Genomic DNA, 144,179 nt, shown 5'->3' on the forward strand with positions numbered 1-144,179 from the left:
GCTTTTTTACATTTAGACTAACTGTAGTCATTATTTGAAAATCTTTTGGAATCCCACACTTAATAAGAGGAAATTTTATGCAAACAATGAAAGAGAATTTCAAAGCAGTACATGAGGATGATGCTGGTTTGCCTTCGGGGGGCTAGTAAAGCAAGAGAGGACTTTATTTCTGGTGTTCAGACTTTTCAATCTCACAATCTACTGAGACCTTAACGGCTCTATAAAAGAGGGGCACAAAGGGTGGAGAATAATTGCTGCCAATGGACTTCAGTGATGGACCACGCAGGAGGAAATCACCTTGCATTCAGAACTTCTCTGTCTTTTCCCACTTCTCCAGCCTTGTAGTTACACTAAACAAAACAGAAGAGTGGTTAGGAAGGATTACAGAAATTCTTGCAACCAGATCCCATCTCTGCACCTTGCTAGCTTTTGTGATGTCATCTTTCTGAGCTACGGTTTCCTCATCTGTAAAATAGGGATAATAGTAGTACCTAGCTTATACGATTATTTGGTAGATTCAATGTGTAAATACATATGCGGCGAAGCACTTACAACAGTTCCTGGCACAAAGAAAGGGCTATTAGCCGTTATTATTACTAGGGCTATTACTTTTAAAATAATGATGGAAGTGTCCAAACATGCCCTCTGCTGGAGCTGCTTCCTGGGAGTGAGTAGTGTGTGCTGTTAGCATAATCGTCTGTTGAGTGGAAATCTGGGCATTTGAATTCATCTTGATGGAGCTTTGTGAGAGGCAGCAGCCCAGGGTCTAAAAGTCCATGGGAATTGTGAGTCTGGGATAAGTTTTTTAAACTTGGAAGGCTTCTATTATCTTTGTCTGAAAAATGAAGATAATAGGTTCATTTCAGAGATCTTTGTGAGGATTAAATAATCTCACGAGGATGAAAGGAGATCAGGCATAAGAGGCATTCAGCATTAGCATCTGGCACAGAGTAAGTGCCAGGTAATGGAGGACAGGGTTTCTGAACCTCAACACTATTGACATTTTGGGTCAGATGATTGTTTGTTGCAGGGGGCTAGCCTGTGCATCGCGAGACGTTTAACAACATCCCTGGCCTCTTCCCACTAGATGCTGTGAGAGCTGAACTGGAAAAACAAGCAAGGGCAAAAATACTGCTGCAGAGAATTAACATCTCGAAACTCTGGGGCCCCCACCTCCGGCAGCTGCATGCTGGACAGACCACCTTGCACAAACATCCGCCCTCCCGCAGTGATGACCTTGCAGCATTCTTGTGCTAAAACTCCCTTGTCCAAACGCCCCCCTCCGGCAGTTACCACCTTGTAGAACTAAGGCAGTGTTTTCACCAATGGAAAGTTGTCAAACTCCCAGGAACCCACCTGTGAAAAACCCTCCTCACTCTACACCCAACTCTCTTTAAAACTCCTATTCGAATCCAGGCAGGCGGGAGTCGCATTCTTGAGTCAACCCTCCCTGCAGCTGCTCCGCTAATAAACCTTCCTTCCCCCACCGCCGGTGAGGTGTCTCTGTCTCTGCTTCTCCTCTCCGACCTCCGCCCAGGTCTGGGACTTTCAGATGCCAATAGCATCCTTCTCCCAACCCTGCCCAGAGTTATCACAACCGAGAACGTCTCCAGACATTGCCAAATGTCCCTGGGGTGGTGGTCAGGTGGCGATTGCCGCCAGCTGAGACCTACTGACATGGTAGGAGTGAGGCTGAGGGAAAGGAAGTGCACTGAGAAACAGGAATATGATGTTGACAAGACCAGTCTGCTGTAAATGAGAAGGGGAAAGGGTAAGAGGAAATCAAAGGGACGAATTATCGTGTCCAGGTTGACCCAGGTTTGGGGGAGTTCTTTAGATGTCTGTAGTTGCAGAGTTTGGAGGCATGACGGATGTCTTGGAGCGCCCACTCACTCTCCTACCAATTGATAGGGGAATTATGAGTCCCCCCTCTTGGTCGGAGATAACATCCCCTGCTAGGGGAGAGCTTGAAGAATAAGACCTGTGTCTTTTGTTTCCAAAAACAAAGCAAATTCCATAAGTGGGAGCTCTAGCCTTAGCCTCAAGTCCTCCTTGGAAATAGGTAAGGACACCTGCTAATTTTCAGTCTGATTTTAGTTGATCTTCCTTGCTCTGATGAATGTTGCTATAGTTCAGGAAGTGATTTATGCCTTGATGGGTCATGCTGGTTATTCCAATTTAAATAAAGATGGAAAGAGTTAAGGGTTAAACTGGCAGAATGTGGAGCAAAATGGCTTTATTCACATAGTAAAAAAAAAAAAATCATTAAAAATATAGCATTTGCTGGACACTATTCAGGAGGTTTGGGATACAGCAGGGTTTTGTAAAAAACAGGCCAAAATCTCTCCTCTGGGGGAAAGCAGACAGTCATCTTTTTAGACTGAAGATAACAAATACTGGCAAAGCCACATCCCCATCCCACCTGGGTTACACAGCGGGGACGGATGAGCTAGCCCCTGGGGCTTTTCCACCCAAACTCTCTCTGCTCCAGTCACTATATGCTACAAAAAAAGATTTTTTTAACAGAGCAAAACACAAGCTCAGTTAACAGGCAAATTCTTGGGATAAGGTTCCAGACATCTTGGCTCATTAGCCTCTAAGGAATAACACATCTTCTTGTGGAGGATGTTTCATTATTTTGGATCAAAAACTTGTCTACTTCTCTCTAGGCTAGATGGTGAATATAAGTTAGAACTGGACTAAAAAAGAAAAAGGTAATGACAAAACAGGTCTTAGTGCCATCACTTGACTTCCTGTTTGTGAGAGAAATTCCTGTGGATTCATCAGTGGTGTGCCAAGCAATTATGGGCTGCATTTCAGAAAGAAAGTTGCTGGAAGATAATGATTTGGATCCCAGATTTAGGGAGGAAATGAGAGACTAAATAGCTGTTTGATTTTATGTTGATTTCTGGTTTCTGTGCTTTTTACTCCGGCATCTATTTTTATGACAATATTTACCTACTACAGTCCCTGATCTACTGTGGATAGAAATTGTCCTCTTTAAACTCATATAAAACAATGAATTAGAGAATTAGAAGAAACTAGTGAAGTTTTTCACTCCCCATTCCTCTGACAGATCAAACAGTTCCAGCCATCAAAAGAGCTATTAGCTGGCTTGGGAAGCCTTATAAATAATAGTAAATACTTATAGTTACATTTCTCTAAGTCAGTTTAAAAACATTGTTTGATCCTGCAGTCTTAGCATCCAGTAATTAAGCACATGCAGCCATTCAACACAGTCATTGAACTTGGCCCACGAATGTTCAATACTTGGGCAAACTTTAATGAAGGGAAAACAAGTTTAGACAGTCTGTAAAGGAGGGAACTGTGCATCTCTTCTTTTGAGCTTTTTTACTTTCGATGACTCATCTATTTTTCCTTCTCCAAAATCTTTAAGGAGTCAGGCTTTACTCAGTTCTTTGCAGCAAGGCCGACTGGTCCGGGCAGTGTGTACACAAGATGACAGGTCATTATGAGCAGAGAGGGTCTATAGGGTTATGCCCCCTGTGGGGAGGGGGCAAGACAGACTTCCAAGCCAAACAAAAATTTGCTGCAGTAAATTACCCTTTATCATAATGACAGTCAATTGCCATAGCAACCCGGCTGCCACCTGTCTTTCACACACCAGCTCTGTACGTTCTGAAATGAAATAAAAGCACACTGCAAAGTCAATTGTGGGCCCACAAGTCTGAAGTAGGAATGAAACTTTGTATTATTATTGTGAATTTAGCTTTCGGCATGCCTGGTTCTGTTTGTTTGTGAAGAGTGCAAGAACACTAAAACTTGTTATATTTTCAACGAATAAAACAGTGCTGACCCAGGAGAACATAACGGTTAGGGGTATAATTCTGGAGTTGGAGGAGATTGGATCTGAGCTTCTTTCCTTACTAGCGGTTGAGTGCCCCTGAGCTAATGGTGTAACCAACCTGTTTAGGCATCATAGGGTTAAACTGTGAGGCTGCTGAAAGGATTCAACTGGATACAAGGTTTGTAAAGCACTTAGCTCCAGGTGAGCTAAATGATACCTGAGTTTGCCTGCTGGAACAAGGCGAAAGGTTCTTGTTGACCTAGCTAATTAGATTGCTAGTGGACCACTTTTCAGGGAATCCAGGTCTCCAAATGACCTTCTCTACGATCTTTCTCCACTGAGCCTTGCATGTATATAGGCAGATGCACAAAGGTACACAGACACAGCATTTAAATGTATAATTTTGATCTTCTATAGCTATGTCTTTTAGATAGGTCTACTTAATACCAAGGAGTTCAGCAGGTCATTTCCTTTTTAAATGACACCCCATTTAGACAAATCTCAGTGACAGCTGAAATTAGTTATTCTTTTGAATCTTCTTGATTATGTTTCTGGCGTCTTTAGCACTTCTCTGAGCCCCTGAATCTTGGCACTGTGCTGAGGCCAATTAGAGATGTGAACCACTCCGTGCCTACAGTGGAAACGTTTTCTTTTTTGTCATCTAGGTGGTGAAGACATCCCACATTTTCTTTTTCTTTGACTCATAGTTGGTAGCCAGACTCAGTTCTAGAAGATGTTTACATTTGCATACTCTTTTCCCTGCTACAGATCACATGCAGTTAAGATAAATTAGGATTTGTCCAATCCTAAACTAGATTGCAGTGAGCGACCTACAGATCACAAAGATTTTCCCCTTAACTAATCTTTGTCTGAATGTTGCCATGGACGTCAGTCACCTGAACCAAAATCTGAGCTCAGCCTTGGCATTGCCTTTTCCGTACATTTAGATCCTGAGATCTGTCCTCTCTCAGCCTTCGCCAATCCCATTTTCTATCTGAACTCATTGTTTTTCTCTAGTTCAGTCTTCACTGTCCCCCTCCTCTAACAGTCAGCATGATTTTATGAAATGCTAATGTAATCAGGCTACTGCCCTTAAAAAAGGCCTTTTCCTGGGTTCTGCATAACCTCTAGTATCAAGATTCTTGGCCATCTGCTTCTGCTCACCTCTTTCCGTCGTCATGGCTTTTCTCCAGGGATGCCAACTGCACCGCTCCGTTCCGGGCGTCCTTGCTTTTGCCTGGGATTTCTTCTATATGAAATGCCCTTCATTCGTATTCATTCTTCAAAGTCCTGCACAGCTGTTATCTCCTCTGTGAGCCCTTTTCCACTTCCCTTTCCCTAAAAATCACAACTCTTTATTTTGTTTCGGTTCTATATATTGATCATATTTCTATTATTTAAAAACTATTTCATTCTTCCCTACTAGACTCCCTCAGGCTCCAAGATAAGGTCTGCATCTCATTAATTTTTGATACCCTCCTGATCTAGTGGTATATGGTAAGTCCCTAAAATTTTGTTGCTGTGAATAGACAGTTTACATTTCTGTGGATGGCGTGTCTGCTTTGTGTTTAAGTGTGCTAACGGAATAACTTTATTGGAATCATATTTTTACAACATCCCTGAATTCTTATATAGGATTCACAAAATTGTAGACTCGTAGCATTCTACTCTGGAAAATAAGTCACATTATAGTGCTCTGCTTCTCATAATTGCAGTCATTTTTATACCTCATATTATGCAAAAAAAATGCTCACATGGTGTTAAACAACAAAAACAATCACAATATAAAATTACATATTGAGAATATCCAAATCTGATAAAAAAAATCAACAACATAAACAAAAATATATGAAGCTTGGAAGAAAAGGCATACATTATCATTGGTGTTTATTTGTGGGTAGAAGGATCAGGGGTAAATTTTTTTTTTTTGGCATATTCCAAATTCTTTACATGAGCATGCAGTTCATAATTAGAACAAATTTTTTTTTGTAATAATTGACAAGGATGTCAGATTATCTTTCTTTAGAAGGATTACCTAAATTCACTCAGTTTGGTTCCTTCTCAAAGAAGTCAGGGAAATGCCTTCCTTGATTGTTTACTCATCAACTTGGTCCTAAAGAATGCCCTTTTGCTATAGGATTTGAAGTTAACTCAGGACCCTAGGCTGCAAATCACTATTCCACTAGATGTCACCAAACTACTGACAAAAGTAGCATAAATGCTTTGTGCATATTCACATAGCTTTTAAAAACATTTCAAGCCCCCATCGTTCAGTATTCTTTGGTATCACATAAAGCATTCAAAATTTGAAGAATTAGGAAGAAAATGCTACTTACATAAGGTTCTGGCCCCTTATATAACGAGCTAGGTCTCATATGGATTCTTTGGCTTTATTTAATCTATATTTTATTAGCTTCTTAACATAAATGTGAGGAGAAAATTGATATAATACCTTGTTTAAAAAGATAAGAACAATTATTTTCAGGGGATTCCAAACTCTCTTTTTCTATAATACACGAAGCAAAAGAAAATCAGAATCTCATAACTCCTTTCTGAAAAAGATGTTTTTTTAACCCAATACAGCTTCTATTACAGAATGGCTAGCTTTTTGGTTAGTGAATGGAAACATCTCACAGTATTGGGATGTTTCTCAGGCATTTAAGTTTTCTTGTAAAGCTGTTTATGGTTCACTGAAAAAGAAAAAACAACTTTTCCATGAGGAATGGAATAAGGCATGTCTTCTCTAATCCAGCAAAGAGCAGCTAAGAGAAAGAACCATATTTCATTAAATGCATGAGCCTGTTTGCTCTGTAGGTCCAAAACTGGTCTTTTTTCCGATTGGCTTTAGTAAACGATGGTTGGAGAAAGCTTGTTTCCAATCATTTTGGCTTAGAAATGGAAATGGTTGGCCAATCAAAAGACATTTAAATTAGACAGTGGGCTCTTAGAAATCTAAGTACCGTCTCCCACATTATTGCTCTCTGTTGTGTTGTTTGGTTTTTAAAGATGTGTCACATCATTTTTCTTATGCTTCACCATGGGACAACAAGGCATAACACAATAGTTTGTAAACACAAATCTGACTCAATTTCTCAGGTTCTTTCTTTAAACTATTTTTTCTTTTGTTACCCTTTTATATAGCACACGTTAATTCCTGTAGTTCACAGTCTCAAGGACTTTTGACTATTGCCTAATTTTAAGTTTTCTCTGTCCCTTTTAATGGTTATTGCACCATAGTCTTCATGTAAAAGTTCAAAAATAGCAAAAAAGCATTACCGATGGTAATCATGGATATACTTATGGGAAAATAGTTACTCAGTTTAAAAAGAGATGGAAACCCCACCAAACCAACAACCTTCTCTCATCATCCACATATCTCAGATAATTTCTAAAAAACATTTTTACAGAAAATAGAAAGGTATATGACATGGATCATCATATTTCAAATGTTGTCAACTCAAAGTAAACACATCTGCATCTCACTGGGGATCTTAGCTTTCATTAACTGGAGAATATTAGGGTTTGCCAAAAAAATTTTCTTGCATTGTTTTGTGTGAAATAAAGCATGCATTATAAACACTATGGATATAAACATTGAAGCTGGACTTGAGTCTCTAGTTTTTGCAAGTGCCTATCAGTAATAATCCGAAACTTTTATGGTCTGTGGCCTAACCACTGGCTCACTGATTGTGTATGCACAGTTTTATTATAGGAAGAAGTCAGATCCGCGTTAGATCTTTTTGCAGTATTATATGCACTTGTAATTTAGTTCTGCTGATCTAGGTATCGCCTTTAAATTTCTTTGCTGGAACCTGTCACATGAAATACTCATCTGACTTGCTCTAACATGGTGACAATCCTTCTCTAAGAGTGGAAAGGCTGTATTTGGAGTCCCTCTCCAGAAACATCATGATTTGCTTCTCTGTAATACTTGAAAATGAACAGTCTCTATCAGCTACACACAGACCTGATAAGATAACCCCCCCTTTGACATGTTTTAAAATGTTATTATTCAATGCCTGACTTTTCTGTGCCCACCCAAAACTCCTCTATTTTTGCCCGTAACCATAGTGCATTTACTATAATTATGTTATTTATGTATTCACTATCTCTCTGCTACAATTTATCACTGAAACTGTAGGCAGAGAAAGGATTTTTCCTGGTGGGCTCTCATCCATGAAATTACTTTACCCTGACTCCTCAGAATCTAAGAGCAACTTCACATTTTTTTTTTTTAAAGAAAGTTTCATTTTAGGGTGGGTTAATTTCTTTAAAAATATTTGTGATACCATTTGCTGCAGTTCTTTTCCTTCATGTGGTTCAGTGAATGCTCCAGGGCGAACTTGCTGAGAGGGGTAATTTTTAGAAATGTAAAGCATTGATATCCGCACAATTTGGGGGGAAAAGAAGTCCAGCACTAAATTTTATATCGTTGTTTGCCTTGGGAGTCAGCCACAGAAATTTGCTCAGCTCGTTGCTGAAGGATATTGAAACACATTTCTTGCTGTCATGGAGTCATCTGTGGTGTGGGTGGAGACTTCAGGCTGACAAATACTGCATAAATGGCTGTTAGAGCCAGTAGGCACTCCTGATGATTAACCATAAACAATGCTTTTGACTCTTGTTGCTGACAGGAATGACAATGCTTTGGCCAGACCGGCCTCCTTCTGGACACCAAAGGATGTTCCAGCCTTGGTTTCACCATCTGGTTTCAGTACAAGCCAGGAACAATGAAGAGGAGAGAGTGTTTTAAAGAGGCAGCAAGTAGACTGGTTTTTTATGACTGTGTAATTCTTTGTGTATTCTTTGATAAATGAAAAAAAAAAATTTCACTTAGGCCTGGAGATCCAAGCAGCAACTTGCAAAATTCTAATTTTTAGAATAAGTAAAGGTGTTTTGAACATCCTTAATAGGACAAGGGGCTCTGACCTGTGTGAGTCACGAACACATTTTATGTGGAAAAAACAGCTGAATGCATGAGCTTGTACTATGGAGCTGAAGTTTAGTATTCATGAAGGAAGACCAAGCATATGTTTATAGGAATCATTTCCTTATAAGCAAATCTACATTTATTCAGCTGGTGTAAGAATACTTAGCCCTGCCACTAGTATAAAAGCTGCCACAACAATAATACTATTTCTATGATCCTCTGTTATTTTCAAAAGACTTTCAACTAGATTATTACATTTGATCCTCGCAAAAATCCATTCTGGTAGGATGGGCAGTTATTATTTTCATGCCTTCAAGTTTCATACAAGGAAACAAATTCAGAGAGGCTAAATAGTTTACCCAAGGCCACACAGCAAATTGGGGAGGGAGTTGGAAAGGGTGTAGAGAAATTCCAACTTGGGTGATCTGACACCAGAACCAGTGTGGTTTCACTACCTCACACTGTCTAATATTCTCTTGGCAGTATTCCCATGCCTAAGGAAAGTTAGGGTAATTCCATGCCTATAACTTGAAGAATAATATATAGTCTTATTCCTCACATAATTTGCCACCACGCTAAAATAATTGCTTAGAACATTGCTTATACCTGAGACTCTCCCCTCATGGCCTATTTGTTGTCTTTGTTTTACCTACTGGATGATGAGAGCTTGTACTTGTGTAGGCAATGTGGTACAGCCTATTATTGACTTGAATAGGAATGCATGGAGAAAGCCTGGGGCACGGGGTTCAAAGGGGACTTACTTATAGGGCAGTTTTGCCTGGATCGTGCTTGGTGCAGGTCCACACATTTCTCTTGTCTCAGACTTGCCTCTTCTTCTATTCGTGCCTCATGTCTTCGATGTCCCTTTAATGCAGACCAAGTGGTACTTTCATAAAGAGGAAGAGGGTAATGATAAAAGTAGAATATATGAACAAAACTATTTTTTTCATTGCGTCATTTACCCAATATCCAGACATACATTTCATTCCGGTTTAAAGGATTCTCTGATTGTTACTATAAAAATATAGCAGAAGCATAATTAAAACACTGGAATCACAGCCAGCAGTAAGCTGCCCTAATTTGTCAAATCTCAAATAGACCTCTTTATGGTATCCTTTTAAAACTTAGCTACCCAGAGAATCAGGTTTTTCAGAGCCAGTTGGAATGTTGTCAAATATAGATTCCCTGCATATATCATAATATGTCATACACATATATTTACTTACATTTGTATGTTTTTGGATCACAAAGCTGAGCAAATATGTGGTACGTATTAAAGTGTTCTTCGAACACAACTTGGATCAAAATGTTATTTTCCCGAACTCAAATCTCTGCTGTTTAAAATGGGAATTTTTACTTGTTGAAGTTGTTACATTTGAAGAACATCTCATTTCTTCCCTGAAGGTCACAGGCAATACTAACTGGATTCCTGAGTTTGGGAGGAATTTAGCCTCAGGACATCATCTCTTCAAGCAACCACCTTGTAAAGTCAGAAAAGAGTGAAGCGGTTTACATAGCAGAGTCATTCTTAAGAAATTCTTCTAAATTCGTTAGAAATCCCTGGTGGGAATTGATCCACACGTTTCTCTTGGACAGTGAGGGTGGGTGGTCCTTCTGCCTTAAAGCTGGACCATATAGTCAGATCCAGGAAACCTGTCCAGGGATGCACGTCAAAGCCTGGAGACCCTCACATCTGCATTCCTCAAGCCAGAGTCAGGGAGCTCTGCCACCCCTTCTTGTGACTGATACTCTGTGAAGCCTAATTTCTTGGTCAACAGCTGGACTCCTAGGGTCCCCCTCTCATTACAGAATCTTAACTCTAGCCACATTCAGCTTTCCATGGTTTCTTGAGTAGGCCATGGTCATTTCTGCTTTTGATCCCTTAATGATGCTCTTCCTTTGTCTTGTAGTATTCGCTGCCCTCTCTTCTCCATTTATTCAAATCTTTTCCATCCTTGAGAGAACATACTTTGATATCAGCCAGACCTTGGTTGGAGTCCCAGCTACACTGCTTACCAATTATGCCCTTAGGAAAAACACTTACCCAATATCAATTAGTAAATAGGGATAATAATACTCACACCATAAGGTTGCTTTGAAGATTAAATAACTCTTGAAAAGTGTTTAGTATAATAATGGACACATAGTAATAGTGGTTAAATGTTTTTACTTCACAGCCAAGATTAAACGGACAATTCCTTCAAGCTTTCCTTGGAAATTCAGGGCCATTCAGGAGATTCCTCCTTTCTTAGTATCCCTATAGTACTCATGAATGATCCAATAGATAATTTTTAATAATATAATTTTAATTAATTGAAAGCAATTAATTAAAAAATAAATCACATTAATTAATAAATATAAACTTTCAATGTTTCTGACTGTTATATGTGTGTTAGGCTCCTCTTCCTGAGATAGATTAAAAATTAATTGAGGTTATGAGTTATGATTTATATTTTTAGTGTATACTGCATAACAAATGTTCTGGTGTATAATCATATTCTCAGCAAATTCTTGTTGGTTAATTAAAAACTAAGATAGGAATATACAAACTGACAGTCCCATTCAGGCATTAAAAGATGTGGGTTCAGGATGAAGGAGGGGTGAGACTAGAGGGACAAGTATAAGGAAATTAATTGACCACTGGTATTATGTAACAGACATTCTAAGCCATCTAGTGTAATCCCACTGACAACTCTATCCTTATGTTATATTAGAAGAGAAAATGACCTATGATAGCATCTCAGTTTTCCCATTTGAGGCTCAGGGTGGTTGGGTAATTGGAAATTATTCTGGGAAGAGCTGGATATAGATGTACCGAGAACTATACAAGCCATAACTATGAACAGCATTTGAATTTGAGAGTGGCTCTTTACAGTCATTATTTGTCTGTTAGCTTTGAATGCTTATTTCTTGGGTTTGGCTTCTATATCTCAGGTGCTAAATTTGCCCATATACCCTGGAGTTTTCCCTACTGATCTTGAAAGACTCCCTGAGGGCCACATCCATCAAACCTTCACCTGGGTAGGCTGGCTTTGGGCTCCCACTAGAGGACAGCTTAGCTTTGTCTTTTTGGGCTTTTATGCTGGCACCTTCTGTGGAGACCACTGCTGGTCTCTGTCTGGGGGCATCTCTGTCTGGATAAACAAAATGGGACCAAGGGATAGCATAGTTTCCGTTCTCTGTTAAGACCAACAGAACAACTCAATTCCTATGATGCCATGGACAGGTACAAGGGTAAAGTTTGACTGCATGTGGACAGGTACCAGGATGAATTTTTTATCCTTCTTTCAGCTGTTCCTACTCCCAATCAATAATAAAAAACTAGTATAGAAAGTCTAGCTACTTTAGCCACAATGCATCCTGAACTAATAAAAAATATTATGGATAAATTACAAGGATTCTGAGTTTATTTTGATTGGCCATGTTTTCTAAAAATGCATCATAGAGTCACAGGGTTTTAGATATAATACCAGAGCTCTAAGCAAAGACCTCAGAGACCAGTGCCTATCAAAATGTAAATACACACACTGCCTGTATGTGGATGGAGAAAGAGGAGTGCAAAGTGGTAAGCGAAAATTCATATTTCTGTGTCCTTATTGAGACTCACTGAAAAAGAATATCTCCAAGTAGAGCACAGGAATCTGCATTTAAAAATAAATTTCTCAGGCGAGAACTTCAGTTCATTCAATTCCATTTATCAACAGTGGTCTCTAGAATTAATGAGAAGCAGAATCTTTGCTGAAACTCTGAAAATATGGTACTGTTTTAAAAAGTAGATGTGTTTATACATGTCAGAAGGAAATAAATAAATATTCACTAAACAGACATTGTTCGAGAATGTGTTGTATATCTGTCCCTGCGGTAGGCATCCAGAGAACGGAGATCAAAAGAAAGCTAGAACTCCTCTTGGGAACTTTACAAAACAATGTCATTCCAGGTACAAACCAGTACACACAAAATTACAATATAATGTAATATTTCTATTGGGAATTGAGCACATAAAGGGAAATTCGGCAACATGCATCAAGAGCCTCAAAGGCATACATGGACAAAGTAATTATACTTTTTGAACTTAAACTAAGGGAAAACATAACTAGTTTCCTAAGAGGAAACTACCATTTGTTTATTATGTATTTTACATGATATTTCTCATTAGAGTTTCATGAAAGCCCTAGAGTGGGGTGAAATTATCTTCTTTTACAAATGAAGGAACTAAAGCTTTGTGATATTAGATGATTGTCTGATATCACACCATTAGAAAGTAAATGTGCTAGGATAAGAACCCCAATCTGCTGGGCAGCAAAATTTATGCTCTTAAGTACTCAGCTCTACCCCCTAAAGAGTACAACTTATTAATGTAAGTACAACTTATTAATGGCTTATTAATGTAAAAATGGGAAATATCCTAAATGTCCAGCATCAGGGGACTGGTTAAACAAATTATGCTATGCCATATAATGTGAAATTATATTCAGATCATAAGAATTGTAGTAAAGATAAATATCATGTCCCAGCTAGGAATTTAAGCTGAGACAAGAGATATTTTCGAATGAGCCATCATATTTCACGTGAGTATATTTTCATGCAGTCACATTAAGATAGAACTACAAAGTTTAAAGACGTTGATTACTTGGCCAGGGTTACACCAAAACCTGTCTGTGATGTAGAACTTCTTGACCACTTAGAATCTAGTTGCCCCCATTGAAGGTACTGAAATCCCAGGTGGCACAGAGAGGTAACCATAGTTAAGAGCTGAGTTCCTGTCTTTCTAACCAAACTTTAGATTCCCAGTATTCACCGCTGACCTCAGAATTAGAATGATCCTGACTCAGAACCCTTATGTGACCTATTGAAAGATGATGGAGGGAATCTCCCAAGTCCAGGACACGAGTGGTCACCTCGACCATCAAAATGAAAGCTGTTTCTGCAGACCCAAGCTGACTTGGTGATGGCGGCCAGGTCAGTAGCACCTTGCCTTGCTGTCTCACTGCCCAGATGATAACATAATGATAGAGAAAACACCCCATTAAGCTCGCTAGTGGGCCAGGAAGAAGACATTAACACTTCAAGACACAAAAGACTGTGCTTCAAGGGTTCCATGCACTAGAGTAACTTTCCAGAAACCTACAAGCTCCAGATGGGTCCTTGGTCCAGATAAGTCCTGAAACCTAGCCCAGCCTCTCAGAACACCAGATAGGTCCATCTTCCTACCCCATATTAGTGACAGACCCTTCCAGTATGAAAAATTTAGAATGGCCATAGCCCAAACACCCCTAAAGAGAGGGATGGAAAGATCAAAGGTGACAGTAGAGTTATACAGAGAAGATAGGATTTAACAAATGAACATGAATGCTGAATCATTAAATTGATATCTCTTTTAGTCTCCAGTATTTTAGAACAGCTAGAAGTACAAACCTAAAATTGTGGAATTGTAACCCATGTCAAACTCTGAAATATGTTCTACAACTAATTGTGGTGTTGTGCTTTGAAATTTTGCCTGTATGTTATTTTTTATAAAAAAAAAAAAAGAAGGGAAAAAAGTCGATTGTGAAATATTTAAGCCCTCTAGCCTCCTATATTCTAGAGCAGCTAGAAGAAAAAATCTGAGAGGATTGTATGGTAGCCCATAACAAACTCTGAGATCTGTCCTGAAACTACTCATTGAAGAATTCTTTGAAAACTATTGCTTTTTTATTTCTTTCCTTTGTATATATATATATTATACTAAACAGTAAAAAAAGTTAAAAAGTTAGAAAAAAAAAGACTGCTTGTGAAACATAAAATTACATGGACAGCTGAAGTAAGAGTATATTCGCAATTAACCGGAGCGTAACTGACAAGACTCCTCTGGTACCTGATTTGCATGTGTACCCATGCCCATCACCAATTTCATGCAATTGACAAATCATCAAACTAGTGTCAGAACTGAATTTTTTTTTTTTTTGAGTAAGGCTAAGATACATGTTAAGTTTAGTTCATCTTTACTGAGGATGGAAGTTATTCTATTAATTTCATTGAATAACTCATATTTTTAATTCTGCGGATTAAAAAAGAAAGTAAATACTGGGTAATGCTAAATTAGTCAGACTATTAAATTAACTAGGTCATTTCAATTCTGTAACCATTGTAGATGTTTGGAATTTTATTATCCTAGCCAAATTCATTGCCCTATTCACTTTCTGTTTTTAAGGAATAAAGAAGCGATATTAAGAATTTATGCCTCAGGTGTTATCAATACCTTCTGATTCTGTTAGATAATACCTCAGCCGTTTGTTTTCCCTTGCTTTGGAGACTCTGTGTGTGTATAGACTCTGTGTGTGTATATGTTAATACATACATCTCCTTGTTTTCAAGAGATAACCATAAATAAGGGCATGCAGAGTTTTCCCTCTAGTTGTAGACTGAAACAGTGAACTTTCTATGACTTAAGATGAGGCATTTCATTATCCAAGTCATATTATCATCTGGAAGGAGTTGGCTGTGTTTAAACGGTGCTTAACTGTATTTAATCTGAAATACAACATATTTACATTTTCTCCTCTAGTTTATTATAAAGTTTACACTTTAAAATTCTAAAATAGAAAACGTTTCCAGAACTAGGATTTGTACATGTTCCTTTGACTTAGCTGCAAGGATCAATCAGATCATGTTAAGGGGCACAATAAAGCTCGTTTTGAGGACTATTATTAAATATACATAAGAATAGACACTTTTTTTGTGTGTTCAGAAATAAAGAGAAAGAAAGTGTTCCGTGTTTTTGAAGATTGAAATCCTTCAAAGCTTTTCTCGTTTGCAAGAAAACAAAAGGCTATTGTAAATGGAAGCGCTGAAATAGCGACAGCAGCAAAGTAATTAATTGCTCATTCATGGAAGAAAAAGTATAAGTGAGAGGCAAAAGTTAACGCCTCAAAATAAAGTGCACAGCTAACAGAATAGCTTTCAGCTCTTCTGTTTGTAAGAAACGATGGTCCCCTTTGTGCTTCTGGGTTGTTTTCTTTTGAGGACTGGTGGCAATGGCTGCTGGCACGATACCTATCTTGGAAAAAGACACAAGTTTTCTGACAATATGATTTTTTCTCAGAGGAAGAGCTTGTTGCTTATGGTACGGTATTGTGACAGCCAAGGCAAATGATATTTAATAACTGATGTTTCACACTTTCAATACATTGTATTTATGATTGTCTTGATGATTGGTAATCTAATTAAAAAATATATATACATATATACATGTATATATCTAGGTTTCAGAGAGCTGTGAACAAGTGCTGGAAATTGAGGACTATGTAGGATTTTTCTCTGAAACCATCAAATTTAAGTGATCAATCCTATTTAGAAAGGTTTTTCAATGTATTTCCTGCCCCAGGGAATCTTGCTCCAACCAAGAGCTGTGGCTGGTACCTACTCTGTCTACATTTGCAACAGCTTGAGCTATGCCATCTCACAGGGTTTAGGGAAATTGCTGCCAGCATAAAGCAAATAATTCCCTCCCTCCAGTCCTCAAGAATTGCAGGAAACTGTAATTTCTCATTATCAAACCTTCTGCTCTGTACCACCCTGCTGTACCTTCGAACCACGAGTCTTATTCACAATCACCTTTCCATCTTAAGCACAGGTGTATATGTATTTTGATGTGACAAAATCACACCTATTCGTCAGCAGTATAACATCTTCCTAAGGTGACAGGGAGAAATCTGAAGCAGATTGAAGTGTGGTTAAAAAGTTCTCATCATTTTAATACTAAAACCTTGACTGACTTCACCTACATTGGTTCACACATCTAAGTTCATTGGAAAATCAAGTAGCCGTTTGGGTTTCACCCAAAATATTGCTCACTTTACCTGAAAATGCCAAAGGCACAGTTTCCTGAATTTCATCTCTAAAAGTTAATTTAACTGGAGGGATCCTTCTTGAATTGCATTGATTTAACCTCTTGCTCTAACAATAGCAACAAAATATAGTTTAGAGTTTAAGATGAATTTTTAAAAGTTATTCTATTCAACATGTTCTAGTTGCCAGAATGTGATATACCAGAAATGGAATGGCTTTTAAATAAGGGAATTTAATAAGTTGCAAGTTTACAGTTCTAAGGCTGTGAAAAATGTCCAAATTAAAGCAAGGTTATAGAAATGTCAAATCTAAGGCATCCAGAGAAAGATACCTTGGTTAAAGAAAGCCAGTGAGGTTCAGGGTTTCTCTCTCAACTGGAGAGGCACATGGTGAAAATGGCGACATCTGCCAGCTTTCTTCCCAGGCTTCTTGTTTCACGAAGCTCCCCTAGGGGTGTTTTCCTTCATCTCTGAAGTTCTCTGGCTGTGTGGGCTCTCGTGGTTCTTGTGGCTCTCTTATGAATCTCATGGCTCTAAAATATTTCCTTTTTTTTTTTTCCTTTTTGCATGGGCAGGCACGGGGAATTGAACCCAGGTCTCCGGCATGGCAGGCAAGAACTCTACCTGCTGAGCCACCATGGCCCACCCTAAAATGTTTCTTCAATTAAGGACTCCATTAAAATAATCAAGACCCACCTGGAATGGGTGGAGTGATATCTCCTTCTGATCAAAGGTTAATACCCACAATCGAATGTGCCACATCTCCCTGGAGATAATCTAATCAAGTTCCAACCTACAGCGCTGAATAGGGATTAAAAGAAACAGTTGCCTCCACAAAATGGATCAGGATTAAAACATAGCTTTTCTAGCAGACATAATCCTTTGAAATCAGCACACAAGGGCAAATGAAGTTCTCAATGTATGAATATCTTATCCTACAATCTATTTAATTTGTGGATTCATATTTAAAATCAGAAGCTGTCTGTCCATTGCAATACCTCGTTTAATTACTTGAGTTTCTTGGCCAACACTTGAAAATGTCTTTGAAATGTAGAAGGCAATTATTCTTTTTAATAATATCCCTAAGGTTAAATGTATTCAGGGTGCCACAGAATGTCAGAGCAGGTCATGCTTTCCACCCCCAAGTAGCAGTTGGGACACTCCCTTCCCCAGGTGTGAGCAATAGGACTTGGAGTGCTATGGATATAAAGCACTCCTGGTGACTTCTGTGGCTGGAGAAGCCTTTTCAGCAATGCAGGGACCTGAATGAGGGTGGCCTGAGGGAGTGGAATGGGAAACAAGGAAGTGAGCCGCGTATGTTCATAGGAACTGAAAGGTATGATGGATCGCAGAGGAGAGATAAGGGTTGCCAAACGTCCTGATCTCATCCTGCCCAACACCCCATCCATCACTGGTTGTGAGGCATTGCAGCAGCTGTATTTTTCTTCCTCCAGAGGCAGAACTGCATGTAAAAGTAATAGAGAGAGAAAAGGAGTTCCTATCTTAGTCTATAGGCGGTGCTATGTACAGAATATAAGTAAGTTGGGGACCTGTCTTTGGTCCTTATCTTCTTTACTGAATCTTTGAATTCTTGCAGTCAATTATCAACAATATTTAAGAGAGAAGTTCTTGCCGAAAACAAAGATCACACGATCATTTGTTCATTCAACAGTTATTAGAGGCTTAGTGTGTATAAGGAACTAGGGATGTTCAATTCCTTTGGATATTAGTTGGGTGCGAAACAATGCAACAGAGCTTTAAATTTGCCACGAGTATTGTAATGGTTATTGCAATGTGTGTGGTGTAGCTTCTTACCTCCAGGAGCTTCCAGTAGTGGGGAAGATGGTATTCTCTGCCTTGTTTTATGAGGACTCTTGCAACTGTGAGGGCGTGGGCAGTGTGGCAGACCTTTACAGGGGAAGAGATTACCTCTATACAGGGAGATTGGGGGAGACATCAGGGAGGTGCGTACTTGAACCGCGTTTTGAAGGATGGGTAAGACATGGATGTAGGGTAGGATATTCCAGTTATGGTGTAGTGAGCACCGAGGTTGTTTTCAGTGGGGATGGAGAATAGAGAATAAAAGTGAGATATGTGAATACAGAATCAACAGTCACTGGCAAATTGGATTGGATGAAAGGAGTAAGGAAGTACTAATATGATTTTTAAGCTGGAGTAATTGTGAAGATACTGATACCATTACAGATGGAGAAAGCACAGGAGAAAGATTATATGTCAAGCTTAGGTCACATTGAGGCTGAGCAACCATTTCAGACTATTCAATTGGATAGGTGCAGCCTTTACTGTTGGAGAATTTTGTGGACTTAAAGTGGAATACAATGTGGAAACTGCTGTTGGGTGCAAAGGGACAAGACAGTAAAAGGAGATGAAAATGCGAAGGTTACTGTCTTATTTAAAAACTGTCAGTTTTAGACTTAGAGCCTAAAAGATAAAATTCACATTTCTTTCTTTCTTTTTTTTTTTAGTTTTTAAAAGTTGAGATGTAATTCACGAACCATAAAATTCACCATTTTCAAATGGTGGATTTTGTACATTCGCAGACAATGATCGCCACCATCTAATTTCAGAACATTTTCATCAAGCCCCCCGCCCCCAACCCCGTACTCATTAAGCAGTCACTCCCATTTCCCCCTTCCCCTAACCTCTGGCAACCACTGATGTAATTTCTGCCGCTATGGATTTTCCTATTTTGAGTATTTCATATAAAAAGAATCGTTCAATAATTGGCCTCTTATTTCTGCCTTCCTTGGCTTAGCATAATATTTTAAAGGTTCATCCATTTTGTAGCACAAATCAGTACTTCTTTCCTTTTAATGGCTAATAATATTTAAGTGGATATATCATACTTGGTTTATCCATTCATCACTTGATGGACAGTTGGATTGTTTCTACTTTTTGGCTATTCTGAATAATGTTGCTTTGTATAATTGTGCACAGGATTTTGTGTGAACACATATTTTCATTTCTATTGGGTATTTGACCAAGGAGCGGAAATGCTGAGTCATGTGATAACTCTAGGTTTAACTTTTTGAGGAACTGCCAAATTGTTTTCCACAACGGCTGTACTAGTTTACATTTCTACCAGCAACCTATGAGGGCTCCAATTTATCCACATCTTCACTAATGCTTGTTAATAGCTGTCTTTCTGATTATAGTTACCCTAGTGAGTGTGGAGTGATATCTCAGTACGGTTTTGATTTATGTTCTCCTAATGACTAATGATGTTGAGCATCTTTTCATGGGTTTATTGGCCATTTTTATAACTTCTTTGGAGAAGTGTCTATTCAAATCCTTTGCCCACTTTTTAATTGGGTTACCTGTCTTTCTATTGTTCAGTTGCAGTAGTTCCTTATGTATTCTGGATACAACACCCTAATATTTTCTCCTATTCTGTGGGTTGTCCTTTCACTTTCTGGATAGTATCCTCTGAAGTTCACAATTCTTGGCCATATATGATCCTGTAGATCCACTCCCAATCAGTCTCCTGATCTTATCTTTCTTGGTCTCTCAGTATCAACTACCCATTTTAATTAGACGTGTTTATCTTCTTTTGTTCTTTTGGCAAAACAATTAAATATTCTCACCATGCAGACGCCATTCTCTCCTCTGCAATATGCCTTCTGTTTCTTCCATGATTATCTAAATCCTACACACTCTAAAAGGCCCATCCCAAATTCTGCCTTCTTTTTTGGGAAACTTTTACTGACACTCTTAGCCAAGAATGGTCCTTTCTTTCTTCGAACTTCTGTAGTCCATGCTTTCTATTATTGCTGCAAATATTTGGCACTTAGTATAGAATGCACAGCCTCTTGTTTTTAATATATTTACATCCTACATTTTCATTCAGTTGAAGGTGGTTTCTTTGTTTTACATATTTAAGTTTAAATTTTTCTAGGACAGAAGTAAGTTTTTACCTTATTTAAATTTATTTTGGGAAAAGCTATCTCATTTACCTTTTAAACAATGTCATATGATTGGCACTAAATCAATTCTCTCTCACAAATTCATATTTACTCCTGATATTACATGTTTAGCAACTATCTATTCTTCTTCAGTAAAAATAAATGTTTGCATTTTATAAGTTCTGAATGTGATTCTCATAGAATATTGGTAGGAAAACATATTCCATGAATTTTAATATGCAGAATGGATGCACTGCAATATACTATTATTATTATTATTACATGTAAAGCAATTAAGGAAACATATGAAAACATAGGTATTTCCAGTATTAAGATGAAGTTGTTTTTTTGAAAGGAACTTTATAGAAACTGACCGCTAATGTGGAGATTGAAAAAACTCTCTGAATTCTGAATACATGATAGCTCCCTGCAGGAATACTGAAAAAGGAATGATGATTATAAACAGGTTAAAGTTTCAGAGGAACAGGTTACCTAGGATTGCTGTCATGACTGATGTTGTCTAAAATAGAGAGGTTTTGACGCTAATAACTAACAAGCTATGGACAAATGCAGTTAAGAGAATAGAGAGTAAAATCGGAAGCAATGAAGAATCAGGTAAGAGAAAGATCAGAGGAAAGAGTCTTGCTTTCATATCATACATTAAAAAAATTTTAATCAGAAGGATAAGCTTCCAGGTTACATTTGGACACCAAGAAATGCTGAAATAATATTGTCTTTCTTTCCCCTCTGAAAAAATGGATATGTTTACAGTGGGGATTTAAGGTGTAAGAAAGAAATGGGAATGGGTGTCTAACTTCTCAATTCCCCAACAAATCAAGCCAGGGATTATATGCATAGTTCAGAGGTCATGTTGAAGCCAAAGGAGCTGAAGTCTTCTGCCTCCGTGTCGATATGGGCTGGTGCCCTGAGAGCAGCAGAACTTGACAGAAAAGCTAGTTCCAGCCTGAGGACCGGAAGTCACTCAAGGATCTAGCATAAGAATAGTTGCAGAAAAGGAAGGTATATAAACTAGTCCAGGGTTATTTTCCTTGTCTTCGGGAAAATTGAGGCTAGAAAAGAAAAGAAAATAAGGAGGTAAAGAAGAAATAAAAGAAGGGTAGAGCAAAATAAAGCCAGAAAGATTTTTTTCCCTTGGTCCTTTGCACTTAAAATGGATTCTTCTTTTAAAAAATACTAGAAAGTCCAGTTCTGTTCCCACAAATACTGCATTTGTCAAGGTTGTATTTGAGGAGTTTGTTAAGATAATGTAAACAATTAACCCCAATTTTTCCGGTATGTATTGCTTCACTTTTGTACCTGTAATCCCTTTGGTTATCTGGTGCTGCATAAGCTATAAATTTTCTATCTGTCCTCCCCTATCTCTCAACCTAAAAATAATACCCCGAATTTTAGCTGCATACGTTAGCATTTAGCAGAAACGCTTAGCAGCTTGGCGTGACTGTTGTGACTAAGAACTGGCCAATCAGATGCGAGTGGAGGATTTCTTGGGTGATGTGTGGGAGATGAGGGGCCATTTTTCATATTTGTCCTCCCAGAACACGGGTCCCCCGAATAGAACATGGGAAGAATGGCTGGACCACCAGCAGCCGCTTTAATCCATGAGGACAAGGAACACAGTTGCAGGATGGCAGTACAGGGATTCTCTGAAAACGATGTCGAGCAGCCATGAGCCCTGAACGGCTTATCTCCAAATTCATTCTATATGAAAGCAAAATAAACTTTAATCTTGTTTAAACCACTGTTCTTTTAAATCAAGCATCAGCAAACTCTGACTCAAAGTCCAGCTGCCTGTTTTTACAAATAAGAACTTCCTGGGAGCACAACCATGCCTGTTCATTTACTTACTGTCTCTGACTGCTTTCTCACTACAGTGCAGGTATGCAATGATCCTAAGCTTAAAATATTTATCTTGCCTCTTAAGAAACAGTTTGTGGATCCTTGTTTTGGACTTACTGGGTATATAAAGCCAAAGCTGTTGCTAATCGATGTTTCCTCTATTCCCAAGACCCATCCCAAACAAGTCTTTGGCCTCCGCTGCCACATCCATAATGAAAATATGAACAAGTAAGTTAATTGTTGGTTTTTCCAATTCTAAAGGCCAAGCTCTTGGAATAAATAATAGGGAAAAAGATTTATCAAGCTATATGCTGTGCCTTTCCCCCTCCCCAGTTCTCCCCTATCAAAGGGAGAATATGAAAATCTTTTTCATTCTGGAGAAGAGTGGTGGGTCAGAGAGAAGTTAGATATTATTGGTCTCTGAGAAGGCATCCTGCACCATGTCTCCATCTCAGGCAGAGTTCCAAGGCAGAGGATTCATCTCCCCAGACAGATTTGGCAACCTGAGTGCAGATGAGATACATGCTGTATTTTCTGGAAAGGGCTTCAGAAAATGACAATGTCCAGAGTCCCTCCACACCCTGATTTGCTACAGCAGCAAGAGAATGCCTGCAGCGACAAGTCATATCTGAGCTGAAAGAGTCTGAGATAGTCCACCAGAATGTTCACTTCCCAGTCCTAGAATGACATGCTGGAATTGTCACATTTTCCTGGTCCCTGAGAGAGGTGGAGAAGTCAGGTGAAGGGGAGTAGGTAAATCTGAAGGATCTCACTATTGAGACACAATCTGCTACAGTGGAAGGCAGATTGGCTCACGTAGTTCAGCAGTGGGTGGAATTGGAGATATCTTGGTGATCGCCAACTTGGAAGGAGATGTCAGCTGAGAACTAGATGGAATTTTAGGAGTAGATCAGAGGCTGTCATGGTGGACAGATGCTGGCTGATAAGTAGATATTGTCCCCAGGGATATGAATGATATATAATCACCTTGGAACTTAAATGTTACTCTGTGAGAAGGATAGGGAGGGAAGGTTTATCCATAATTGACTAAGAGTATATTTTCTGCCCCAGGCAGAGGGTTAGTGTGCAGGTAAATATTTGACAACCTTCTCTTTGGGGAAAAAAAGGCCCAGATTTTTAGCATTTTCTGATTTTCATGGTGTAACTCTTCCCACCATGGCCAATTTCAAACTACATGCCGGATGTCACTGACTACAGAGCTGGGAAGAGATATGCACAGTCAGCTCTTGTGAGCTGCTACAAGATGGCTAATCACACTGCTGGGGGAAGATATTTGGATACAAAATGAGGTGTTACAGAAAAAAATGGATTAAACGCTTTTTGCACATTTGAATGTAGGGCTTTAAAATTTGTATCTGCTGTAATTGTTTGGATTAAACCTCAATTTCGATCATTGCATTCTTGTAATTCATTTCACCTGATGCTCTTGAAATTCGTTTGGATTTATTTGGATGAATTTTACCAGGTTATTTGCAAGGGGAGAGCAAGGGCAAGTATTCATCTTTGCTTGTTTCCCCCTCCTACCACTTGATTGTACAATATGATTATTACTTCCCTAACCATTCTTACATTTTCAAAGGAAACCAGGGTTTCTATATATTTCCAGGGCTAAGACTGGGTAATCTTAAAGGGTAGAAAGGAGTAGAGAGGAGAAAAGAGTGTTCAATTAAAAAAAAAAAAAAGCAGTAGACCAATACTTTTAAAAGGATTGTGGGCTGCCATAGGTTGCCAGTATGTGTTATTCTAGCCTTTCAATTTCTCAGGAAAGAGGTGCCAGCTATGTCCCGGGAGTTCCTTAATAGTCATATGACTTCTTATATATTTATCAGTGTGTTTCAAAAGATTCTAAAAGCTAAAATGGGTTGCAATAACCCTTCATTTCTTTATGATGCTGAAGGTATTTAGCTAACAATAGGGTTCCTCAAAGAGCGAGTCTCCTATTTCTTGGTGATGTTTTTCCATTGACACATTGGAAATGGAAAAGCGAGGAAAAGAAGATGCTAAGTTAAGTAATGGAAGTGAGTAGTGAATTTTATGACATACTCCCTAAGAGAGCAGCATTATTTCACTGCCATATTTCACAGTACTAACAGGAATAAAAGCCTGATAGATGATAATAAAAGGATAATAAAAGACGATTGTGTATTTATCAGGAAATTAGTTGTGATTTTTCATCTATCTTCTTGGTTATAATATTAAAAAATGTATCCAGAATTCCTGACAAGAGTACTACAAAAGCTGAATGAGTTAAATTTTTCTAAGCAATTTTCAACACAAAAGAAGAGATGCCTTTTTAAACTAATGACTATTTCATGGATACAGAGAGATATTCAGCATCTGTAATTCTCTTTGGCCCAAGAGTGAAGAGATAAGTAGTAATCATGCCTTCAAGGTAGAATTCATAATCAAATCCTTAATTAAACTCAATATGGAAAGTCCTTAATAAATATCAAAATCTGACTATCATATTTTCTGGCAAATATTTAATGCCATGTTCAGTATCTGCTATCTGAGCATTGCTGTGGAAAGAATTAAGCTTTTCTTTTAATTTACTGGGTACATAGGACTATCAATGTCATATTTAAATGGAGAAGTGTACTATATTTTAATAACACACTTTCATATTATCCTATTTTTGCTTCGCACATATTTAACACTTTCCTGAGGAATTACAATTCATTTGCTCTTTTAAAATTTATATTCATTATGTATTAAGTGAATATGTGTTGCTGATTTTCTTTTCAAGGAATTTTTAATCAACCCTCTTCCTATTTGATCAGACCAAAAATATCTTTGTCTTGACTCCTTGCTTTCTTTTGTAACCTTCATCTGTCAGCAAATTCTATCAACTCTATTCTCAATATGTACCCAGAATTCTACCAGGTCTTACTGCCCTATTGCTACCTCCTGGTACAACCCCACCCCCTGCTCCCGTCTCTTTCTTCAATAGCTTCCTATCTGGCCTTCTTGCTTCTATTTCTGCTTTGCTGCAGTCTATTCTCAACATCTCAGTCAGAGGAGGCTGTTAAAACGTAAGTCAGATATTGTCATTTCTCCTCTCAAAACCTTCTATTAGCTTCCCAGCTCACTTAGAGAAAAGCGAAAGTCCTTGTAATGGCCCACAAGGCTCTTCATTCTCTGGATCCCTCTCTCCCTTCCTTCTGTTAGTCCCTCCACTCATTCTCTCTGTCTAGCCACAGTGCCGTCTGGTGCTTCTGGAGCTTTCCAGGCACACTCCCAGTTCAGACTGCTCCCTCTGCCTTGAATTCTCCTCCCCTGCATTCTTCATGGACGGATCCGTCCTGCCTACGGGCCTTTATTCGGTCATGTCCTTCGCGATGTCTTCCCTGGACACCACATCCAAACTTTTAATCTTCCACTTGACATTGCATGTCTTCCTTCTTTGCTTGATATTCTCATCAGCACTTGCCACCACTTAATATACCATTTATTTATATATTTATCTTGTGTATGGCGTCTTCTCTATCAGGACATAAGTTCCACGAGGGAAGAGATTTTGTCTGTGTTGTGTGCTACCGTACCATCAGTAAATCTTTGTTGAACGAATGAATGAAATATTTCATTCATGTGGATTAACCTCTATAGAATGTGTGAAGCATTGAAATTGTATAAGATTGCCTACAGCATTTATATTGCACTGAGAAAAGGTTAAAGATAAATGGACTAGGAAAAAAGGCCATTTCCCTTGGACCAACTACAGGAAGGCTTCTCGGAAGAGGTGGGGTTTCAGATTTTGCCTGAAACATGGAAGGAACCCATTATAATCATCTTCTTGGGTTTAAGAAGTCTTGAATTTTGGCAAAGTGTTTAGAAATTAGTATAGCATAGTGGTGAAGAGAGGGGGTTCTGGAGTGGGAAAAGCTGAATTTAAATCAGGGGTCTAGGATGCCATGTCTATGAGAATTTAGGCGAGTTATTAAACTCCCTTGTCTCAATTTCCTCATCAGCAAAATGGGGTCAATAATTGCACGTGTTTCATAGAGCTGTTGGGAACGTTGAATGAGGTAATACATGTAAACCACTTAAAGCAATGCGTGAATGCAAAAGTTTCAAGAAATTGATTTTAATATTTTTGTCAATATCATTTTGACTGTAAGCATCATGAAGGCAGGGGCCAGTGGGAAAACCAGGGGAGATGGTGCCCTGGAAACTGAGGTCAGAAAGGACACTGAATTAGAGATGATCATTGGTGTCTCGGGTAGAAACGTGAGAACGGGCAGAGTCAGGGCCAGTTTGAGGAATGTTTCACGGCGGAGAATTCTGAAGCTCGATCAGAATCATGACTGGGTTTTCTGACAATCAACACAGACTGTAGAGGAAAGGACGGAGGGCAGGGTGGATTCCCAAAACTTCTGTCTTGATTATTCTTGCCTTGTGCTAATCCAGGAGAATAATGACATAAAAGGGGTGCGGTTAGGGTAAGGGGAGCTGGCAGGGAAGGAGAAACCATATTTTATCTGCGGCTCTTTGGATAATGCTATTCAGTAGGAGAAATGTACAAAACATTTCCATTGAAAAATAGAGAAACTTAGAAACTAAGAAGTAATGCGAAATAAGGTAGAAGATCCAGTCAAATATCCAGATGAAATGCTGAAATTCTGTCAGTCATTTGATGTTTCTGAATATCTTGGTAGCTAGTATTGTGTAGGTAAAATATCCAGCTGCATGTCTAAATTTTTCATTTTTCATCCAGATGTTTCCATTCCTCATTGTACGTGGATATATTTAATAATATTTATCATTTAATTAGGCATTTATGAAAGCAATTATGAAGTTTGATTGGATATTCATAGTTTTGAAACTATGAAGAATGGCATAAAATGTTTGTACTGCTATAATAAAATTCTATTTTTATTTTGGGAGATGTACTTGATTTTTCAATAGAAGAAAGAACTTTAAAAATTCTGTGTAATAACAAATTTGACACATCTGTTCTTTCTATTCAGAATCCTAAAATTGTGGGGCTGGAATGGACCTTAAGTCACAGGCTGGTGCCAATAGAGTGCGCCTCGATCAGACAAGAGATTGAGCAGGGGAAAATCTAATATTCACGTGGAGCTGAGAGCTGCTTTCCTGTAATTTTTAGCAATTATTCATCTGTTAGGCCTGCCTTAATTTCCTAGAGCACTGCAACAAAGTATCACAAGCTAGGTGGCTTAAAACAACAGAAGTTTATTGTCTCACAGTTCTGGAGATTCAAAGTTATAAGCAGGGTGATGGCAGGGCCATGCTCCCTCTCCTTCCTTGACCCTCCCCAGTTTCTGGTGCTAGCAGGCAATCCCTGGGTGTCCCTTGGCTTACAATGGAAGCATTTCAATCTCTGCCTCCATTGCCCCATGGCTTCCTGTCCTCATTTGCGCATGTCCAAATGTCCTCTTCTTATAAGGACACAGTCATATGGGATTAGGGCAACACCCTAATTCAGTTTGGCCTCTTTTTAACTAATCACAACTTCAAAGACCCTATTTTCAAATAAGACCGCATTCTGAGGTACAGGGGGTTAAGGACTTCAATACATCTTTTGAGGGGAGCATAATATAACCTATCACACGCTCTTTGTAGAAGCTGTCCATAATCTGTCTTTGTCCATTTCCAGGGTAATCCTATAAATAATGACACTTCTCATGTCCCTCTGAAATTCTCCCTTCTTTGGACAATATATTTTCTCCTTTTTCCATCATTCGTCACATGACCTGGTGTTCAAATTCTTCTCTACCCTCGTTGCAATCCTCTGTATATACACTTCTTAATTTAACTTCCTTTGAAAATTCGGTTAACACTTGTAACTATCCAATACAATATTCTGGCTGGAATCTGGAGCAGGGCAGGGGACAATGGGACTATTGCTTTTTTTACATTGAATACTAGAGATGAACTCATGCCCCCAGTCTCTTCATTAATGTTTTTGAAGTTACATTTCACAATTGATTTTTATTATTTGATGTGAACCAAAATAGTTGGATATTTTTCACGTGAGCCCCTCTATATATCTTCCGTGTCCTGTTTGGGGCCTTTGATTAAGAACACCACCGAGAACATAGCATTAGTTTTCTCCCTATTAAGTTTTCTTTGTTTGTTTTTGTTCTTGTCTTTTGTATGCTGTATGGTGGGGTCACATTTCATTCTTTTTCCATGTGAGTGTCCTGTTATTGCATTTGTTGAATTTTGTTTTTATGGTGGGGAAGTAGGGGAAAATGCGTGGGCCAGGAATTGAACCTGGGTCTCCCGCATGGCAGACGAGAATTCTACCACTGAGCTACCCTTGCAACCCCCTCCCACAGTAAGTTTTATCTTATAAGCGTCAGTGCATCATTCAACCTACTCAGAACTTTGAGTCAATAGCTAATATGTTCCCTATCCCTTCAATCTTTGGATCAGCTGAAAATTCAAACTAAAAACTTCTTTTATATTTATATTTATAAAATATTTATAAAAATATTTGAGTACAATTTGGGTAAATAGAACTAGACCTGTAGTATATCCTTGGAATCTTCTCTCCTGGCTGATATGAGTGAGAATGGGATCCTGGAACCATTCTTTTGATTGCAACTCTGGAGGAAGTAAGGGTTTATTTAGAGTCTGAAGAAAACCTTTGGTTTTGCTGTGGAGTTCACAATTTAAGCACCTTAAGGGTTTCATTTATTGCTAAGAATTAACATCTAATTAATTTGTTAAAATGTTTCAACAACAGCAAACAAAGTAGGTAAAGGAAAAAAAGAAAAAAAAAAGGTTGGTTGTTGCCACGTGCAAGAAGTGAGGTTGAATTGTGCCCTGATTAATTGATTAAGGATGGTTCCTGCGGTGAATAATTATGTTCAATAACTGTCAATATAATTTGCAATCAATTATCACTTATAAACCAGCATATAGCAAACTCAATTTTACATGCATCCTAATGTGGCAATTGCCGCATTGGGAAGCACAACTTTCCGTTTATCTCATGATGTCCTTCTTTGAGCAAATTGTAATTGAAAGCTCACTTTATATAGAACAAGATATCTTCCTTCCACTTTCAGAAATTCCCTTAAAGCTTGTTTTATCTTGTTTCTAGAGAGTCTATTGTGATTAGTGGCTGTGGTCAGAATCCAGGCTCTGATAGACTGAATTTCTCACGATTCCCCACTCTCTGTAGGAATATTATATATCCATTACCTTTGCCATGGCTGCACGTAGGTGAAAAACACTCTCCTGCCGTTTGAGGGTGGGGTTTGGTTATGTGACTTGGCCAATGGAATGTTACTAGACTCGCTGGAAGCGGAGAACTGAAATGTGCTTACGTAGATGGGCTTGTCCTTTTGTACATCACCACTTGAAGAACTTCCTCACACAGCCACTGCCGTTTAGGCTAGATCTGAGAATGAACACCATGGAGCAGACATGATCCAGCTTCAACTGCAGCAAGGAGTTAACTCCAGTCATACTGACCACCTAAAGCAAAGTTGCTGACAAGCCTAATGTAGATCGGTTCAAAGTTAGCTGACCTGCACACCGTGACCATGTGAATAAATGTTTATTCTTGCATGCCAATGAGTTTTGGGGGCCGTTATTTTTTATGCAGAAGATAATAACAGTCTTTTCCTATAAAGCACTATTTCTTAATTCAAGTGAGAAATTTGTTGTCTACCCTATTAAATTTAATAGCAATTCAGAATGTAGCTGCCCAGAAACTCCACTCATGTGTAATGCAGCCAAGAACAAAGAAAAGAGAAAAAGAGGTCTCTGAGTGGTCAAAATTAAATATCATGATGTCAATGGACTAAAATTCACATATATTTTCATAGGCGAATTTTTCAGACCCTTGCTCCAGTCTGGTTATTCTGAACTTTACATTCAGTAGAAAAGCTTTGCTAATCTGATTTCTTTTTGTTGCTAGCTTGAAGGATTTTTAAATATATTTTGGATATTAATCCTTTATTAGATATCTTGTTTCCACATATTTTCTCCCATTGTGTTGGTTGTGGTTTTACTTTCATTATAAAGCCCTTTGATCCACAAAAATTTTAAAATATTGATGCGGTCCCATTTATCAATTTTTCTGTTGTTTCTTGAGCATTGGGTGTAAGATCTAATAAATCATTGCCTAACCCTAGGTCCTGAAGATACCTTTCCTGTTTTCTAGGATTTTATAGTCTGGTTCCTTATATTTAGGTATTTGATCTATTTGAGTTGATTTTTGCATATGGTGTGAGGTAGGGGTCTACTTCTAATATTTTGTATATGGACATCCAATTTTCCCAGCACCATTTGTGGAAGAGACTATTCCTTCCCAATTGAATGGATTTGCACCTTGTTGGCCGTAAATATGAGGGTTTATTTCTGAACTCTCAATTCAAACTGTTGGTCTACATGTCTGTCCTTGACTATGTAACAACTTATAATATTGGGTAGTGTGAGTCCTCCAATTTCATTCTTCTTTTTCAAGATGGCTTTGGCTATTTGGAGCACCTTCCCCTTTCTTATCAATTTGAAGATTGCATTTTCCATGTCTGCAAAGAAGGCTTTTGGAATTTTTTATTGAGATTTTGTTGAATCTGTAAATTGCTTTGGGTAAAATTGATGTCTTATCAATTAGTCCTCCATTCCTTGAACACAGAATGCCCTGTGTTCATTTACTCAGATCTTTTTTTAAAATTTCTTTTAGCAATGTTTATTAGTTGTTTTAGTTTGTTAATGCTGCCAGAAATGCAATATACCAGAAATGGATTGGCTTTTATAAAGGGAATTTATTAAGCTACAAGTTTATACTTCTAAGGCCATGAAAATGTCCAAACTAAGGCATCCAGAGAAAGCTACCTTAACTCAAGAAAGGGCCAATGACATTTGGGGTTTCTGTGTCAGCTGGGAAGGCACATGGCAACATCTGCTAGCTTTCTCTCCAGGCTTCTCCTTTCAAATGGCTTCCCTGGAGGCATTTTTTTTCCTGCATCTCCAAAGGTCTCTGTCTGTGTCAGCTTTGAAGCTTTTTTCCAAAATGGTTCCCTCTTTAGGGACTACAGCATGTGACTCACCTTGAATGGGTAGAGACACATCTCCATGGAAACCACCTAATCAAAAGGTCCCACCTACAGTTGGGTGAGCCACATCTCCATAGAAGCAACTTAATAAAAAAGATCCCACCCAGCAATATTGAACCAGAATGAAAGAACATGGCTCTTTCTGGGATAAATTTCAAACTAGCACAATAGTTTTCTGTGTACAAGTCCTTTACATCTTAGGTTAGATTTATTCTTAGATGTTTGATTCTTTTATATGCTATTGTAAATGATTTTTTTCTTGATTTCCTAGTCAGATTGCTCATCACTAGTATAAACACTGCTGATTTTTACATGTCGATCTTGTACCCCATCCCTTTAATGAATTTATTTATTATCTCTAGGGTTTTGTTGTGAATTTTTCAGGATTTTCTGTATATAGGATCATAACATCTGAAATAGTGGAAGTTTTACTTCTTTCTTTCCAATTTGGATGTCTTCTATTTCTTTTTCTTGCCTATTTGCTCTGGCTAGAACCTCCAGTACAATGTTGAATAACAGTGGTGACAGTGAGCATCCTTGTCTTGCTCCTGACCTTTGAGGGAAAGCTTTCAGTCTTTAATTAAATATGATGTCAGCTGTGGGTTTTTCATAGGTGCCCTTTATCATGTTGAGGAAGTTTCCTTCTATTCCTAGTTTTATAAGTGTTTTTATCAAGAAATGATACTAGATTTTGTCAAATGCCTTTTGTGCATCAATGGAACTGATCATGTGTTTTTTTTTCCCCTTCATTCTGTTAATGTGGTGTATTACATTAATTGACTTTCTTATGTGGAACCACCCTTGCATACCTGAGATAAATATTAATGATCATGGTGTATAATTCTTTTAATGTGCTCTTAAGTTTGGTTTGCCACTATTTTGTTGAGTATTTTTGCATCTATATTCACAATAGGGTTTGTCTCTAATTTTCTATTTTGGTGGTATCTTTATCTGGCTTTTTTATGAGGGTGATTTTGGCCTCATAGAAGGAGTTAGGTCATGCTTCCCTCTATTCAATTTTTTGGAAGAGCTTGAAGAGGATTGATATTAATCCTTCTTGGAATATGTTCTAGTTTGCTAGCTGCCAGAATGCAATATACCAGAAATGGAATGGCTTTTAAAAGGGAAATTTAATAAGTAGCTAGTTTTCAATTCTAAGGCTGAGAAAATGTCCCCATTTGACAAGTTTATAGAAATGTCCAATCTAAGGCATCCAGGGAAAGATACCTTGGTTCAAGAAGGCTGATGAAGTTCAGGGTTTCTCTCTCAAGTGGAAGGGCACATGGTGAACACAGTCAGAGTTTCTCTCTCATCTGGAAAGGGAAATGATGAACATGGTCAGCGTTCTTCTCTCTCATCTGGAAGGGCACATGGTGAACACAGCATCATCTGCTAGCTTCTTCTCCTGGCTTCTTGTTTCATGAAGCTCCCCAGGAGGCATTTTTCTTCTTCATCTCCAAAGGTTGCTGGCTGATGGGCTCTGCTTCTCATGGCTGCATTGTTCTCTGCTCTCTCAAAATCTCCCCCATTCTCCAAAATGTTTCCTCTTTTATAGGACTTCAGAAACTAATCAAGACCCACCCAAATGGGTGGAGACATGTCTCCCCTAATCCAGCTTAACAATCACTCTTGATTAAATCACGTCTCCAGGGAGATGATCTAATTGCAGTTTCAAATATACGATACTGAATAGAGATAAGAAGAAATGGCTGTCTTTACAAAATGGGATTAGGATTAAAACATGGCTTTTCTAGGGTATATACACAATTTCAAACCAGCAAAGAATGTTTGATAAAATTCCTCTGTAAAGACATCTGGTGTAGGACTCTTCTTTGTTTCTGAGTACTGAGTCACTCTGTACCAGGTATTCATTTGCTGAGATCTTCTAGTTTTTTCTTGTGTCAGTGTAAGTAGTTTGTGTGTTTCTAGGAATTTGTACATTTCATGTAGATTATCTAATTATCAAAAATAAATCTAATTATCTAAAAAATGGCATACCATTTTTCACAGTATACTTTTATAGTCTTTTTTATTTCTGTAGGGATGGTAGTAATGTCTCCTTTTCATTTCTGATTTTAGTTATCCCTGTCCTCTCCCTTTTTTTCTTTATCAGTATAACTAAAGGTTTGTTAATTTTACTGATCTTTTCAAGGAACCAAGTTTCGGTTTTGTTAATTCTCTCTATTGTTTTCTTTAATTCTCTATTTCATTTATCTCTGCCCTAATATTTGTTATTTCCTTCCTTCTCACTTTGTATTTAGTTTGCTCTTCTTTTTTATTTTATTATTTATTTATTTATTTTTGCATGGTAAGAACTGGGAAACAAACCCAGGTCTCCAGCATGGCAGGTGAGAACTCTGCCTACTGAGCCACTGTGGCCCACCCTGCTCTTCTTTTTTAGATCCTCCAGTTTTGAGGGTAGGTCTCTGATTTGGGATTTTCTTCTTTTTAAATATAATCATGTAGAGCTATAAACTTGCTGGTTAGCACTCCCTTTGCTATGAGTTTGGATATGGTGTGTTTTTATTTTCATTCATCTGAAGATATTTCCTAATTTCCTTTGTGATTTCTTCTTTGAACTGTGGTGGTTGTTTAAGAGTGCTTTGCTTAATTTCCACATATTTGTAAACTTTCCTTTTCTTCTGTTATTGATTTCTACCTTCATCCCATTGTGGTCAGAAAGATACATTGCATGATTTCAATACTTTTGAATTCATGGAAACTTGTTTTGTGACCTAAGATATGGTCTATCTTGGAGAATCATCTATGTGCACTGGAAAAAAATGTGTATTCTACTGCTGTTGGGTGAAAGGTTCTATAGCTATCTGTTGGGTCTAGCTGGTTTAGAATCTTGTTTAAGTCTTCTATTTCCTTATTGATCTCCTGTCTAGATGTTCTATCCATTATTGAAAGTGGTGTGTTGAAGTTTTCCTATTATTAATGTCAAACTATTTATCCCCTCTAATCTTCTATTTGCTTCCTGTATTTTGAGCTTTGCTGTTAGGTGCACAAATATTTATAATTGTTAAATCTTATTGAAATGACCCCTTTATCCAGTATATAATGACCTACTTTATCCAGTATAAAATGACTTACATTATCTAGGTCATAACTTGTTTTGACTTCAAGTCTGTTTTATCTGATATTAGCAATCTAATATCAGATATACAATCTGATAGATATACAATCTATCTTGTATAGCAATCCAAGCTCTCTTTTGGTTGCTAACTTGCATGGTATGTTTATTCTATTCTTTCATTTTCAACCTACTTTTTTCTTTGAGTACAAGGTTAATCTCTTGTAAATAGCATATCATTGTGTCATGATTTTAATCCATTCTACTAATATCTGCTCTTTGACTGGATTGTTTAATCCATTTACATTTAAAATAACTTGATAATGAAGGACTTTCTTCTGTCATTTTTCTCTATAGTCTTTGGAAGTCTCATACCTTTCTTGACCTTCAATTCTTCTATTAATGCTTACTTTCTTATTTGATATTTTGTTTTGTACATATTGAGTTCCTTCTCATTTCTATATGGATACATTTTTCATATATTTTCCATGTGGTTACTGTGAAGTTAAAATTTAACATCCTAAGTCTATAGCAATCATATTTGATTTGTTACCAACTTGATTTCAATAGCATGTACCATACACTGCCCCTATACTTTTCTGCCCCACCTTCTTTTGTATTTATTACAAATTATGTCTTTGCACATTTTACATCAATGCATCTATATTTTTATGCATTTGCATTTTAGCATCTGTAATAAGTAAGAAGTGGAGTTACATTCCAAAATATAAAATATAATAATACTGGGATTTATAATTACCCATATGGTTACTTTTACCAGAGTTCTTTATTTATATATACCACTTTGTCCCACTGTCTAGCATCCTTTTCTTTCAGTCTTCAGAACTCCTTTTGGCTTTGCTTGTCAGGAAGATCTAGTGGTAATGAACTCCCTCAGCTTTTGTTTATCTGGGAATGTCCTAATAACTTCCCTACATTTGAAAGAAAGTCTTGCCATATATAAAATTATTGTTCATCAATTTTTTTCATCACTTTAAGTGTTTCATTTCACTGCCTTCTTGCCCCATGGTTTCTGATGAGAAATTGTCACTTAATCTAATTGCCACTCTTCTAACGGATTGCTTTTTCTTTTGCCACTTTCAGAACTCTCTCCTTGTCTTTTTATTTTTGTTTTTTATTTATTAATTTTAAAAATTCTCCTTGTTTTTTGCATTTAACAGTTTGACTACCCTGTTTCTGAGTGATATCCTTTCATGTATATCCTGTTTGGTATTCATTTGGCTTCTTAGATATACAGATCTGCATCCTTTTCCAAGTTTGGGAAGTTCACTGTCAGTTTTTTTTTGAGTATTCCTTCTCCTTTCTCTCTTCCTTCTCCTTTGAGACTCCCCTAATGTGTATAATGATATGCTTGATGGTAACCTACAGGTGTCTCAACTATTTCCAGTTTTTCTAATCCTTTTTCCCTTTACTCATTACCCTGATTTATTTCAATGGTCTTGCCTCAAGTTCACTCAATCTTTCTTTTGCCAACTCCAATCTGCTTTTGAAACCCTCTTAGGAATATTCATTTCAGTTATTGTAGTCTTTAACTCCAGTAGTTCTCTTTGGTTCCTTTTAAAAATTTCTATCTCTTTTTTGAGAGTCTCATATTACTCAACTATTGTTTTTCTGATGTTCTTCATTTTTTTCTCTGTATTTTCCTTTATCTCCTTGAGCATACTGAAGATCATTTTTAAAAAATCTTTTTCTGGTATGTCCAAATTCTGGTCTCCTTTGTTGATGATTTGTGGATATTATCTTCTTTCTTTATATGGGCCATCATTTCCTGTTTCCTTGTTTGTCTTGTGATCTTTTGTTGCACAATGCACATTTTAATACCTTTAAATGTTAACTTTGGGATTTATTGCCTGACCTGTCTGTTTCTTGAGTTTGTATCCAGAGATTTTCTTCAGTATCTGGAGCTAACAAAATCAATCAGAGCAATGCAAAAATAGCTTTCTCAGCATTTTCAAATAGACTTTTGTGTTGGCTGATTTTCTCCTTCAAAGTTCAACCTTCCTATCAGAAAGGTCAGCCCAAGGTGAGTGCAAAGTGCAAGGTCCTCCTTGTGTTTTCTGGGCCTGTGTCTTATCTTGGGCTTGTATTTGTTAGAGGCCTTAGCAGTTTCCCTTTTTACAGGAATGTGAATGTCCCCTCTACTCCCTAGGAAACAGACCTTCTCCCTCTTCTGGGTGCTCTGCCACAGAACTTAAAGTAGGTAAGCCCATGTCCCAGGCCACCTGACTCAATTGTTTCTTACTCCACTTTTGCTGACCTAAGCTCCTTTTGATTGGAGGGCAAATTCTGGGAAGAGGGACCAGGCGAAGAGTCTTTTCTAAATGGCAGGTCAGAGACCCACAAAAGAGGTGTTGGTCAGGGGCACATCTCCCAGGATGGGAGTAAAGTGAGGGAGGGGCCAGCAAGTGTGTCGGGAACTTCCCCTAAGGCTCGTTGAAGCTGTATTTTCTTGATTTGGCACTTGTCCAGTAAATGTAGCTCTTTATCTGTTTTCCGTAGTTTTGAGGAAGGGAACTGTCTTGTCTTTCAGACTCTTCTACTGCTTTTGCCCCAGGCAGGTTGGAATAATGCCTGCCATCAGTACTGGGGCCCACAACAATCTGCAATAGCTACTGAAAAGCAGCGGTAGATGCACATTACTGGTAGATGCACATTACTGGACCTTGGGGAAGTGGGTCTTTGTATCCCACCCCTGCACCATCAAGCTGTGCCTAATACAGGGTTGAGGTCTTCACTGCTGCCTGCCACCAGGCTGGGGGATGGGTGGTAGTAGCAGCTGCATGGACAGTATAAAGCGATTTATCAGCCTCTTCCTCTTGCTCTTTCCTAGATGCCGTACGGTGTTCTGCCAGACTCTAGAGTTTCAAAATAGTTGATTCAGACAGTTCCTCTCTGTTTAATAGTTGTTCTTGCGGCTCAACTGCTTTCTGGAGCTTCCAACTCTGCCATCTTCCCACTATTCTCTCTTTCACAGTAGTTCTTAAAATCATAGAAATGTCAGTTTGTGTCCAGGACCGACCGCTTTATGGCGAGAAGAGGTTATGGCCTGCATGGAAGGAGTTGGGGCCAAGTTAGTCTTCCCCCAAGCATTCCACACTTGCCTGTGATTTCCTTTATTGGAGCAGTTACTACTGACTTTTATAGTGAAGTACCAGGCACAGCATGCACACAGCCCACCACCACGTCTGATCATATGTTAGAAAGGATGGGAGACACAGATATATATTATTTCCAAATCAAAGTGTTTATAATGTAACTGGAGAGACAAGGCAGATATGAGACAAGTAGAGCAATAGAAACAAGGCAGTAGGTAATGAAAAGCTAAACTATGTGTTATGGTGTACGAGAGTTGTAGGAGGTTTTAAGAGGAGTGGTCAGGCAGGACGGAAGTAATAGAAAGTTTTCAGGCCTTAAGGTAAAGGTATGGCTTTAGGGAATGGATGGAAGTAGAAAGGTCATCCAGGTATGGGGAAGAACTTGAAACAGACCTGGAGGCTGGATGAACATAACCCTGCCATGTCGTTGGGTGGTGACGTACTTTTGGACAGTCAAGAGTGATGCTAGAACAGTAGAATTAGAATGAGGCAGGAGGAAATGGAAGTCTTCTGAGTTGGTATGCTATTTGATGATGAGGAAGGTAGAGGGATCACAAGAGGGCAATAGTTCAGTGTATAAGTGATCTCTCTTAATTGCTTTTTTATTGTATGATTTTTCATTAATTTTAAAACATACTGTGCTGGTTTGAAAGGATGTATATACACTAGAAAAGCCATGTTTTAATCAAAATCCCATTTCAAAAAGGTAGAATAATCCCTATTCAATACTGTATGTTTGAAACTCCCTGGAGATGTGATCTAATCAAGAGTGGTTGTTAAACTGGATTAGGTGATGGCATGTCTCCACACATTTGGGTGGGTCTTGATAAGTTTCTGGAGTCCTATAAAAGAGGAAACATTTTGGAAAATGAAGGAGATTCAGAGAGCGCAGAGGAGAAGGGCACAGCCATGAGAAGCAGAGTCTGCCAGCCCGCGACCTTTGGAGACGAAAAAGGGAAATGTCTTCGGGGGAGCTTCATGAAACAGGAAGCCAGGAGAAGAAATTAGCAGATGACACCGTGCTCACCATGTGCCCTTCCAGATGAGAGAGAAAGTTTGACTGTGTTTGCCATGTGCTCTTTTCCTTGAGAAAGAAACCCTGAACTTCATCAGCCTTCTTGAACCAAGGTATCTTTCCCTGAATGCCTTAGATTGGGCATTTCTATAGACTTGCTTTAATTGGGACATTTTCTCGGCCTTAGAACTGCAAACTATCAACTCATTAAAGTCCCCTTTTTAAAAGCCATTCCGTTTCTGGTATATTGCATTCTGGCAGCTAGCAAACCAGAACACATACGTACCCTGAGGAAATGAGAAAAGGTATAGGTACGCTTCCCAGCGTGTATGTGTGCGAGGGGAGGAGGTATTATGATGGGCAAGCTTCAGGGCAAATATCCTAAGGATGATGAGACACCGGGTGACCCAATGCCAATTCACAATTTCATTTTAGGCATCTTGGGTTGTGTATTTGGTTCCGATGTTTAAGGATCCTGAAGCAGCCCTGCTTTCTCACGAAAGCCAAACTCCCTAGGAAATCAGGGGAGGAAGAGCACTAAAATTCTTATCTCTGGGATACAGAATCAGGCAGTGATGGCAAAAACGGTAGCTATTAGGAACAGCTTGTATCTTTGACGTCTGCTACAAAATTCTCCAACTCTCTTGTCACTATGGACAGCAGAAACACACTTCTATGGAGAACTTTCTGTGGGATTTAATCAAATTTGACCCTCAATCCTGCAAGGTGGGTATTGCTAGTTACATTTAACAGATGAAGAGGTGAGGTGCAACGAAGGTGCCTCTGGCCTTCATGGTGGAGCCAGGATACCCGTGGTGCTCTTCTGACCACATATATCCTTGCTCTGCTCTCCTCTCTTTCTTTCATCACCAGGAAAGGGGAATGAGCTTCTCAGAGGAACCGCTTTTCTGGAGAGAATGAAACTCTGTCTAAAGGGAAATGACATTTTGTTCAAGAACTCAAATAATGAAAGATGAAAGCAGCAATACCTGTATACTACATCTCCATTTATACACTCCTCTTTGTCTCTATATAAGAAGTGCTATTGAAATGGAACTCCTTTGTACTCAAAATATAGAGAATCAAAGCACGAGGTATTATCAATTCTTAATCAAGAATTTTCAGACAGACAATATGACCATGTTTTTCAAAATGTGTTCAGGGGAGACTCAAAGGCAGGGGAGAACCTATGTGGTATTTGGCCTCTTACCTCCTCCCATTTCAGATGCTTCTGTGGTTGCTATTTTTTAACAGCGTTTTTTTTTTTCCACATATACATAGGTTTCCTCTGAGCAAAAGATTACACAGTTTAGAAAAGTAGAGCCAGTTTGCAAGTCCAGTTTTCTCCTTTACCTCAAAATGACATCAGCAGAACAATCCAATTGGATTAAACCTAGTTTTATGTTTACTGCTACAAATGATACAAAGCAGAAAACACTATTCAAAAATGCAAGACAATGTGATTAAGGTGTAAAATAATGACTGAATATACTCACATAACCATTCAAGTGAGAGGAACAGCAGCCTTGCCAGCTGCATGAAATAATAGGCACTGCTACAATTCCTTTGGATAAATGGATGATGAACTTACTCTCCAGAAAGCAAATGGCACAAAGAAATCAGTGTTATGCACAGCAAGGACTCTGAGTTCAGCCAAAAACATTATCATTCAGATCTTTATGGGAGAGCTTTAGGAATGAAACTGAAAGAAAAGAGTATGAACTTTAAAAGGCATTTGATACATATTGTCAGATTGGCTCTCCAGAATAGTTTTATCACTTTATACACCACCAAAGCTGATCAGAATACTTTGGGAATGATAGTTCCTGCACTTCACTAATCGTTATCATTTTGAAGATCTTTGTCAGCCTCATGCCTGCTGAAAATTTGAGTTGGAGGAGGTATAGCCTTCTGCACTAACTGCTTTCCTGAGTTGGTAGCCATGAGTAAGGTAGTGTCGTCATTTGCCAGCTGACAGAATGCAATATACCAGAAATGGAATGACTTTTTAAAAAGGGAAATTTAATAAGTTACAAGTTTACAGTTCTAAGGCCATGAAAATGTCCCAATTAAAGCAAGTCTATAGAAATGTCCAATCTAAGGCATCCAGGGAAAGATATGCTGATTCAAGAAGGCCAATGAAGTTCAGGGTTTCTCTCTCCAGTGGAAAGGCACGTGACAAGCATGTCATCTGCTAGCTTTCCCTCCTGGCCTCTTGCTTCCTGAAGCTCCCCCCAGGGGCATTCTCCTTCATCTCCAAAGGTTGGATGATGGACTCTGCCTTGTGGCTCTCATCATTCTGTTGTCCTTCTCTGCTCTCTCAGAATCTCCCAAGGTCACTGGCTGGTGGACTCGGTGGTTCTCTCGGTCTCGTAGCTCTGCTCGGCTCTGCTGTGGCTTTCTCATCGTTCCCAAAAGGCGTTTTCTCCAAAAATGTCTCCTCTTTTATAGGTTCCCAGCAAACTAATCAAGACCCATGTAGATTGGGTGGAGACAAGCCTCCGTCTAATCAAGTTTAATACCCACAATTGAATGAGTCACATCTCTGTGGAGATAACCTCATCAAGTTTCCAACCTATAGTACCGAATAGGGATTAGAAGAAACCTTTGCCCCCAGAAGAATGATTAGGATTAAAACATGGCTTTTCTATACATAAATCCTTTCAAACAGTACAGGTTGGAAGGGGTAATACAGAGCAGGGCTTAGGAAATTGTCCCAATTTGTGCCATCTTGTGAAAGTCTACAGTCATTGGAGTCCACTGGAGCCAGGGTTTTCTGTAGAGAATGATTTATTTGACTAAACACTATGGTTAGCAATCTATGGCAGCTGAACAATCTGAGATCATTTGAACTTTTGAATTTTAACCAATTGTATTACAATGTTTAAAAAGCTGTAAAAAAGGCTTTCTCATTATTGAAGATGGAGGCTTTTGTAATTCTGTCCCAAAGTGTTCCATTTAAAACATCTTATAGGTAAATAGAAGTAAATGGCATGTGTTTAAATTGGATTTGTTCTCAAACCTGTTTCAACTTGAGCAATTGCTGCAGTAAAATTTCCTTTAAAATCTTTGTTTAACTGCCATTTGTAAAAAAAAAAAGCCTTAATCTGAAGCTATTTCTAAAATTGAAGATTGAACATAATTGATATTAAGTACCATTAAGTTCATTATCGGTCTTGTAAAGATATTTCTATATTCTCTGGGATGGATATCATCTCAGGGAAAAGAAAGTTCCTCTCTTATGTGTTTCCTCTATTCAATTCTATTCATCAGATTATGCCATATAAAACACTAGCCTCTGATTGCTGCAAAAATGAGTCACAACCCTGTCCTTAAGAAGCTCTGTCTACATGCACACAAGGACAGCACAAGCTGATGGTTGCTATAATAGAGGCACATGCAATGTAAGTGCTTTGGAAACACAAATGCAACACTGAATAAGTTCAGCAAAACTATCGAGAGATGATGTCTCAGTTGGGCCTTAACTGGTATATAAGAACATGTCAGGTAGACAAAGGAGCAAGGGAACTTCAGGCAGTGGTAAGACTGTGTCCAAAGGGATGGAGGACAGACAGTTCCTGAGAGAATGTTGGGAAATCTAGTGTGCTTAGAGATTCCACCAGGTGGATGGGTAGAAGCTCAACAGGAACCTAGAAATCCCAACCAGGTAAGCTGTGGGTGGGCCATATACATATACTACATTTTTATTTGTCAGCTGCGGGTATTGTGCTAGAATGCACTTTTACTCAAAGTCCTAGAATTGTGTGGTAATCTCTAACTTCATTGCCTCTGTAACAGATTTCCTTTCTTCTAAGATGAGTACAAAAGAAAAGAAAGATTTTTGTAAAGGAATCCAATACATTTTTTCCAACCACATTTATTTGTACTTTATTTGCTTAAAAGAAACAGACATTCAGTGTATGGCTCGGTAGAGATGAGTGTGATTTTACTGAAATATATATTTCTACAGAACCACAATCATTCCTATCAGATCTTTCCTATTCCACAACAAAAAGTCCTTAAAATGAATGACAAACCAATGGTATAGCATTATCTCTACTAGGGATTCTTAGATATTGTTTGCCAGTGTTTGAATAGTGCATTTTTGCATGGGAACAAGCAAATTGTGGGCTCTTCACAAAAAGCATCTCAGAGAATCCTTTTGATGATGAATTTTATCTTTGTATATGAGGTTAGGCAGGGTGATTTGTAATGCATCTTTCTCTCTGTCTCTCCCTGTTCCCCCTCTCTCTGATTCTCTCTTTACCTCTCTACTTACAGGTAGCCATTAAGTCTGGAAACATAGTAATATTCTTTTATTAAGTATTTTAATGTAACATCAATTAAGTCTTTATTATGTATTAATCTATGTTTCCAGGCTTAGTGGCTAGCCTGTAGTTCTTAAATTGGTTAAAGTTAGTGAAATATATTTTGATATAAAACAAATGAGGTGCTTAAAAATAATAGATTCTATTTAGTAAGGTTTATTTGATAGAACTCCTTGTCACATTGGAGAGCTATTTTGGGTATATACTGGTATTTTTATATCTCTGTCAGAAAGCAGCTGTATATGATGCTCTATGTGTTTTGGTTGCTAAGGGGACCATTGAGTTAAAATGAACAGTTAGTTCATGGTAGACGTGGCCAAAAATGGGTATAGAATGAGATTAGTAGAAGCTAGATGGAGGTCAAAGTAGACTGATGTCTACATATAATGACTCCGTAAGAGCTTGACAATGTCCTGATCACATTCTTTTGGTAGAGACTATTTCAACTATCCTCTTGGAATAGGTATGACATATCTCTTTCAGCTGTTCCGTACTTTTCCAGCCAGTGAACTAGAATACATGTGGAACCTCTTCCAGGGTCCTAGGTATTGCTAACTGCCCTACCGAGGAGCTGCCAAATGTGCATCCTTCTGAATGCTCTCCTGGTCAGGACATCATTACCTCATATGGCACCTTTGTCAATAGTAAAATGGTGCCCCTTCCTCTAGATGAACATAATTCTGGGCACATGGCTTGGAATGGGGCATGAACTAGAGTTTTGATACCTTGTGCTGAAAACAGCCTGCATAAGGTGGTGGACCTGCCTCCATGTCTAGGGCCAGAGGTCTCCAAGGCACTAATACTTAAGGGAGAATCCCATTGCCCACTTGGTTGAACATCTGTTACTAAATATGTAAGTATTTAGAATACTTACAAATAATGTAAACCTAGTGTATATACTAGTATTAATACTTAATATGGAGGTGGCATTTTAATATTGTTAGATTTTTCTAACTTCCTTTGCTAAAGTTAGGATAAAACTTTGAAATAGTTCATACCATTTGTTTCTGATCTTGATTATTCTAAACCAGAATAGAGTATGAGCTTATTAAATATCTTAGACAGTAAAGCAGATGGTCCTAAGAGTCTATAGAAATTCAGTCAGCACCCCAAAGTCCAGAGGATACAATTATTATGCTGCTCAGCTGAGATAAGAGAGAGGAAAAGTGTTTAAAAGTCATATAACAATAACCAATTCCAGGTTTGTTTGTTTGTTTTTGGTCTGGGCATACTTTATTGATGGTACATTTCAAGGTAGGGCCCTCATTCCCTCCTCTTCTTCAGGGGGTCTGGGATGGAAGCTGTGGAGGATGGGCAATTCTCAGTGTTGGGGGATCCAGTTGGGGCCAGGACTCCCCTGTAGCTGGTGGCCCCTCTCTTCCTCTCATGCTGTCACTGGGACTGGTGGTCTCATAGGTCTTCTTCCTTGGAGGCCAAGTAGACCATAATATCCACACCCTTTTGCTATAGCCAAGTTCATTGTCATACAAGGAAATTAATTTGACAAAGTGATCATTGAGGCCAATGCCAGTCCAAGCATCAAAAGTGGAAGAGTGTGTGTCACTGTTAAAGCTGCAAGAGACAACCTGGTCATCAGTGTATCCCAAGGTGCCCTTTAGGGGGTCCTCTAGAGCCTGCATCACCACCTTCTTACTGTCATTGTACTTGGCCCCTTTCGCCAGTTGGCAGGTCAGATCCGTGACAGACACATTGAGAGTGGGAATGCAGAAGGCCATGCCAGTGAGCTTCCCATTCAGCATTGTCATGACCTTGCCCACAACCTTGGCAGTGCCAGTAGATGCAGGGATGAGGTTCTGGGCAGCTCCATGGCTGTCACACTACATTTTCCCAGAGGAGCCATCTATATTCTTCTGGGTGACAGTGATGGCATGGACAGTGGTCAAGAGTCCTTCCATGATGCCAAAGTTGTCATGGATGACGTTGGCCAGGGAGACTATTGGTGGTACAGGAAGCATTGATGATGATCTTTAAGGGAGTTGTCATATGGTTCACACCCATCACAAACATGTGGCCATCGGCCGAAGGGGCAAAGATGATGACTCTTTTGGTGCCACCTTTCAAGTGAGCCCCAGCTTTCTCCATGTCATGAAGATACTAGTGAACTCCACAACATATTTGGCACCAGCATCATCCCAATTGATGTTGGTGGAATCTCGCTCCCCGAAAATAGTAATGGGATTCCCATTGATGACAAGCGTCCTGTTCTCAACTCTGACAGTGCCTTTGAACTAGCCATGGGTGAAATCATAGTGGAACATGTAGACCATGTAGTTAAGGCCAATGAAGGGGTCGTTGATGGCAATAACCTGCATTTTGCTGGAGCTTACAGCAGCCCTGGTGACTAGATACCCAATACAGCCAAATCTGTTTATTCTGACCTTCACTATTGTGTCTCAGAAATACACTGGCACTACGATAAGATGTGGCTGTCTTTTGAGTGGGGAGGAGTGGGGGCCAGTTTCATATGTTTTCCTTTTTCCCCTTTGTGGTAGGCTGAATAATGAGCCACAAAGATGTTCACATTCTAATCCATGGAACTTGTGAATATATTACTTTACATGGCAAAAGGAATTTTACAAATGTAAGGACCTTGAGATAAGGAGCTTATCTTGGATTATATGGGGGCCCAACCTAATCACAAGGGTCTTAAGAACATTCTCTAACTGAGGTGAGAGTCAGAGGGAGAGGTAGTTGTGGAAAAATGATCTGGGGACTATGCAATGTTGCTGGCTTTGGAGATAGAAGAAGGGGGGCCACAAGCCAAGAAAGGTGGTGGCCTCTTAAAGTTGGAAAAGACAAGGAAATATATTTTCTTCTAGAGCTCCAGAAGGAATGCAGCCTTTCTGACACCTTTATTGTAGTTCTATAAGACCCATTTCAGAATTCCGACCTACAGAACTATAAGACAATAAATATAGTTGTTTTAAGATACTAACTCGTGGCAATTTATTACAACAGTAATAGAAAACCAGTACACACTTTATGTGAGTGGAACTAAAGCACATATTGCAGGTTTACATTTGTTTTGGGATAGTTCTTTCAAGGACTTTCTATGGCACTAATTAAAAAATTAATATACTTTGAGTAAAGGCAATGAGGTAAGATTGGTCCAGGCACATTTGAAAAATTGCAAGGAAAGCATAGCAAGAGAGAAGGGTCTTACCCCCTAGGGGATATTTGGTAATGTCTGGAGACAATGTTGGTTGTCACAACTGAAGTATTGCTAGTGGCATCTAGTGGGTGGTGGATAGGGCTGCTGCTAATCTCCTTACAGGAGAACCTCCCACAACAAAGAATTATCCTACCTAAAATGTCAGTATTGGTGTGCACAGGTGGTTCAGTGGTAAAATGCTCACCTTCCATGCGGGAGACCCAGGTTCGATTCTCGGACCTGCCCCCCCACCCCCACCCAGCTCCCCGGAGAATGTCAGTATTGGTGAAGGTAAGAAATTCTTGTAGAGTTATTGGATAATATGGTTTGAGCTGGAGAGACTGATAAGGCGAATACCTTAACAGTTAAGCCAACAAGTTTGGAGTTCATGCAATAGACAAAATATTATTTAAGGAGGAAGAAAAGGGACTTAATGGTGATTAGAAAGAGTAATCACATGTGGATGGATTAGATGCAAGGAAAAATTAAAGGCAGTAGACCAGATCGGCAGTGATAATGAAGCATGGTGAGACAAACTGTAAGGCACAGTTGCACGTGACAGGTACTGTTCTAAGAGTTCACCTTTGTATTATAATCGTTAGTCTCATTTTACAGATGAGGAAATGAGGATCAGATAAATTAAACATCCAAGGTCAGTAAGGGGACAAAGTTGGGTTTTGAACCCAGGAAGCCTAGATTACCTCTTTTTACAGGTTAGGCTATAATTCTTCTTTAAATGCCTGGATACATTTCCTTTTATTTACCAACTTGGTTGGAAAATTAGTTTATGGTTAAGTAGAATAAGGGGATTATATAGACTTTACTACCTCCTTTGTACATTAGACTGAGTTTGAGGAAGACAGAAAGCTGAGCAGACAGCAATTGGCTTCTTGAGTTCTACAAAATTGCTGGAGGGAAGACTAAAATTAAGGGTGGGTGAATTAAAAATATAGGTTGAAGGTGGTGAATAATCAGGGCGAGATCTCAATTTCTCACCCACCAGCTCTCAAATTCTGACTCTTCAAAAGCTTCAGCAAGTCTGTAGATGCCATTCTACTGACATGCATCAAACTTGAAAAACACAATCTAGGCCAGGATTGTCACTCCACCTCCCACTCCCCAGTAACTTTCACTCATCCTGAACACTTCCCACTCAGTACTCCTTCCTTGTGAAAAGGAAGAAAGATGGCCATGCTCTGTTGGCATGGCCTTATGCAGGCTTGTTTAGGGAATGGAGGGGCCTGAGCCATTGAGGAAAGAGGATGGAGAGAGAAGGGGATCTTTGTTTCATTAAGAGTCGATCACACTCGACTCTTGCTGGCCTTTCGTAATCCGTATTGTGATCTGCATTAGCTCTGAAGATCTGGAAAAGGCTGAAAAGCTTCTGGCCCACTTAATGTTTGCCCCTAAGGGTGTTAAAACCAGGAACCCAGCTGTTTCAGTCTTGATTCTGTCACTAAAAATTCTATGATCTCGGAAGACGTTATCATATTCATCATTATTGTACTGTCCGATGTTCCATGCAATATCTTCTTTTGATTTTTATAACAGACTGCTGGAATAGGCAAAGCAGATACTATTACCATTTTTCCAATAAGAAAAACTGAAGTTCAGAAGGGATAAGTCACCTACTTGATGCTAGCAGGTAACGAAGCTGGGACAAGAACATGATTTGAGTCACTTGTCCATTTGTTCTGATGCCACTGCTTCTCAAACTCTAGAGCACATAAGAATCACCTGTTGAGTTTAGCAAACCACAGTTTCCTGGACCTCATTGCCAGGTGTAGTCTCTCTATCACCACAGAGTATCTCCATGTTAATTTAGTGGGCCTGGAGTGGGGTCTCCTCCCAGGTGATACTGATGCTAGTGGTCTCTGGACTATTGTTTTTTTAAGTTTAAAAATTGTATAATATAACATATATACAAAGCAAAGAAAGAAAAATCAAAATTTTCAAAGCATACTTCAACAAGTTGTTATAGAACAGATCCCAGAGTTTGTCATGGGCTATCATTCCATCATCTCATATTTTTCCCTTCTAGCTGCTCCGAAACACTGAAGGTTAACAGGGATATAGATACAGTGATTCAGCAGCCATACTCATTTGTTAAATCCCATTTTCTCTGTTATACCTCCTCCTTCTCCTTTAATCCTTCTTTCAATCTATAGGGGTCGTTGGCAATGTCTGTTCTGACTTTTTCATGCTGAGAAGGGGTGTCCACACTAAAGGATAGGGGGATGCAATTAATTGATAATCCTGAGAGGCTGGTCCCTCTGAGTTTCAGAATTTATCTGACCTAGGAATCCTCTGAAAATTTTATGTTCCAGGAAGGCAAACCTAGTGCCTAAAACCTTTACAGAGTCTCAATTCAAGTCCTAGGTGTTCTTAAGAGTCAACAGGAGTGATGTTGATAGGGGTTTAGCAAACCATGGCAATTAGCACTATCAAAATGAAGCTTGCATAAGAGCAGCCTGCAGAATAGCCTCTTGACTGCATTTGATCTCCTTTGGCCACTAGGGTTTTACTTTGTTACACTTCTTTCCTCCCCTTTTGCCAGGAGGCATTGTTGATCTCATAGTGCCAGGGCCAGACCCATCCTGGGGAGTCACACCCCATGCTGTATGGGAGACTTTCACCCCTGAATGGCTTGTCCCACATAGAGGGGAGGGCAATGATTTTCCTTGAGAGTTGGGCTTAGAGAGAGAGGCCACAGAGCAACAGAGAGGCTTCCTTAGGCCACGTTATGGGTAGTCTTAGCTTCTCCCCTACGGAAATAAGTGTCATAAGGGCAAGCCTCAAAATCCAGGGCTTGATCTCTCTTCTTGGGAGTCCCCAGTGGTTGGGAGGGTTCTTGGGGTCTCCCATATGGGAGCATTTAATAGTTCCATATATATATGTATTGAATTTATATATATTTAATATTTAAAATTAGTTAAATATATATATATACATATATATATATGTATTTATGTATTTACCCCTTCAGAGCCTCAAAAGACTCTACCAATACCTTATTTTTAGTTTTTTTTTTTATTTTTTATGTGGGCAGACACTGGAAAACAAACCTGGGTCTCCAGCTTGGCAAGCAAGAACTCTGCCACTGAGCCACCACTGCCCGCCCCTACCAATACTTTTTAATTCTCAGCCCACAATAGTCTGAGATGAATCCTGGTATTATATTAACCTATAGAGAATTACAAGACCTCGTTCCTGTTCTGGACTCTAGGAGTTTGGGTTGTTTAAATGAGCTATCCAGAGATTAATTTAAATTATGTGTTACAGAAAATGTAGATTCTAGACAAAATAAACTTCTCTGCCTTTGAGTTCATACAGTAGCTGAAGGTCTAGAGTATACATGCTAACTTCTTTGACACCTGCGTTCTAATTCATCTTATACCCAGCTAGATTGGCTTTGTTTTAAACTATAATTGAGGCCTGATCTCTGTTTGGTTACTTTAACTACTACTAAAATGCTAACTTTCAGGTCTGCCACACTCCATTTCTGGGACCTAGGTGTCACAGAACCACTTAAAGTTCCAGGGAAATATCAGCTGATACACACATAGTCTCAGAATCCAGAAACACATTCACAACTTCAGACCTAAGGTGGCTGCTATAAGGGCCCACAATCTAGGCTCCCCTCTTCTTATAACTATTTTCTGAGAGATACCTTAGCATATTTGTTTTTTTTCTTTCTGCCTTATTTTGCACAACACATTGTCCCCAAGGTTTATTCAATTAATTTTGTGCTCCTTGATGTCCCTTCTTTTTGTAGCCACATCAGATTCTATCATATAAATGTATCGCCATTTCCCATTGTGCTTCTCAGTCATTGTACACTTTGGCTCCCTCCATCTATTGGGCATCGTGGATAATGTCCCAAATAAACAAAGCATGTCTTACAGTATCTTCATCTGGTTGTACAGTCAGCAGCACTCTCAATTTTAGACAATTTTCATTTGTCCATGATAACAAAGAATGGGCAAACACAATGTCACCAACTATTGAATCAAAATGAACCCTTATCACTTGTTCCTTGCCACCCCCCCCAACCTAGTTAGTTGCTCCTGGTGGTGCTGTGGTAAAGTTGATGTCTTCCTGTTAACTATTGGCCATGACAGGTATTTTAATTTTTCCCCTTATATCCCCCTACTATTGACTCTTTCAAACCATTGAAATAGTTCTTACAAGAACTTATTTATAATTGTAAATTTAATCCGTGGGATACTTGACACTATACATCCCTTTCAATCATATTCACATTCAATATGGCAATGTTACTTATAAATGTGCTAATTAGTTGCCATCACTTCTATCCATTCCCTTGCATTTAGAGTCAACCTCTTTGGGTAGCCTTTCCTCCATCTCTAGCTTTTGAGTACCTCTAGGTCTGCTATATTCTACAGTGTAACCTCTGAGATTAGCTTTACCAGAGTCATATTAGTGAAATCATACAATATCTGTCCTTTTGTGTCTGACTTATTTCACTCAGCATTATGTCCTCAAGTTTCATCCTTGGTGTCCTATATTACAGGGCACCTTTTCGTCTTACTGTTGCATAACATTCCATCGTATGTATATACCACATTTTGTTTATCACTAGTCTATTGATGGGCACTTGGATTATTTCCATCTTTTGGCAATTGTGAATAATATTGCTATGAGCATCGATGTGCAAATGCCTGTTTGTGTCCCTGCCCTCAGCTCCTCTGGGTATATGCAGAGTATTGGTACTGCCAGGTTATACGGCAACTCAATATTTAGTTTTCTGAGGAATTGCCAAACTGTCTTCCGCAGTGGCTGCACCATTATACATTCCCACCAACAGTGAATAAGTGTTTCTGCTTCTCCACATCCTCTCAACATTTGTAGTTATCTGTTTGTTTAATATCAGTCACTTTTATATAGGTGTGAGGTGATATCTCATTATTGTCTTAATTTGCATTTCCCTTATAACTAATGAAAATAAGCATCTCTTTATGTGCTTTTTAGCCATCTGTATTTGCTCTTCAAAAAGTGTCTATTTATATCCTCTGCCCATTTTATAATTGGGTTGTTCTTTTGTTGTATAAATTTTTTTATGTAGGCAGGATATCAAGTCTTTATTTGATATGTGGTTTCCAACTGCCTCTTCACCTTTTTAACAAAGTCCTTTGAGGCACAGAAGCTCTTGATCTTAAGAAGTTCCCAATTGTCTACCTTTTCTTTGCTGCTTGTGCTTTAGGTATAAAGTTTAAGAAGCCACCTCCTAGAATCTTAAAGATGTTTCCCCTTCATTTTCTTCTAGAAGTTTATGATACTGACTCTTACATTTTAGGTTTTTAATCCATTTTGAATTAATTTTTGTATAGGGTGTAGGTAAGGGTCCTCATTCATTCTTTTGGCTATCTATAAACAATTCTCCCATTCCTGTTTATAGAAAAGACTATTCTGTCCCAGTTCAGTGGATTTGGGGACCTTATTGAAAATCAATTGTCTGTAAATTTGGTGGACTATCTCTGCACTCTCAATTCTATTCCACTGTTTGATACTTCTGTCTTTGTTCCAGTATCATGCTGTTTTGACCACTGTGGCTTTATAATAAGCTTTAGAGTCAGGAACTGCTAGCCTGCCCACATTGCTCTTCTTTTTTAGGATATCTTGAGATAATCGGGGTCACTTTCTGTGGACTGTTCTTTAAAGAGCACTGCTTTATACCAGTGTAACTTCATGTATCTCAGTTTCTCATTTGTAAAAGAGAGATGGGAATAACCAGTTCTTTTTATCTCTCAGCTTGCTACAGGAATGGTGGCAAATTAAAAACAGCTTCCAATTTTTTTGCAGGTACTCCAGTCAAGAGGACCTTTCCCCGGCCCATGAATCTGGCTGCCGTGGTGACTTGCTCTGATAATAAAAGGAGGTGGAAGTGGTGTGTGCCTAACTACTAAGTCCTCAAACGGCTCTGCAGCCACCACTCTTGTCCTTACAGAGCTCTGGAGCCCACTGCATAGAGAAACCCAGGTTAGAGCCTGGGGTAACCCAGATCCAGTGCCGAGCCAGGCATATGAGCGGGGCCACCTAGAATCACCTTACCAGCCAACTGAAGTTGCATGAGCAAGTTGAGGTGAGACCAGAGCTACCCAGTCAACTCACAGGACTGGGAAATAGAAGAAATTGTTGTTGTGTTAAGCCACTGGGTTTTGGGATGGTTTATTAAACAAGAGGTAACTGAAATGGGGACAAAATGGATAATGATTATGAAAACATTGGAAAATATAACAAATTCTCTGCAAATAAAGCTTTTCCATAATAAATAATAAAATCAGCTATACTATAACTGAAAGCAGATATAAGATTTAAAGTCAAACAACTGAAAACAGACTAAACATTAAATAAAAAAAAATCTATGAGTACCTACTGATAAAAATAGATGACTTTTCTGACCACCTATAAGTGTTCAGCGCACAGTTGGAAAATCGCCATCTTGCAACCACATGGTAAAACTTGATTAGAGGAAGAGTTATCAGTGCATACTAAATCTAGAGGCAAACCTGATGAGGAGCAGGATATTTGCATGGTCTCAATATGTCTTCTCACAGATTGCTGTTAATTATTATACAGTAGTAAGACCATAGCGCACCTTGACTGGATAATCAAAATTAGAATCAACAGTGTGAATCAGATGGTTATTGATGGCCTCTAGAAGTATTACTCTGAGAAAGCCACATTATCAGGGATCCATAGCCTGCATCTAATCAAGAGGAAACATTAGATAAACTCAAACTGAGGGATATTTAAAAAAATAGTTACTGTCCTCCAAAACTAAAAAATCATAAAAGAAAGGCAAACTGCTTCAGAATAAGGATGATTAAAGACACATAGTAGCTAAATGCAATATTGGTCCTTGACCGGAAAAATGCTAAAAAGAATATTACTGGGATATTTAATAAGACTGGAATATAGACTGCAAGTTAAAATATCAATGTTAATTTTTCTGTTTTTGATGACTGTACCGTGATTATGTAAGCAAATATTCTTGGTCTTAGGAAATGCACATTGAAATCTTAGGGTCATAATGTATGCAATATACTCTCAAATAGTTTAAAAATAAATTTTCCATACGTACAGACAGAAAGAGGGATATAGTAAAGCAAATGTGGCAAAAAATAAAAAATTGATGAATCTTGGTAAAGGGTACGTGAGAGTTCTTTGAGCTATTTTTGTAACTTTTATGAACATTTGTAATTATTTCAAAATAAAAAGTTATAAAAAAGAATAAAAAACATAGGTGAGTACATGTTCAGTCTCCAAATGAAGATGTACTTTGTAAATCTGATACAAGAAAGAAATCATGAAGAAAATTATTGATAGATTTGAGCACATTTTATAAAAAACTTCTATAAAATCCCCAACAAAATGAAAAGACAAAAACAAGTTGGGGAAATATTTGTGATAAAGATGACACAAGGCAAATATAATTACAGGTGTAAATATGAAGAGCACTGTTCTAGTTTGCTAGCTGCCAGAATGCAATATACCAGAAACAGAATGGCTTTTAAAAAGAGGAACTCAACAAGTTGCTAATTTACAGTTCTAAGGCCAAGAAAATGTCCCAATTAAAACAAGTTTGTACAATGTCCAATCTAAGGCATCCAGGAAAAGATACTTTGGTTCAAGAAGGCTGATGAAGTTCAGGGTTTCTCTCTCAAGTGAGAAGGCACATGGTTAACACAGTCAGGGTTTCTCTCTTATCTGGAAGGGCACATGGCAAACACGGCGCCATCTGCTAGCTTTCTCTTCTGGCTTCTTGTTTCACGAAGCTCCCTGGGAGGTGTTTTCCTTGTTCATCTCCAAAGGTCGCTGGCTGGTGGACTCTACTTCTCGTGGCTATGTTGTTTTGCTCTGCTCTCTCTGAATCTCTCTCACTCTCCAAAATGTTTTCTCTTTTATAGGACTCCAGAAACTAATCAGGACCCACCCAAATGGGTGGAGACACACCTTCATCTAATCCATTTTAACAACCACTCTTGATCACTCAAGATCACATCAAGATCGCATCAAGATGTGACTCCTTAAGTCACATCTCCAGGGAGAGGATCTAATTACAGTTACAAACATATGGTACTGAATAGGGATCAGAAGAAACGGCTGCCTTTACAAAATGGGATTAGGACTAAAACATGGCTTTTCTAGGGTACATACATCCTTTCAAACCCATACAAGCACATACAAACTGGAGGAGGTAATTAGGCAGAGAATAAAATAAGACTTCAAAAAAAGGAAAAATATTAACCAAGGTTAAACAAATTTATCTTTAGAAGTAATATTAAAATACAAATGAAAAATGTCTTTTCACTTAAGAAATTATCAGAGATATTATGCAGTAAGACCATTAACAACACAGATTTCAACTCAGAATGCTAAAATACATCGAAACATTTTATGTGCATTTGGTTCATTGAGAAGTTCAGTCACGATCAACTTGTCCTGCTCATCTCTTTGGAGAGGGACTAATTTTCTCAAGTGGTTGGCTTGTTTGGATGTCAGGAGCTGGACCCTGAACTCTCATTGAACTCATTAATCTAGGTTGTAGCTGCATTCAATCAGGCACAGTTTAAGAAATATTATTTTGAAGAAAATTAGATAAAGAAGACTCTCATTCCCTTCCTTTTAATTTTTTCTTGTTATCACACGTATTAGTTCTGACTTTTTTATTCACCTACTTTAATCATTTTATTCCTTCAAACTCAAGTAAATATACTGGTATGCTATGTTAATTGATTAACTCAATCAGTTGATAAAATATGTACTTTTAAAGCAAAATATGTATTTAATACCCATAATCTATCAACTCATAACAAACATGCAAACAAAATCCGAATAAATCAAATGACTCTTATCTGGTTTCCATAAAAGCCATGTAAAATTGTCATCAGCACATTAAAGAGGTAAAAATTTAACATCAATTTTTTATAAATATGTTAAAATAGAAACCTATAGCAAGAATTAAGCTGCTGATTTTTGACAAAGGCTTGAGCTAAGAACGAACCAGATGAAGAAAGAGCCTGTTTATAGCACTGACCATTCTTCCTTTCCCAGATACTTTTAAGAGCACTAGACTTTGATCTTTGCAAAAGAGACCAATGCTGGGGACTCCATTTGAGAATGCCCGTATAGCGTAAACACACACAAAATAAATTAAAAAATATTTATATCATGGGCACCTCTGCCACTCAGAATCCAGTGCTTAAGAATAGCACAGTGTGACCTGTAACACTGAACATCTGTTTCTGTGACTTTTACTTCCCAGGCTTTTCCAGGGAAATGTCTCTTGACATTTCTTACTCATTGCCCTCAAACCAAAAGGCAAATGCATCCCGAGTTCTGTGAAGTTTGGGCGGGGGAGTGGTTGTTCTGCTTCTGATACTGGAGATGGGCATTGCTTCAGAGAACAGGGAGACTTTGATTAGTGACAGTGCTTAGGTAGGAGAAAAGGACAAATTAACTTATGCTATCCTTCTTGGATGGCATAGATGTAATCCATTCTTGAAAACTAGGTATCATTTTCCAGTGGTGGCAAGCATTGTTTCTCTCTATTAGTACAGTGTTTATTATTGTTGTGAAATATTTTGTAATATTCTACAATTTATATTGCTCTTAAATATATATATATATATATGCCTGGCTGTAACAAGAGTGAAATATGATACTAAATTTTTATATTGGCAACCATATAGGCATTAAATGCTAGAACTGTGAATAGTTTTGTTTTATAAAAATATTCTACAAGATTTAATTAACTTTAAAAATTAAGTATAAATTTTTACTTAAAGTTTTTATTTAAAATTTTGAGTCATGAATTATAATTTGTATTTAATCATTTGATTTTAATAGGTAATTTTGAATAATTTAGAAAGGAAGTAACTTTTGAAAATATAAAAATAATTTTTATGTTTTGACATATATATACTTTAAATCTCCGATGAAAACATATTCAAATCATATGCATTTTAAAGTCAATTATATTTTATTTTGTAATCCTTTAAATCAATTGTATATCAATATGAAAGATTATTGGAACTGGGAGTATAATTAGTAATTGTGCTGAAGTACAGATATGAAAGATATTTTGGGGGAGAAGTATGTAAAAATCTATCAGTTATGTATGTTTTTATATTATTACCCGTCTCAACATCATTACTCTATCACCACAACACCCAGCGTACACTATGATAAGTTCAATTTTCTGATATTTTTCTCACTTGCAGTCATTAAAAACCCATAGCTCTATTTCTTTAAATATTTAAAAATAATTATTGTTACAGATGTGTGGTTATCAAGGTAAGATAATGGGACATATTTTTCCAAATATTTTATTTAGAAGTAATTTTAGATTTATGGAAGAGTTGCAAAGATAGCACAGAGAGTTCCCCTGTGCCCTTCACCCAGCTTTCCTAAAAGTTAACACTGAAAATAATCATGGAACATTTGTCAAAACTAAGCAAATAGCGTTGGTACAATACTGTGGTCTCTGAAGTTGTATGTATACCAGGAAAACATGTTCTCGACTCTAGTCCATTTCTGTGAGTGGGAACCCATTGTAAGTAGGACGTTCTGATGAGTTTCCTATGGCTAAGTTGTGTGTGGCCCACCTCAGTCAATATTACTGGATTCATTAGTAATAGAATAAATTCCAGGCAGGCAGAGGGAGAGAGTAGCCAGAAGTTGGAAGGAAGGAAGAGGCCAGCAGAGGGAGCCATGTGTCTTGCCATGTATCAGAAGAGCCAAGGCTCACCATCAGCCAGCCCCAGAATGCCACAGTCTGGAGAGAAAGCATTGTCTTGATGATGCCTTGATTCAAACTTTCTTTTAGCTTCAAAACTGTAGGCTAATAAATTCCCATTGTTTGAGCCAATCCATTTCCTGGTATTTGCTTGAGCAGCCTAGGAAATGTAAACAAACACTATTAACTATTTTTCAGATTTCACCGATTTTTCCACTAATCTAATTTTTTGCTTCAAGATTCAATCCATGTTGCATTTAATCCTCTGGTTCCTTAATCTATCTGTGACAAGTTGCAGAGTCTTCCTTGTTTTTCATGACCTTTGAAGAGTACCCAGTCAGCAGCTGTATGGAATTAAGTCTCTCAACTTGGGGTTGTCTGGAATTTTTTTCTGTATCAATGGAGGCATGGATTTGGGGGAGATATCACAGAGGTGAAGTGCTCCTGGCACTGCGTCCTGTTGGGAGTGCAGGACAGTCACGTGATGACCACTGCTGATGCTAACCTTGCTCCCTCAACTGAGGTCATGTCTGCCAGGTTTCCCCACTCGAGAGTTACTATTCTCCTCTTTCTGTAGTTTGTGGGAAGCACGTCACATTCAAGGGGTGGGGATTTCAGCTCCACGCACTGCAGGGAAGAGTTTCAAAGAATTTGTGGACATATATTAGAACCACTACTGTAATTAATACACATTTTTGGGGTGATACTTTGAGACTATGCAAATATTCTCTTTTCTTTAAAGTTTTGCTCACCTATTTCAGCATTCATCATTGGATCTTGCCCCTGCTGCAGTTATTACTGTGGTGATGGAATATATTTTATTTAAATCTTAACATGATTTTAATTTTAAATATTTAGATTTATGATATATGGCCAATATTTGCACTGTTGTTCTCGTCCTCTCAAAAGTTACAGAGAGGCCTGTGCTTGAGGAGGGCATATATTTTGCAACGCTCTATGTATCAAAGGAAACATTTAACAGTGTAAATCCATGAGAATATTAAACATATCAAATTACCTAACGACACAGAAAATCAAAGCCGTTGATTGTAGTCTAATTAGCAGCAAAGGGCATCAATATTAATTGAGTACCATAGATGCTTATGAAGAAAATTAATTCTATTTTCCTGAGGAAAACTAAATTTCACGTGTGGCTTATTTCACTTTTCTATCTTTAGGAGTCTATTTTCCCCATGTGGTTTGGTCCATTCTTATAGAAAGACCCAGTCTGGAAAAATAAGTTAATGGACAGAAGTGTTTTTGTTTTTGTTTATTTGTTTTACTCTTCTCCAACTTGTTCCCTGCCCGTCTGTGTTATACGAGCTGATATCCCATGTGCTGCTCTGACAATCTGGAGTGTCACAAGGCCCCAGGGTCTAGCCATGAGTTCCCTGCTTTCCCCAGATATGCCCCCCATCCAGCAGGAAAGACTTCCCAACTGGTTAGTTCTCCGATCAGCTGGACCAACTGCCCTTGACCCGGTCCTAAGCCTAACAGGTCCCACGTCCCTGCCAGCCCACGCAATTATTGAAACAAGCCAATCACATCTTGTGCCAGAACCAAATATCACCCCACCATTTGCGCACCACAAAGCTGCCTCCCCAGCTACTGTCAGTCCTCTCTGTTCCCAAGTGGAATCTCTGAGTGGCTCTCTAAGATGTGTTGTTTCCTCCTGCCCCTGGTTGTGAGTAAGATGACTAATGAAACACTGCCAGTCTTATCTTTCCTGTGTTGGGGTCCTGTGGCTGGCAGCTCATATACTGGGGTAGGGGGCTCTCCTTCCAACAGGGCGACTAGGAGGTGGTTGAACACAACCACCCCTCTCTTCCAGTGTGTCCTCTCTGGGTTGCCTACCCCCTCCCCACCTTTTGTTGTATGTTGTATGGCAGGGGTCATATTTCATTCTTTTTTCCATGTGAGTATCTCCTTAATGCAGCACTATTTGTTGAATTTTTGTTTGTTCGGTTTTCTGTTGGTTTGTTTGCGTATTGATTTGGGAAGTGCATGGGCCAGGAATTGAACCCAGGTCTCCCATATGGCAGGTGACTGAACTACCCTTGCACCCCCCCCATGCCCCCTCTTTTTTCCCTTTTATTTGTATGCTGCGTGGCGGGGTCACATTTCTTTTTTTTTTTTTTTATGTGAGTATCCCATTATTGCAACATCATTTGTTGAATTTTTTGTTTGTGTGTTTTGTTGGTTTCTTTGTTTGGGGAAGTGCATGGGCCAGGACTTGAACCTGGGTCTCCCACATGGCAGGTGAGAATTTTACCACTGAACTACCCTTGCAACCCACCATCCCCTCTAAAATGGCATTTTTATATTTGGTGAAATTCCCACTTTGTAAGTTCTGCTTCCCTTCAATAAAATTTAGAATTAAAATCCCCAGCCTCCTTACCTGTTCTCTTTTACATTGAACTGGAAATTCTAGACAGTAAAATAAGGTAAAGAAAAGGAAAGCAAACACACTGTAAAGGGAGAACTAAAATTGCTTATATTCACAGATGACATGATCATCCATGTTGAAAATTCTATGAAATTAACAAAAAAGCTATTAAAACTTATAAGTGAATTTAGAAAGTTTGAAGAGTACAAAGAAAATTTGAATTTAGAAAGTTTGAAGGATACAAGGTCAATATCAACATACAAAAATCAATTGTATTTCTATATACTAGCAATGAACAACTGGAAATTGAAATTAACTTAAAACAAGGTCATTTAGAATAACATAAAGTATCAAGTATTTAGGAGTGAATTTGATAAAAGATGTAAAAGACATGTGCATTGAAAACTATAAAACATTGTTGAGAGAAACTAAAGAAAGCCTAAGTCGATGGATAGACAGATGGTATTCATGGAACAGAGACTCAATATTATTAAGATTCCATTTCTCTTCAGCTCGATCAATAGATTTAATATGTTCCTTATCAAAACCCCAGCATACTTTTGTACAAATTCAAAGCTGATTTTGTACTTCATCTGGAAATGCTAAGGACCTAGAATAGTAAAACAAAAATTAGAAAAAAGCAAAAACCCAAAACCACTGAAGAAAAAAAAAGTTGGAGGACTAACACTACCTGATTGCAGGACTTATAAAGCTACAGTAATCAAGACAGTGTGGTATTGGGATAAATGTAGAAATATGGCTCAATGGAACAGACTGGAGAATCCACAAATAAATCCACAGAGGTTTGCTCAAATGATTTTTGAAAACATGCCAAGGAAAATCAGTGGAGTAAGAATAATCTTTTCAATAAATGTTGGGATAATTGGATAGTTCTATGCAAAAGAATGAACCTCCACTCTGACCTCATACCATTTACAAACAGTAACACAAAATGGATCATAGATGTAAATGTAAGGGCTAAAACAACAAAACTTCTAGATGAAAACATTGGAGAAAACGTTAGTGAACTTGGGCTTGCAAGATTTCTTGAACATAACCCCCAAATTGCAAACTACAAAAAGAAGCATATCAATGAATTGGGCCTAATCAAAATCCAGATATTTGCTCTTTGAAAGATAATGCCTGGAAAATGAAAAGGCAAGCCATGGAATGGGATAATATATTTGCAAAATATTTATCTGACAAAGGACATAAATCTAGACTATATCAAAGACTCTTAAAGCTTAATTAAATGAAGACAAACAACTCAATGAAAAGTGGACAAAGGATCTGAGGGGACATTTCACCAAAGAAGATGGCAATTAACCATCTTAAACACACGATGGCAATTAAACACACGGAAAGATGATCAACATCATTTGTCATTAGGGAAATGCAAATTGAAGCTACAATGAGACACTATTAAGTACTGATTGAAATGAATAAGCCATATCAGATATTGAGGAATGTGTGTAACTATCATAGACTTCTGGGGGAAATGTAAAATGGTATAGCCATTTTATAAAATGATTTGGTAATTTATTAAAAAGTGAAATATTCACCTTACCATATAATCCAGTCCTTCCATTTCTAGATATTTTCCCAGGAGAAATGAAAGCATATGTCAGTCCAAACACTTCCACATGAATACTCATAGCAGCTTTATTTGTTATAGCCCCAAACTGGAAACAATCCAAATACCCATCAACAGATAACTGGATAAATGTAATGTGGTATATCTATACAGTGGAATACTATTCAGAAATAAAAAGGAATGAATTATTGATACATGGAATCATCTGGATACATCTCGGTTGTGCTGAGTAAAAGAAACCAGACAAAAAGAATACATCATATCGAAGGCAATTATTGTCTAAAAAATGGCAAGGGACTGTCATAATAATACTAACATTTCTTAAGACTTACATACCAAAGTGCTTTCCATGGTTGATCTCCATTAATTGCCACCTATTATTAGCCTCATTTTACAGATGAAGAGAGTGAGATTTAATGAGGTAAGGCAACTTCCCCACATGGCCGGGCTGGGATTAGAATGCAGGCAGAGTGATTCCACAGTCTGTTCTCCCGACTACTGCTCTTTTCTGCCTCTATTTCTGCTCAGAGACATTCTGAAGGGGATGAAACCACAGGAAATCAAGAGGAAAGAAAACTCTTCTGGTGGAGGGAGTGGTGGAGTGAAGTGGACTGAAGCCAGTCAGAAAGAGTGAGGAGGCATAAGAGGCTGGCCTTCCTGTCTACTCCCAAGAACTGAGAATTGAGGTGATTTGGTAAGAATTCATTCAATTCAGAGAAAGACACCGACGATCTCCTTCACTCGACTGAAGAAATCAAGAACATTGGCATCAAAATGGATCTTTTTCCTGAGAATCTTCATCCCTTTTATGTCTTTTTTTTTTTTTTACAACCATGTCTCTGACTTCTCATTCTCATTATTCATCAGGCTTCATCTTACAGGTAGAGAAACCTGGGCCTGGCTTTTTTCGCTTGAACCTTCCCTGACCTGTATTTGTCCTTGGCAATAGGCAAGGGGAATGGAACCTGGAAGCAGAGACTCTGCCCCTGCCCTCATTAAATGAAGGGCAGTTTCTACTAAGAGGATGCTAAGCACGTCAGTGTTGCTAAACCCACAGCAAACGGAAATCGCCCACCCACCCAAGCCCTGTATCTTTTTGCTGTTAATCCTTTCGTCCGCCTTGAATTCTTTCCCACTATTACTTCTCCTCCCATCTTTGTATTTTTGAATAGGTGCCAGCCACCCTGGCCTTGCAGCCCTTCAGTAAGTCTGCGGTGCTGTTTTCAAAGCAGTGGCCCTCTGCTGCCAGCTAGGGATGTGAATGACACACACCATCCTTGGGATATTGCTTCTTTTTCTCATTTTGGTTCCTTGCTCTTAGGGAACACAACAATTACTCTGCCCAGGAACTGATGGGGATTTCTGAGCAACCTGGCACATCTGAAACATTTTTCTGACTCACTGAGCTGGCATATACTGCTAGATCAGCACTGGCCCTGTTCCACACAGCCTGTCACCAACAGTGGGTGTTGTTGTAAGCACTAGTTTTGATTGTGGCAAGATGGGCTCTGTGACTCTCCTCTTGTTCTGTTGAGTTCAGAAAAGGCATCTGGTCTCCATTCACATTACATTTGACAAGAGTCCAAAACCTAAATGAATATTGCTAATAAAGAACTGTAAGGAAAAAACATGTTGAGAACTACTGAGTGTATTCAACACATACCAAGCTTTGGAGCAGGGGAAGGGGAGGGGAGAGTGAATACACTCTGTTAGGATCACTGATTGCACGGCAAGAGCCCAGGGCTCTGTTTCTGACTCTGTCCATGAACTGTGCATCATTGACCTTCTTTTAAAAGCAGATCTAGACTGCATGTGACCTTGCATATGCTTAACTCTTTTGCTGGTCAACTGAGTTTCAAATGAGCTAATGTTAAATGAGCAACTGCTCAGTGCCTAGATTGATGGCAGTGAAGGTGGTGGGGGTTGGGGCAGGAGAGCTTTAGCCCCTGTGTAATTTTCACCAGTTCTTCCCTTCCAAATTCATTGAACTGGTTAATTGACATGTTTCAACGTTTCTATAGTATGTGCAAATAGATTCTAAGCACCTCTTCCCTTTATCTTTCAGACATATCTATTGCATTTCAAACTCCATCTTGTGTCTGCTTTACAGAGGATTGCAGAGCAGGAGAGTTTACTTCTAACTGGAATTGGTCGGAATGGGCTGAAAATGTTAAGATGTCAAACTAAATTAAACTAAAATGTCAATGAAGCCTCTTGTTGAACAATTATATTGCCTGCGAAATCCTCCCAGATGAACTATCTGTAAAATATATATACACTGGGGTAACTGAATAGGAACCTTTTAAAAGAATACCTTAAATTTTAGAACAATTACATTTTACCATTAAAATTATTCTTTTAGATAAACTTTAGCTAAAATACAATGATCTATTCTATATCCTCTTAGATCATTGTGATAAAATCACAATATGAAAGATAATCTATCTTCATGTTATTTAATATGGAGGGGATAGATCTCATCCATAAAATGGTGATATCACACAAATAAGAAATAAATAGTCCCACTGGATATTTTATCCCTTTTGACCAGAGTGAATTCCTACTGCCTTAATTTTTGCAGAAATAATATGATGCAAAGTGTCTGTATGTTAAGATTACTATAGTTTTAGTCCATGCAAGGCCTTAACATATTCAGAGTATAAAAGACTGGGAAAAGTGAATAAATTAAAAATAATGTAATGTTTTTCTTGTTGGATTATTTTGTGAAAATAACCAGGTCTAAAGCTTGTCTAATTCTTTGGTAAAATACTGGGTTGAGAATTCAGACTTGCAATTTGTCAACAAACAACTTGTATACAGTATTGATGGAGCATTTAATAAGTTAATAATCTGTTATTTGGGAGGCGGGTAGAAGGCTGTCCTTTTTGAAGATGGAAAGATCTATGTTTGGGTCTGGCCATGTATGACACATCAGAAAAAGCAAGGATTGTAATGCAGCTTTCAGAGCAGTCTTCTAATAGTTCTGGAGGAAAAATGTCTTTGTAGAGAAGTTGGACTAGTATGCCTATTAACTTTAAGGGAGGAATAATGAGTGCAATTGTGCATGTATTTAGTTCCAAGTGTTGGTGGAAAAATCAAGCATCGAACACCCTAAAGTGGGCTAGAGAAGTGAAATTATATGGCTGGGGTCAGATTTGGGATTCAGTTTTGGAAACATGAGGGTCCAATTCCTAGTGAAGTGAAGAGAGGTTGAGACAGGACAAGGGTCCAAAGACCTGAAGCCTGTGGGACTGTCATGGCCAGAAGTCAGAATGGGCAGTTGATAGAAATGTGGGAATTAGTCAAGGAGAATGAGAATTCAAACAAATCCCTGTATATGGATTAGAGCGGATCATTCATTCAGTCATTTGACCTTTAAACAAATGTTTACTGAATGGTATTCCTACCTGGCCCTGTGTTAGGAGTTGGAGGTGCAATGATGAAAGGGCGTGTTTCCTATTCTTTAAGGCTGGAACAGAAAACCAACAATTGTATACAGAATGATAATTGCTGTTGTTATGGAGATACTCACAATGGCATGGGTTCTTTGGGGGAGTCTTTCCCAACCCTAAATTCCCTTCCAACTACCAAATCCTCTCTCTCTATCATAGACAAATTTCTGCAATTGCCACAGCCAGCCTAAGTTGTGTTGAGTTTATAGCCCGAAAATAGTAAGAATCAGTGTGCAAAATCTCCCATGGTGGCACTTGCTGTCTTCATTTCTTTATCTCTCACTTATTCTACAATTCAACCCACATTTGCTCTCTTACTCCACTACTTCACCAAAACTGCTTTCATCAATCCCCCTTGACAAATTCCAAGAAAATCCTCAGTTTTCATTTGCCTGATCTCTTGGCAAGATTCGCTACTTTTTTGATCATTTCTTTCTTCTCAAAATACTTTCTTCCTTGGGCTTCCAAAGCTGCACATTCTCTCCCACCTTATTGATTAGCCCTTTGAAGACATTTCTTTCTTCAACCATGCCTTAAGTATGGAAGCTCCTCAGAGTTCTCTTCTTATTGCCTGCACCCATGTTAATTCCTCATAATAGTCATCACACTGTTTCAGTGTATTTCCTGCTACTGTAAACTTTGGGAGGCAGGGACTACATCGCTACTATATTTACAGAGCCTACTTCATTATATAGCTTGAATTTGATATTTAATAAATATTTGTTGAGGGAATAAATGGTTGGATGAGTCTGAGAATCCTTTATAGAAAGGTTCTATTGGAGTCAGGCTTAAAAGATGAGTAAGAGTGGCATGAAAGAAAAGTAATAAGACAGACAATTAGGAGGCATTTGTGGACTTTGAGTAAATGAATGATGTACTGAGATTTGAAGGTCATATCACTCCAGGGGCAGAGTCAAAGGCCATAATTGGAGGATGGGATATAGAGCAGCTGGTACTGCAATAGTCTTAGATAGGGATGGTGTAGGGATGAAGGAAAAGGGAATGTTTCAATGTCAAACCAGCAAAATTGGAAAGGCTGCAGGAGATGAGGTAGAGACAGAATTCTTCTATGCCTTTAATTTCTTCACAAGGATAGGAAGCACAAGGAGAAAAAGCAGTTTGGGAGAAAAGTTTGGCTTTGGACCCAATGAGTTTTAGGTTCTTAAGTTCCATTATGAGCAAAGAAGTTAGATTGCATTATAAATTCTGAAGGTACAGGGAGCATGTCAGTTTAATCACACAATTTTTCCTACATATTGGTGCTTGATACGTTTGACGGTATTGATGAAATACTACACGGTCAATACTACATTGCCGTTCCAACCAGGGGAACCCCTCTATGCAGAGATCATGTGTTTATTTACTCACCCCAGTGTGGCTTTATGACTAGGTTGCCCTTTAGATGAGCATAATCTATTTTTGCAGATGCTATTTCAAAATTGATTAGTTCTCCAACCCGCCCACTGAAATCATCCAACCTATTGAAGAAGCAGAATGGAATGTGGATTATAGGGTTTCAGATAACACCAAGTCCTTAGTGAAAGGTATGTTATTTCATTGCTTTGTTCTGCATTTGGAAAAGTGTAGCTGTGTTTTCTTTTCTCCCAACTGTATAGGTCACAGCAATTTTTTTTTCCACTGGGAATTACAAGCTATACAGAAGATTTCCAGAGTAGAATCATAGTCTCACGAATGCTAAATACAACTAATCAGGGCCTGGAAGGTACACAGAGGGTAATTAGTGGGTTATATTTGGGTCAGTACTAAGGTCATTTATGAGATACTACAACAAAGGCACACCTTTGCCTTCCTCTGGGGTAAAATGAAAATATACTTGTTTTGTGCATTAATTTGTGATGTAACATATGCATTAAAATGGATTAGGTTGGGTAACAGTGGCTCAGTGGCAGAGTTCTTGCCTGCCATGCCAGAGACCCAGGTTCAATTCCCAGTGCCTGCCCATGTAATGAAAAAAAAACCCAAATCCTTGAAATGGATTAAAGGTATCTGTGATAATTTCATATATGCATGTGTCTGTGTAAATGAGATGGTTTAAAGAGTAGAGTGAAACACCATACTGTGTTCATGATAAGAGTATTGATATTACAAACACGGCTCTTTCCATAGAGTTTCCAAGCCTGTAGGGCCTTTTCTGGTTTCCCTGACCGCTAGGATTCCAAGGAGAGAAATAGTGTTAATAAAAATATAAATGCAGGATAGACATTTAGGACTCATTGAAGAGAGTAAAGGTCATCAAATTGGTGAATTAATGGGAAGAGATTAAAAACAAGGGCCTCCCTGGCACCATGGGATCAACAATTCCATCCTGACAAAAAGGGGGAAAAGAAGTGTAACTAATAAAGTATCAGTGGCAGAGAGAGTTCAAATAGAGTCAAGAGGCTACTCGGGAGGTTGCTCTTATGCAAGCTTCAGTTTGATGTTTCAGTATGATGGTTTGCAACCTAACATAACCTATGAACCCCCAAACAGGACCAGTCCAGCCAATTTTAAGGAACATCTAGGGCAATATATATAAGATTCCACAAGGGTTCCAGGTACTAGAGTAACTTTTCAGAAACTTACAACCTCCAGATGCGTCCCTGGACCAGATAAGTCCTGAAACCTAGCCCAGCCTCCCCAGAACATGAGATAGTTCCCTCTCCCTACCTCGTATTAGTGACAGACCCTTCTAATATGACAAATTTAGAATTGCCATAGTCCAAACACCCTTAAAGAGAGGGATGGAAAGATCAAAGGTGATGATGGAGTTATACAGTGAAGATAGGATTTAACAAATGAATATGAATGCTGAATCATTAAATTGATATCTCTTTTAGTCTCCAGTATTTTAGAACAGCTAGAAGTAAAAACCTAAAATTGTGGAACTGCAACCCATGTCAAACTCTGAAATATGTTCTACAACTAATTGTGGTGCTGTGCTTGGAAATTTATAGCTTTTTTGTACATGTTATTTTTCACAGAAAAAAGAAGGAAAAAAAGTCAATCGTGATGATAAATAAATATTTAAGCCCTCTAGCCTCCTATATTCTGGAGCAGCTAAAAGGAAAAATCTGAGAGGATCGTATGGTAGTCTGTGACAAACTCTGGGATCTGTCCCGTAACTACTTGTTGAAGAGTGCTTTGAAAACTATTGCTTTTCTATTTCTTTGCTTTGTATATATGTTATACTATGCAATAAAAAAAGTTAAAAATAAATAAATAAATCACAAGTCACAAATTAAAAAATAAGGGCCTTAAAATTCCCTTCTTTACACATCCATACAAGTTGATCTCACACCTATTGTTTCCACCACGATTCCTTTGGGAACAGATTTCTCTCCAATTTCTCTCCAGCTTAAATCGTCTCTCTTGAACTCTAGATCCATGGATCCAATTGCCTTCCATATCTACATCTACATCTGTATAAATCGATATCAATTTTTAATCTATGTCAATGTGTTCAAAGTTTAACTTATTATATTCTCCTCAAAATCTCCACCTCTTCTTGCTGAGGTTTCTAATAAGCCAAATGTTCAGTCCTGGATATCACCCACCTTTCCTCGCTCTCCATCACTGCAGATAGCAAATCGGTTACTTCTCAAAATGATTTTGTATTCGCAATATCTATGGAAACCATTCCCTTAATTCCACTGCCACTGTCTTATTTCAGATCTTCATGATTTTTACCCTGAATGAATCCAATAATCTCTTAATGAGTCTCTCAGCTGCTGGTCTTTTCTCATCTTCTCTCTTTGAACCATCCCTTGAATCTCTAACAGAGAAATTTAAAAAATGCAAACCTGGTATTTAACTTCCCTCCTTAAAATTCAACCCTACCTCTCTTACCCTCAAAAAGATGACTGATTTCTACTTCTCACATAAAATAGAGGCTATCAAGTACGAACTTTTAATTTCCTGTCAGTTCTCATCATGTGTACCTGCATTTGCTCTGTTCCCATCTTTGCTTCCTTCTCGGTTTCCTTAGCCAAGGTCACGTGCTGGTGCACGACTGTGTCTGTTTCTTCTCTGCCTCCTCAGGGCCCTCAGGCCATCATATTTTTAGCCATTATCATTGTCTTTTATTTCTTTACTGCTTCATTACTTTGAACATATAAACATGTTCAAATTTTCCTGATCTTAAACAAGCAAGAATCATTCCTCCACTGCAATGAGGCCAAAATGGAACCCATCAATTCCCCACACCATCTGTGTTTAATAGCTTTTTGCCCTTCAAAACTTAACTCAAGTTGCTCCACCCCCTCCACTCTGTGCTATCACCTTGCATATCCATCTATCAAATGCCTTGCATATCATAGTTAACTATTTTCTCGCCTGTTTTCGCCATTCAGACTGTGAGCTTTCTGAGTATAGGTACTGGCATTTTATAGATATTACCAGCAGTTAATTTATTCATTAGCAGTGACTACAAATCTCAAACCACAAACTCAGGTCTGGGCATTCATATTGTTTTTCTAAAATTTCTATTTTAAACTCTCATTTTGTCAGAAATTATATTTAAGCAGTTCAGATTTCCCACCCTGCAGATTTCTGTGTAGGTTCTGCAGTGGGAGTGGGTTGGGGGTAGGGGACTGAATTACAAAGTTCTCATGCCAGTCAGGATGTGGGGTGGATCAGTGTGGGATCTGACTTTAGCTGCCCAGGTGGGCATCCCCAAGACTTCTGATTTCTTCCGGGTCTCCATTTGCTGGTCATTCACATGGCAATACTCTCCTGATTCAGACCATGAGCTACTCTGACCTTTCAACTACTTCTATGTCCTCTTTGGAAACATGAGGGAGTGGAATTTCTCTTGCTCTTGTCATCATCTGCCCTCTCTTCCACCCCCACCCCAGCTTCCTGAGATTAGGACAATAGTTGAGCATGGAGCAGGTCCCCTTCTCAGGAAACACCAGCATTTTAGCTCTCTGGCTTTCTCTCTAACTGTCTCTTGATCTAGCCCAAGGAATCAGGTTTCTAAGGCTTGGGGCAAGGAAAACTTGCTTTGACCTTTGCTTCTCAAATCTCTTGGTATAAACTTTATGCTCTGAGCCTTTCAGGGATTAGAATTTTGAAATCTCAAATCCCAGTGTATCAGTTCTGATGCATTCCACTGCAAGAAATAGAATGCTTAAATAAAAAGTAGCTTTAGTAATAGAACGGCTTAATGATCTCATATAACAGGAGGTTTGGGAGGAGGGGAGATTTCTTGAGTTGATTTTTTTTTTAGCACAGCAATGTCAGTAAAAGATTCAGGCTCTTTCCTTCCCCCTACTCCTCCATTCTTAGACTCTTTGCCTGGTTCTCAAATTGTTGCCTCATGGTCTCAAGATGGCTGCCTCATCCCTTTATCATTATAGAGGAATATGTAATATGTCATATTACATTTTTAGAATAAGAAAATGAGATATTGTAAGATAAGGAAATTAAATGATCAAGATAATTTATGATAGATGACATGAGCATAAACAATGTTTCTATATCTGTCCTAAATTTGGAAGCCATGTATGAAAGATGTTATTTAGTTGGCTTACATAAAATATCTCTACAAAATGTGCATATTAATCAACTGCTATATATATATATATATATATACATATATATATATATACTGTGTGTGTATATTGGCAATGCATAGTAGTCAGCAAATTCACCAAAGAACAATAATAAAAGAGAGTATGAACATGCCCAAGACATAACCCTAAAGCCTAATGCACTAGAAAGTAATGCTTTTATATGAAGGTTCAAATATTGTGCTTTAGCTTAAATGACATTACTCAGGTTTTCTAGTGAAACTTTTACCTCTCATCAAGCTTACTTTACTATAAGCTTGTCCTCACATTTGCTTATTTGTAAAGCATTTTATTTCCATCCTTTAAAGAATCCCCTTAGATTTATTGTCCCCCTTTCGTGGTCAACATATAGGCTGTCAAGTCAAGTCAGCTTTATGGTCAGGTCCCATAGCAGCTAGGATTCAAAGCATCTGTTCTCTTTTCATAGTCACATCAAATCCCTGGAGGCCTATATATTTTACTCCAGAAGGAGGAGATTGTTTATATCTGGCTCTCACCCTTCCTTAGTTTGCATTATAACCAGAAAATTATGCATTCTTGAATTGGACCAGCTCATGAAATAACAAATGAGTAATGATACTTGGCTCTTGTTTCCCTTTTCTTAATTTTTAAGGACATAATGTGTGTTATCTCAGAGAATGTCAGTTTGTTGTTGCAAATTTGACCATGTGGTTGGATCCAGCTGCCCTCTATAACTCTACTTTCTATATATTTCAGATTTCTTTCACATTCCAAATAGCATCAGTGAACGCATTTTCAAGACCAAATTGGGATTCCTGCTTGGATTTTCGTTGAGAGCTTTTCCAACCTCAGAACAAGCTTCTCTAGGCAATGACCTTTTTCTTTCCATTCTCAAGAACCTTAAAACCTGGGGCATGTGCAAACCCTTCCTTCCAAGGAGATTATCTACCTGAGAATTAACTCGAATGGATGTATTTTTATACAGTTTAAGAAATGAACTCCTAATATTATCCTTTGTCAATCATCTACTTAATATTTATTATATTTCTATAGCACCTTTTCTCCAAAGAGCTCAATGTATCTTAAACACATGTTACAATGCACTTTAAATAGGTGTTACCAAATTTGGCATTATATATGTGAAATACTGCTAAAATGATGAATTTCAACTGCAAATTATTGAAAGAATGAAAGAAAATTTCAGCATCAGTTAAAAATGATATTTTTTTTATAGACCTGTTAGCCCTGTCAGAACTTCTCTCTCAAAGAATTGCAGGGTTAGCTTTGAAAGAGTGAATGTTACCTATAAATACAAGCACTTAGCAGGTATTTGAAATTTTACACGGTTTTCTTGTTTGCAAAGGTTCTGATGTTTTCTTTGATTTCTAGAAATATGACAGCAACCATTTCTGTTTCAATGTCTAATGTCAGCCCCAACAGATCTTAGATGTTTATTAGGTGGGATTTATAGGGGCTCCCAATTCTTTTGCAGTTGAGATGCTATTTGTTTTCTCTCCTTTTTGCAGTCAGTATGGAAGCAAGCCCTGAGCTTGGGGAAGTTGTCATCTACGTGCCTCTGACCTTTGCCTGCTGGAGGAGGAGAGCGTGAGAGTGATGGAGGCAATCACTATGCCCTCTCTTCTCAGAAGAGGAAAACAAACACATTATAATCTTTAAGTCAGAGGTAATTCAAAAAGTCAGAGGCAGGCAATGCCTTCTAATTTAGAGACATTTTATTTGCCATAAAATACCACTCCCTCCTCAAAGTACAACAATAATAAAAGAAACTCCACAATCAAAGAACCAACCCCGACCTCCTCATCCTAGAAATCCCAAATTGAGGGCTTCAGTTGCATTCTGCCCTTTTCTTTTCTTTCCTCTCCTTTTTACTCAGATGGATTGCTTTCAGTTGGGGCAGTCTTCATTCCACATGAGCTTTGAAATCATATCCCTGGATCTGTATAGAACCACAGTAGTTCAAGGTATTAGTAGCAGCCTTCATGGTAATGCTGCCATTAGATCATTATGACTATTCTAAGGTTCTGCCTGTGAGCATGGCATGAATTTTATATTTGGAAATAAAATCCTCCCAGGATATCGCAAAGCTGTACGCTGGCCTTGCCCCTTCTCACAGGCCATTAGGATTGGCTGCCCTGCCTTGGTCTTGTGTTACCCAGGAATAAGTCCTGCCGTGTTTGTTTCACATAAGAACCCCTTCAATTTGTTTATAATGATCTGAATAATATTATTAGGTGAACAAAGCCGCTCAATGGTGACATTTATTAACCAGTCATATCATCTGTGTTTAAATCTCCTATTACATACCAGGGAAATTGTGTGAACCTAACTCCAGCATAACTTTTCTTTGGGGACCATTGCTTTGTATTGAGTTTGAGTTCAAATTGAAGAACATAGAAAGCAGGTTTTATTTCCAGGAGAGCAATTCACTTAAGAGGTTTAGATGAGCCAGATTATGTATGGAGGCCCACAGAATGGGGGACGTTACAACTCTTTAACGTGGCACTGGCTAGGAGTCTCTGTCTGCATGAGTTAGGGAGCATGGTTCATTTCAGAAGAGGGGTTTGGGAACTGGAGTGAGCAGTTCAATGGAAACAGTACAGAAATAGAAGGTAATGAGTGAAGAAAACTATGAGAATAAAAATGCAGTCTTGTGTGGGGCTGGGAGAATGATGGCTATGCTGGGATCTCCATGGGTGTGAGTGTGCACGTGTGGGACAATGACCAGTTCTGGGAAGAAGGCATGCAGGCATCAGTAAGGTGGCCAGGTGTGCAGATGTACACAGCTGATGGAAAAACTGGAATACAACTGAAGGCTGAAGGATGATAGCCGGTTTCTATGAGAGCAAGGAAGGCTGGCATGAATATGATTTTGAATTCTAATGCAACGGTGGACTTTTAAGCCTTTCATTATGGAAAATGATACACGTTACACAAAAATAGAAAGAATAGTGTAGCTAACTCTCATATACCCATCATCTAGCTTCAACAATCAATACATGGTCAAGTTCGTTTCATCTTGATTTCTTCTGTCCTGGACTGCTGATGTATTTTTTTTTTTTATTTTTTACTTTGAAATACTTTCAAAGTTACAGGACAGTGACACAAAAATAATACAAATCCTATGCAGAGAACTCCAATATACCCCTATTCCCCCAGAAACCCAGATACACCAATATTAATATGCTGCCACATTTGCTGTATTATTTTGAAACAAATCCAAGACACCCTCTCTGTGCATCCATAAATGCTTTTGTATGAATCTATAAAAGATAAAGAATCTTTTAAAAACAATAAACACAGTACTATTATCTGACCTCTAAAACTAATAATAACTTCTAAATATCAATAAATAACGAACCAACATTCAAATTTCTCAGATGATCTCATACTTTTTCTAGTGTTGGTTTGTTCAAATCAGAATGTAAATGAGGTTGATACATTATATTTGGTTGTCGTATCTCTTAAATCTTTTAATCTATAAATTCTCCCTTCATTGTCCCTTGCAGTTTATTTGTTGACAAAAATGGGGTCATTTTCTCTGTAGAGTTTTTCACATTTTGGATTTTGTTGATTGCATCTTCTTTTATTCCTATGAAATTGTAGTCAGATTTAGAGGCTTGATCTGATTCAAGTCTGATTATTTGACAAGGATACTTCATAGGTGGTGCGGTGTGCTTCCATCAAGAGGCTCGTCATGTCTGCTTGTCTCAGTTTTTTTTTTGATGTCAGCAGCCATGGATGCTTATTGCCTAGATCCCTTATTTCATTAGGGGATTGCACAAGAGGTTATCTTCATTTCTTTGCTGAAATACGTCTATAGGGGAAACCGTGTCCTTAACAACCCATTAGATCTCCCTGGGGCCCAGTTCATACAAGAAAGTCAGGTTAAATGTTTTATATTTTTCTTTATTCAGCTGATCCCTGAATATTCTTTAAGATCAGTGAGGTTTGTTTCCTCTAGGATAATTATGAACGTGTGGAATTTAACGTGTTTGATTCATTGTGATCCTTGGCAGTTATTATTCTTCTTCTGATGCTCAAAGTGTCCATATTTGGTTATTGGAAGCCTTTTCAGATTGGCTCCTAAATTTATTTGACACAGTAGTTTTTGAGACCTTTCCTGTCTTTTGGCATAGCTAGATATCCCAGGGTCAATTTGTACGCTTCCTGTTCCAGACTGGTCATCAGTCATTTCTCTGGGGAACTTTTATTTCCAGTTATTGAGTAATAGGAATAAGGGGTATTTATCATTTCTGGTCGCTGGAAATGGTATATGTTTTTTGTGCTGGGGCTTGCCAATATTTTTGGAGTATGTTGTGTTTGTTCAAATCGCATCTATTCAGTGCTGATATTTGCAATTGGAACAGGATGCTCTCTGTTGCAAGAATAGAAAAACTGACTCAAGTTGTAAAAAAATAAGGAAACTTCTCTTTTTTTTTAATAACTGAAAAGTCCAGACATAAGATTGGGGAATGATGGTTACCTCTTCTATAACGTCAGCTGGTGTGAGAAACTAATAAGAAATTATAATTACAGCTTATGTTATAAAATAAAAACTTTATCTTTTAAACCCACAGAATGTCACCTAATAATTTTTTTTATCATTAAAATGATCCATGCATTCCTTTTTCTACCTACTTTTCATCATTAAAATGGTTGATTCTTATAAATTGACCATATTGCCTTAGTGTCAAATTCCCATTCACTTTTATGATACATTAGCAGTATCACAAAGACCCATCACATAGTATTGCCAAATGCTTACTGTGGTCAGGTACGCCCATGAAAAGCCCAGGAAAAAAAATCCACAGCCTCAAACTCAAACCAAACCATCTTTGCTATTTGATGGGGGGCATTTCTGACTCTGAGTATTAGTCCTGGCTGAGAGTTACCACCAAGTACAATTGTTTATGCTGTGCCACAGTGTAAGGCAGACAATAACACACAATCAAAGCCTTCACACTCAAACAGACATCACACTCTGTAATTATATTTGTCTGACAGATTATTATAATTGTACATGGCAGGTAGTGCCAAGCAGCTCCATTTTACAGCCTAAATAATGTGGCATGTTCTGCATACTCTAAATCAGCCTTGCAGAAAGTAAATTATGAAAGCTAAATGCACGTTGAATGTTTTTATTTACTCTTTCAGTTAGCATTTATGCGGTGCTAGACAGCAAAAGAGCATTACCTTATTTTGCCTGGTACTATTTCATTTAACACCTTATTGTCCAAAATTCCTTTTTTTGGCTGACAACTTCTTTTATTTTAACATACTCAGGGCAACTCCACCAATGATTATTTATAATGCTTTCCTCACACTCAAATCGACCAAACATCAGATTAGCCTGTGCTGTCAGTCTAAGGATAAAATGCACTTCTTTTGTAAAAATCTGAATTATCAGCTCAATTCTGTGGTTCCTCTCTTTATTGATTAGAACAAAATCGCTTTGGAGAAATGGCCATGCAGTTGTTTGCAGAATTTAAGGACTTTCTTTCTGATAGCCTTTGAACTAAGGGAGATGTCTTTTGATGGAGCTTTCTAGTGCTCACTCAGTCTGGTTCTCCTTTCTCTCCAAGCACATGGAAGGATTACATTTCTCTACTTTTTTTCCAGTTAGATAGGGCCATACTGACTAGATTTGTGATTGGTTTTGGGTAGAATGATGTATGTCATCTCAAGTCTCAATTACCAATAATACTTTCACTAAAGTGAGACCCTTAGCAATTCCTTTCTCGTGCTGGTGAACAAGGAGGCTCTATGATCCAAAGTAGCTATAAGATAGTAGAGCTTCTGTCAGCCAGTAACCAGAGGGACTGAAGCTGAGACCTCTGCTAGTCAGCTTTGGGTATGCAGAGTGGATGGGAAATAAATCTTTGTGGTGATACGCCATTGAGATTCGGGTTTAGTTTGTTACTAAGCTACTCTAATTTAGCCTATTCTGACTGGCACATGATTTCAGTATTTGATTTATTTAGGGTGGATGCATTTTTTTAGTAGATTTTTGAATGTTATATCAATTTATCATAGTTTCTACACTATGATTCTTCTGTTCCCAAGATATTCATGATAAAATAATAGCAGTCGTCATACATTGAATGTCTAACTAGTGCTCTACATACTTCATGGCTAATCTTCATAAAAATTTGTGAATGAGATAATTCAAGTTAAAGTACCTAAGTGCTTTCCCAAATCCAAACAGGCACATTACTCAAAACTAGCCCTGTCTAGCTCCCAAATCTGTATTTGTTCCATTTCACTGTCTTGGGGTATTTATTCCCTGAAACAGTGAAATGAATTAAGGAGCTGTGGTAAGACTTCCAGGAAAGATGTGGAGTTGGGAGTTCCAGGATTTAGTCCTCCCACCAAAACAACTATTAAAGAGGTAAGAACTGTCTGAAACAACTGTTTTGAAACTCCTGAGGCCAGAAGAACACTATACAGCCTCCAGGGAGGAGAAGGGGAAAGAGGAAGATAAATCACAGTAAAGAACTACACGTTTCTTTCTTCATCCCCTACTCTCATGGCAGCCCACCATGGGGTCCAGTCCCTGGCTAGCTGTTGCTGACAGAAAAGGACATAAAAACCCTCTTAGTCAAGAGCAGGGCACAGGCATAGCTAATCAATGATCATGGCTTTTCGAGTAGTGAATTTGGATTTCTGGTTCTTAGCTCTGAGGGCAGCTACTGTTTCAACTTGTGCCAGATAAAGGCAGCAACAGCCATCATTTCAACCACCCTTGGAAAGAGGCAGAGGCAATGGCGATTTAAAGACACAGCGCTTCCTCAGGGCTGCAGAAGACAGCTGAAAGCCTGCATTTGCTGGGCAATCTAGGAAAGCTCAGCTTCTGGAGTCCCCAGAGAAGCGTTTGGAGCCCTTTCTGGTATCCTCCCCCGGGCAGTTTGGAGCAGGTCTGCACCCCTTTCATGGGTCCCTGGCCCTGGTTTGCCTGAGAAAAACAGACTTGGAAAAGTCTTCTCTGGGATGAGCCTTCTCCAGAATTTGTGCTCCAGGCAAGGGCAGCATAAGATAATGAAAGGAGTATGAAAAGCCATAGAGGCAGACTGTCTGGGGAAAAGGCCTTCTAGCTTCAAATATGAGGAAGAGGGAGGTCTGTCTTCTGGGATGCAGAAGACAGCTTGGGCACATACAAAACAACGAATAAGCAAAAACTCAGGACAAGACAGAGACCAGAAAGACAGGGAAAACTCTGCGTGCTTCGTTAGGCTTGGGCAGATCTTACTGACAGGAGGGCTGAAGCTCGAGAAAATCTCTGTTTCATCACCAGTTGGCTATAAAAACAAGCCAAAGACATCCCAAAGAGTAAATCCCAGAGTTAACATTTTTAAATATTAACTGTGCAATGTGTGACAAAAGAGTACAAGACAAACAGAGAAACAGAAAATGATGGCCCATCCAAAGGAAGAAGATACAATTCAGAAATCACCAATGAAGGAGATAAGAATGTGGGCCTATCGAACAAAAGCCTTTACAAACTTGATCATAAAAATGCTCAAGGAGAGGAAGGAAAGGACAAAGCAAGGACTACAGGATATCAGGAAAACAATGAATGAGCAATGTGAGAGTCTAAGTAAAGAGACAGACATTTTAAAAAGGAACTAAAGAGAACTACTGTAGTGAACAATATGAAAAATGCCCAAGAGGGCTTCGAGAGCAGATTGGACCTGGCAGAAGAATCATTGAACTTGAAGACAAGATGCTTAACATAAGTCAGGAGGAGGAGCAGAAAGAAAAAAGAAAAATTAAAAGTGAAAATAGCTTAAGACAACGATGGGATACCAGTAAGTGCAGCAATATATGCATTAATGGAGTCCCAGAAAAAAATAAGGTAATAAGCAGAAGAAATAGTCAAATAAATAATGTCAGAAAGCTTCCCAAATTAGTGAAAGAAATGAATATCACATCCAAGAAGCTCAGAGAGCACTAAACATGATAAACATAAAGAAAAATACACCCTGTCATATATCGATTTACACTATGAATTGCAAAGGACAAGGAAAGAGTTCTGAAGGCTATAAGAGAAAGAAACACATTATGTACAAGTTATATTTATATATGTATATATTTTTTCAGAGGGCTTTGCCCACACCTAGTTTTGGAACCACTGCTCTAGGCTGGGGATACCTTCAAAGCTCTGCTCAGAAGCCCCCTCCTCTGAGAGGTGATGTTTTCGAATTGCCCCTCCTTGTTTTTTTTAAAATATTATTATTGAGAAATCTTTCACACACATACATTCTATACATGGTGTACAATCAATGGCTCACAATATCATCACATAGTTGTGGATTCATCACTTTTTCATTTTTTAGAACATTTACATCACTCCAGAAAAAGAAATAAAAAGGAAAACTCATACATACCATACACCTTACCCCTATCATTGACCACTAGTATTTCCATCTCCCCAACTTATTTCACCCTTTGTTCCCCCATTATTTATTTATTCATATATTTTACTCATCTGTCTATACCCTGGATATAAGGAGCATCAGACACAAGGTTTTCACAATCACACAGTCACATTGTAAATGTTATAGCTCTACAGAATCGTCTTCAGGAATCAATTGCATACTGGAACATAGCTCAAGTGTTTCAGGTACTTTCCTCTAGCCACTCCAATATACCATAAACTAAAAAAAGATATCTCTATAATGCACAAGAATAACCTCCAGGATAACCTTTTGACTCTGTTTGAAATCCCTCAGCCACTGAAACTTTATTTTGTCTCATTTCTCTGATCCCCCATTTGGTCAAGAAGTCTTTCCAATCCTTGATGCTGGGTCCTGATTCACCCTGAGGTTTCTGTCCCACGTTGCCGGGGAGATTTACACCTCTGGGAGTCATGTCCCATGTAGCTGGGAGGGCAGTGAGTTCACATGCCAAGTTGGTCTAGAGAAAGAGGCCACATCTGAGCAACAAAGAGGTTCTCTGAGACTGACTTTTAGGCTTAATTTTAAATAGGTTTAGCTTATCCTTTGCAAGAATAAGATTCTTAGGGGCATATCCCAAGATCAAGGGCTTGGCCTATTGATTTGGTTGTCCCCACTGCTTGTGAGAATATCAGAAATTCTCCAAATCGGGAAGTTGAATATTTCCTTCTTTCTCCCCAGAACCCCAAGGGAATTTTGGAAATATTTCTTTGTTCACTGCCCAAATTACTTGCATTTATTGTGGCATCACACTAACCAGTACAAACCAACAAAATCTCATGCCCTATTTAAGGTTCCCTGTTGTACAAGTTATATTGACTGGCAATTTTTCATCAGAAACCATGGAGATAAGAAGGCAGTGTGCTGAAATACTAAAAGAAATGAAAGAAGAGCTAAATAAATGGAAGGATATTATGTGCTCAAGGATTGGAAGACTAAATATCATTAAGATGAAAATACTACCCAAAGCAATTTATAGATTCAATGCAATCACAATCAAAATCCCAACAACCTTTTGTCAGAAATAGAAAATCCAATCATCAAATTTATATGGAAGGGTAATGGGTCCCAAATAGTTAAAGCCATCTTGAAAAGGAAGAATATAAGTTGGGATACTCACTTGCCAGTCTTGAAACTTATTGCAAAGCCACAATAATCGAAATAGCCTGGTACTGACACAAGAACACATGTTTAGACCAATGGAATCAAATTGAGAGCTAAGAAATTATCCCTTACATTTATGGCCAATTGATTACTGACAAGGGGGCAAAGACCACTGAACTGGGAAAGAATAAACTCTTTGGCAAAGGGTGCTGGGAAAAGTGGATCTTCATTTGCAAAAAAAAAAAAAAAAAAAGAGAATGAGGGCCCCTACCTCACACCATATACAAAAATCAACTCAAAATGAACCAAAGACCTTAAATAAGAGCTAGAAATATCAAATTCCTAGAAGAAAACATAGAGAAACATTTTCAGGACCTTGTATTAGGCAATGGTTTCTTGGACTTTATATATAAAGCACAAGCAGTAAAAGAAAAAAGTAGATAAATGGGACCTTATCAAAATTAACTTTTGTCCCTCCAAGGACTTTATAATGAGAGTAAAATGACGACCTACACAATGGGAGAAAATATTTAGAAGTCATATATTTAATAAAGGATTAACATCCAGAATATGTAAAGTACATGTAAAGAATCCAAATGTACTGACATGCTTGTGTACTATTTTCCTTCATTGCTTGAAAATTGGACTGACTCAATTGTGTAGACCAAATAATTTGGAGAAAAACTGTCTTAATTTTCTAGGCTGCCAAGATGAATATCACACAATCGGTTGTCTTAGACACAGGAATTTATTGCTGAAGTCCAAAATCAAGGTGTCAGTATGGCAATGCTTTCTTCCCAGAGTCTAGTGTTCTAGTGCTGACTGCCGGCAATCCTTGGGATTCCTTGGCTTGTATTTCTGCCTCCAATTACATGGTGATATTCTCTCCTTTCTGGCTTCTGTGGCTTCTGGGTTCTTTTTACAAGGCATCTGGTAATCCAGATTAAGTCTCACCCTGGTTCAGTTGGCCACATCTTAACTAAAAGTAACATCTTCAAAAGATTATTTACAATGGGTTCATACCAACATGGATAAAGTTTAAGAACATGTGTCTGTTGGAGGCATGTAGTTCAACCTACCAAAAAAATTCTATGGATGTTGGAAATTCTATACAAGCAAATTTTTAAATGTATTTGATTCCAGTCTCTTTCTTACTTATTTAAAAAAGTATTCTTTGTACAATTGGATAAGAGTCAAGCATTGGCTTACACTTGATTTGATATACCACCAGAGAAATCTTGATGTTCAGAAGTATGGGGCTATTGGATTGGATTGTCAAAAGATCAGGATTCCAGGCTTAGCTTTTTCTAGTGTGACCTTGATATTCATTCATTCCTTCATTTATATATCAATTCAGTTATCCATCTACCTCCAACCAGGCTGCTTAGATTTGAATGCCAGCTCTGTCACTTATTGTGAGAACTTAAGAATGCTACTTAATCTTTCAATGCCTACATTTCCTCATCTGTAAATGAGATTAATAATATCACCCATCTTATAGTTAAATAATACAACCCATCTTATAGGGTTGGTGTCAACATTAAATTGCTGCACAGTAAGTGTTGGGCCAGGGCAGGGACTAGGGGGAGGCAACAAAGTTGACTAGGGTGCAAAATTTAAGGAGACACTTACAAAACCCTGAGAGTGAATGCCCCATTAAATTTTGCATCCTAGATGCCTCTCTTGCATTACTTTAGTACTGGTTCTGGGGTGAGCAATAATTCTTCATTCATTTAACTACACTTTATTTTGAAAAAGTACATAAGGGATATTTTGATATGCACACAAAACCTGGGATAATTAGAGTTCTTATAATATGAGAGTTTTGAAGGATCACATGAGATAATTCACATAAAGAGCTTAGTGCAGTGTCCAGCATATTGTAAATATTCAATAAACATAGGCTTTAAAAAAGACAGTGATGGACTACATAGCCACCTCCCAACTCTAAAAACCGCGGTCTCAGTTAAACATGGCCAATTTAAATGTTGTAATTACAGATAGCTGCCTTAAACATGGGTGACACCAACAGTTAGCAGGTGACTCTGTGGGGATGGGATCATTATAGAGCAGAAAGAGAACATGTTCTCAGTCTTTAGGGGCTCACAATCAGGCTGAAAAAAGGCAGGTGATTCAGTAAAACATATTCTCATACATATGCAACAATACTATCTATATCCAAATACACTTTCCATGGGAAAATGACACACTGTTGAGATGGAACTCTTTGGAAAGTGCTTTTCCTTCCAATCAGTTGGGGAAGATTTTGAGAAGGAGGTGGGCTTTGAGTGTTCTTTGAAATATTTACCAGGAGAGGGATATTGTTTAGTCCAATGGGAGTTTGAGAATGTGTTTTAATGCTGGGATGGGGAAGCTTTAGGCTTAGAGTTGTTTCAATGAAGAAATGAGAAGATAAAGGTAGATATAAAATAAAGTGATAGGTGGGATCAACAATGCCATCTTGACAAAAAAGGAGGAAAAGAAATGTAACAAGTAATGTATCAGTAGCTAAGAGAGTTCAGATAAAGTTAAGAGGCTGTACTGGAGGTCATTCTTATGCATGCTTCAGTTAGATATTGCTACCTATCGTAATTTGCCAAACCCCAACCATAACCATTCCAGCCAATCCTAAAGAACTCCGAGGGCATTATATAAGATTCTCCAAACGTTCCATGCACCAGGGTAACTTTCCAACACCTACAACCTCCAAATGGGTCCCTAGGCCAGGTAAGTCCTGAAATGCAGAGGGGTCAGCCTTTCCAGAACATCAGCTAGCTCCATCCCCTTATTCCATATTATTGACAGTCCTTCCCACATGAACAAGTTAGAATGGGCACAGCCCAAATACCCCTAAAGAGTGGGAGAAAGATCAAAGGTGATGGTGAAGTTATACAGAGAAGGTCGGGTTTAACAAATGAGTGTGAGTGCTGAATCATTATACTGATATTTCTTTTAGCCTCCAGTACCTTAGAGCAGATAGAATTAAAAACCTAAAATTGTGGAATTGTAACCCATAAAAAACTCTGAGACCTGTTCTACAACTAATTGTTGTGATGTAACTTGAAATTTACTGTTTTTATGTCTATATGTTATTTAAAGAGAAGGAGGAGGATAACAGGGAAGATAGGATTTAACAAATGAGTATGATTGCTGAATCATTATATTGATATTTCTGTTGGTCTCTTATAGCAGCTAGAAGAAAAAATGAAAATTCGTGGAACTGTAAGCCATACAAACTTTAAAATCTGTTCTGTAACAACTTGCTAAAATGTACTTGGAAATGTATTTGCTTTTTTGTATATATGTTATAATTCACAATAAAAAAATGTTAGAAATTAAAGTGATGGGAGAAGGCACAGTTTAGCATGAGGATACGCAAGAGAAGTGTTGTATAGATCTTGATGGGCAGGTCTTAAAACCTTCTGGGGAGGCAATGAGATTCCTAAAGACTGTAAATATAGCTGCCCGTTTGTCCACCTTATTCACAAAGTGAGCCTCTTATATAGCTGATATCTATTAGCCATTATCTAAGAATCACAGAAGTACAGAATTGCTGAAAACCCTTAAGACTTGGTTCAGATTGGTACAGATTATACTTCTGTCATGAGAGAGATTTGTTAGAACTTTTTTGTTATTAATTAATCAATTGCCAAGTTTGAAAAGGTCCATATGCCACTTAAAAGTGGGACAATATGTTTATTAAATATAAATTAAGCACTGTTTCTGATATTTGAAAAATATATAGGAAAAACCTAAACATTTCCTGGTAGTTTGGGCTTTGAAGTAAAGACATATCTAGTGTGGATGCTTGAATATTGTTGCCTTAGTGTCTGGTACAGCACAAGTTATCCAGTAGATGCTTGATGAGAATTTGTTAGATGAATTAATCGATAAATGAAAAGTATCTTTGAATTGGGTGGAAGTAATTGTGTTATGTTTCTTAACTACATATTGTTTCATACCATAATTATTCTAAGGCTGATGTTGCTAAAACAAATGTGTGTGAAAGGCACATTAAAGAATTATAGAAGAAAAATATCTATTGAGGTAGATGCAGTTCTTTTAAGGTTTTTTTTTTATATATATTGGAAGAAAAAGGTGCATGCATGCATGTGTGTGCATGTAATATATCTTTAAAATTAAATGGAAATCAATGGGAAGATGTGATCACTAAATTCACAAAAGAAATGCTTTAAGAGAGCTGCAAATGTCTTTTGGGAGGGGAGGTTGGGCAGGTTTAGGTTTCAAAAAGAATGCAACATATTACATTAGGGGTATATGGGAACTCTACTTTCTGCATGATTTTTCTGTAAACTTACAACCTCTCTAATAAAAAGTTTGTATTTTAAAAATTTGCTATGAATTAATCACCATCTTAACTAACTAGTGATTTGCTGAAGCCACCTAAATGTCCAATCATAGTCAACAGTTTACCTTAATGAAATACTATACAGCTGTTAAAGTGGCATCGTAGTTGGAGAATGTTTAACCACATGAAGAAAGGCTAAGAAGACATTAAGTGAAAAAGAGCAATTTAAAAATTGGTATGTACTATAATTCATTAAACTATGGATTGAAGGAGGCTAAAATAATAAGATCTAAGAATAACGAGGATAATTTCTGAGAGCTGGAATCAGATTTATTTTCTTCATGCATTTCCAAATTTTTTACAATAGACCCTTATTTCAAAAATGCTATTAAATTATTTCTTAAAAGAAAGAAGAGAACAAAAACGATCTGCTGAAATTGGACACAAAACCCTCTCTTGGTTTTCAGGTTGAACTCAGTGTCAACTTCCAGCTGTGTCTGAACTTGATTGACATTTCTCTATGACAGTGATTCTCCCCCTCTGTTGTGCATGGATTTGTTGTCTCCTGCTATTTCAATACAGCTATATCCTACCCAGTGCTAGATTCTAGCTCATGAATTAGATTTGTAAGCTAGATACCATACTTGTTTTCTGTGGAGCCTGGGCATATTTTTGGTTATCCATGAGCATCCCAAAGTATAGCCCAAAGTGGCCCCACTCTTTTCAAGTGGCCCTTCCCCATGACAAGAATAGTTTCTGGAATGATAAGATCAGGTGGTCTGTGAGGATGGTAGCATTGTAGATGGAAGGGGATAGAATACAGGAAGGTCAGAGGGAAAACTATTGTAAGGGACCATTTTAGAACTGACCGGGATCTGTAGAAGGGTGAAATTAGCATTTTAAAGAAAATGATTTGGTTTGTTTGCTTAGGACAGTATTAGTACTACTGTCAACACATACAGTGTTTTAACATTACGAGCTTATTATAATAGTAAATCTGCAGAGAACATTCAAATCTTCACACAATTATGCTTGAACCTAATGCACAAGTGAAAATAGACGATGATAATAACATCGTACAAAACTGGAGACAATTTCTCAGCCTGCAGGTACAAAAAAATGTTACTGATTGCCCGAGCTTTGTGCCAACTCCTTTTTATCTGTCTGCTTGCTGTTTTTCATTCAAATTATAACACCTTTTCCTGCAAGATAAATTAACAGGCTCCCCCCCTCCCAGTTTTAAGTTTAGATCCTTCGAAAAGCTTAACATAAAGTAGAGTCATTAGGCTTTGGTAAGAGGCCAAATTTAGGCAATGCAGAGACAAAAATACTTCATGGAAAATAAAAATTCAAATATGGGATGCATGCACGGAGCTGCCTGATTGCTGTATTTATGAGGGCCTGCAGGTTTGTTTTAATTTCTTCCTGCATTCGTGAATCCTTGTTTTTATTTTTTATTTTGTTATTTGCAGTCCTTCTCTTGCTGTAGGGTTGTATTTGGCTTTCATTTCCCCTTCCTGGGCCCTTTTTGTAATGAGGAATTTTCCTTTCTTTATCACCTATTAGTAGATGTTTTTGAAAGGTAAAACTAGCCCCTTTTTCTTTTATCAGAGAAGATGCAGGTTTCCAGAAGAGTCGTGCATACTGTCCTCTACTCTTGAGTGCTAATTTATCTGAGGCCGAAGTTGCATCTTCTTGGCTTTGAAGAGGTATGGATGAGCGTTTTGGGTTGGAGACACAGCCTGGAAAGCATGAAAGAAGACAGTTGATGAATGATATAAGATATTATAGATTTATTTAATCTAATCTTCACAATAGTACTAAAGCAGATATACTGATTTTCAATTTACAGGTAATAAATTTCATCCTGAGAAAGGGTAAATTGTCTAGGATCACACAACCAGTAAGTGGCAGAGGCTAGGACCTGAAGTCAGATCACCTGAATTTGAGTTCAGTGGCTTAATGGTTCTCACTTGGGGTGGGGTGGGAATTCGCTTCACCCAGGGACTATTTTAAAATCTCATGAAGTCACCCCTCCCTTCCGGCATGACTCTTAGGAGTGCAGGTATGTACAGTACCCTGCCCCGTACAAACATTAGACTATGGAAGCGATGAGGTAAAGTGGGGTGAGAGGATGAGAGGACAGTTGTATAAAGATAAATATTTAAATACATATGGATTTCTTCTTGATCGTCTTTGATATTCTTCCTGTACATCCTGCTCCTACCAATTAAGAAGCACTGAAGGAAACATTTGCATGATAAAAGATAACACTGTAAGGCAGGGCACAATGAGCATCATGAATTCAGGCACCAGGAATATAATTTCTAAGGGTTATGAGGAAAGCCTTTTAGAATAGATTGGACCTTAATGATGGCTAAGAGGAAGGAGGTGATTCAGGAGATTCCCAAGAATAAATACCGAGAGAGACTCAACCATATTTTCCTTCTGAGTACAATGATTTACTAGCTCTTTTACCTTCAGTGAATTTCATCATCTCTCTGACGTTCAGGTTTCTCTTCTGTAAAAATGGATATAACACCCGCCTCATGGGGATGTTGGAAGGGTTAAATGAGAAAGCAGATTGTCAGCGCCTTGACGTAATAGTCCTTGACAAAGTGGAGGACCCCGTTCCCTCTCTAGATTCTAAACTAATGAACTTTTCCTAATCCTTGGAAACCATTTTACCCTTTGCCACCTTACCAGGGATGCTCTCCTCTCCTCTGCTCAGCATGGTGTTGTGACTGTCCTTTAAGGCCTATTTGAGATGTTATATCCTCTAAGGAGTCCCTGTGGTTCTCTCACCAGGTGGGATCTTGCCCTTTCTGAACTCTCTTAGGACTTTCTTTCTTCTCTCCTGCGCTTCTTCTCACCCCACATCATCTCCTGTTGCATTGTTTTCTGCCTCCAATTTGCAAGCCACCTGTCTTCCTACTTGCAAACCCTGCGATGCCTAGTGCAGAGCCTTGCTTTTATCTGTTTCCAAACAGGTTTGGGGGAACTGAATTCAGGGGGGCTTGCTGTTCCTTTTGAGTCTGGCACAATTCAGCCTGATCCCTAGTTCTTTCCCCTGCGTTGGGAACTTGCTCCAGTCACTTGGAGTTTTTTTCCTAATCTATAACAGTTACACTAATCCGATTTAAAACGAACTGACCACGTGTATTATGGCTTGCCGGAGGTATGCATTAAAATTTAACACTGTTTCCTCTTTGAACAGAAGGTAAGCGCTTATGGTATGATTGTATAGGATTAGAATTTTTCATTAAAAAGGGTTTTAAACACTTCGACAAGGAAAAGCAGAATCCTATTTAATGAGTTTTTGAAGGTAGTGAAAGTAAGCAAAGTTTAACAGAACCGTTTATCCTCTCCCAACACTAAAGCCCCTCTTTCACCGTCATGCCACGGTGCACAAATCGTGGCCTTATGACTTTCCAAGGGTTGCCATTTACTCAGAGCAACGGAAGACAAAGCCTGTGATGAAATGAAGGTGAGATTATACAGAATTGAAGAGCAGACCAAAATGCTTCCCACTCGAATTTGGAGAATATCTGCATTATAACTAAAGTGATTGTTATAAGACTTCACTCTCTGAACTGAGTGAGGAACTTTATGATCTGTGATCCATCTTAAGAGGCTTAAACCCAGCATTTCTGAAGGAAGTTAAAGGTTTTGGGAATTGAGGGCTGTTACTGAGGTCTGAAATTCTCGGTGTAGCAGATGGGTGCCTGGGCCTTCCCTGCTGGAGATACACCAAGCAGGATGGTTTTTGTGGAGGTTGGCACATATGGGGCCACTTAATACAGCCCTGATAGCCACATGCAAATGCAGAAGCCACAGAATACAAAACCCAGGCCTCTGGAAACAGGAAATCTAGCCAAAATATTTAACCAAGTAATTTTATCACTGCCTTTGAAATGGCCATGGTATGCATTTTAGTTGGGTTCAGGAGCACACGTATATCAAATAAAGGGCTTGGGTTGAAATAAATCTACCTCAGATCTGTTTACCCAGCAAGATCTACAGATTAATTTTCTAAGCATTTTTGAAATAGGAGTTTTTGGACTTGGAGCAAGGCAGCTCAGTGACAACAGTTTAAGTTTTCTCTGATATGAACTTTGATAGAAACAGAGCGGCTACTGGAAATGTTGTGTGTGCATTCTCATTTATGGCTAATTAGAAGTATTTTTGTGACTGGATATTGGAAAATGTGCCGTGGGTATCAGTATGCTGCATTGCACAGTTAATAACAGTTGGATTGTATACTGGCACGAAGGCCCCATGTAGCGAACTTGGAAGTAAACTATGATGAAGACACAGCTTCAGAATTGTTGTGTGTACATTCTCATGTATACCTAATTAAAAGTATTTTTTTTCCTGGTATCTAGAAAATGTGACATGAATGTCAGCAAAATGTACTATACTAACAGTTGCATCTCAATTAAGAAAGAAAATGGATCACCAACATAATCTCGTGTGGTTCTTGAAGAGCTGGGATGAGCAGGAAGCTGTGAAGAGAACCCTTCAGACTAGGCATGACACCTGGGGGAGGGGGACGTTTGCCAGGACTACCTTGTCCCACCAGCATCCAAGTGGAATCTTTGGCCTGGTTAGTTTCTCCTCTTTTCCTTCTTTACTTTCTTTCCTTCCTTCCTTCCTTCCTTCCTTCCTTCCTTCCTTCCTTCCTTCCTTCCTTCCTTCCTCCCTTCCTTCCTCCCTCCCTCCCTCCCTCCCTCCCTCCCTTCCTTCCTTTCCTTCTTCTCTCCGGAAGCAGAAGTTGCCTTACCTGCAGAAGTAGAGTGGCTGCCTGTGAATGGTTACTCAGGCTGTGACTACAGGGAGGCAAATCTTTATCCCTGCATAACCATGGCATCTAAAGTTTTCAGCTCTCTTCTTTTTTACAACCAATGATAAAGAAATAATATAAGTTAATAATATATAGCATAGACTTCGGAAAACTTTACATAGAGTTCTCATTTCATTGTCTTAACAGCCTGTGGTGGGTTGAATTGTGTACCTCGGTTTGGATATGTTCTTGGTTTTGGCCCATATTCTGGAGGGGTGGCGTTCCCTTGTACATCGGATCTCTTGAAGATGTTACTTTGATTAATCTGTGGCCCAAGTGAATCAGGTTGGCTCTAATCCAGATTACTGGAGTCCTGATAGGAAGAATGAACCTCGGACACACAGAGAGAAAGCCATGGTAAGAAGGCAACAGATCAGGGAGGAGAACATTGCCGTGCGCATTGCTGTGTGACACAAAAAACCAAGGACCAAAGAGTGCTGGCAGCCATTTCCAGAACAGTCTTCAGGGAGAAAGCATCGCCTTGCTGATGTCTCAGTTTTCAGCTTCTCCTAGCCTCAAAATGGTGAGCCGATCAATTCCCATTGCTTAAACAGATCCATTTTGTGGCATTTGTATTAGCAGCTGGCAGACTGAGACACAGCCCAGTGAAGTAGCTCCAACGTTATTATCCTCTTCATGTTGTAGATGGGGAAAGTAAAGCACAAAAACATTAAATAACTTGCCCTAAGTGAACAAAGCGGCAGGTGACAGAGCCAAGATTCCCTGCTGTCTGGCTCCAGCAGAACAGGCTCTAAACTGCCCCTTCCATTTTTGCTTTGTTTACATTTTTATGGCTTTAATGTTTTTCTGATTATATAATTAGTCTATGCTTGCTATAAAAATTAAAGCTAGTCAAATATAAGGAAGAAAGTAAAAGTCTATTTGAAATTCCATATCTTGAAGATAATTCCTATTAGAATGTTGGTGACCATTCTTCACTCATCTATTCCTAGGCAAATCATATATATATAATTTTACATGAGTGGAATCATATCATATCTTACTGAGGACCTCTTCTTCTTTGTTTTACTAACCTCCTTTCCATTCCTATGCCCCCAGCCATATTTAATAAACTGATATGCATCCTTTTAAACTCTCCTATGCTTATATAATAATTTACAAACAAATACACTTTTATGCAGATAAAGGGTTTGTTTTTTTTTTGGAGGGTATGGTCCTTTTATTGTTTTACAAAATGGATCATATGATATACATTACTGTGATGGGCCATGGAAATTTCTCAGCCTATTTCATAAAGACTAGATCTACCTCATTCTTTTAAATGGTTGCATAATATTTCATTATATGGTTATTTTCTTTTTTTTTTAGGCACATGGTCTGGGAATCACACCCGGTTCTCCCACTTGGAAGGCGAGCATTCTGTCACTGAACCATCCGTGCACCCTGGTTAATTTTATATGCTTCTCCAACAATAACATTCTTCCTACTTAATACTATCCTTCTATAGATAGCACTTTATACAGGTTCCCCAACAAAGCAAAGCCTAGAGAAGGGCTCGCCCGTGTGTACTTCAGGAGTGAGAAACTGGGCGAGGGTGAAAAAGAGAAGGCAGGAAAGTCAACGCCAAGATGCTTTGTTGAGGTGGTTGCTGATGGGGGCACCTAGGTTCCCCTTGTCTGAGGGGTCTTACAGCGTGTCCCTTAGTGCCCCTCCGCCTCGAGACAAAAGTGGAGAGGGCGCTCCTCCTCTGGCGCCCACCCCGGCTGCGTAAGGATGCGCCGGCAGGGCGGGAGCACCGGTCCCTGGCAGGCTGCACGTGCTTGAGTGCTGGTGGGGGGCGCGGAGGGGAGAGGGGGCCGGGAGGTGAGCGCCGCGGTCTTCCCAGACCCCCGGGCCAGTCCGACAGGCTGGTGCGACTGCGGTGAGTGTGGACTGAGAGAGGAAATGAGGCTTCCAATAGAGAGAATGTGAAACGGCCCCTTTTCCTCTGGCTTTCTCTCCCTGATGGCTCACGGTTCTCATGCAGGGGACAAACTCGGACTCTCTGCTGTCCGGTTACAATGATCCTGTACTTTGTCTTAAGTTCCTCTACCGGGTCCTCTGCGCACATATCTTCAGTCTTTACAACAATCACGTGGGGTCGGTGTTTTAGAGTGCAGATGGTCGAAACCCAGAGAGGTGAATGAGGGTGCGACCCTTTGTACCTTGGCTGCTTTGCCTTCCCAGCATTTAGCACAGCCCTAGGCACTTAAAAGATACACATTATCTTTTAGCGGGAATGTTGTTGAATTATTTTGCCCCAAATCACACACCCAAGATGTGGCAAGTTCAAACCTAATATTTTCTGCCTCCAAGGTTTATGTGTCTCCTATCAAGCAAGTGGTCTGATATCTTTTTTCTCACCTAAAACCGTGTAAGAATTTTGTAAAACTCCGAATATTTTTAAACCAATATCTGATATCTTTCTTCATTAGTTTGAAAGTGAAGAAATATTAAATATTTTATAAAATGGAATAACCTAAGAGAAGGCTATGTTTAAGCTATGTTTTGTGTTATGATTTGATAAAATGAGTTTTAACTACTTTTTGAACGTGCACTGACCTGGAAAAAATTGTATAAAGTTTTCCTGTAAGTTTTATCCAGTGTATCTTGAAAAATCTTGAAGATGTTCTTGTTACATTTGAAGGAATTAGCATCACTACACCCGTGCAGTGTCAGTTCTGAATCCACAATGTGACACGTATTACCAAGATCTTCCCCCATAACAGAAATAGATTAAAAATGGGGGATTTGAGGTTCAGTAATTAAACATTAAAAGGAGATTCCTGGAAACTGGTATATCCAGTCTTCCTTTGTTTGGTCCTTTGGAGGTTTTCCTTCCAGAGGGCAATGCAGCATGGAAAGACTTGGTGTGGATGTCAGGATACCTGTTCTTTGAAAAGTGGTTATTTTTGTAGATCTCTGGGCTTCTTTAGACATTCTTGACTACCCCTTCCTTAAACATTCTTGGCTACCCCTTCCTTGATATATTTTCCACCACTACCTTTCTAGTTTTTTCTTAAAATTGTTTAAATGGATGGTGCATATTAATGACAGAATATCAAACCATATAGAAGAGTACAAAAGATGTAGGAAGCACCCCATATCCAACCAAGTAAAACAGTGCAATCCTCTCCCCACCTTTGATATGACATTGCCTTTTCCTCCTTCTCTTCTCTTCCTTATCTCTTTGCTAACCCTTCTTTTTCCTTCCAAAGTCTAATTTAATTCCTATGGGTTGTATATCGTCAACTTCATTTTAAAAAAAGTGGAAACCTATGTTAGATTGGTTTTGAGTCCTGTGAGATTGTCAGGTTTACTTTGAAATATAGGACTCCTTCCTTTAAACTTCTAGAGGTAATGATGTTTGTGGAAACTTAGGGTTGGCGCGTCTGTCTGTAAATTCTAGAATGGAATTCTATAGAAGGAAGTTTCCTCTTCACCTTTTGTACTTGTTTCTATTGGGCAGCATACAAACAAAACAAATAACAACTTTGGTGTGGAAAAAGCACAGCCATAGTAAATTGCTTCATGTCAAAAAAGATTTAAGGTCACTGTAGTAGTAGGATAAAACCTAATTGACGACTTGTCAAATCTCCCTTGTTTTTTTCCCTTGCTTTTTCCGCCCCCCTAAATCTCATTTCCACGAAAGTGTATTATGAATTGACAAATAAACTGTTAATACTCAAAAAAAATTGCATTGTTTCCAAAATATACTTAAAACTGGAGTATACATTGAAATACATATAATTAAATAGAAGAATGAAATTATATTTGGAAACTATTAACTAAAAGAACCCACCTTTCATCTTTTACAGTAATTCTTAAGCCTTACAATAAAGAATATGTTTCCTTATCCACATAGGAGCCAGGCTTTCTAGGTGTTTTTTCTGAAATGAAGAGATTTACCTTCTGGCTGTTGAAAATAATGTGGTAGTTGAGGAAATAAAAGGGAAAAATAAAGCGTGGGTTCAGGTGCTTAGCTTAGGTCTGGGTTCCAACTGATCTATGAATTATGAGAAGCTAATATACCAAAGGATTAATCCTTCATTAACAATGTGTAATCAGTTGGGAAGACTTGCTCCACAGGGTAGCACACCATTGATTATGTTACAGAAATGGTCTAAGTCACAGAATTAATAGCTGTTTGGAGAAAGCAGCACATTCTTCCCTATGCCTGAGTGCATTGAGTTGGGCTGGACAGAGAAGACTTTCACCTCTGAGTACCTGCCTAAAGCCCAAGAGCCTTTAAACCTGACATGATCCATCTCAAGAACTTATTTCCCATTCTTATTATCAATCTTATTATGTGATACCCCCCACACAACTACCATTTTATTATGTCTCACAATGTTGTGGGTCAGGAGTTTAGGCAGGGCTCTGCTAGACAATTCTTCTGTTCCATATGCTTTGATTGGCATCACTTGGTGCCATTCAGCTGGTGTCTGGGTTGGTACGGAGGGTTGAAGACAGCTTCGCTGCCATGTCTGGTATCTTGGCAGGCTCAGCTGCTTTCCTCTCTCTTTCCATGTAGTCTTGGGGTTTTGCTGCGTGATTTCCCCATCAGAGTAGTTGGACTTACATGGTGGCATATATTTGGAAGTGGAAACTATCAATCTCTTCAGGTCTAGGCCAAGAAATTGGCTGAGCATTACTTCTGCTGAATTCTGTTGGTTAGAGTAGTCATTGATCAAAGAGCGGGAGGACTGTCAACAATTTGGGGCTATCTTTAATCTGCCTTAATCAATCATTTCCTCCACTTTAAGATAAAGGAAACTGGAAGAAGGAAAATATCAGGTATAGTAGTCCCATACAGACTTCTTGCCTGGTCTCAGCCTGGAGGGAGAAGTGAGAGGCTTAGACACAGAGGTAAGTTCCAATAATGTATTTAACTTAGGAGACAAAGGGTCCAAGAGACCTTCTGTCAGCATTCCACAATGTTAGAATAGTTTCTGCAATGTTAAAATAAAGCACGCTGAGGTGTCCCACAGTGAGGGGATCCATTTCCTGACCTGGCCGGCTGCATCCCCTCTTTGTAACACCTGCAGTGTGCAGCTGGCTGGCAGGAACTTTTGACCATACAGCGTCAGGAAGATCCCACCACAAAGTGGTAGACATCCTGCACTTCATCTTCCAAGGACTGTTCTAGTTTGCTAGCTGCCAGAATGCAACACACCAGAGACGGATTGGCTTTTAAATAAAAGGGGATTTATTTTGTTGGTTCTTCAGAGGAAAGGCAGCTAACTTTCCACTGAGGCTCTTTTCTTACGTGGAAGGCACAGGATGGTCTCTGCTGGTCTTCTCTCCAGGCCCCTGGGTTCCAACAACTTTCCCCGGGGTGACTTCTTTCTGCATCTCCAAGGGCCTGGGCTGAGCTGCGAGTGCTGAGATGAGGAATGCCGAGCTGCTTAGGCTGTTGCGCTCTCTCATTTAAGCACTGGCCAATTAAGTCAAACGTCACTCATTGCAGCAGACACGCCTCCTAGCTGACTGCAGATTAATAGGCAACAGATGAGGTTCACGTACGGTTGGCTTATGTCCGCAGCAACAAGACTAGGTATGCTCACCTGGCCAAGTTGACAACTGAATCTAACTAACACAGAGGGGTTGTTCTGAGGTATAGGGAGGGACAGAGGCTCAGTGGAGCAGGATAAAAACACCAGTTCCCTTAATCTCCTTAAGAAAGAAAATGGAATTTGAGGATGAATCCTATGTTGTTGCAAGATCAGTCTGTATCAAAAGAGAAGAACAGAGAATATTAACTTAAGCTGAAATTGTCCCCTCAGCATGATTGGTGCATTCCCAATTTTCTGATAAAATGTGCAATGGGATGTTGGGGACTAGACTGTGGGCCTGGGGGTCAGACCGACTGGGGATGAACTCCACCTTCAGAAAGGGGATCAGTGTGATTCTGGCAGTCTTTGCTTCCTTCATCTGCAAAATGGAGGACGTTAGAACAAATAATAAGAAATATTCAATTCATAGGACTGATGGGAGGATCCAATGGGGTAACGCACGGAAAAACCTTAGTACAGTGCCTGACACTTGTTAAGTGATCAGTACATAAAAAGTGTTCAATGAATGTCAGTTTTTATCATCATTATTATAGCCAGAGTCCCCACTCGGGCGAGCATGCTGGGGGACTGAAGAAAGGGAGGGGTTGAAATTCAAGTAAGACGTCTCATTCCTCTCTCTCTCTGGTTATAGCCACGGGGGTATAATGTGATCTATAAACTCTTCTGTCCGTTGACATGCCTGCAAATGATGCGCCTCCCTGATCTGCTTAGGTTTTCAAGCTTAATGTAAGGGCCCAGGTGTTGAGGACTCAGGGCAGACAGAGGGCTGGGGGCTGTCCTGGCCTTTATAAACCATTGCTACTCTAATAAATAAATCATTCACTCAGAGAGTCTGAGAGCTGGGGAGCCACAGTGCGTGCAAATCTGCATCAGCGGTTGAGCGTCTTCCGGATTGAAATTAATCATAACTGACACGTTAGAGTAAAACTACTTTATAAAATCAATATTAAATTTACAACCTTTGACATTCTGTGACATCAAAGATAGAGGGGAAATAAGCCATGGAGTAAACAGTCCTCCAGCTATGCCAGCTGCTCAAAGACATGGGAAAATGTGGGAAGCCAGGAGTCTTAATTATACACTGTTAGTCTTGTTTCTGAACCAATGTCTCAACATCAATAAAAATATTTTTAAAAATCACACAGACTTTTAAACACAGAGAAGAAAGAGAAGCAATAAGGAGAGCTCCACTGATCTAACGGGCTCCAAGAATCAATCCAGAATGAAGTCACTGGATTCCTTCTCTGAGAGTGAGGCTTAATTTTCCTGGACAATGGGATGCTGTTATTAATGGGGCAAATCCCCTGCTGAAGATCCCAACCCATCTTACCAGAGACCATAATCTGATACAAGTATGCAGCTCTCTACCAGGTCTTCCCTGCATTCGTGGGATCCAGATACAGCAGAAAGGGGTACTTGGAAGCAGAGTAAAACTATGAAGGTCATCACAAGGTGAGAATGCACTTTTCTGAATGCTCCTCAGTGGGTCCCAGCTCTAAGCTGGTCAGGTGTGGGGTGGGAATTTTTACCTCTGGAAAACAGATTCCCTATTTCCTTGCCAGAAGCATTTGTCCCAGAACTTGTGTCACTTCCATGGTAGGTTTGAGTACCTTGAGTTCATTAGATAAATTAGCAAGTGGTCTAGGAAAGGGCAGATGAGGGGAAGGTCAGACCACGCCATTTCTCTGGTCTAAATAGAGTCTTCTATGGTACTTCACTTTTGAAAGGAAGCTTGGATTTTTGTCTTGCCTCACCTGCACTCAGTGTTGTGAGTCTGAATGTACCAAAAAAAGATGTTTGATTCTGTGTTCCCATCTGTGAAATCTTTAAGAGGAATAGCAATTCCATTCTTTTTCCCCCACCTTTCCCTATCTCCCATTGAACCCTCTACAGAGACTGATTTGAGCTCTGCTTTGTGGCCAGTTTGAGTGACAATGGTATTTTTGGCTGGGCCCTTGGATTTTGAGTCTTGATGGATTAGGGAATGATCGCATGATCAGAAGCAGACACTCTGAGACCAAAACTGTTAGTAACATTCAGTTTTCATCTGCTTCCTGAATGAAAATTAAGACCTAAAGAATTTTCCTCAATTATAATTCTATAGAAGCGAACTCATCCTAAGCAAGCAAGTCAAGGACAAGGAAATGTGCTGCTCTTGGTGGGTTTTGTTGGTATGTGTATGTGGTAACCTGAGACACAAGACTTTTATTCCTGTTGTGACAAATTACCACAAATTTAGTAGCTTAAAACACAAAATCTTTATGTTATAGTTCTGTAAGTTGGAGTCTGACATGGGTCCCGCTGGGCTAAAATCAAGGTGTCAGTGGGGCTATGTTCCTTTCTAGAGGCTCTAGGGAAGAATCTGTTTCCTTGTCTTTTCTAGCTCTTAGAGGCTACCTCCATCCCTTAGCTTATGGCTCCCTCTCTCCATATTCAAAGTCAGCAATGTCTCTGGTTTGTCCTATTGTTATAGCTTTTTCTGACCGCAGTGGGAAAAGATCTTCACTTTTTTTTCCTGCATGGGCAAGCACTGGGAATCGAACCCGGGTCTCCTGCATGGCAGACGAGAACTCTGCCACTGAGCCACTGTCATGTCACCCAAGATCTTCACTTCTAAGGGCTCCTGTGATTAGGTTGAGCTCAAAATAGCCTTAATCACAACTGCAAAGTCCGTTTTCCCATGTAAGGTATCATAGTCACAGGCTCTGGGGATTAGTGAGTGTGTGGAGCTCTTTGGGAGCCATCACTCTGTTTACCGCAGTCTCTATAAGGTAGATATTATTAACCCCATTACAGAGAATGAGAAACTGAGTCTTAACTTGTTCCAGATCACACAGTATGTTACAGAGTTGGGATTCCAACCCAGGCTCGTCTTTCTCCAAAGCCCAGGCATTTCCCACTGTGAGAAGCTGCTTCGAGTCATTACATAACATGCTGCTGCATGGGGTGGGGGTTTAGGATCTGGTGGGGTGGGGTGGGGGATGCGAGCCTGGATAAAAAGTTGAAGAAAAACTCTCCTCCCAAGAACAAGGCAGAGAATTAGGGAATTGAATTCCTTTTTTATTTCCCTCCATGGAAGGAGAAATAGATTTGCATTAAAAAAAATTCACTCCTCAGAAGAACTTAATTCAAAGGCAGGAAATCAAGTCTGTGACTTAGATGAAGCATCATCTTCTCTCTTAGGGCCTCATGGACCCCAGAGATCCTGTGTCTAGGTGGTTTTTCACCCACTTGGAAAAAGATTTACTTAATGAATTCCTTCTAAATGGTAGGAACCCAATGTCTACCCCTCCCACAAGTACTACATTTCAAAATAGGATGCTTTAGCCCAAAGGCATACATAGAACCTTTGAACTTCTTATTTATTTGTATTGATCAGCCACTGATCAGGGTAATATTTGTTGGCATTTGTTATTCTGGGCTAAATTAAAATAGCCCATATTCTGTTCTTTGGGTGGATTTCTATCACTATGTCATCTGAGTCAGGAGATATTCTTGGTCAAGGGCCCCTCCCTGGTACCATGTGGGTTAATACCTACTCTGCCTCTTGAGGCAAATCATATGTGGGTAATAGGAAAATGAAGAAGATTGGTATAAAATTTAAAAGACAAAAATTAGTATAGAACATTGGTTCCTAACAGTTAACCACTAGGAAAGGACACCTGATTGCAGGAAGATAGGAGGTCTGGGGAATTGGGTTTGATGGGGCCCTTCACCAGGATGAGGCAGGAGGCTGCCTTAATAGCTGATGTTCACCCCTTTTTCATTTTTATGAGGAAAAAATATATAAAAAACTAATCTTCCTGAATTTCATTCTCTGTTGCTAATAGGACAGAATAGCAATGACATACCACAAAAAATAAGGATCCGATTTATAAGTGAACCAGATGGTTCCCATCTCATCTCATTGAATTATCTTTTGAAGAGTTCCTTTTTGTGGATTACAAAGAGAATGTAATCACTTTAGAAATCCCCGGAGTTTCATAATGAACCCTACTTACATTGTGTTGACACTAATAGTAACTATAACCATGATCTTCAAATCCTCATGTAGGAGGCAGGCTTATTGAACTTATAGCATGGACCGATAATTCATTTAAAAGCATATTTTTTAAAATGAGCTTTACACTGACTAAAGCCCACTTAAACTAGTTTCACTTACAAATATGAGATGTTATATTAATAATGAAATCAGTGTAATTTAACTCAAGAAAAATAACATTTTTGCTGACAAGTTTTGCCCAGTTTAGTTTCATATCAAATTAAGAAACCAAGTAAACCAAACATTTATATGACTGACTCATACTGTGAAAAAAATGTGATCACAGCTTCATATCACAAAACTATTAAGTTCTGTTCAAGTAATTTCCTCTCAGCATTTCCTTTCCTCATTTAAGGTTTCCTTCTTAACCAAAAAGCAGCAAATTAGGAAGCTTAAATGACTGAAGTATTAACACTCTCAGGAAAAAAAAAATGATTACCTTTTGGTATGGTAAAAAAAACCTCACCAATCTACCTTACCAAAGTAAATAATTACAAAGTAAGAAGAGTCGAGGGGTCTTTTTTTTTTTGGTTGTTGTTGTTGTTATAATCTTTACTAATAGTTTGATTTTCAGTCTGAACTTTCTTCAGAAGTAATCCTTTAAAATCATTTCCAGCAGTGTGCAATTCAGCAAGTTCAGAGAACAAAATGGTCAGACCATTTTGTCTTTGACGATTGAGTTTAGGCTATTGAGATTGTATTGAAGTAACTTTGGCTATTTCGAGTATAATAAATTCTAACTTGCCTGTGGTTCAATTAGCATTCCTGTGAATAAATCTAACATTTTCCTCTATGCAATCTTCATTTAATTTTGGTCTGCCTAGTTCATTTTCATTATATCTCTGTTTGAATAAATGAAATTTTGACATTTTACCCATCTTTTCAAATTTTGTATTTATTCATATACCCACACATATGCACACTACATACCCAACAATTTGTTAGATGACACTGATGTATATTAAGATGGCAAACATGTAATTCTCCCCTCTCACGTTGAGTTTGGACTCAGTTTCAGCACTTCTTCTAAACACATTGCTGTAGGCAGCCATTACAATTACTTGAAGTAGGCATTTGAGTTGAACCTTTATCATCAGGATACAATAGAACCTGCTTTAGGTATTTTCAGCAGAAAGGGAAATAGTACAGAGAATTAAGCGTTGACTGAAATTGCTCAAAGGGCTGGAGAGGCAAACACTTCCAAGAGTGATTCCCACAATACCGTAGAACTTACCCTTCAAGGAATCGTTAAATAGCTAAAATCAGGAATAGAAATAATTAAGAGCCTGCTACACAAATTCTGTAGTTCTAGAATACACTGTTGTAGCTGTAATCCAGGGATCAGAATGCTTGGATGAGGAAACTGCTACCATCACCTCTGTCTCTCAACTACTAGGAAGCCTGTTGGTTGGACAATGGAACACAGAAGATGGCTGCTGCCCACCATTGTGTCAACTGCCTATAGATAGCCATGTGTTCTAGCTTGCTTAGCTACTGGAATGCAATATACCAGAAGCAGAATGGCTTTTAAATAGGGCGTTTAACAAGTTGCTAGTTTATTGTTCTAACGCTGAAAAAATGTCCCAATTAAAGCAAGTCTATAAAAATGTCCAAATTAAGGCATCCAGGGAAAGATATGTTGGTTCAAGAAGGCTGAAAAAGCTCAGGTTTTCTCTCTCCGCTAGAACGCAAGTGGTGAACATGACAGCATCTGCTAGCTTTCTCTCCAGGCCTCTTACTTCATGATGCTCCCCAGCAGCCTTCTCCTTCTTCAGCTCCAAAGGTCACTGGCTGGTAGATTCTGTGGTTCTCTCGTGATTCTATCATAGTTCTGCTGCTCTGTCCTCATTCTCAAAAGGAACTCTCCAAAGTGTCTCCTCTTTTAGAGGATTAATCAAGTTTAATACTCACAATTGATTGAGTCACATCTCCATGGAGATAACCTAATCAAGCTTCCAACCTATAGTACAGAATGAGGATTAGAAGAAACTGTTGCTTCCACAAGATTGATTAGGATTAAAACATGATTTTTCTAGGGTACATAAATCCTTTCAAATCAGCACACCATGAGACGGGACATGGCAGATAAACCTCACACCATCAGGCTCTCGCTTACCACCATTGCAATCTCATAAGAGTGATTTAATGATGGGATCCTTATTTGCATGCAGAATCTTGGCTGCACAAAAGCTTGAAAGGGGTCATTTTTAGCTCAGAAAGGGTTATGAAATGAGACCGTATACTGAAAGTATATCCATGGAGAAATCTCCTTGTTCTCTTTTCCTTACTGCAGCCTCACGTAGGGAGATGCGCATCTTGTATGCAGAATAACAGGAATATTTAAGAAACTAGACTCTTAGAAAATATTCCAAGGTTCTAAGGTATTTGGCTCTTACCTTCTTCTACTTAGGGGATACAGATAACGCTAATTCTATATTCTTCCCTTCAGTTTCTCCCTTCGCTTAAGCAATTCATTTTGTTCAGGAATTTCATTTTAATTCTTGAATAGCTTGATGCTGTTGGATTATTTGGATCTTTGCATCTGCTAATCCTGCCTTTCCCTCTCACAAGAAAGGAGGACACTTCCTATCTTTATGTTTTTCTTGCCAGAATGAATAGGAACTAGCTCTGTATGTTTCATGTGGCAACTCACCATGCTAATATTCAACTAATGTCATTTCATATAAAGCTAAAATAAAATGCAAAGATAGGGAAATAAATATTATCCAAATATTATAGATCTAGGTATAAAATAGGCTCTTACTCTGAAGTTGACAGCCATATCCATACCTCCCACCCCCACCCTGAGAAAGAAATTGATTCAGTAGTAAGCAAAAATCTACAAGCAGAGCATTGGAAGTATTTTAACTCTACAATTGATGCATCATGTCAATGTAGTAAGTTACCTAACTTTTCTTAAGTACCCTAACCTTTCTATGTGAATAGCTGTCATTTATATGCTACACCACAGAGTACATGATTTTCCAAGCATCCCTATGAACACAGGCTCAGTGATAAAATGACCCATTGTAGATAAAAGTTAAACTCAAACCCAGCCTTTGAACTCTCAGTATAAATTGTATTTCTTTTACACTAAGGAAGATGAGCATTCTTCTTTGAGGAATATCAGTACTAATAAGTGATAACCACTTCTTCGGTGCATTGATAAAATATGAAATGCCTGAAAATAAATACTCACAGTAACACAATTGATGTATTGAGGGTTAGGAACTTAGGTCTATCTTTGCATTTTTATTTAATGGCAGAGGAATATTTGCATAACTTATTTTTCTGTAGATGAATGTTTTGTAACTTTGATATGTGAATTTAAATCTATCTTACAGTGGAACATCTGAGATGTTACTGTTGAATTGCCATTTTAGATAAGCCATTCATTCCCATGGAGGTATAATTTTTTTTTTTTTGAAATACATGTGTGAAAAGAGCAGAGCCATGAAATTGTCATTTTCTGTAGTCACTCTTATTGTAGCAAGCTCACTTCCAACTTTGTGTCCATGTGCAGCCATTCCTTCCAGGATTGCTTCAAGTAACCATCGCCAATCTTACCTTTTCCCTTTGGGGTCATCATGTAAGCCTTCTTCTCTGGTTTCTTCTCACTTGTCACATCTCATCTTGAGACCTAGCTGCCTTTTAGTAGGTTATACCATCCATCTCACTTTGTCACATACTTTACCTTGTAGGCCAAGAACACTGGTATTTGGCTCATCATTCCTATATTCTCTCAAAGGGTCATCCTTCTGAAAGCAGGTAACAGTAGAATCTTTCTGACCCCAAGCTACTGGACATGAGAATGCAATACAGCTGTTTTTCGAATATCAGGCTCCTAGAAAAAAAGATACAATTTTTAAGCCTGGGGAAGTAAGGAAAAACAGTGGAGGCAGTCTGAAAATTTTTCACAAGACTGGGCTGGGCCTTGAAGATTACAGGCAGATCATAGAATTAAAAAGAGAAAAGCTCCCAGGAGTCTTTATGTGACAGAAATACACAGTTAACATATTATTTAAGTTCTTAAACAAAGAAAGTCACTTAAGGAAGTTACTCAGAAAGGTTTCTTGGCTTTAATTTTTTTTCCCCATTATTGGAGAGGCCGAGTCTCTCATGAATACTCTGTTTCGGTCTTCAAAAATATATGATGCCTATAAAGGAAGAAGCAGGATGGCTAAGCTTTAGGTCAGAAGTCATTTGCATGTAAGAACCATGTAAGTGCCTGACTAATTAGTTGTTAGAAATGAGATTCTGGGAGATACAATAAATGGACCAAAGAGTGCTCTCAGGTGGTGGTTTCTGATGGGTTATAAGATCACGTCGTGTCCTAGTTTTTGGTCTCCGTTAATAATCTGTTGTGATGTACAGCAGGTTCTGGTATACAGAGTAATTCAAGTGCTCTTCTGTTTGGCATATGGTGCTTTTAAGAACACTCCAAGGGTTGATTTGACTGCTCTGGTTGATAAAGGATGGCACAGTAGGAAGGAAGAGAACAGGCTATGCATGTGCGTGGGATTGGAAGAGGAGGGGATTCGTATGAAAGCTGCTGAGAAAAACAACACACAGGGACTTAATTAGAAAACCAATTTTACTATCATTTAAAAAGAATTCCTGCAAGTGTCATTGTTTCTCATGGTAAAATTTAATGCACATGTAGCCCACAAATATATATGTATATTATATTATGTAGATGTATGTTGCACATATTAAACAGCAAACTCACATGAAGCAACAAAAGGACAAGATTTATGCCTAGCCACTGCAACTGGGAGGGCAGAAATATTTGATAAGGGCAAAAAGAAATAAACCTAGAGGAAAGTTTTTGAGTAACGGAACGTTCCAGGAAATAGCTTGAGACTCATTTTCTTCCCATTTAAAGATAGGGAAAGTGATACATTTTTCTCGTAGTAGCTACAGATTGTATTCACTGAACAAAGGAGATATGTTGTATATTAAATTAACACAGTACGTTCATGTTCAGAATGTTATGCCTCCAGAATTTCCTGTGTTAACAGGGATTTGTGTAATAGCAAACAGGATCAGAAATTGTCAGAACAATAGGAATATGGCTGACCAAATATGTCTAGTTGTAGAATGTCCTTACAATGCCTTATTTGAATAATTTCAGGCAGGTGGCTTGAGAATTCTGCAGTCAGAAAGTTAGCTCTGATACAAATACTGACCAGACACCAGCCAGTATGGAACAGAAAAGGAGGTCTCAGAACCCCGCAGAACTAAAAGGTTAAAGAATATGTTTAAAATAGGGCCTTAAAAAACATTATACAATCATTCCCAGCAGATTTTTTTGTTTTGTTTTTTATTCATGGATTTACAACATATGGCCAGTGAACCAAGTTAATCCTGTCTGAAATTGAATTGTAACTCACCTGAGACTTTGAAAAAAGAAAAGAAATTGTTTTCCTTAATTACCTAACTTCTCCGTCCTAACCAGCTGACATGCTCAGCTAAGAGCTGAGTGCTGCTGGTTTTATACAGAAGGCCTAGATCGATAATTGCGATTGAAGCCAAAGTCATCAATTATATGCTTGTGAGTTATTCAAGTTTAAATTGATACAATCATATCATGAAATCTGGACATCATACGTAATTGTGGAATAAAGAAAAATTAGCATAAATAAATCTTTGATAAAGACCACCCATGCTTGAATTGAGTTCCATGTTCATTGGATTCAGTATTACTAGCAAAATAAATTTTAAAAAATGAATAAGTAAATGCCACCTACTACTGAAGACATAACGTGCTTCTAGCCCAAATGCACAGAGAGGAGGAAATGGGAAGGACTAAAAGTGCTCATTATGTGCCAGGAGGGGCTCTGGGGGTTTTCCTACATCTCTTCTAATGCCCACAGAAGCCCCCCCAACACAGAGGTGATTATGTCCGCTGTGCAGACAAGGAATCTGAGGCATAGAGAGAGTCCTTAACTTCAGCAAAGTTCTGCAGTTTACTAAAGAGTTCAGCCAGCTCTTTGATGATTCTAAAGTTCTTAGTTATGCCTATAAATTATTTATATTTTGTTGCGTGTTCATTTATGAATATGTTAATTGTTTCTCAAACCATAAGTGGTTAATTTATTACTGTGGATTCAGCTCTTCTTACTTATAATAATAATAACAGCATAAAATATGTTAATTAGTTTATCAATAACATAAATCATGTTATATATAATTAAAACTAACAGTGTTCTCAATGAAATAATAATTTCTAGAAAACTGTAAGCTGAAAGAATCCAAATAAATTATTAAGAATGATTATTTCGGGAAGTAAGACAATGAGTGATTTAAAAAAAAATTTATTTAAAAAATTTATTGTGATAAATATACATATGTATATAAATATAAAACAGAAGATAATGGGTGATTTTTAGTTTCTTCTTTGTGCTTTTTCATATTTCCTGTTTTTCTATGATGACCATCACAGAAATTGGTTTAATCTAAACCAATATTGTTTAAAAAGTAAAATCCTAGGGTGGGCCATGGTGGCTCAGTGGCAGAGTTCTTGCCTGCCATGCTGGAGACCTGGGTTTGATTCCTGGTGCCTGCCCGTGTAACAAATTTTTTTTGAAAATAAATAAACAAATAAAGTAAAATCTTGATGTGTCATTATGGAGTGCTACCGGAATAAGTGGACACAAATATAATTTGTAATACCTTTCCTAGACGTCGTTAGTAAATCAAGAAAACACAACTTAATTTGCTTGAGCAGGGCCCACTCCTTTTTAAGTCTTTTCTTAAATAAATTTGGTCAACTTTCTTATTTCCAAATTCATTTCAAAGAGTTTTTATGCATGCCTATTCAATTTAGAGCACTTGTTGGAACAACTGTGTAGGAAGAGGTAAATGGGAGATAACGCATTTGAGCTCAATTGTTACTTCAGAGTTAAGAGTCAAATAATAATCAAGACTGTAAAAGAGATTAGGAAATTATACATCTGTGGTATCCCCAAGAGAGGTTGTGTACTGATTAATAGCAAGAGTTCTGGGGCCACATGATTAGGTCGAATCCTCAGTCCATCCTTGCTAGGCATGTAATCTATGGTAAATTTCTTAATCTTTCTATGCATCAGCTTAGACTTCTATTAAATGGTTATGATAATATACCCATTATCTATATCTACGTATAGATAATACATAGACCTTATAGATTTATTGGAAGAATGAAGTGAGTTAAAATAAAGCACCTAGACCACTGCCTCCTACTTCATAAACATTTAATACACGTGGACTATTATTTGGTTTTAACTGACATATATGTTGCAGTAAGGAAAGAACTAGCTCACCACCCAATTTCTACAAAGAGTTGTGCAATATAAACATGAAAGTTTTAGGTATGATTATCCTTAAAAGTCAGTGAATTGAAGCAGAAGGCATTTTGGTTTTCTTGGGAGAGGGGAGCCCCGGTATTGAGCATGCAGCGTAATAGAGCTACTGTTAGGACAGATATTGACCTTCAGTGAGCTGCTGTGTGTCTCCTCTCGGTTTTGTCTGCCAGATCAGAACAAATCTAGAGCCAGTTTAGCATGCTCTTCACCGCCAACCCTGATCCCACTGTGATAAGGAAATTTTATTTAGGAACTGAGAGGGTTGTTTGAGGTTTATAGCTAATGAAATATGTTTTCCTTGTTTCACAAAATATTTTTTCATTCAGATTTGAGATTCCCATATAGCTTTCTTAATGAAATGATAGACCACTGCTTTCACACTTTTTTACTCCTCTTGCTAGCTTCCTCCCAACTTGTCATTTTAAATGGACACTTGTTAGATGTCTTGACTTGTGACATTTCTACCGCCCAAGTTGGAAAACATCGACAACCACACTAATCTACTTCCTTTGGGATCCAGCAACAGAAGAAAATGACACTTCTTTTGGTATTACTACTTTGTGCCTTTCAGAATCTTGATATCCAACTTGTGAACACTGTTTTTGTATTGATTAAAATTGCTCTGGGATTATGTAGATGATGATATTGGCTTATTTATGGTACAACATAGTGGAAGCAACAGCTCATCGGTGGAAGTCTAAGGACGACCCAGCATAGGCCACAACAGCTCATGGAAGCTAAAGCATGGGAAACAAAGTGCACTTGAAACGCAGCTTAATTGTTGCAGGTTCTTGGCACTGCAACATGAATTGGCATTAATTTTCAATTAATACTCATCCTTGAGTTTTCAAAGAAACCACACACATTTTGGCTCTAGGAGCACTTAGTGCAAGAACAGCATCACCCATCTCTAAAAATATTTCTTCGTAGATAAACTGTTAAGAAAACATGTTTATGTTCACACTTTGAATAGAAATATTTACTATTCAGATTCTGTACGTAAAGTTTTCTTTTTTTTTAGTCGAGTAACTAAATTGGCTATTTTATGAAACGCTGCCCAAAATTAGGGCCCAAGGTTACCTACCCCTTCACAGGCAAAGCAAATGATAAAAAATCCAGGGTTTTGGAATAACCCCTGCAGAATCCGCTTATACTGTATTGAGTTCTGAGTGTTTGTTTTAATTCAGAAGCACAATATTTCAGGAGAAGAAGGTGTTAGAAATTAGTTCCTAAAAACCTGAAAGACGAAGAGTATTGGGTGGTATATTGATGCTTTAATGAAAGAGTCTTGCATTCATTAAAAATGATCTCCAAAGATTCTATTTCTGAGGATGAGCATCTGTGCTGATGGGCTTAATTAATGTCACAATTGTTATTCTCTAGTCAAACGTATTCACATTCTGTATATATTTTTTACAGTTCTTGCTCTGAAAAGTTTTATGCTTGTTTTTTGAGGACAGACCAGATATTTGAGGGTCTTTCAAATAAGGTAAATTAATGACTTAGCACACCAGGTCTTTACTGGTGTATTCACCATTAATTCTGCATTGGGATTTGGCTTCCTTGGTAAGTGTCTCAATTTTAAAATAGGACTATTTACTTCCCTGTTGACTAATGTTAGGAATGTAAGAAAACATTGCAAATTGTTTTGTTTATTCTTTGTTTGTAACTTAAGAATAGACATTTTAGTTTTTCATTTAACAAACCATTTTTACAGTTATTTTTGTTCTTATTGCACACATCTGCACTGATTTTTGTTGCTGGACTCTTCAATGCTTATCTCATTCTATGCTGCTTGATAAAAACTTCTACCTCATTTCCCTCCACTTTTGCTGTTCATGAGATGATTTCCACAGATGGTAAACCCAAGGGTGTTTGACGGACAAATGCAGAAATATAAGCTAGTCTGCTTTATGACACTCAACACCTTAAGATGTGGTTTCTAGGTGTGCTGGTTTGAAAGGATGTATGTCCCCTAGAAAAGCCATGTTTTAATCTAAATTTCATTTCATACAGGCAGAATAATCTCTATTCAATACTGTATGTTTGAAACTGTAATCAGGTCATCTCCCTGGAGATGTAATTTAATCAAAAGTCGTTGATAAACTGGATTAGGTGACAACATGTCTTCACCCATTTGGGTGGGTCTTGATAAGTTTCTGGAGTCCTCTAAAAGGGGAAACATTCTGGAGAATGAAAGAGCTTTGGAGAGAGCAGAGAATGCTGCAGCATCATGAAACAGAGAGTCCACCAGCCAGCGACCTTTGGAGATGAAAAAGGAAAATGCCTCCCGGGGAGCTTTATGAAACAGGAAGCCAGGAAAAGAAGCTAGCAGATGACGCCATGTTCGCCATGTGCCTTTCTAGCTAAGAGAGAAACCCTGACTGTGCTGACCATGTGCCTTCTCACTTGAGAGAGAAACCCTGAACTTCATTAGCCTTCTTGAACCAAGGAATCTTTTCCTGGATGCCTTAGATTGGACATTTCTATAGACTTAATTGGGACATTTTCTCAGCCTTAGAACTGTAAACTAGCAACGTATTAAATTCCCCCTTTAAAAGCCATTCTGTTTCTGGCAGCTTGCAAACTAGAATACTAGGTAACCGGGACTTTCTGCAGAGTCATTCTTGATTCATCCACCTGAGATGGGGGAGGGGAAGGGCTCCACCACAGCACAGGCACGTCAGAAAGTTGGAAGGAAATGACTCTAGTTAGTTGTCACTTACTTCTCTGTTGTATTGGAGGAAGAATTTTGTCTCCCACTTCACAGAGCTTTAGAAAAATGATGATGCATCACTTAGCACGGAGAAGACTCTCGACATAGTTTATATTATTACAATTTCACGTTATATTTGAAACTTTCATATGCTTCTCTTTATATATATCTATTTACCAAGGCTGGATTGTGCCAGGATTTGTGCTAAATTCTGGGACACAGATGGAATGTTGTTCTACTGGTGTGCCTCTTTATTTGAAAATAAATTCCTAAAGTAATGAACCATGGACTTCAATGGATCCATAAACAGAACCTTTATGTTGCTTTTCTAAATGACAAAGGTTCATCTAATGTGTTTTTCCCCCCATTCCATACTTCCCAGTCCTTCTTTCCCTCCATCTTTTTCAAGGCCAGATTGAGGCAGTGGGAACAAGAGGAACAGCTGGGGGCTGGGACTAGCTGTTTGGCAATGTTGCTTCAGCACTGTCTGCATAAAAGACAGTAATAGAAAAGGGAGGCCCCAGAGGCATCATGGTTACATCCTGAACCTCAGCCCTCCTTGCTGAGCAACTCCAGCAAACACGAGAGCATAGCATAGGTTTCTTAATTGTTCATTAAACCCACCAGGAATGATTTTCCATTCTTGCTCCCTTTTTCCATTTCTCATTTTTTATGGTACTCTTTATTCTCCCTTATCCTATCCTGGTTAACATGCAGGTTGCTTGCACTGGAAAGAGTTAAAAAGAACTCAACAAGGTGAATTTTTTAAGAAACAAGAAACAGTAAGAATGGCCAGAGTTAGGAAAGAGCTAGCAGGGAGAAACGTGAATCAGAGGTAGGGTGAGTCCTTTTAATCCTTGAGTGAGCTGGTCAGAGAGAAAATAATGGTCTCAATATGGAGAGCAATTTTAGTCACCACTTTGGAAGTAGTGATACACTTTAATGTTTGGAAAACATGGAAAAATTTATCCATGGATAAATAGCTATATTAATATGTTAAAACGTTATCAAATCATCTATTATAAATAAGAATAACCAACATGAATTCCATCATAAGTACCAGAGATATATTGGATAATGTCTCAGTTTCTGAACTAGTGGAACAAATGCCATACAGCGGGTTGGCTTAAACAATGGGAATTTATTTGCTCATGGTTTTGACTAGGAGAAGTCCCAAATCAAGGTGTTAGCAAGGTACTGCTTTTTCTCCAAGGACTGTGGCATTCTGTGGCTGACTGCCAACAATCTTTGGTCTTGGGCTTTTACACCACCTGGCAATGCCTGTGACAGCATCTTCTCCTTTCCTTTCTGGGTCCTTTGACTTCCAGCTCCTGACTGTACCCTGTGGTTTCTCCATCCATGTCCAATTTCCTTTGCTTATAAGGACTTCACTTTTACTGGATCAAGGCCCATGCTTATTGAGTTTGGCCACATCCCAACTAATATAACATCTTTAAAGGTCTTATTTACAAATGGAATCACCCCCACAGGACCAGGGGTGGGACCCGATGATGCCTTTTGTGGAGGATGTGATTCAATCGCCAACAGACCATCAGAACACAAAATAAAGGGTCTAAAGCTGACAACATGAATCTCACAAAAAGAAATAGTTTGATGGAAAGCAGAAATCCATGCTATCTTTTGTGTTGTCAAATGGAATTAAAAACAAAGATTAAATGAAGGATTTCTGTTAAAATACACCATCATAAAAGGAAAATGAATTCATCTCCTACTTCCTGGCCTTCCAGCAACATGGAAAGTATTAACTTAGAACTTTGCTTCTTCCTGTTTTCCACAGTCTCTTTGAGATGATACCTGAAACTCAATAGAACCTTATAATTAAAATATAATTTACTGATAGTGAAAACATTTTTCATTTCACTAAATAGATTTGAAAATAGAAATTCACTAGATCTGATAATTTCAGGGATCCTGATGCCAAGAATGGGTGATATCAGCCAGGTTTTTGTGTGAATATCTTCAATGACTGTTCAAGCTTTTGGGGTTTAGCCAAAGCCAAAACATGTTCTCCAGGCTGTTGCATTTTTCATTCTGGGTGCTTTGCTTAGCATGACTACATGCTCTATAAAAGAGGAGGAAAAAGCAAGAGAAAACCTAACAAAGGGGAAATAAAATATTTTCCCTCACTCCCTTATATGGTATCAATCTTCAGAATATCTAGAAATCATAGAAATACTAAAACAAAATTAGGGTGAGGAAACTTGGACAAGGAAGGACCTTGAGGGTGGACATTTATTAAGTTCTGACAATTATTTTCATTTTTATACTCAGCGTGAATCATGAGTACTGCCATATGGTGGCAGTCAGTAATCCTTGTCGAATGAATAAATGAATGACCAAGCCAAGACACAAGCTTGTCTAGCTCAATAAGGCAGCTGTTTGTTGAACCAAATGCTGGGAACTATAGTGCAGCAAATGAAATACGTGTAAGACATAATATCTTCCTTCAAGCCATTATCTACCTTTGAGAAGTTCACCTTCTTGTTGGGGTCTGCTGTTTTGGCTTGATTTGCCCTTCTCCCTCCTTTGATTCATGCTAGCATGGCAATACTAGTGCTAAATGTCTGTTTCTTCAAAACCACCTATAAATGTATTAGACATTAAGGAAGACTCCACAGATGTCACAGCTTTAAAACAGCAGGTACACACATTTGTCCAAATGTACCAAGTATCCAGCCATGTAACTGAACTCTTAGTTTTAGGTTTCAGAGAGATTTGAGGGTCATGGGATATACCTTTTCCCAATTAGGCAATATTATTTCATGTGCTTTCGCCCTGCAGACTAAATTGCTTTTCTAATTTAAAAGAGAAGCCTTTCATTCTTCCATGCATTTTGTTACCTAGGATGAAAAACTAAGAAGACAGAGAGAATGTTGCTTGGTGAGGAGAGAGTTTGTGCCACTAAGTGATTTATCATTAGCCATTTTAGGGTCTTATCCTATCTCATTTAGATCTTATCTTAATCAAAACATGGATTATGCTTTCATAGTCCATAATCCATGCCAAAACACTCTCCTCATAACTGTTTCTCTCCTCTCAGTTCTTTTAGCTGCTTCGAGAATCTGAAAGCTCAATGGAATCTGTCACCCTTTATTCATATGATTTCATTTTCAGCTTATAACGATTTCATATTGTAAGCTGCGTGATTAAATGAGATACACTTCTCTTAGAGCTATGATGGGACATTTTGGAATTTTCTGGAAGGGCTCAGAAGGGGATTGTGTTAGGTACATAGAGCAAAATACTATGTAGTTAGGAGGATAGGACTGAAATACCCAGCGAACCTGAATTAAAAGTTCACCTCTATGGAAAGCCAAGCATACACAGACAGATGCCCCTAGTTCTCTGTAGTTAAAGTGGTCCTGCTATCATTTTACATATAGAATTGAATATCTAATTACTTAAGAGATATTTTTTTCCCTTGCTGGCCAGTAATCATAAGAATGAATTTTGAATTGACTTATCGTATTGAATCATTCAATGGTATAAAACCTTTCCTTCTCTCAAGATGGCAATAAAGATGAAACTTTATTTTCATCTTTAGGATGTATAGTTTCCATAGAGAAGGTAAATAATGTACTGTATGAATTATAAATCAACACAAAGCCACAGAAATTTCAAGTCAAATCTTGTTTCTTTTTGAAACAGATAAGGAGGTGGGATGGGCAGATGGTAGGTCAAAAGATTATAAACCTTTTAGTGAAAGGAACCAGAGGGCTTAAAAATAGCTAAGAGAAAGCAAGCATTTTATTCCTATAACTTAAAATAGAATAAAAAGGGGGGCGCAGAATATAAAATGGCTCATCAGCATAACTTTGGCTACAATATTGTGTACACTGGTTGCTATTTTAAGTTTTGATCACACGAACACTCCCAGGAGTGCATATAAGTGTTTTTTTGCCCGTACAGTCATTTTGATAAATTGCTTTCCAGGCAGCTGATAAGAAGATTTTGTCATTGTAGCTTTGGAGATAAAAGTCACTGTAGCTTTGGAGGTAAAAGAGAAGAGACTTGAGAGAATGGGGGTTGGGTCCAGTTGTGGTGAATGAGGTTAATAGCAGAATGCTCTGGGACTCTGTACCAGAAAGATCTTCGTTGTTGAATATATTTATTAACCACTTATAAAATGAGGTGAATAAAAGCGTGATATTATTCAATGACCCCACATTTTCAGTCCAATAAGGACCACAAGGGACTCTAGCAAGACTTAACATAACTAGGTAATTGGACAGTATGATGAAGGTGAAATTTGAAACAGCCAAGTGTGAGGTAAAGCACATCTGAAAGAACAATTTAAGATAATCATACATAGTGATGGGTGTTGAATTAGCCATAACCTTCCAAGGAAAAGATCATGAGCTTTGCTCAGTGTGCAGTAGTGCTAAAAATAAGTTACAGGAAGAGAAGTGAGAATAATGTGGAAAATATTAAGGAGCCATTATATAAATTGACAGCATACCCTTATCTAGAATATTATGTTGAGTTTTTGTCACCTCATCACAAAAATGTAATGGAAGAAACAAAAAAATGTACCGAAGGCCAGCTAAATTGATTGGAGATACAGGATAAGCTTCATTATGAAGGGAATATTTTTACGTCACATTTAAAGATCTCCTGTTGCAAAAATTCTATAATGATAGATAAGACTGGCATTTATGAATCTCAGCAGTTTCTGAGGTATGCCCATTAAAGGGAAAATAAGCACTCACATTTTGTACTATAATTTTTAGACTTAGGTAATCAAGTTTTAATCCTCCAAATTTTATCCCAAATAATGTCTTCCATCTTGTTGAAAGTAGTGTAAGTTGGTGACATCTCCTGGAAAGAATGTACATCATCCCAGAAAGAACATCTTCTTGGAAAATCCCTTTTTACCTGAGCCAAATCTGATGATAACTGGTGTTCACAATGGTGGCTCCATATTACTGCATGATTCTTAAAACACTTTCAAATCATATGTGTTCCAGAGCTGTAACTGCTATTTCTAAATTCTGAGATGTTGAGTTCTTTGTGTATAACCTGGTCATTCCCTGGAACTTTGAGTATTTGTGTGACACCTGAGACTCAGAGGTAGAGTTCTGCAGCAATGGAAGTCAGCATTACCCCATACAGCAACTGTTTAAAACCCTGAAAAAGTGATCTTACTTCATTCAATTGGAGATATGAATGAAGCTGATCTGGATAGGATGAAGGTAAATCTGACTAAAGGGTAAAGGACAATGTTGACTCTGTTTTAAAACTTCAACTTCTGAATGAGACCAAAGGAAGAGATGTTTACACAGTACAAAATTTGTATTTTCAGTAGCACACTATCTAATTTAACTTGTATAGTCAGCTTATTTGAACGCCATCATTACGTGAATAGGGAATGAGATCTTGTTGGTTTGTACGGGTTGGTGGGATGCCCTGATACATCTCAGAGTAATTTGAGCAGAAGATTAAAATGTATTTGCAAATCCTTTTGGGGGACGGGGGAAAAAGGTGGAAATATTAATCTTCCCCACCTGAGGAAAACTGGGTATTCTCACAAACATTGGGGATTGCCAATTTGATGGGACAGACCCTCAATCTTGAGGGCTTTCCCTTATGAAGCTGATTTCTGCAAAGGAGAAGATAAGCCAAATTATGATTATACCTAAGAGTCACCCCAAGAGAACCTCTTTTGTTGCTCCGATGTGGCCTCTCTCATTAAGCCAACTCTGCAGGTGAACTCACTGCCCTCCTCCCCTACATAGGACATGACTTCCAGGGTTCTAAATTTCCCCAGCAAAGTAGGTCATGACCCCTGGGGATAAGCCTGGCCCTCACATTGTGGGAGTGAGGAAGCCTTCTTGACTAAAAGGAAGAAGAAAAATGAAACAAAATAAAATTTCAGTGGCTGAGAGATTTCAAATAGAGTTGAGAGGTCATTCTGGAGGTGATTCTTATATAGTATGTAGATACTCCTTTTCAATTTTTGGTGTATTGGGGTAGCTAGAGGGAGATACCTGGAACTGTTGAACTGTGATCCAGTGACCTTGATTCCTGAGGATGATTGAAGGACTAAAGAGCTTTTAAGGTATGACTGTGTGATTGTGAAAACCTTGGCACTGACACTCCCTTTGTCCAGTGTATGGCAGATGAGTAAGGAAAAAAAAGACCAAAAAATAAATAAACAATAAGGGGGCATAGAGGGCATGGGATGTCTTGGGTGTTCTTTTTTATTTTTATTTTTATTTTTATTTTTATTCTTATTTTCATTGTTTTTGGAGTAATGAAAATGTTCAGAATTCAATTGTAATGGTGAATGCACAGCTATTCGATGATTCTGTAAACCACTGTGTACTTTGGATGATTATACGGTATGTGAATATATAATACATCTCAATAAAAAATCATTAAAAAATACTCAAGAAGAAACTTGAAAGTCATCAAAGAACTGAAAGAACAACCAGAAAACAGAAGAAAATCATCTGGAGAAAACTGAAAAAGAAAAAGCCCTTCTGCAGGAATTGGAATATTTGGGATGGAATATTTAAAGATTCACAGAAAAGTTGGTAACCAAAAACCAGTGCGGACATATGTCCAACCCTTTGGAATTCATGGACTATCCCTGGGCTCACATTAATGTCTATCTATAACTTTAATAATTTATCCAAGACTCTGCATATGTGTGAAAATATTTAATAATGTCTGGATTAATTGAATTTTCTATCTGTTAATACATGATTTAGAGAAGAGATTCATGGATTTTTTTTTAAGCTACACTTGACATATGGAAAGATGCATGTCATTCTTTTTTAGTAGGGAACAGTATTTACCATATAAATGAATAAAGACATTTTAATTAAAAAAATACTTTCAGAATCAGAAAAGAAACTAAACCAACAAACAAAAAAACACAAACACCAAACAATTTTACTCAGTATAACTGTAAAACTAGGGACTAAAATTTGACCTGTTTTCCTGAAACTGAAGCATTAATTTTTGTGATGTATGCTAATACACCAACCACAGCATTTGCTTGCACATTCCAACCTTGGCCACCAAAGAGACGTCATTACTGTAGGTTGTTTTCTAGGCCCCGTTTACACTGAGATCGCCATCCAAGTTAACAGAGAATACAAATGGTCAAAGAGTACAAATGGGGTAAAGATCCAACAGTACAATGAGACCAAGCGTTGTAAAGGCCCACAATGTTTTTCTCCTTGTTCCCTGGGGGTGACTGATCTGTGTCCTTTGTCATCTTTGTATGTACACACACAAAACTGTTAGGATTTGATTTGAAGAAGAAGCTGAAAACTGTGTCTAAGATGAGCTCTGAAAGAGATGAGTCTCGTGTTTGGTAGCGTAGTGCAGCAATTGCTTCAGGCCCCCAGGGCATCGTTTGGAAACTGTTTCAGTGGTCTTAATGGTATTCTACAGGCTAAAGGAGTTTACACAGCTTCTCAAGTCCCCCAACTTCCTCACAGACATGTAGTGTGAACCAGCAACATAGGTTTAGGCATGAAAGAACCTTGGCTCCATAGATTATATGATCTTTAATATCCTGGGCTGAATGGAATGAAGCAAGCAGAAGGAGCTAATTTTTTCTAGGTGCTAGATTTACTGACATTTAGCCATGTAGAATACCCTAACACAATTAACTCAAATATACCGTTCCTGAAATGTGCTATAACCTAATGCACTATATTTTTCATATGATTTGTAATTTCCATGGAGAGCTCATTTGGATTACGTTTATAATATTCATTTAGCAAACTCCATTAGCAATGTTTACAAGTGCTTATGGATCCAGTAAATGAGTTTGCGGATGTGCTGTGAACGAAGCTAAATGCATCCATTTGTGTATGGGATCTAATGCATAAACTCATTCCAGGCAGGCAGGCTGTACAGCTCATTATGCTCTAACCTGTGAGTCTGGATTCCTATATGGTGCCTAATATAGCTGAATCAATTAACCTTTTGATTTCCTGGTTTTCCCTGAAGGGGAAAGTTCATGGAAAAATTGGATCAAACTGAGCAGCTGAGCATAAGAGTTCTGAAGGCAAACAAACCAATACATGCACAAACACACAGCATAAAGAGATGTTGATTCAGTCTCTCCCTGGTTGAAAATTAGATTTTTGTATTGGAAACCATTTTAACCCTCTCAGGTTCCCAGAGCACCCATCACAACAATGGGGATGTAACTTTTTAAATGATTTGGATCACCTGAAAAGGTTTCTGCATCTTGCAAAAGGGGCTAACTTAAAAACTGTGAGTGTTCATATTTGGAGTGGCTGATTCTTCAGTGGGAAACATCTAGAATCCTATATGAAAGGAGATAAAAAAAATCCTTTGTTAGACCACTGATGTTCTGCACAAACTATGGATTTGCTAGTCTACGAGACCTAGATTTCTAGGTGGTTGTTCACGCTAGGTCTAGATAGGGGCGGGGGATGTGGGACCCAGGGAAAAATAGGTAAGCAATGCCCAGGTCTAGAAAACCTGGTTTACAAAGGAAGCCTATAGTAATAATAGCTGTCATTTATTGATATTTACCATAGGTTCTAAGCACTTTACATGGTGCCCTAATTCTTACAACAATCCAATGGGGGCAGACAAGATTACTTTTATCTTTATTTTACAAATGAGGACACTGAGGCTTAGAGAAGTTAAGTAATGTGTCCTAAGGTCAAACAGCTACAAAGTGGCAGCACTGGGATTTGAATTCTCTGTCTCCAGAGTCCATACTCCTAACCACATGATGGCAGATAACTGATATTTTTCTCATATCTTACACTGAGGTTCAAAATTGGCTAAATTTGAAGAATCAGCCATCTTTCCCAAGGTCATGTAGTTGTTCTCTTGGAGTAGAAAGCCTAAGTTTTAGAGTGTAATTCACCATCTGAATCTAATTAAATGCAAGACACAGAAATTTGAGTCATCTTTGATGTGATAAGAAACTTATCAAACAGTGCCATCCAACGAGGATATTTTTCTTCTTTCAAAATCAAATTGGGAATTTCAGTTATTATTTAAATTTTTTTCACAAATATAGTTTTTTTTTCTCCCATAGAACACAGATGCTCTTAACTCCCTAGCAGTCACCATCTGTACCTCAATTTACATTTCCCAAAACACTGCTGACATCTGTTTAAATGCCAATCTCTCCTCAACTTAGTAGGAATTTAGCTCAAAAGTGATATCCTATGAGTGATTTGGAGTTTCAAAAGTATACCAGTTTTAATCAGTGCTAAATGGCTACAGGTACACAGGCTTTATCTGCCCCTGTGAGAAGTTTCCCACAAAAGAGAGGTTAATACTGAAAATGATCTGTCATTTCTGGGTATATGTAGGACCATTTTACCAGGTTAAACTTTTCACCTATGGGAAAAAGAAAGGAAAGGTTCTGAGTTGTCGTGGAGAGAATTCTGTAATTAAGAATGGTTCCAAAGAATTACTGCCCCTGATTGCTTTCCTTAAGTTGACAGTCCTTTCATACAGAGATGTTTGATTTTTTCCCCAAGAATCCTTATATATGATGGAAGGCATAAAAAATACAGCAGGGGAGAGAGATAGTAAGGGAATTAGGGTGAGGGCTGGTTGAACAGTGAGACTGAGAGATAGTCACTGAACTTTGGGGCACTGATTTTTTTTAAAGAACATGTAGAAATTATGCCCATAAATGAGTGTTGCTACTTCACAGTAGGCACCCTAGAATTGTATGCACTTAATATGATGGCGTTGTAATTATTCAAAACTTTCTTGGAGTTACTTTGAATCAGAATTTCAAAATTCTTTTGAAAATTCTTTATGATGGTGATAATACTAGTACCAAACCTCAAAACATTGTGAGTATTAAAGAAGGTAGTGTTTGTAAAGTGCATTGTCCAGCGCTTGGCATATAGTATACATCCCCAATAAAAGTGATGCTAATAAAGAATTTAGAGCAGCAGTGGTGATTATTAAAGGAAAAGATTTAAAAATAATAACCATTTAATGCAGTCTGGATTGTTCTACAAAGATAAAAGGTTTAATCCAGTACTGTCACTGGTATTTCAAGACTAATGAAATTCCAAATTGCAACTTGGGAAATTTTCAAGATGGCAAGAATTTCTGGGCATGGTTCCATCACACCTGTATTTATTAGTTTCTAGGTTGCAAACCTAGAATGTAATAGGTTAGCTTGTCCCACTTGGATCTTCTAATGGATTTCAAAGGGGTCCTAGCATTATCAATGTAAGACCTTGGTTTACTATAAGCCCAACGGGACATCACATCCATGGTTAGAAGTGTGTCCTTAGCTTGTCCCACTTGGATCTTCTAATGGATTTCAAAGGGGTCCTAGCATTATCAATGTAAGACCTTGGTTTACTATAAGCCCAATGGGACATCACATCCACGGTTAGAAGTGTGTCCTTATGGACAGAGCTAGACCTCAGGAAATAATTTCAGTTGTGAAATATTTAAGTGCATCTTTTAAAAGGCAAATTAAAATTTTAATAAGGGCAGGATGTTACTCCCACCCTTTCCAGTATTACATTTTCCTCAGCAATTGTCAAGCAATTCTTATAACAAAGGAAAATCAGACCCTGTAGCAATAGCTCTCTTTCAGGATGAGAGAATATTCATATTTTCTTTTCATTGAGCTTGGCAAAAATGTCCCAGTTAAAATGAGACGTCTGACTCATTTCTACAGCCAAATATTTCTGCAATACAAGTTTGGAGTTACAAAAATTAAAAAAAAAAAATTAAAAATCCAGTTCAATTCTAAAACAGGCTTAAAGCTTGCTGATTTAAATCAAACCAAAATGTTTAGGAATAAACTGTGGTCTAAATAAGTAGTTTTCAAAAAAAAAAATTACTTAAAGGAGCGGAATCTTTTTCTCAAATTGGATCTTACACAGGAGTCTAAAATGAGAAACAGTTAAATGCAAGGCTACTCTGGTTAAGGAAAGAACAGAGAGGAGCCAACCTGCATCCTCTTAACTTCTCCTTCCTTCCTTCTTCCATCTTCCGTGATCACACGACACCTTCTTGGAAACCCCGGGGCTCCCAGGGACACATTGGTCTAGCTGTTTCTTTGTTTACATCTATTGCCCCTGTTTTTAATAAATGCGGTGTCTTTGCCATACAGCATTAACCCCATTGGCTTGATCAGGCCAGGAGACAAGGCACGTGTTCATCCTCATCTGTAAGAGTTCATCTATACGTTTGATTTTCTGTTAGCGGTGAAGTGTCTCCTGGTTGATTTGACAGATTATCTTTGATGACTCTCAAATCAAGACAACAGGCACCACAGTTGGAAAAAATAGCTCTACTAATGTTTGATAATATTGGACATATTGATACTCTCCTTTGTCAAAGTACAGTGCCAAGGCAGGAGAGGATCGTGAACTTCAACGCTGTTAAAAAGGACACGGGCTTACCGTATTGAACACCTGCTAGTTAGGAAAGATGGTTTTGCCCCTGGCAAGTTGCCCTCATGAGGCAGTAGTTGGGGACATGTCGCCATGGCATGGCCTTACCTTACCCTCTGTACAATGTGAATCTGGCTTATACAGAGATTTCCCCGGGTGTCCTTTATTTGACATCTGGACTTTAGGATACAGCTGTCCCAAATCATCCTACTCAAGGAGTAAAACTGAAGTGCTACATAGTGCGATGACACCAGACCCCAAGGAAGACGGAAATTGCTTGGGACCTATGTTCCAAACCAGCCTGCCTGTGTGGGACCTGATCAACAAAGATGGGGAAACCCGTACTGGGAGGGCAGCAGGGGGGCTGCAGAGGAGCTGCTGAAGGTACACTAAGAAGGACTGCTGGCTCGTCAACTCCTGGCTCTGTGCTGTTGAAAGCAACCAAGTTAATATCTAGCGATTTCTAGGATAGTCCCCTAAGAAGGTACTGGAAAAAAGAAACCCACAATAGAGTTCTTTAATTTCAATCCCCAGGGTTTAAAAGGTGGGTAACTGTGATTCCACTTTTCTCTCTCTTTTTTTTTTTTACATGGGCAGGCACCGGGAATCGAACCCGGGTCCTCTGGCATGGCAAGTGAGCATTCTTGCCTGCTGAGCCACTGTGGCCCACCCAATTCCACTTTTCTTAGGCTGTGTGTCTTTAGTCAGATTACTTAACCTCTCTAAAACTTGGATCTTCGGCTATGAAGTAAATTGCAGTGCTTCTCAAATGATCTCTACTGAAGGACTGGATTTCTTTTTTTTTTTTTAATTTCCAGTTCCTTTTAGACTGATATTTTTGTAAAATGTTTAGATTTTTTATTCTTAAATTCAATGGACACATGCCCCAACCTCCACCACAAAGTCCTGGTCCAGGCCATGACTGGCTGCATAAGATTGGACATTGGATGGTGGATCTCCAGGTTTAGAACCTCCCACAGCTCCCAAACTCCTGAGAAGCCTATCTTTCTGTCAGAGTCCTCGTGATTTAGAGGAGTCTGAGGGACACGGTCCCCTTGCCCCACTGAGTATCTTCTATGAGAACCTTCTGATTTCCTTCTCTAAGAATAATGATTGGGAGTGAGACTGTACATGGCAGTGAAGACTTGGCTTCCCACTTCATGATAATTTCAATAGGAAGCTATGAAGTTAATTTGTATTGGTGAGCAGTTGGCAGAATTTTGATTAAAGAATCACCCAAGGGATTTGCAATTTTAAGCAGTCCCTGTCCTTGGAAGATAGATTTTGCCCTCTGGAAGTATTTCAGTGGCAAATATTATGGGAAGTATTCTATTGACCCTGTGTTATTAAATGCCATTGTAATGATTTGTTTTTAAATTTCCACTCCATATTAATAAATTTATCAAATTAAAAAAATTCAATGGACACAAAATCATTCTATCAAATTGCTTTTAAGTTTTTAAACATTTACTTTCAGTTCCTGCACTGTTTTGTTGCAGATCAGTAACAGTTCGTGGATTTATAAATCTGCGGACTATACTTTGAGCAGCACTGCTTAAGGAGACCTGTGATATTCCCTCCATAGGGCTGTTAGGACACTAAGTGGAATAGTATGTATGTTTGACAACAATTGTCATAATTTTTATATTTAATTTTGGTTTAATCCTTGGAAAGGTATTTACCATGAGTGAATCCCTAACTTCGGAAGACCATAACACATAAGTTCTCATAAGAGTTTGTTTGAAGTAAGGGGTTAGGATGGTTAAAATCAACCTCTCTCAAGAGACTGTGTAATGGTGGGTCTTGGGAAGACCAGCTGCAGGTTCAGATTTCAGGATTCAATCCACAGACCAACTGCAAGTCCTGGGGCAGTTATTTTAAAACTGGGAACCCAAAGCCACCAAACAAGTTTCTAGATTGAGGAAGGAGGGTCATCGCTTCAACACAGCCAACCAGCATGATGCTCCAGGGATCTGATTGGGAGGGTCAGAGATTTAACTCCCCTCCCCAGAGCTGCTAGGCAGCTGAGTAGTGGCGTGTTAAGTGCCCAGGCTTAGAGGCGCACAGACTTGGGTTTTAAGGTCTCCGTATTGTCACTGCGGCCATAGATGAGACGATTTAACTCACTGAGTCCCCATTTTCTCATGTAAAGAAAAAATCGTTTTCCTTAGACTTGTTAAAAGGATTAAATGAAATTATTCTCATTAGTGTTCAATATTTTTAAAATGAATTATGGTAGCTAGAAGGCCACAATGAGCAGTTTGCTTTTAGCCATGTGTTTTGGAGAACACATGGCCTAATTTCCTTGGCATGATGGACTGAAGGGTTAAGTGGCAGCGGCATAGCTCTCTCTGGGAGAACAGGGAAAGAAAAGAACCTAAAACCTCAGCACACCACTTTTAAAAGGTTTCTGACCCTTAAATTATGACTTTCCCTCTAGCTATCTAACACTCTCTCTCCTTCCATTCACCCCAGCTGTGAAAGAGATGGTTATAATATGGAAAAATGAATTAAAGTCTTGAATATATAATCCAAGGTGAGGAAAACTGCAGGGGTTTGAACAGGAGTCTGGGGAAGCAGGAGCCCCCTCTTTTCACCCTATAGATACAATATTCACAGAACATCTGTGATTAAAATTCTTAACACGGTTTCAGGGCTTCACCTTCTTAGGTGGATGACAGGCAGCAGCAGGCACAGAGATTGAGGTATGATCTGACTCAAGTGCCTCATTTATAAGAGCTTGAGTAACATTCTATTATGAGTTTGCTATTTACTGATAAAGCAGTGCATTCATTTGGCATTAATGGGCAGGGCCCATGTACAGTCATAGTTATTTTATTTAAATTCAGGCTTTGGTATGAGGCAACTAAACTGCTCCAGAAGGAAAGCGATGTGCCAATTTCAAAGGTACTTATTGCCCATACCATCTAGCAGCACAAAAAATATAAAGAAAATACAAAGAATAAGTTTAAATTATAAACACTAACTGATGATGATGATACTGCCACTAATATGTTTTATTTGGATGGCACAATTAGTGAAGGGTGTTCCTGAAAAGGTGTTAGCCCATAAGGGGTGAGTTTAAACTGCAGGGTGGGCCAATGTGGTTCCTGTACGGTCTCTTAACCTATACAATTATGGGTGTGATTTTTGTATTAAGATTCATCCTCATCCTCACACCTGTCTCTACTTTTCTTCTGGAGCCCTCAGGTCAGATGATGCCTCATCTGTCCCAGGGATGAGCTACCTCTGATGTTTTTAGTGTCCTGGAACCTGGACATTGCCTCTGTCCTAATTACCTCCCTAAGAATGCTGCCCTGCCAGCACAGGCACCCGCCCCTGGGGGCTGTCCGGTCCCTGCAGGCTGCAGTCACACCACGCCGTCTTTCATAAACACAGACCCCTTGTTTCTCACATTAAGCCCTTTCTTACAGGGGCTCAAAATCGGTTCATCAAGGCTAGGTTTATGGGTATATGGCGGAGAGGTAGGTGGGGATAAAGGCCACGTTGTTCCCTGCAAAGACCTCATCTGCCTCCTCCCTAGTGACCCTCTGTGAAGCACTGATGAATATTACTCGTGCAAATAGATGTTGGCAAAGGGAGACTCATCCCCCTCTGCTAACCGTAAGCATCTGGAACCTGGCTGCAGTCGAGCACAGTGTACCCCTAGGATGAAAACGGAGGAAGTCCTATCAATCATTTATACCTCCACATGAGTACTTTTTTCATTTGTTAAAGAATTTGTGGGTTTACAGAACAATTGTGAATAAAATACAGGACTCCCATATGCCACCCCACCACCAACACCTTGCCATGATGTGAAACATCTGCCACAATCCATGAGGGCACGTTTTTATGACTGTACTATTAATAAAGACCGTGGTTTAACCTAGAGTTCATTATCTATGCAATGCAGTTCCACGGACTTTAAAAAAAGTTTTGTCTGTTGCCATATATGCGATCTAACATTGCCTCTTTAAATCACATTCACATGTGTATTTCAGTGTTATTAATTGCATTCGCAATGCTGTGCTACCATCACCACTGTCCAGTACCAAATTCCTTCTGAATAGGAACCCTGTACATTTTAAGGCTTAATTTCCCATTCCCTATCCCCACCCATCCCCTGGTAACCTGTACTCTAGATTCTGACTCTATGAGTGTGCTTATTCCAATTGTTTTATATCATACAACATATGTCCTTTTGTCTGCCTTGTTTCAGACTACCTGATATCTTCAAGGTTCATCCATGTTGTCATACGTATTAGGACTTCATTCCTTTTTTTTACTTTTTAACTTTTTAATTGTATAATATAACATATATATGAAGCAAACAAATAAAAAAGCAATAGTCTTCAAAGCACTCTTCAAGAAGTAGTTACAGGACAGATATACACAATGCAATATTATATATATTATATAGACATACTACATTTTATTTGCCCATTCATTGATTAGTGGACACTGGGGTTGCTTCCATCTTTTAGCAACAGTGAATAATGCCACTATGAACATTGGTGTGCAAATATCTGTTCCAGTCCCTGCTTTCAATTATTTTGGGTATATACTTAAGTAATGGGATTGCCATTGCATATGACAGTTCTGTGCTTAGCTTTTTGGGGACCTGCCAAACTGTCTTCTACATCAGCTGCACCATTTTACCTTACCACTAGCAATGAATGAGTGTTCCTCTTTCTCTGCAGCCTTTCCAACACTTGTTATTTTCTATTTTGTTAGTAGCAGCCATTATAATGAGTATGAAGTGATATCACATTGTGGTTTTGATTTGTATTTACCTGATGGCTAATGATGTTGAGCATCTTTTCATGTGCTTTTTGGCCATTTGTATATCTTCTTTAGAGAGATAGCTGTTCAAGTCTTTTGCCCATTTTTTAAAACTGGGTTTTTGTCGTTTTGTTGTGAAGTTGAAGGATTTTTTATACATTCTGGATATTAATCCTTTATTAGATATGTGGTTTCCAAATATTTTCTCACATTGTATAGGTTTTCACTTTACTTTCATGATGAAGTCCGTTGAGGAATAATTTTTTTTATTCTGATGAGGTCCCATTTATCTTTTTTTCTTTTGTTGCTTGTACTTTGAGTGAAAAGTTGAAGAAACCATTGCCTAGCACAGGGTCCTGAAGATGCTTCCCTGTGTTTTCTTCTAGGAGTTTGAAACTCCTCTCTTATTAAGATCTTTGGTACATTTTGAGTTGATTTTTGGATATGGTGTGAGGTAGGGGGCCCCCACTTTTTTGAAAATGGAAGTGCTGGTTTGAAAGGAAGTATGTCCCCTAGAAAAGCCATGTATTAATCAAAATCCCATTTCATAAAGGGAGAATAATCCCTATTCAATACTGTGTGTTTGAAACTGTAATCAGATCATCTCCCTGGATGATGTGATTTAGTCAAGAGTGGTTGTTAAACTGGATTAGATGATGACATGTCTCCACCCATTTATGTGGGTCTTGATTGGTTTATTGGAGTTCTATAAAAGAGGAAACGTTTTGGAGAATGGAGATTCAGAGAGAGCAGAGCAGAATGGCATAGCCACGAGAAGCAGAGTCCACCAGCCAGCGACCTTTGGAGATGAAGAAGGAAAATGCCTCCCGGGGAGCTTCATGAAACAGGAAGCCGGGAGAAGAAGCTAGCAGATGATGTCATGTTCGTCATGTGGCCTTCCAGCTGAGAGAGAAACCCTGACTGTGTTTGCCATGTGCCTTCTGACTTGAGAGAGAAACCCTGAATTTCATTGGCCTTCCTGAACCAACGTCATCGGCCTTTCCTTGGATGCCTTAGATTGGACAGTTCTATAGACTTGTTTTAATTGGGACATTTTCTCAGCCTTAGAACTATAAACTATCAACTTATTAAATTTTCTTTTAAAAAGCCATTCTGTTTCTGGTATATTGCATTCCAGCAGCTAACAAACGAAAACAATGGAGATCTAGTTTTCACAACACCTTTTGTTAAAGAGACTATCCTTTCCCAATTGAGTGGTTTTTGCCACCTTGTCAAAGATCAATTAGCTATAAATGTGAGGATTGACTTTTTAGCTCTCAGTTCTATTCCATTGGTTGTATGTCTACCCTTGTGCCAATACCATGCTGTTTTGATTACTATGGCTTTGTAATAAGATTCAACATTGGGAAGTATGAACTTTATTCTTCTTTTTCAAGGTGGCTCTAGCTATTTGGAGCCCCTTACCCTTCCATATATGCTTGTTGATTGACTTTTCCCTTTTTTGCAAAGAAGGTTTTCCATATTTTGTTTGGGATTGCATTGAACCTACAAATTGCTTTGGGTAGTATTAACATCCTAATGATATTTAGTGTTCCAGTACATGAACACAGAATTGCCTTCTGTGTTTATTTAGTTCTCCAATTTCTTTTAGCAATGTTTTGAAGTCTTCTGTGTATGTCTGTTACATCCTTGGTTAGATTTTTTTCCTAGATATTTGATCCTTTAAGTTGCTATTGTGAATGGATTTTTTTCTTAATTTCTTTTTCTTTTTATTCACTATTTGTGTATAGGAACACTACAGATTTTGGGGTGTTGATCTTGCACCCCGCCATTTTGTTGAATTCGTTTATTAGCTCTAGGAGTTTTGTCTGTGGATTTTTCAGGATTCTTTCTATATAGGATCATATCATATGCACTTAGGGAAAGTTTTACTTCTTCCTTTCCAATTTGTGTGACTTTTATTTCTTTCTCTTGCCTAATTGTCCTGGGAAGAACTTCCAATACAATGTCAAATAACCATGATGACAGTGAGCATCCTTGTCATGTTCCTGATCTTAGAGGGAAAGCTTTCAATTTTTCACCATTAAATAGGATATTTATCATTAAGTAGGGCTTATGTGGGCTTTTCATTTATGCCCTTTCTCATATTGATAAATGCATGCATTCCTAATATTCTAAGTGTGTGGGTTTTTTTAAAAAATCAAAATAGAGCGCTGTATTTTGTCAAGTACCTTTTCTGCATTGATTGGAAGTATCTTGTATTTCCCCCCCCTTCTGTTAATGTGGTGTATTACACTAATTAATTTTCCTATGTTGAGCCAGTGTTGCATACTAAGGATAAATCCCAGTAGATTATGGTGCATAATTCTTTTAATACACTGTGGCGTTTGGTTTGCTAGTATTTTGTTGAGGATTTTTGCATATTTGTGTGCATTTCTTGAAGGTTATTTAATTTATTGACATAAAGTTGTTCACAGTATCTACTTACAATCTTTTTATTTCAGTGAAGTGGGTTGTATTGTTACCCTTTTCATTTCTGATTTTCGTTTTTTGTATCCTTTCACCTTCTTTTTCTCTAAGAGTCTAGCTAAAGATTTGTCAGTTTTGTTGATCTTTTCAAAGGACCAACTTATGGTTTTGTTGGTTCTGTTTTTGTTTGCTTGTTTGTTTTCTATTTCATTTATCGCCACTCTGAATTTTGCTATTTCCTTTCTTTTGCCTGCTTTGGGTTTAGTTTGCTCTTCTATTCTATTTAAACTTAGGACTCTAATTTAAGGTCTATCTTCTTTTGTAGTATTTGCAATTAGAGCTATAAATATTGCTCTCAGCACTGCCTTCCCTGCCTCCCATACGTCTTGGTGTGTTGTATTTTCATTATTATTTGCCTCAAAACATTTCCTAATTTCTCTTCTGACTTCTTCCTTAACCCTTGGTGATTGTCATGGTTAGGGACACGTGTCAACTTGGCCAAGTTGTGGTACCTGTTTATCTGATTGGGCAAGCGCTGGCCTGTCTGTTGCAATGAGGACATTTCATAGAAAATTAGGTCATGATCATGTCAGCTGCATCCACAGCTGATTCCATTTGTAATCAACCAAAGGGGAGCATCTTCTGCAATTAATGATGCTAAATCTAATCATGGGAAGCCTTTTAAGGAGGACTCAGAGGAGACAGTTTCCATTTCCTGCTTTGGCTGGTGAGCCTCTCTTGTGGAGTCCATCCAGGCCATCCATCAGAGTTGTAGGCTTCACAGACTGCCCTGTGGATTTTGGACTCTGCGTTCCTGTGGTCACGAGACACTTTTATAAATTTTATATTTGCAAGTGTTCCCTGTTGACTCTATTTCTCTAGAGAACCCTAACTAATACAGTGATTAAGAGTATGTTGCTTAGTTTCCACATATTTGTGAATTTCTCTTTCCCCCTCTGTGATTGACTTCTAGCTTCATTCTGTTGAGATTGGAGAACATATGATGCATGATTTCAATATTTTTTAATTTATTGAGACTTGTTTTTTGACCCAACATATGGTCTATCTGGAAAATGATCCACGTGTACTCAAGAAGAATTGTATTCTGTTTTTGTTGGTTTTAGTGTTCTATATGTGTCTGTTAGGTCTAGTTGGCTTAGTGTATCATTCCAATTCTTTACTTATTGAACTTCTGTCTAGATAGTCTATCTGTTATTGAGACTGGTGTGTTAAAGTCTCCTACTATTAATGTAGAACTGTCAAATTCTCTCTTCAAATCTGCCAGTATTTGCTTCATGTATTTTGGGGCTCTGCTGTTAAGTGCACATATATTTATAATTGTTTTATTTTCCTGTTGAATTGTTTCCCATATCAGTATATAATGACCATCTTTGTCCCTTGTAACTATTTTTCACTTAAAATCTATTTTATCCTGTATTAATATAGAAACCATAGATCTCTGATCTCTTTTGGTTACTACTTGCATAATAATTTTTTTCCATCTTGCAACCATCAACCTACTTGTCTTGTATCTTTGACTTTAAATTTAGTCTTTTGCAGACACATGTACTTGGGTCATGCTTTTTGATACACTCTCCCAGTCTCTGCCTTTTCACTGGAGAGTTTAATCCATTTACATTTAAAGACACTACTACTAATATAGGTCTTTCTTTTGTCATTATGAATATTTAGCATTTGTAAGTGCTACACCTTTTTTGTCCCTCATTTCCATTGAAGCCTACTTTTATACTTTTTTGCTTTCTTGTGTTGTACCATATTATGTAACTTCCCATTTCTAAATGCATATATTTTTCATCTCTTTCACTTTCAGTTACCATAGAGTTAAAATTTAACATCACAGATATGTAACAATTATATTTGATTTGATACCAGCTTAACTTCAAAAGCATGCACACATGCTTTTCCTATACCTCCTGTGTCGCCACCACTTTTGTTGTATGTTACTATTTCTATCTTTGTACATGGTGTTCTTCAAAACTTAGATTTATCATTACTTTTTATGCATTTGCATTTTAGCACCTGTAGGAAGTAAGAAGTGGAGTTACATACCAAATAATACAATACAATAATATTGGCATTTATAATTACCTAAATGGCTACTTTTACCACAGAGTTTTATTTCTTTATTGCTGCCTTGAAACTCTGTCTACTGTCATTTTGTTTTAATCTGAAGAAATCCCTTTAGCATTGTTCATAGAGCAGGTCTAGTGGTGATATATTCCCTCAGGTTTTGTTTATCTGAGAATGTCTTAATCTCTCTGTCATTTTTTGAAAGAGACTCTCATTAGATATAAACTTATTGGCCGGCACTTGTTTCCTCCAGAACTTTAAGTATATCAGCCCACTGCCTTCTTGCCTCTATGATTTCTGATTAGAAATTGACATTCAATCTTATTGGGATCCCCTCATGTGAAACACGTTGCTTTTCTCTTGCAGATTTCAGAATTTTGTCCTTGATGGTTGCATTGGATTGTGTAATCAATATATGACAGGTGCATATATTCTTCACTTTTATCCTGTTTGGTGTTCTCTGAGCTTTTTGGATATGCATATTCCCATCTATTGCCAAGTTTGGGAAGTTCCCTGTCATTCTTTCTTAGACTATTCCTTCTTCCCCTTCCTCTCTTTCTTCTTCTGGGACCCCCATAAAGCATATGTTGGTGTGTGTGAAGGTGTCATATAATTGTCTTAGACTATTTTAGCTTTTTTAAAACCTGTAATGCAATTTTATTGAGATATATTCACATACCATACAATCCATCCAAAGTTTACAATCAGTGGCTTGCAGTATCATCATATTGTTTCAGTTTGAGAGTATTTTCATTATTTCACAGGAAATAAAGAGAAGGTAAAGAAGAGGGGAAAAAAAAGCAAGAGAAAATCCAAAATATCCCATACCCCGTATACCTCCCAGCATTGATCCCCTAGCATTGGTGTGGTACATGTGTTACTATTGATGAAAAAATATTAAGATATTACTGTTAGCCCTAATCCATAGTTTGCAAAAGATATGTTTTCCCCCATATGCCACTCTTTTATTAACTTCTTGTAATAGTTTCATACGTTTGTTCTAGTTCATGGAGGAACTTTTTAATATTTATACTGTTAATCACAGTCATCGTCCATCACAGGATTTACTGCATTATATGGTCTCATGTTTAAACTGCTGGCTTTCTTTCTGGTGGCATGTTTGACTCTAAACTTCCCTGATCAACCATATTCACACACAATATGGCGTTGTTATTTATATTCACAAAAATATGCTACCATCACCTCTGTCTATTTCCACTTTTTTAAAATCAACTTAAACATTCTTCACATCTTTAGTAACTGTTCCCCCTCCTCTAGCCTCCACCTATCTCCTGGTAACCTTTATTCCGTATTCTATGTCAATAAGTTTACACAGTGTAATGAGTTCATGTTAATGAGATCATATGATATTTTTCCTTTTGTGTCTGACTTATTTCACGCAACATAATGTCCTCAAGGTTCATCAATGCTGTTGCATGCTTCCAGATTCCATTCTTTCTTACTGCTGAATAATACTCCATTGTGTGTACATACCACATTTTGTTTATTCATCAGTTGACAGACACTTGGATGTTTTCCATCTTCTGGCAATTGTGAATAATGCTGCTGTGAATATTAGTGTGAAAATGCCTGTTTGCATCCCTGCTTTCAGATCTTCTGGGTATATGCCAAGTAGTGGGATTGCTGAATCATAGGGTGAATCTATACATACATAGCTATCTAAGGAACTACCAAACTGTCTTCCAGAGCAGCTACATCATTTTACATTCCAGCAGTGAAAAAGTGTTCCTATTTCTCTACATTCTCTCCAGCACCTGTAGTTTCCTGTTTATTTAATGGAAGCCATTCTCATAGGTATGAAATGATATCTCATTGTGGTTTTGATTTGCATTTCCCTAATAGCTAATGAATATGAGCATCATTTCATGTACTTTTTAGTCATTTGTATTTCTGATTGGAAAAATATGTATACATGTCTTTTGCCCATTTTTAAACTGGGTTGTTTGTCTTTTTATTGTTGAGTTGTAGGATTTCTTTGTATATCCTAGATCTCAAACCCTTATCAGATATGTAGCTCCCAAATATTTTTTCCCATTTCACCCTTTTGACAAAGTCCTTTGAAGAAAAGAAGTATTCAGTTTTGAAGAGGTTCCAATTATTTTTTCTTTTGTTGCCTGTGCTTTGGGTGTAAGGTCTAGTAAACTACTGTCTATCACAAGATCTTGAAGAGGTTTCCCTACATTTTCTTCTAGGAGCTTTATGAAACTGTCACCTATATTTAGGTCTTTGATCCATTTTGAGTTAATTTTTGTGTAGGGAGTGATATAAGGACCTCATTCATTCATTTGGATATGGGTATCCAATTTTCCAAGTACCATTTTTTGAAGAAATTGTTCTCTCCTAGTTGAATGGATGTGGGACCCTTGTCAAAAAACAATTGATCATAGACCTGAGGGTCTATTTCTGAACTCTCAATTTGATTCCACTGATCAGTATGTTTATCTTTATGAAATACCATGCTATTTTGACCACTGTGGCTTGATAATATGCTTTAAAGTCAGGAACTGTGAGTTCCCCAACTTTGTTCTTCTTATTCAAGATGCTTTTGGCTATTTGAATCCCCTTTCACTTACCAAATAAATTTAATAATTAGCATTTCCACTTTTACAAAGTAAGCTGTTGGAATTTTGATTGATATTGCATTGAATCTGCTGATCAATTTGTGCAGAATTGACATCTTAATGACATTTGACCTTCCAATCCATGAACACGGAATGTTTTTCCATTGTTTAGGTTTTGATTTCTTTTAGCAATGTTTTGTAGTTTTCTGTGTACAGGTCCTTTACATCCTTGGTTGAGTTTATTCCTAGATATTTTATTCTTTAAGTTGCTATAGTGAATGGAATTTTTTTCTTGATTACCTCTTTGGCGGTATTTCTAGATTTCTAAGTATCATTACTAGGGGATAAAAATATTACTAATTTTTGCATATTGATCTTGTATCCCATTACATTGTTGAACTCATTTATTAACTCCAGTCACTTTGTTCTAGTTTTTTTTTTTTTTCAGGGCTTTCTAAATATAGGATCATGTTGTCTGCAAAAAATGAAAGCTCTATTTCTTCCTTTCCAATTTGGATGCCTTTTATTTATTATTCTTGCCTAATTGCTCTAGTTAGAATTTCTAGCACAATATTGAACAATAGTGTGACAGTGGCCATCCTTGTTTTGTTCCTATTCTTAGAGGGAAAGTTTTCCATTTCTCAACATTGAATGCACTGTTAGCTGTGGGTTTTCCATATATGCCCTTTATCATGTTGAGGAAGTTTCCTTCTATTCCTATCATTTGAAGTGTTTTTATCAAGAAAAGATGGTGGAGTTTTTCAAATGCCTTATTGCAACAATTGAAATTATGTTTTTTTTCCCTTTTGATTTGTTAATGTGGTGTATTATGTTCATTGATTTTCTTGGTTTGAACCATCATTGCATACCTGTGATAAGATCCACTTGATCATGGTTTATGATTATTTTATTGTACTATTGGATTTGATTTGCATGTATTTTATTGAGGAATTTTTTTTAATCTATATTCATTAGAGATATTGGTCTGTGGTTTTCTTGTAGTATCATCATTAAACTTTGTTATTAGGCTGATGTTGGCCTCACAGAATAAGCTAGGTAGTGTTCTCTTCTCTTCAGTTTTTTTAGAAGAGTTTGAGCAGAATTAGTATTAAATCCTCTTAGAATGCTTGGTTTAATTTACCTGTGAAGCTATAAGGTTCTGAACTTTTCTTTATTGGGAGGTTTTTGATGACTGATTCATTATCTTTACTTGTGATTGATTTGTTGAGGTCTTCTATTTCTTCTAGTGTCAGTTTAGGTTGTTCATGTGTTTCTAGGAAGTTATTCATTTTATCTATGTTGTCTAGTTTGTTGGTGCAGAGTTGTTCATAGTATTCTCTTATGATCTGTTTTTATTTCTTCAGGGTCTGTGTAATAGCCCCCATCTCATTTTTAATTTTATTTATTTGCATATTCTCTCTTTCTGTCTTTGTCAGCGTAGTTAAGGGCTTGTCAATTTTATCAATCTTCTCAAAGAATCAACCTTTGGTTTTACTGATTCTCTGTATTGTTTTTTTTTTCTCTCAGTTTCATTTACTTCCACTATAAACTTTATTATTTCTTTCCTTCTGCTTGCTTTGGGATTAGATTGCTGTTATTTCTCTTGTTTCTCCAGGTGTTCAATTAGGTCTTTGATTTTAGCTCTTCTTTTTAATGTAGGTATTTAGGGATATAAATTTCCCTGTCAGCACTACCTTCACTGCATCCCATCAGTTTTGATATGTTGTGTTCTTGTTTTATTCATCTCAAGATATTCACTGACTTCCCTTGAAATTTCTTCTTTGACCCACTGAGTTTTTAAGAGCATGTAGTTTAACCTCCATGTATCTTTGAATTTTCCAACTCTTTGGTTGTCATTGATTTCCAGCTTCATTCCATTATGATCAGAGAAAGTGTTTTGCATAATTTCAGTTTTTTTTCATTAGTTAAGACCTGTTTTGTCTATCCTGGAGAGTTCTATGAGCATTTGAGAAAAATGTATTTCCTGTAACTTCTATATGTGTCTGTTAAGTACAGTTCATTTATCATATTATTTAATTTCTGTGTTTCTTATTGATTCTCTATTTAGATGTTTTATCTCTCAAAGAGCTACTGTGTTGAACTCTCTCAGTATTATTGTAGAGACATCTATCATTCCCTTCAGTTTTGTCAGTGTTTGTGTCATGTACTTTGGGGCATTGTGATTAGATGCATAAATATTTATGATTGTTATTTCTTCTTGGTGAAATGCCCCTAATATATATGTATAGTTCTTATATATATATATAGTCCTTCTTTGTCTTTTGTAACATTTTTGCACTTAAGGTCTATTTTATCTGATATTAGTATAGCTATCCCAGCTCTTGTTTGGATACTCTTTGCATGGAATATTTTTTTCCATCTTTTCACTTTCAACCTATTTGTATATTTGGATCTAAAATAAGTCTTTTGTAAACTGCATATAGATGGGTTATATATATTTTTGTCCATTCTGCCAATCTAACTTTTGTTTGGGGAATTTAATCCATTAACATTCAGTGTTATTACTGTAAAAGCAGTCCTTACTGCAACCATTTTATCCTTTGGCATTTATTTGTAAGACCTATTTTTCTCTCTTTTTATCCTTTAAATTACCCTTAGTAATAATCTTTCTTTTTATACTCTCCTCCAAGCCTCTCCTGTCTTTTCTTTTCAGCTGACAGAACCCCATTTAGTATATCTTGTAGGGCAGATTAATGCACTCTCTCAGCTTCTGTTTATCTGTGAATATTTTAAACTGTCCCTCATTTTTAAAGGACAGCTTTGCTGGATAAAGAATTCTTGGCTGGCAATTTTTCTGTTTCAGTATTCTAAATGTATTGTCCCACTGTGTTCTCACCTCCATGGTGTCTGATGAGAAATCAGCACTTAGCCTTATGTGACTTCCCTTGTATGTGGTGAACAACTTTTCTCTTGCTACTTTCAGGATTCTTGTCTTATCTTTGGCATTTTACAGCCTGGTTAGTGTGTGTCTTAGAGTGGGTTTATTTGGATTTATTCTATTTGGAGTACATTGAACTTTTTGGATTTGCATATTTATGTCTTTTATAAGCATTCAGAAACTTTTAACTATTATTTCCACAAATATACTTTCTAGCCCTTCTTTCTTTTCTCTTGGAGTACCTATGATGTGCATATTTAATGTGCTTCATGTTGTCAGTCATTTCCCTGAGATATTGCTCAAATTTTTACATTATTTCTTCATTTTTTCTTTTGTCTGTTTGAATTCATTTGCTCTGCCTTCTATCTCTTCTGTCTCTTCAGATCATTCTTCTGTCTCTTCAAATCTGCTGTTGTGTGTCTTTGGTATATTTTAAATTTCATCTGTGTCTTTTATTTCCAAAGATCTGTTATTTTTCTATGTATTCTTTCAAATTCTTCTTTATGCTCTCCTAATGTCTTCTTTATACCTGTTTCCTTTTGAGCCATCCCTTCAGAATTATTTAGGAGATTTGTTCAAACATCTTTGATTAGTTTTTCCAAATTCTGTATCTCCACTTACTTTTTTTCTCTTTTTTTTTGGTCTTTTATTTTCTTACGTCTCCACTGACTTTTTATTTGATCATTTGATTGGCCATATTTTCTTGTTTCTTAGTACGTCTCATAATTTTTTGCTGTTATTTGGGACATCTGATTATCTTGATAAAAAAAAGTTGGTTTCTCTGTTTTAGTTTGCTAAAGCTGCTGGAATACAATATACCAGAAATAGGACAGCTTTTGAAAAGGGAATTTATTAAGTTGCAAGTTTACAGTTCTAAGGCCATAAAAAATGTCCAAACTAAGGCATCCAGGGAAAGATACGTTAACTCCAAAGAAAAAGGTGATGAAGTTCAGGGTTTCTCTCTCAGCTGGGAAGGCACATGGTGATATCTGCTAGCTTTCTTGCCTCATTTCATAAGGCTTCCCCAGAGGACTTCTCCTTCTGTATCTCCAAAGATCTTAGAATGTGTGGGCTCTGTCAGCACGTTCCAAAATGGCTCCCTCCTAAAAGACTCCAGTAAGCAACCCCACTTTGAATTGGTGGAGATGCCTCTCCAGGGAAACTACCTAATCAAGAGGTGCTGCCCACAATTGGGTAGGTCACATCTCCATGGAAACAACCCTACCCAGCAATATTAAACGGTGGTTTAAAAACATGGCTTTTCTGGGGTATACATGTTTCAAACTGGCACACCTGTTTTGTCTAAGTTTTTTTTTTTGTCTGGGTTTTTGTGTTAGTGTCTTCTTTGGCACTTGGTTTGTCAGAATCTCCCAGCTGATACAGGACCAGGACCCCACAGAGGGTTGCAGACCATTTCCACAGGGCGCTGAGAAGAGGATTGGGAAAATGGCATCCCAAGGCTGCTGTTTCCCAATCTTTCCAGCAGATGGTGGGCTTTGGCAACCTAGCCTCACAGCCTTACAAGGGTAAGTTATTTTTTTAGCCCTCTGTCCTCTCTGCTCCTGAGATGGATGCAAACAATGACACTGCAGTGCTCTGGCTGCCTGTCCAGGAAGGAACAAGGTTGCAGGAGCCAGAAGTCTAATTTCACCCACCAACAGTTGGATCAGAACTCTGCCATGTCCCTCTTCATTCTCGGGTGTGAGGGCTTACCTGACTTTTCAGTCCACAGCAGCCAACTGGGCAGAGTCTGAGCCAAACAAAGGCTATTGGCCTTGAGGGTGGGGGATGGATGCCAAGAGCCTCGGTGGAGTTGAGTTGTGCACTCTAGTTGCTCTATATGTGGAACTTGGCTCCTGCCTGGAAGGGATGAAAGCTACAGGACCCAGAGGGTCAACTTCACTGCCAGCACTTGGATCAGAACTGTGCTGCATCTTTTTTTCCCAGGGGGAGAAACTCCCTGTCTCTCCCAGCCTGCAGAAGCCAACCAGGCAAGAACCACGCCAACTCAGTTCAAGCATCTTGTCTTCAAGCTCACTGATTCTTTTTCCAGCTCCAATGTGCTCATGAAATCCTTCTGGGCATTTTTCATTTCAGTGATTGTGGTCTTCAACTTCAGTCCATCTCATTGGTTCTTTTATAAAATTTCTGTCTCTTTACTTAAACTCTCATATTGTTCATTCATTATTTTCCTAATATCATATAGTTCTTTCTCTGTACTTTCTTTCATCTCCTTAAGCATTTTTTTTTTACATGGGCAGGCACCGGGAATCGAACCCGGGTCCTTGAGCATGGCAGGCAAGCACGAGGCTGAGCCACCGTGGCCCAACCTCCTTAAGCATTTTTCAGATAATTTTTTCAAAGGTTTTTTCAGTATGCCCACAGTCTTGTCATCTTTATTGCTGTGTTCTGGACTGCTGTACTCTTCCTTTGGATGGGCCATGATTTCCTATTTCTTTGTCTGTCTTGTACTTTTTTGTTGTACCTCACATTTTAATATTTTAAAATATTAACTGTGAGATTTACTCCCTGGGGTGTCTGTTTCCTGATTTTGTTACCAGCTGGTGACAAGGCAGAGATTTTCTTGAGCTTCAACCCTCCTATCAGGAAGGTCTTCCCAAGGGGAATAAAGTGTGAAAGATTTGCCCTGTCTTTTGGCACCTTTGCCTTGTCTTGGGCATTTGTTTTTAGTTGGAATTCCCCTTTTTACAGTAGTTTGGATGTCCTCTCTGTTTCCCAGGAGACAGACCTTCCTCTCCAGCATCTCTGAAGCCCTCAGGGCTCTGTCCCAGACTGTCTGCCTCTATGATTTTTTACACTCCTTTTGTTGCCTCATTGATGCTTTTGCCTGGAGGGCAAATTCTGGGAGGATGGACACCTGGGAAGAATTGTCCTGTTGGCTCTTTCCCAGTTTAAAACAGGGCCGGGGACCCACAAAGTGGGTGCAGACTTGCTCTGAAGTGCCCTGTCTGGGAAGAGGGGTCAGAAAGGGCACCAAAAGCTTCTCTGAGGACTCCTCAGCAAATGCAGCCTTCGACTCACTTTCCCCTGCAGCCCTGAGGAACCCCTGAGCCTTTCTGTCTCCATTACCTCTGCTCCTGTCTGGGGAGGGCTGAAGTAACGTCTTTGTCCTAGTAGGGGTAGAAACAATGGCTACCACTGTCTTCATCCGAGCTGGGTTGAAGCAGTAGCTGCCTTCAGAGTCAGGACCCAGCAATCCGAATTCGCTAATCAAACGCTGTGACCAGTGATGGCCACGTCCACCCTTGTTCTTGGGCTAGAGGATTTTTATGTCTCCTGCTGTCCGCAGCAGCCAGCCAGGGACCGAACCCCTGTGGTGACTGTGGTGAAAGCGGGGCATGGTCATTAGCCAGCACAGGGGGAGGCCAGTTTAAAGTTCTTTACCATAATTTATCAGCCTCTTCCTCCTGTGCTTACCTGGAGGCTGTACAGTGTTCCTCTGGACTCTGGAGTTTCAGAACAGCTGTTTCAGACAGTTCCTGCCTGTTTGACAGTTGTCTTGGTGAAAGAACTGGGTCCTGGAACTCCTTACTCTGCCATCTTCCCCCATAAGTCTGCCATAAATAGGTTTTTAAGAAAGCTTTGTAGGAACAGGCTTGATAGGATGGAGGCTAGAGACTATGGGTCATCTGAATTTAGTATGGGCTTAGGGTGGTGTGGAAAAACCTCGAGGGTCTTAAAGCCAACTTTGACTAGCTCACATTAATACTTTCTGAGATGCTCCTGCTCACTCTTACTTTTAGCAAAATTGAAGACAAGCTAAGAACAAAAGGGCTAGCAGAAGCTAAAGTGAGATGCAATACTGAAAGAAAAATTAGAAATCAGTTACTTTGATGTGAGTCGGCCATTGTAGGTTTTGCCTTGATTTTTTGTTTCTTTTTTTATCCCCTCTTCTCTCTGCCTCACCTCTCCATCACCTCTCTTCCTTTCTCTTCTTTTTTCCACCCTCTCCCTTTTTGCATCTAATTTTTTCTGTTGATAAAATAAGGATAGTGAAACTTGGGAGTCAGTGGCTTCAGGTAGCTATGCCATTTAATCTTTGCAATGCCTATACCATTTGACAAAAACTTCAAAGATTATGAGCAAATATACTAATATATGTACACACACTTTGAAAAGTGATATGTGGTCTACGAAAGCAAAATGTGTTATTTTTTAAATCAAAGTAACTCCCTGACTCTCTGACTCCCCATCCTGCATTCTGCTTCAGTATTTGGCATTTCCAAAAATGGATATGAATCAAAACTTCCTTTGAAAAATTGAGATGAGAATCCCTCGTCAGAGAATGATTACCACTCATTTGCTGATTATGAGCGGTGTGCTTTCAAAGAAAAGTCAGGCAGTCAGACATTTCTACCTTTCTTGCCTATTGTTTAATATATTTTGTCTTGTGTAAAGATTTGTTTCAGTGAAGGACTGCAAGGGATTCCTCTAATTTTGACTCCTGAAGCGAATACTGTGGACATTCTCTGAAATCCGTTCCTTTGATGTCTAGATAACTTCTGCTCTAGATGTGTCCTTTGCTGGGGGGACACCAGGAAGGACTTGTTCGGGCCTGGCATTGCCTCATTTAGAGTCACATGGGTCATTGCAATGCAGTGAACAAGGAGAGGGTGTGTAAATATTCGGAGACATAAGTCAGGGTGAGGGTTCTTCACTTTATCTCTAAGGTCTTTAAAGAAATATCCCCCTCCCCAGGGACTTCACAGCTTTAACAGTTTTATTTACTAAATAGCATTTATCAAGTAATAATTGCTTTGTTTTCCTTTTTTAAATTCAGACAAGCTAGAAATAACTGCCAATCAGAGTTTTTGATTGACATATGATAATCAGTGTTATTGATGTGATATAATGTCATAAAAATCAAACAAAGCAAAATAAAAGAAAACCTAGGTATGTATATTAATGTTTATTATAGTTGCATGTATGTTTTCCATTAGTTTTTCAAAATAATATATTTTATAATATTGTATCATATAATTATATAATCACTATATTAAAAAATGTAATTTGCAGATGCTTGTTTTTCTGTCTTTCAGAAATTCAAGGGTTTGGGAGTACAGGATGGGAAAGCATACCCCTGGGGTGTCCTAGGGTTGAGGAGATAGGGAGAACATATCACGTCTCTGGGCACTCTTGTAGAGGGAACTTTATACTTTGCACACACCTTACTATGAGTGGCAGGGTTATACCTACTCCTCAGTTTTATTTTATTTCAAAAGTTCTGTCCAAAAGCCAAAAAGCCATATTTAGAAAACCAAGGCTATTTATTCAGCTGACTCTCTTTCTAACTATTCCATTTCATTGAAGTTTCTAGACTTAAGACCCTGGAGAAAGTTGGGGTTAAACCTGCTACACCCAGCTTCAGTGAATGGCTCATTTAAAAGACATCTATAAGAGGCAAATACACATAGAAGACTTTTTGCAAGTGATTATGGCTCAACTGCTTATTTAAACCAAACATACATTTGATTGTTTTTAAATATTGATGCCTTTGCTGTTATTACAAAACACTGAGTAGGAGTTCACACAATGAGGGCGGCATGTGAACGTGTCAGGCTAATGTCAAAACAACAGCCTTGAGCAGCGTCGCAGTCTGACAGGTTTCAGAACGGAGTGACTGCTGACTGGACTCCTCCAAGGCTGAATCAGGTCTCTCCTCATAAGGACTTTGCTATTTTCTTGGGTTTCTGCAGCCTGGAGTTGTGTCAGACTTAACTGATTCTACCCTGGTGTTGGGAGGGAGAGCATGAACTTTGCCAGCAGGAGGAATGAATATGTATAGTGTTTTTCTTTGGATCAGGCTGACTGCGACCTCTGCTGAGAGGGATTGTGTGACAGCGTGCTTGACTTTCTTGGTATGAGGCCTGCCAAATAAAACATCTAAGTTGCTCTTCTCATATAAGGACAATCAACCAGCCATTGCTGAACTTTCTGTATTGCCTAGAAAGCACTTGTGTTACTGTGGGGCCACTGAAAATGCCATTCTTTTGTATGGAATAGTCTTAGCTCCTCATTCTTCCTGGTCCTATCTAACATCTACCCATTCTATAAAGCTTGGCCTAATTGTTGTTTTCGCAAGGATTATTCAATGATCTCCCCAACTAATTTAGGAGATACCCTGATATATGTACCCCTAACACTTTCCATTTCCCCATGTAATACTGTCATAACTGTTCATGTTTATGGATATGACCATCAGTTTTTTTCTGATGGGTTTCCAGCTCATGGTTAGATACAAAGTAGATACCTATTGAATAGATTCAATTCATATATTGAATTCATGCATTCACTAATTCATTCATTAGCAAATACTTACTGAGTCTCTATCATGTGTCAGGAATTGCTTTAGTTGATGGAGATACAGCAGTGAACAAAACAGACAAAATCTCTGTCCTCTTGGAGCTTCTATCCCAGTAAGGAAGCAGTAACTAATTCAGGTTATAATAAATCTTATGAAGAAAAATGAAGCAGGGTGAGGAGTGGGTAATAACGGAGATGGTGGTTATTTTATGTTGGATAAGCAAGAAAGGCCTTTCTAAAAAGTGGAGATTTGAGAAGAGGATGAAGGCTATGAAGGAGCAAGTCATGTGGACATGTAGATAAGGACCAGCCAGAGGGAGAGCAAGCACAGAGGCCAGAGGTGGGTGAGAGGTTGACAGGAGGACCAGTGTGACTGGAGCAGTGCTGTGAGGTATGAGATGAAGTTGGGGCATATTAACTGGGTGTGACCTAATCTGAATTTTGTTTTTAAAGCATCACTCTGACTACTACGTTACATGAACTATTACAGTAGGGGAAGGAGGGAAGGGTAGAAGCAGAGAAGGTTTAAGAAGCCATTGCAGCAGGTTAAGTGAGATACGATAGTAGTTTGAACTAGGTTGGTAGAAAATGAGGCAGTGAGGAATGTTTGAATTTGGAACACATATTAGAGATCAAGACAACAAAAGTTGTTAATTATTATTGATATGGAATTCATGTGTGAGAAATCAGCAGTAGAGGCCTAAGTTTTATGCTTAAGTAACTGAGAGAATTGTAGTGCCATTTACTGAGGTGGAAAACTTAGGGGTGAAGCAGATTTGAGTAAGAAATCCGAAGTTCTGTTTTGGCTATGTTGAGTTTGAAATGTGTGTTAGAGAGCTAAATGGAGAGGTTGAGAAGCAGTTGGATATAGAAGGCCAGATCTCAAGGGAGAAGCTTGTCTTGGAGGTTAGATTGTCTTTGGAACTGTGGGATGGGAGGCAGTTGCACAGGAAGCAAGCATGGCCACGAAGGAAGAGTGTAAAATATCAAGTTCTTGGATGCCTCTTCATTTAGGGGCTGAACAGAGGGGTAAGGTCTAGAAAATGGGCTGAAGGAGGTAGGAGGAGGGTTTGGTGTCTGGAAGCCCAGTAGGTAAAGTGTTCCAAGTAGTAGGGCAACATCTTCTCTGTCAAGATTTATCTGCATCTGAATGAAGAAATTAGGCCCCTTAATTTATGAAGCACTTTATGTTAGTCAGAGCTCTTCAGAGAAATAGGACTGGCAGGATAAGTATGTGTGTGTGTGTGTGGGGGGGGTGTTTAAGTATTAAGGATTTATTATAGGAATTGGCTCATGTGACCATGGCAATTGACAAGTCCAAATTCCGTAGGGCAGTCCACATATTTGAAACTCGGTGAAGGAGAGGTTGAATTCCCCAGGAGAAGCATGCAGGTTGGAAATTCCAGTGAAGGTGATGTCAAATCCCCCAGAGAAGCTCACTGGCTGAAGTAGAAAGGGAAATCTTTATGACTACTAACATCCTCAGTTCTTCCTTTAAGGCCTCCAACAGAATGAGTGAGGAGAGTCCCCTCACTGTTGATTGTAGATGCAATCAACTGACTGATGATTTAAATTCATCTACAAAATACCCTCACAGAAGCAATCAGGCCAGAGTTTGCTGGACCAAACAACTGGAAACCATAATCCAGCCAAGTTGGCACATGGAGTTGAGCATCACACTTGAATAACAAGGAGAATTCTGAGATGTGATATTGTGTCCTTGAGCCTAATTGGGGAGATGCCATTCATATTTGTATGTTCCTTGAGAGTTATGGTGGTGAAACAAGCTGGGGAAAGACGAAAAGAAGGAAAAGAAGAGCTTGTTGTTGTTGTTTTTGGTTTTTTGGTTGTTGTTGTTTTTTCCTTTCTGGGATTAGCCACCTTGTGCTCATTGAGAAAAGAGAAAATTTGTGTGTATATGTTAGCATTATTGAGAACCTGTTTTGTGCTAAGCACTATTTAACCTTTATAACTTTAATTTTATGAGTTAGGTCTGAAAATCAAGGTTTCAGGTCAGTTTTACTTGCTTCTCTCTGTCTGTCTCCTATTCCATCATTAAAAAGCCTATACAATTTAAGTACCTTGAAAAGTGAAAAGAACAAAGGGAAGGTTATCTTGGAAATAAATCACACAAAGGAAAGAAATCTGAAATTGAGAGTTTTATATTAAGATTGGTAAGAAACCAAGAACAGAGTCACATAAAGTGGGTTACAGGGATGATGGAGGATAGAATATTGTTAGGAACTAACGTTTATTAGGTGCTTATGTGCCAGACACTTTGTAAATGCTTAGCTTATATTAATTTATTTAATCTTTACAATAACTCATTGAGGTAGGTACTATTATTATCACCCCAAATGAAGGAACTGATGTTGAAAGATTAAAAACTTGTTCTAAAACAGATAGTTTATAAGTGATTAAGCCAGAATTTAGATCTAGCTGTCTGGTCCAGAGTCCACATGCATAACCAGTATGTCCCATTGTCTCGGGTGACCAGAGGACAACCTCCCAAAGCAGCATGAAACAGGGTCCGGTTGGAGGCCAACAGAACAAGGGATGATGACAGCTGCTGACATGGAAGTAGAAGCAACATATCTGAAATTTGACAACAATGAATGCTGGACAATTTTTCAGTGATGAAGGATTTCTGAAGGGGTGAGTGTGTGTGTGTGTGTGTGTGTGTGTGTGTGTGTGTGTGGTGTAGGAGAAACAGTAAAGTGTATCTGCACCTGTCAGGGTGTTTCAGCAATGCTACTAGCTGCTCTGCCTAATATGTGCTCCAGTGTTCTGAAGAATCGGGTACAGACTTCTCTAAGGAGGCAGGGTGATGACAGCTGAATTTCCATGTTACATGCATAAGGGATTTTCTGAGGCAGGAAGAATGCTGAAAGCTTGGTCCATCTTGCTTCTTTCTGAAAATCTCTAAGTATTGTCCATGCAAATGTCTATGTAGTTATATTTTGACATAGTTATCAAACAAGCAAGTGATCGGGTTGATAAGCAGGAGGGTGGGAGGGATAACAGAGACCTCTATGTAAAGGACAAACAAGAGACACATGCTAGTCTAGGAGTTGACATCACTGCATTTGTCCACCACACTATTCCCTCTCACTGAGAACACACAGGTTGTATATAGTCCACCTATATGAGCTCTCAGAAGCAAAGCCTGTTTCCTTACATTTTGGTGCTCAGAAGTCTTCCTGCCTCTCTTCTCCTCTTCTGAGTCAGCTTGTGGAGAAAAGAGATCAAGTCTTAGAAGTCTCATTGCAATATTCACATAGAAAAGAATGAAATGTGACCCCTACCACACAGCATACCAAAAAAAGTCTCATTGCAGTTAAACAAGGCTCTATTGTCATATTAAAGATGATCGAAGCCATGGCTGTCTCATATGGGTATATGAAAAAGGAAAAACATATGT

General features: G+C 38.4%; 2 long non-coding RNA genes across 2 annotated transcripts; one reads left to right on the top strand and one right to left on the bottom strand.

Annotated features, from left to right (window-relative positions):
* Positions 1 to 238: 238 nt before the first annotated feature.
* LOC143654844 (uncharacterized) lies at positions 239 to 64,308 on the bottom strand. The gene is made up of 3 exons (XR_013161995.1): positions 64,257 to 64,308; positions 9,500 to 9,624; positions 239 to 350 (listed from the first exon to the last, which is right to left on the bottom strand). It is a non-coding gene; the product is annotated as an uncharacterized LOC143654844 (long non-coding RNA).
* Positions 64,309 to 82,085: 17,777 nt separating this feature from the next.
* On the top strand, positions 82,086 to 85,439 carry LOC143654845 (uncharacterized). Its single transcript, XR_013161996.1, has 4 exons — positions 82,086 to 82,137; positions 82,600 to 82,632; positions 83,865 to 83,954; positions 85,331 to 85,439. It is a non-coding gene; the product is annotated as an uncharacterized LOC143654845 (long non-coding RNA).
* The last annotated feature ends 58,740 nt before the right edge of the window (positions 85,440 to 144,179 follow it).

The sequence above is a fragment of the Tamandua tetradactyla genome, chromosome 14, assembly GCF_023851605.1.
Source record: "Tamandua tetradactyla isolate mTamTet1 chromosome 14, mTamTet1.pri, whole genome shotgun sequence".
In the NCBI taxonomy this organism is placed as follows: domain Eukaryota; kingdom Metazoa; phylum Chordata; class Mammalia; order Pilosa; family Myrmecophagidae; genus Tamandua; species Tamandua tetradactyla.